Source organism: Hylobates moloch, unplaced genomic scaffold (genome assembly GCF_009828535.3).
Source record: "Hylobates moloch isolate HMO894 unplaced genomic scaffold, HMol_V3 SCAFFOLD_17, whole genome shotgun sequence".
Classification (NCBI taxonomy): Eukaryota; Metazoa; Chordata; class Mammalia; order Primates; family Hylobatidae; genus Hylobates; species Hylobates moloch.
In genome coordinates, this window is record NW_026652292.1 from 36640361 (window position 1) to 36784539 (window position 144179).

The window sequence follows — 144179 nt, forward strand, 5'->3', positions numbered from 1 at the left end:
CTTTGGATTCTCCAGATGAAACTGTGGACCAGGAACACCTGATCCTTACCAATGAAACGAGTTTCTGTATTAATTCCATCATCTTTGGGTGCCTTATTATTTCAATCTGTTATTTATGAGCTGAAAAAAAGTGGGTACTGACTCATGATTGTCCTCTAACAAATAAAGTTGAGAAGCATCTTATTGGCAATAATATTATTAACATGAAATCAAGTACGTTTTCCAAATGAGTCTCGATCTTCACTGAAGAGTTGCCATTTTTCAGTTTTCTATCCTTAGAGCTCAAGGAAAAGATCTTGGAATCTAATGTACCAAGAGTGCTATAAAAGACACACGCATACTGGAATTTTGGTGAGATATTGTACCCTTTTGCTAGTATGCTATGTGTTCTTCACAGTGCAGCTTCTTATAAAAGCTCTTTTGTGCCTTTTTCTTTCTAGTTTATGTTGGAGTTGATAACTTTTTCCTAGCACTACAAGTCCCAAGTTTGTGATCATTCAATGCCAAAACATTTTTACTTTTCTTATCAAAAGATTTTTGCAACTTTTTTGGTAGTGCCTCTTTTTTTGGTAGTGCATTGAAAATAGTGAGCTAACGTATATAGTGCTTGTTAATTATTCTCCTGTGATCATTAATTGCTGATTATTAATCAGAACCCATTTATTATTGCTGTTGTTTAAGTAAAATTCAACAGCACCTTTTTTATTAAGTCATTAGCTACTTCATCATAATCTTTAGTCACCATTACATCTATCAGAGTCAACATGGATGTCCTAGCCTGTGTTCCCACCCAAAAGCAGAGCTTATGACAAGGGCTTATACACAATTGGTTTATTTTGACAACTCCAGGGAAGAGGAGTGAAGGAGAGATGGCCATTTGAAGAATCTATTGAATTGGCAAATGAAGCTTGATCCCACTGGGACCCTTTGAGAAGCTGTGTAGAATGTTCTATGGAAGCTGTACAGAATTCTTTTTCCAAAAGATGGGAAAGGGGGTATATAGTCACCAATTCCAATTCTCACTGGGCACAGGTTTCCCATTGGCATTAATTTCTACTTCCAGTTTGCACAGAATTACTGCAGAGGTTTCCGAAAGTAAATCACCTGTGCCATCAGAGACACCTCATGGCAGAAAAAATATATATACATGTGCACATGGGTAAGCTTTTGCTGCAGCAAGAGCTTGCAGAGATTGAGGTGAATGAAGATATCGTGAGGCTGGACACAAGAGGTATCTAATAAAGTTAAAAGTTTAGTTTAAACATAAGTGAGCAAATAAGTTGTTCATATAAAATCATTGGTACTTCTTCTACCTCTAGCATTATAGATAGCCATTCCACCTAATGGGGAATGGCTTGCACCTAATTATATTATAATGATTTGTATAATGAAAATGCTTTATATTTATTTATTTCATATAAATCTGCTAATATTTCAATATGACTAATGTAGGATTCTTATGTTCTTTAAAGTTTAGACTTTATCCCATAACCATGGAATGGTTATAAACAGTAAAGAAATATTATTATATTTATATTTTAAAATAAGCAGTCTGGCAATAGCATAGAGAATGAATTAAACAGACTATTGCATTAGTACAATTTATAAACTAATTTAGAACTCAGGTAGTAGCCATAAAAATGAAGAAAGGGGAAAAGACACAGGACATGCTGACGTAAAATCAACAGGAGAATAATTGGATAAAATGAGTAGGAAAAAGGATGAAGTTGAGATAACTCCAAGATTTCTGATTTGAATGGAAAGGTATATTCGAATGTCTTTCATCTCTATCTCCAAGACTACAATCCTTCTTTAAACAGAAATAATGAGAGATAAGACCATAACCTCTCACTTAGAGCACTGAAATATCCTCCTCACTGGTTTCCCTGAATCTACTCTTCCCTCTACAAATCAGCCTCCCAACAGCAGCCAGAATGGCATCTTCAAAACATAAATCTTATTCCTTTACTACAATAATTAAATGCTCCTAAGGGCTTTTCACTGGCCTTAGAATAAGAGGAAAATACTTAACACATCTTAGAAGGGCCTACATGGTCTTGTCCTTGCTACCCTTGTAACTTTGACGACTGTCCCAGATATACCAATTTTTTTTCAGTCTCTCTAATATGCTAAGCTTCCTCTCATCTCAGGGCCTTTGCAGGTGTTGGAATCACTGCCTGGAAGTCATCCCTTGCCTAGTTAACTACTACTGAACTTTTTGATCCCAACTTAATTAGCAATTTATAGGGGAAGCCCTTCTTGCATTCCTCCCTCTGTATCTTCCCCTAACAGAAAGCAGGTCTTCTATTAGATGCTCCCACAGCATATTTTACTTTCCCATCTTAGCACTTATTCCAGCTTGGAATAATTGTCTATTTGCAAAATAATGTAATTAATCAGAGCCTCCCTCTCTGAAAAGTAAACTCTATACACGCAGGAACCACTATTATTTTGTTCCAAATTTTATCCTTAGTGCATAGGCTTTCATCTGACTCTCCATGATGCTTGATTAATTCTTATTGGTTGAATACATGAATTAATTGCCAAAAGGGAAGCAGGAATAATTGGAAATGTGTTTTATGTAGATTGGCTTTAAGAGGACTATAGGAGATTCAAGGGAAGATACTTAGCAGGTGGTTGAAAACAAAAGCACTCACTTTAGAGTCAAACTGTCAGGGTTTAAAATCCAGCTTAGTTGTTTATTATCTGTATGACTCTAGGAGAATTGTGTGATATCACTCAACTTTAGTTTTTTCTCCTGCAAAACGAAGATGATGATGGCGTCTACCTCACAGGTGGTTGTAAGAATTAAATGAGATTATGCATGTTCACTTGTTAACCCAGTGCCCAGCACATAGTAAGTATACAATCAATGTTGCCATTATTGTTGTTATCACTTGGTGGGTTTTTTTTTTTTTGAGTTGGAGTCTTACTCTGTTGCCCAGGCTGGAGCGCAGTGGCATGATCTCAGCTCACTGCAACCTCTGCCTTCCAGGTTCAAGCAATCCTCCTGCCTCAGCCTCCCAAGTAGGTGGGACTACAGGTGCAAGCCATCACGCCTGGCTAATTTTTGTATTTTTAGTAGAAATGAGGTTTCATCATGTTGGCCAGGCTGGTCTCAAACTCCTGACCTCAGGTGATCCGCCCACCTTGGCCTCCCAAAGTGTTGGGATTACAGGCTTGAGCCACCATGCCCAGCTTGTTGTTGTTAGCACTTTGTACCACAAGAAAATGTTGGGACCCAATACAGGTTTACAAATCATTCAAGATGGTTGAAGTGATGAGAGTGGTTGAAATGGCCTAGAGAGAGAACACAGAGCAACAAAAGGCCAAAAGAGAGACCTTGAGTAAATGCCAAAAAAATTAAAAGAAATAGGAAAAAATACAAAGTAATGATGATTAGAAAAAGGCTAGGAAAGTTTGACATTAACAAAGACAGAAGACTTTATTCTTTTCTATTCATTTATTAACTTAAAATAAACCCATTCTTTAGGTTTTAAGTCTTAAAATGTCTGGGAGGCAATATCACTAGACAGAGCCAAAGAGCACTTACTGCGTTCTGTAGAAATTATCCATTTTGGCTTGAGACCACTCTTACCAGGTTCAAGATTCTTTTCTCTTCATTATATCAGAGAATGGCTTCTTTGGTACTTAGTTGATCTCAAAATGACATTTATGGAAGAAAGAAATGGGTGAATTTTTCACTAAATGGGGTAATGCCCTACATAAACCCCAGGATCTTTTTTGTGTCAAGGAATTTTCTGCAGAAAATCAAATGATTTTGAGTGGATGACATTTTCTTATGAATGGAATAACAGCAACAAGAAGCAGCCTGCTGAGTTTGTTTCTTATCTGATTCAAAGGATTGGATTTTCATTCCTGATTGCTCTTTATTAGCTCTGACATTTCTAGGTTTCTGGAAAACCAAAAATAATGCATGTTTACTTACAGTATTGTCTACTTTTTTCCTAAGGAAAATAAATGATGGTTCAAAAGCATTCCCTGAGAAATTCATCTCCATGGGCAGCTATTCTACCAAGTGACCATGCCCTCTGTAACCACGGTATATTGGGGATCATCTGGCAATTAAGAACACACAAAAAAAGATTCCTTACATTGCTTGCTTCCAGCTGGTAAACAAACAATTAAGTCTCAGAATCAGAACACATATTCTTTAATTAGATAAGAAAATAACAGTTGGATTATGTTATGACATTTGCTATTAATAAATAACAGCTCTCATAATTTTACAAAGAGTGGATATGACAATTCTAATTATTTTACCACATTGAAAGTGCTGTATCAGAATCCCATGGGTAGCCAGTCATCTATTTATCATGAATAATTCAGAGAACTATGGCTATAATTCTGATTCAATTCTGATTGAAAATTTAGAGTTGTTAGACAAGATTTCTACAGACTGTTCTCTTGAGTGCTATTTCTGGAATTTGTATCTTTGCATATGCAAATTCTAGAAAGAATGTCAGCAATGAGATGGTTTTGCATTCATTAGTAAAGAACTTTCAGTTTTATTAGAGTCTACATCAATAAATACAACCTGTGTGGAACAGGACATGAAGATCATGTTCAGTTAATATTTGCTGAGCTAATTTTTAAAAATTATCATTATGAACATCTATACAATACCATCTGTCTAATAATATTATACACAGTGGGGGGAAAATTCTCTTTTGGACTTTGCTTGTATTTTATAGAGCAATGGCAAGAGTCACAGTTGTTCTAGAAATTATTTCCAAGTCATAGTGACCAGAATTACAGGCTTTGGTTTGGAAGCTGCAACTATTATTTCGCTAAGTTTTCATTTACTTCTCTTTTTTTTTTTGAGACATGGTCTTCCTCTGTCACCCAGGCTGGAGTATAGTAGGATGATTATAGCTCTCTTCAGCCTCAACATCTGGAGCTCAAGTGATCCTCCCACCTCAGCCTCCTGTGTAGCTGGGACTACAGGTGCACATCAACACACTTGGTTAATTTTTTATTTTTTGTAGAGACAGGGTCTAGCTATGTTGCCACGCTAGTCTCAAACTCCTGGACCCAAGCGATCCTACAGCCTCGGCCTTCCAAATTGCTGGGAGTACAAGGCGTTAGCCACAGCACTCAGCTCTCATTTACTTCAATTACAGATCACTGTATTATCTAAATCACTTTTATCTATTATAGTCTCATATATAACCTGGAATAATTTACAAGTGTCAAACACCACAGTTCAGCATTCAGCACACAAGTCTATTTCGTGAACAATTACTTAAATAAACAAAGAAACAAATAAAGAAATGGATATAAATAATAATGAAGTGCATGGAATGATAGACAGAGTTTACCTCCAAAGTTACAATAACCTGTTTGGACATATCCTGTGCAAATCCCTTTCCACTCAGACACATTCTGAGAAGCACTAAGTGAATTCAGAGAGGGTAGAGAAAGAAAAAAATTTCTCATTTCAGAATTTGCTTATTTTTGACACAATCAACATATCTGATAGCCTGTTACAGACGAGGTACTAAAGGCAAGGCTAAGAGCACGGTCTCTGCCTTCCAGAGGCCCAGAGTCTAGACCAGTTAAATTCATGGAACTATACTCTCCAAATAAATCTACAGTTTACATGGTCTTTTATTTCACCAGCAGGCAAATTTTTGTCCCTGGGCACCCTCCTAGAACTATTTATAGCCTGAGAACCAATTTATTTCTTCTTAGTAGATTTCTGTTCTCCTTCTTTGCAATCTCAGCAGTACAAACCTGATTAGCAGGGAAGCCAGGTCCAAGTATTAATGAGATAATTATGATTGTTTTCTTATACCAGGCAACCAGCAACTTCTGGCAAGGACCAGTAGGATGAAAAGCAGGAGGTCAAGGGTAAAATGCTGCTTTCCAGAATTGGGCTCCTTTATATCTTCCTTGAAGAAGCAAAATCTAATCATGACCATCACAAAGACAATAGCACACAGCAGTGGGATGAAGAGCAATGAGTACAAAGCACTGAGAAGGAAAAAGGACTTGTTAGAAGTTTGTCTGTGGCCTGGCATCCAAGGTTTATGAAACTTTTTGATGCATACACCCTGGCAAATATCTTCTATAACTACAGTGTGCTTAAAAAGAATTTGTTTCCTTACTGGGCGTATTGAGAGGTGACAAAATTTGTCATGCTACCACTCAGAAATACATAGAAAATTTAATTTCTTAATTTTCTTTAAATATCTTTCACTTAAGCCCAAGATATTGGTTAGCAGAAGAAAGGGACAAAATGTTCCATTTAGTTTAATGTTGATTCAAAGGATTGGATTTTCATTCCTGATTGCTCTTTATTAGCTCTGATATTTCTAGGTTTCTGGAAAACCAAAAAAAAATGCGTGTTTACTTACGATATTGTCTACTTTTTTCCTAAGGAAAATAAATGATGGTTCAAAGGCATTCCCTGAGAAATTCATCTCCATGGGCAGCTATTCTACCAAGTGACCATGCCCTCTGTAACCACAGTATATTGGGGATCATCTGGCAATTAAGAACACACAAAAAAAGATTCCTTACATTGCTTGCTTCCAGCTAGTAAACAAACAATTAAGTCTCAGAATCAGAACACATATTCTTTAATTAGATAAGAAAATAACAGTTGGATTATGTTATGACATTTGCTATTAATAAATAACAGCTCTCATAATTTTACAAAGAGTGGATATGACAATTCTAATTATTTTACCACATTGAAAGTGCTGTATCAGAGTCCCATGGGTAGCCAGTCATCTATTTATCATGAATAATTTATATACCTTTCCCTCAAATTGTGAGTAGATGGCACAAGAAGTGAATGGCTTACATTTCCCTGTGGTGTGAGTCCTCAGGAATGTTCTGGTGCCTGTAAGTACCCAGCACAATGTCCCTTGTTCCCCTAGGCACTAGGCAGTGCTAGAGTTAACATAAGAAAAAGGCAAAATTGAATGGCTATGGAGAAGTGTTCCAGATAAAGGCAGGCCAAATGAAAGGGCAAGAAGGCAAATGGCAACATGACGTATTCAAGGCAACTGCAGACGATTCAATAGAAATGGATGGTAGAAGCTTATATGAGAATGTTAAAATAAATCTGGAAGTGCAAGCAAGGCCTGGAGCCAATGTTTTATCCTGTACATACATGACAGGTATGTATTTTGAACATATCACTCAATGTCTACCCCCAGGTCCCTGTAAACTTGTCTTTACATAATTATCATTTAAAGTGTTTGACTGTCACCAAGGGCTAAGGTAAAAAAATCAAAATAAAAACATTGAACGTGTAATCTGTAAGAATTTTTAGTAAAAAGAAAAAGGCCATTGAGTAGATATTTTGTGCTTGACTACATTTATAGATATGGTTACCAACCTGCAGGCTGAGGTTCATAATATTATTCAATGCTGTCATAATACATAAAGACATCATAATACATTCACCTCTAATCAAAGGACCAGGAAAAGGTTTGAGTTTTGTTTAATGAGCTAAAATATGTACACCTTGTAGTTAGACAATAAGAACTACATCTTCATCTAGTTTCCCTCTTGCCTGGGCTACTGAGAATCTGAGTATTAAGTTTAGGTTTAATGAGGACACTATTCTTAGTCTGAGATTTGTTTCATTTTTGCTTCTCTTCTAGATGTCTGTCCTTCCCAACATTATTACTTTACTTTTATTCTATGTTACTTGTCTCTTCCATGTGCTCACTATGAGCCAATTTAGACTTCCTCAAAAACTAGTGATTCCTGTGCTACTAGAGATCATAGAATCCTGCCTGCTACTAAGGGTCTTCTAGAGTTCTCAAGCTATATAAATATTTTGGCGGGATAATTTTTTTCCTCAAAAGCAACATCAAATCTCCAGCTGCTGGGAAATGGTGCTTTTCCCTATTATTGGAATCAATGAGTCAAGGCATATGTCTTTAATGGAAGTTTTGGCAAGCATGGTATTAGAGTTAATATTAGATTCAACTGAAGTAAACTGAATGGTTTGTTTTCTGCTCTGCAAGCAGAAATCAATGGTTTTAATCAAACACTGCAGTTTATATCATGGTAGAAATATTTACACAAAGAGAAGCACTGATAGATGCACAGCACTTAGGACAAATGTAAGTTTTTAGAAGTCTCGGGAGCATAGATTACAGGAAAGGTAAGACACACACACGAAAAATCTCCCCGGCCAAAAATAGTATATAAACCTATGTTAGGAAATGTGCTTCCCCTTAAAGAGTCTAGTTCAGTTAGCATCTTCTTGTTGCATGCAAAAAAAAGATTTACTGTAGTTATCCCCAGAAATATGGGGAATGGCAAGATGGCATACACTGAATACAAATGCCATGGAATACAGGAAAAGTCAGACAACTCGAGTGGGATCCACAGCAGAGCCATGCTACAGAATTTCTACCTACAGGATGAATTTCAAATCTGTAGATGTAGCCAAACAAATAATACATACTTCACTGATATTGCATTACAATGTATAATAAAGTATTATCTATGTTTCTGGACTTTATGGCTGCCCTGTAGTGATTTGTCATTAATATTTCTGCTTGGCATTTTCTGTCCCATCACCAGTTTCTATTTTTTTCTTTTTACCTTCATATATTTTCTTCTTTCTTCTTTAATATTTTCTACTTTTGTCCAACTCCAGCTTGGCCTTGACTTATGACCCCAAGCATATATTGCGAATGCTCTCTCTATGTCCTTTGACGTACCTTCAATGTCTCTCTGCATTTCCTAATTTGGTTTATATGAAAAAAGTCTGATTGGCCTGTACATCTTTTTGTACCAGGACACATTGTAGATAATTGGCTCATCTCTGGATTTGGGTAGGGAAGACTATGGGGTCACACAGTATACCTGCCTTATAAGCTGTGAATAAAGAATTTTCACTTAGGAGGGACACAGAGCCTGGTACCAACACTGCTGGGACTAACATACAGTCCTCTACTTCACTCATGTAATAAGAAAGGGTCCAGTTCTCCTACCATGCTCCCTCTTAAAAAAAGAAAAAGTAAAATTTCATCTTCTGAGTTTTAGGTAGATTTTCCTAATACTCAACATTGGCTTCTGGAGTGACTACATATAGCCTAATCCAAATATAATTAATATTCAATAAAGTAAAGCACATGTCTTTAATGAGAACAAGTTATCACCTTTAAAAAAGTTTCACATGCATTTCAAAAATAAATACAAATGAATTTCTGATTATTGGGTGGTATTCTCTGTCCTCATCACTCTTCCTTTGAGTGGCATACTCTCCTGCTGTAATTGATACCTCCAAAGGCATTATTACCCAACTCCTAATGCTTCAGTTGCATATCTTGTGTCTTGCAGGTTTCAAGAATTTGTGGAACAACATATCTTTGCTTCAAAGTACTAAAGAGGTTAAAGTTGCATGAACTTAATAAATGTGAATTAATACAATACAATTTTATAAATACACTTAAAGCTTGTTGAAAGCAGGGACTATGTCTCTCTTGTTCACTGCTCGGCCCCAGACACTAGTGCAATATATGATACATAGTATGTGTTCAATATATTTTTCAAAACAAATAAGCAATCAATCAATTCATGACTACCATATCTACTTGCCCACAACTTCTAAACAATGGGAAGCATGGAAATGAGAGTCTAGTGAGAGCCATTTTTGTAAATATCAGAGTACCTCTAGGTTCTACACAGTAACTTAGTAGAATATTAAACGAGAAGTGGAATAGGTTTAAATGCAGGTCTTCTAATTAAAAATGAGTTCCTAGATAAAAGCAAGAGTAAAACAAAACCTTGCAGAGGTACTTAATTATTCTTAGCCTCTCTCTCTCTCTGAAGGTAACTTCTACTAGCCAAAGCTTAATGTTTACTGTTCAGTCTTCTTAGAAGAAAAGATTCTTAAAAACAGCCATGAAATCTCTCATCAGGCCAGGGCAAGATCCGTCCTCCAGCAGGAGTTAGAGTCCCATTGCCCATCTTGGAGACGAGTTTGAAGGAAAAGTTCCTGCTCTGGGGTACCTCTCTCATCTCACTTGGTCAACACAGAGTTATTAGATTTCTAAGTTCATATTTTCTCTCCAAATAGAAGTAACAAAAGGCAGAAAACCAACAGAATGTTATATGTTACTCATTTTCAACTTAGTGTGAATAATTTGGCAGAACTTGATAAAGGCAAAAGCATAATTTTGCTACTGATGAGAAATATTTACATATGCTTTCATCACACAGCTGAGCACCCAAATGAGAGGCATCGTTCTGAACAATGCCACTGCCTTTCTTCTGAAAGCCTGTTGTCATTAACTGAAATCAGAGAAAGGGGCTGATTCACCAACCTGAATCAATCACATGATGGCCAAAGTTCTGGAAGTTTGTGCTCTGGGGCCCTGGGACTGGATTCTTCTGCTTCTGATTTGGCAACTATGCCCGCTCATTTGGTAAGGTTTAGAGAAACTCTTGAGTCTCTTCTTTTAAAATAAAAGCCAACTTTGCCATTTTGTTCTTTCACAAAGAACAGTCTCTTTGCTAAATGGAAAAAAAAAAAAATGTAATTCTTCTTCTAGCTGTTGATCCATGATCTCTGCTAAGGGGTAAGAGGATCAGAATATTCCCTTTCATGAAGTGTGTTAATGGTGTCCTCCCTCTGTAAAGGCCTGAGTGTATTGTTTCTGCCTGGTTTAATGTACCACTTTTAAACAATATGTCCCTGAGCCACTAAGGGCCAATGAGTGGGGGCTGGCAGGTGGCCCTCAACCCTTCCTCTTGATAACTTTAATCCTCCTCCTTCAGCCAGAGAAGCTCTACTTTACTTCTGTTTCGTATGTTGAATTTCTGCAAAAGAAGTCATTTGACAAAATGATTTGGAGGTTTGGAAAAGATGGAAAACCCGCATGAGGGGGAATGAACACTGAACGTAGAAAATCTGGATTCTAATCCTGCTACTAGCCCCAGTTAGCTGGTAGACATTGAGAAATAACTTCAACTTTGTAGTGTCTGACTCCTCCTCTGTTAAAATGAGGCATCAAATGGTGGAACTCAAGGCCAGGCCATACAGTGCTTTAGAGGTTCCTGAGAGGCCCTTAGGGTTTACTCTGAAAAGGAAGGTTGGAGGCTCCATTTCCTCAACCACTGCAAACAGCACAACTCTATTATATAGATACATAGAGGGAAATTTTATATAAAATTTAGTTTGAGAAAAGCTTTAAAAAATTGAAAAGCACTCAATTCTATATGAAAAAACTCTTTCTTCTAATAGTCCATTACTCCATAATTCCTACTTTTCACTGGTTAAAAAAAAACAAAACAAAATACTTTTTAATGACTTTCTTATTCATAGTGTTATGCTATTTGTTGGTGCTGATGACCTATATGACACAATAACACACACATACATATATGTATGTATGTATATACAGATGTTCCTTGACTCACAATGGGTTACATTCTGATAAACCCATCATAAGTCAAAAATATTGTAAGTGGAAAATGCATTTAATACACCCAGTCTATCAAACATCATAGCTTAGCCTAGCCTACCTCAAATGTGCTCAGAATGCTTAATTAGCCTACGGTTGAGCAAAATCATGTAATGCAATGCCAATTTTGTAATAAAGTGTTGAAAATCTCATGTAATTTATTGAATACTGTACAGAAAGTGAAAAATAGAAGGGTTGTTTGGGTACCTGAAGTACTGTTTCTACTAAGTGTGTATCACTTTTGCACCACCGCAAAGTCAAAAAAATCACAAGTCAAACAATTCATAAGTCAAGGACAGTCTGTATAAAACAATATTTTTCTAAGTACTCAGAATATATATATATATACACAAATTTGTATATATATACACAAATTTGTAATTTCATACATATTTACATATATATTGGTTAGTATTAACATTCTCTATATTGTCTTCCTTGAAATACTTTTCTAGGAGATATTAGTAAGCATGGCATGAAAAAAATGCCATATTCAAATGAGTTTAAGAGATTATGCACATTTAATCTCCCTGTAGGTAATTCACAATATACATGTGCATGTTTAAGGCATCTCATTGAGAAGAACTTCAATGGAAAAAATCTGTTTGATCTGGTTTAACTTAGAGTTCCCAAACTTACCTAAGTGAAGCATTCTTTATCAACGTTCTATTGAAATTGCACAAACCATGGTTATGAAGCAAACTGGAAAACAATAATGTAGTATTTGTCCAGTGTGATGGACTGCATATTTGAGTCACCCCAAAATTCGTGTATTGACTGAAGCCCTAACTCTCAGTATGATGGTATTTGGGCTGGAGGCTTTGGGAAGTAATTAGGTTTGAATGACATCATGAGGGTGGTGCCCTGATGATGGGATTAATGTCCTTATAAGAAGAAGAAGAGGCATTAGAGAATTTTTTCTCCCTCTCACTCTCTTTCTTTCCTTTTCTGTCTCTGCACTGGCACAAAGAGGAGGTCATATGAACCACAGTGCCTTCTGCAAGTGGCCATCTGCAAGCCAGGAAGAGGGCCTTCACCGAGAGCCAAATCTGCCAGCACCTGAATCTTGGACTTCCCAGTGCCCAGAACCGTTAGAAATAAACATCTGTGCTTCAAGCCACCCAGTTTATGGTATACCGTTATGGCAGTCCAAGCAGGCTACGATATCCAGGTAAGAAAATTATGACTAGTGAATTGATTTGGCCATGGTTACAAAATCTACTGACACAAATAGCATTCTAACTTTCTACCTGAAAATCGATTTGAAAAATCCAGTCAAGATGGTGAATTAACTTCGTACTCTGATATCTTATTTTTCCTCCAAAATAATTATTGAGAACTCTAAAAAATAAAATTCAATGATATACATAGGGTTAAAAACAAAAACATCATTATGGACTATAATTGGAACAGAAACACAAAGCAGGGAAAACGGCTAAATCCCACAACCTGCAGAATCTGTGACTAGGAAACAGGCAGGAGTGACGGCAAGTAAGGAAGATTGAAAATTCTATGCTAGACAAGGGACAGGATCCAGTCTCTCTGCTTGAAGCCAGGTACTGGGATGGAGGTAGTTTCCCCTCCCCACTGATCTTAGGAAAAGGCTTTCATCCTAGACCCAAGACCTTATACACTGTGGAATCAGCAAAGCTGGTTTACAAAGCAACACCCCACACTCGGGAACTGGCTCTCAGACTGTTATTATTTCCAGCATCACAACAAAGGAGGGGCCACAACACATCAAAACACCTGTTTCCAGACTAGAGCTCCAGAGGGCTAGATGAAGGCAACAAAGAACACCACTGGACGAAAAGGAGATGAGCACAAAGGAGAAAAGACAGAAGATAAAATCTCCCACTCTGGAAGGAGACTGAATACCATGGGAGGAAAATGAGTGCTAAGCACGGTGGCCAAAAAAATCACCATGGGGATAATAGTCCCCTTTGAGTGAGTAATATTCAAATAATATTCTGCCTAAAAATTTATAAAAATAATTTGGAATATTCAGAGAGATTAAAAGAGAAGAAAATTTCTTTAAAGGGAATAATAATGATAGAAAAATAGTAAAATAAGAATGAGTACATAAAAAAAAATTGAAACTTCTTAAAAATAATGAAACACACACAAATAAAATGTAGATGAACCCAGGATTTGACAAAGAGGGAATTAATGAATAAGAAGATAGCACTGAGAAATTTCTCAAGACGCAGCCCAGAGTGACAAAGATGAAAATTTTGAAAGAGTATCTAGGACACAGGGTGTGAAATAAGAGACCCCAATGTCTGTCTGAAGGGATGCAGAAAGAAGAATGTCAAAAGAATGACAAAGGAAAAGTAGTGAAAATCATTTTACTTCTGCTCAAAATCCTTCACAACTTTCTATATCACTCAGAGTGACATCTATTGCCCTGAAAATGCTGTGCAAAGCCTGGGAGCTCCCACACCCACTCTCACCTGCCAGCTTTCTGACCTCACCTTCTCCTGATTTTTGCTTTGTTCTCTGTTTCCAGTCACACTGTCCTCATTTCTTTTCTCCGAACTTTCCAGGCGTGCCCCAGTACCAGAAATTTCACATTGGCTCTTCCCTCTGCCTGGAACTCTCCTCCTCCAGAATGCCATGTGCCTTACTCACTCACCTATTTCAATTCTTTGCTCACATGTCATCTTCCTCAGAGGACCCTCCCCAACCACCTTTTTAAACTTGCATCTCCAGCCCCTCCCCACCATCCTTCTTCCCTGCATTACTCTTCCCCTTAGAACTCAGTGCCATCTCACATACTATATGCTTCATACATTTACTTATGTCTGTCTCCCCACACTGGGCTTTAAATCCCTGAGAACAGAAGTGTTTTGTTTGTATTTACTATTGTACTTCCACTGTCTGACACATTGTAGGTATCCTGTACCTAATTATTGATAGAATCCATAAATGACCCCTAGCATATGAGAAGCAATCAATAAAGGTTAGTGCTGTGATAAAGCTCTATACATGAATAAAGGTTAGGTATTGCAATTTAGCCACACCCTTTCAATTACCAGTAATTCCCTACTTAGACTGTTCTGCTAATCACTCTATTCCAGAAGAGTCAATCACATTATTTTAATAATGGCAACCATACCTGATGTGCCAAGCTCCCTCTGACATTTCTTATTTTACTTTAGCATCAATTCCAAAGTGGGGAAATTATCTCCATCTTATTGTGATTATGAGACTGAGATATGGCAAAATTAATTTCCCCAGATTCATATACCCAGAGAATGGTAGAGAACATTTGGAACCTCAGACTGTTCACCTCCAGAGACTCTGCTGCCCTCTCCACTGGTGGATTGATCTGCTTGCTTCTCTGGCACTAGAACCCTCCATAACCACCATCTCTGCTCCATGCTGCCTCTTGTTTTTATAATCATCTTCCACAGCGACTCTAGTGAACACTGTTGCCATTCCTCCTCACTAAACCTTATTTATCTGGATATCTCTCTCTTCTAAAGATAAATCTGGGCATCCCCGCTCCAAGGGTAAATCTTGATTTATTTAAGCAAATCAGAAAGCTAAGCTGACATCATCAAAATTGGCAGAACAGGGAACTCTTAAGACTTTGTCATGTAGGGAAACCAACTAATACACTGGCAAAGACTGTCAGAATCTGAGCCAATCATGGCAATCCATTCTCCTTGCCAGTGACTGGCTTAGGAATAGACATTTGATACAATTCCAGCCAATCAGACATGAGTTACCTGGAGTACTTCTGATACTAGTTCTCCACTCCTGAGTGGAGGAAAAACAGAAGGAATGGACTCTCCTTCCTCCAAACATGTTCATATTTAAATAAGATGCCTGAACTACTACCACCATCTTTCAACCAACCCAAACATGAAACTAACATATGGAAGAGAACAGAACCAATAGAATCTCAAAGAAGTTAGAGACACTGTATACCGAACTTAATGCCTACATTACCCATGAAAGTTACGTGAAACTTATTAAAAGTGTATGGATGATATAAGAAAAATTGAGTTGATCTTCTGTAGCTCTAACTGAAAACATCCTAATAATACATCACCCCCTTTGCACCTGAGAAGTAGCCCAACCTCCAAAAATCACTTAAATGGATGTATCTTTATCTCTACTATTTGAACATTGACAAAAATTTGAAGCTCATAGTTTCTGAGATTGGATTGGTTACAGATCTGCCACTAAAATAACTTAAGGTGGAACTTCTGATTTTTCTCACAGAGGAGTTGAAAGTAGGGGTGGAAGAGTTCAGGTCAAAAATCAAGCTCTAGTTTTTGTCATGGAGGGCGACATATAAAGTGGTGCATTGAGGCATAAAGCAGTTAAGTGATTTGGCCAAGCTCACCATGTTAGTTGATAGGCAAACTGAGACCACAAGACATTGCCCATGCCCAGGTTAAAGCTAGCTGTATTCAGTGACATATAAAGTGATGCATTGAGGCACAAAGAAGTTAAGTGATTTGGTCAAGCTCACCATGTTAGTTGGTGGCAAACTGAGACTGTAAGACAAATTCCTCACCTTCTGTTGCAAGGCATTGCCCATGCCCAGGTCAAACCTAGCTATATTCATACTCCCAGATGCATTGTGTAACTGAAAGAAGGGCAGAAAAAAGTTCAAAGATTTAACAGAATTCAATTATACCTGGAAGATAAATATTTTGCCTGCCAATGATTATTCTAGTAATGCAGAAAGAAACTACCATTTAGAAATATGATTCTACAGATCTATTGACCTCTTGGTTGTATCTCTCTGTCAGGTGAACAATTAAACTACAACATCCGCCCTCTTTGTCAAGAACATTTTAGAAAACCTAAGCCTGTTTCACTTCTTGCATCTTATTTGGCAAATGATTCCTTTTGACTTCATTACAGGAAAACAATTGTCCTTTGACATGCAAGTATAGTTCTCATAAGCCTGGCTCCTTTCTGACCTCTGAAGTCATTCTTGGGAGGATGTTTATTTACGCTTATATCAGAATTGTTTCAGAGCCTTAGGTCTGCTTTAAATGAATGCACATATATATGGATGTTTTTTAAATCATTGGAGGTAGAAAATGCCTTAAGTTGAAACTGTCTAATATTACAGCTAAAAATGCACACTCAGGGACTAGATCTACTGGCTTAAAATCTCAGCTTTATCATTTTCTAGCTGTATGACCTTGGACAAGTTATTTAATTTTTCTGCACCTCAATCCGTTCATCTTTAAAACCAAAACCTTTTACAATAGTACCAAACTACTTATGATGTGGACTAAATTACACCAAACTGTCTATTAAAAATGTGTTAAATAATACTTATTTGTCATGTGGATTACATGAGTTAATATATGTGAAGTTTCTAGAACTCGGCCTGGCACATGGTAGTCACTATACAAGTATTATCTATTATTATTATTTAGCACATTAATGGCAGATACAACCAGCAATGCAAACTGAGTGCTTGCTATATTGCAGGCACAGAGCTAGATGTCTCAAGTGCAATTGTACATAGAGTGGAAACACATAGTTCTTGCCCTCTTGCTTCACTCTGGGGATAAGTACCATAAACAGACAATTGCAAGGCAAAGTAATCAGTGCTGGGATGGAGGTAGTACAGAATGCCATGCTAAATGTGGGAAACGAAAAGTGAGAAAAGGGAGGAAACATTACCTAAGCTGAAAGAAGCCTTTTTGAAGGGAGAGACTTCTCAGCTGGGACATGAAGTAACGGCAGAAGTTAACTAAGCAAACAATTGAGGATGAAAGTGCCACAGGGAGAGAGAAGAGTCTGGTTTTTTTTTAGCCCCATAATAAGATAAAACAGCTCTCCTGCTGGTTCCACCCTCATCAATGAACACACTAAAAATGTCTTAGTTGTGTGCTGTTGCCTAGGTGTAGGAGGAAGATGTGGTTTATTCCCTTCTTTTTGCCATGTTAACACATACCCAAATAAGCTTCAATCAACTATTGACAGTGGTTTATAGTGTACATTTCAACTATAGAGAGCTTGGGAAAGGGGTGAAATCAAGAAGGACTTTTCCTAACAGTCTAATTCCTCCCACTGGATGGAGACCCACTGCCCAGCCCTTCTATGGCACCCCATGTGAATGCTTTCTAGTTAGTTGAGAATATTCCACACACACACCCATATTTCATCCTACTAACTCCTTTCCCCAATGCCCCACTTCTTTTAGCATCCTCTTCTAGATCAAAATCCTTATACCTTCCCTTTTTTAAGCAGAGTTGGATTATTTACCTAGTGGGTGGCAAGCTCCAAGTTTTTCCTGTTCCTTAGACATTTTTCCAGCTTCCTGAACTGTGGGTCACAGCTATTCTTTCTAATTCTCATTCTGGTATAGGATAGAGAAATAGAAAGTTTGAGTGGAAAGGGAAGAAAGAGCATTGGGGTGGCCTTGTGCCAGTTTCCTGATAGTCTTGTCTTTGGCTGGCTGAAAAATATAATAACAGGCCTGGCGCAGTGGCTCATGCCTGTAATCCCAGCACTTTGGGGGACTGAGACGGGCGGATCACATGAGGTCAGGAGATTGAGACCAGCCTGGGCAACATGGCAAAATGCTGTCTCTACTAAAAATACAGATATTAGCTGGTTGTGGTGGCACATGCCTATAGTCCCAGCTGCTCAGGAGGCTGAGGTGGGAGGATGGCTTCAGCCTGGGAGGTGGAGGTTGCAGTGAGCCGAGATTACGCCACTGCACACCAGCCTGGGCAATAGAACCAGACCTTGTCTCAATAATAAAAACAGCAGCAAACATAATAATAGTCACAGACACTACACACTGAGAAAGTCAATTACCTTCTAACAGCTGTCTCCAGTGCTATGTGTCCTGTTCCCAGTTCTAAGAGCATAAGTTTCAGATATCAATTGGCTAAAGAGAATCTTGTTTCCTTTCAAATTACATTACAATGTCCTCCTCCATGAATTTAACCTTAAGTGTGTTTTTCTCAGCTCCTGGATATCTCCTGCTTCCATCCCATGAGTTGAACATACAAGAAATAAGAAAGTCTCATTCAATATAAAGATATTTATCAAAAACACTAATAGCAATATTTAATAGTGTGATTTAGTTTTTATGGGTTTCATTTATTTTTTTAGACCTAACAACGTTTCTACAAGATTTTTACAATATAATAAGAAATAATATTTTTTTAAGTGAGTGGTAACTGGCTTCAAAAGACACTTGGAGAAAAAGTAAGGACTTCTACCTAAAGAGGGTAAGCACACATGTATCATTTCCCTCAGGCCTGATCATCTTGGATTTCTAAAAATGACATCAAATTATCTTTTCAATCCATAACTACATTCAAAATCAAGAAAAGGAACCTCCATGGACCAGAAACCATTAGGAATCCCTGGATGAGTGATAAGCAAAAAGAGGTCATCAAATCTAAGCAATAAAATCAGGCTAGTGGGAAAAAAAATACCATGAGAAAATAGTATTGAAATCAAAATAAAAACATTTAAATAATATGAATAGCAGGGGAAAAAACACAGCTGAATGTGGATTGCTGAGCTAGGAGTCTGAATTGATGAATTTCCCAGCAAATATTGTAAAGGAATTTTCCATAATATATCATAAAGAGATAAAGAATTAGAAAGTATGAAAGAAAAGTCAAGAAATGTGAACAGAACATCCAGTAGTCACCTCCTCAGAAAATCAAGAAGGAGAAACTAAGATTTTTAGAGAGGAAAATTGACAGAAAAAAAAAGTAATTCTGGTCATTCCTAGACTCCTTTTTAATAATGAAGGAATCATTTTTAGAATTATTTAGTCATACTTCAGTCAACTCAGATTTAACAATGTGTCAAGCACTGTGCAAGGAGCTGACAATCTAATAAGAGTAAAAAAAATCCTCCCCCTGGAAAATGCATACATTCACCGATCACAATTTTCTGCATTATTTTAGGGGTTAAGAGTTCATGGATCCATAATCTTTTATATTTTTATTTGGAACAGTTCACCTGTTTTGACTGGAGTGACTTGGCAAAAACAAGGCTATTTTTTCCCTATTGAATTATTGGATTGTTTGACAAAGAGTATCTTAGCAACTGATTGTTTGAAGACATGAAATCATACAGAGACTCAGTTTAGAATAAAACTGGAGTTGGTAAACTCACACTCTCAGTGCTATCCTACAATAGTTATAGAATGGTCGTACATTCTGAGTGCTATCCCACAGGAGCTATGGAATGGTCATCTTTCATCAATTGAAGTAAATTGAAGTCTCTGAACAATTGATAATTACATTAAGTAACAAAAATCACTAGTTTTCTACTAATGGCTAGTAGACATCTCACAGAGAACCTCAGCTGCAAAGAAAGTCAGCAACCTGAAAAGAAGATGATCACTCTACAGGATTTTGAGTGAGGAAAAATTTGTTGGCTCCACCTAGGGAGACTAAGGGGGAAAAGCACTTGTCTGAGATAATATATGTAAATAAAGAGTTAACTATTGAATCAACTTCCAGAAAATTAAGTGTATTTAAGAACATCACCAATTTATATTGGAACATTCACTGAGTTTTAGATCAGATACTTATTGGCACAGAGAAAAGCTAGAGAAAATTAGGAAAGAATCATTAAAAACAACATCAAATAGAAAAGACTGATTTGATGCAAACTAAAGATGGAAGAATAGCTTTATAGATAGGTAGACAAGCAACTTAAAAAAGACAAAAAGACAGGTCAGTCAAAACACTGGATTTACAAATGATATAAGGAAATAACGTTACACAATGGGACATAAATTACATAATCTAAAACAGAATAAAAACTGACTCCACTTGTGCAAGATGTGAATGTGTAGGAGAAAAACTACAGTAGTCTTTCAAGGGACCAATACAATATCTATCTACACGCCTAGGCCGTGGCTTCTATACCCCAGTGGTCATAAACATAATATTTTAAGATCTGTATTTTTACAGAGCTTTCTGATTATGACATACTGAGTGAAACGCATGGCATTTTATTATCAGCTTCAGAGTACACCCTGGAGGCAACAATTATAATCTCTTAAATAATTGTGGGGTTTTTTTGAGACAGAATCTCACTCTATTGCCCAGGCTGGAGTACAGTGGTATGACCATAGTTCACTGCAGCCTCAAACTCCTGAGCTCAAGTGATCCTCCTGCCTCAGCCTCCCAAATAGTTGGGACCACTGATGTGCCCCACCACACCTGGCTAACTTTCTTTATTTTTTGTAGAGGTGAAGTCTTACTGTGTTGCCCAGTCCAATTTCAAGCTCCTGGCCTCCAGGCATCCTCCTACCATGGCCTTCAAATGCACTGGGATTACAGGCATAAGTTAAATAATTTTAGATATCAGGCTGGCTTCTCTGAAGTGATGTGAAGACAATTAAGTTGTCAAAAGAATACTAACTGATCTATATTTGTTGTTGTTAATTTCTACCTCTGTGCACTCTAGGCATTACTTTTACTTATTGTTTAGTTTTCTTCTTTCTCAGAGTTCTTAAACTTTTGTGGTTCTTTCTGGGCTCCTAACAAATTATTAAAACTTGTTACATACTGTATTAGTCCATTTTCACACTGCTATAAAGAAATACCCAAGACTGGGTAATTTACAAAGAAAAGAAGTTTAATTGACTCACAGTTCTGCATGTCCAGAGAGGCCTCAGGAGACTTACAATCATGGCCGAAGGAGAACGGGAAGCAAGGCATGTCTTACATGGCAGCAGGAGAAAGAGAGCAAAGGGGGAAGTGCCACACTTTTAAACCATTAGATCTTGTAAGAATTCACTATCATGAGAACAACATGGGAGAAATCCACCCCTGTGATCCAATCACCTCCCACCAAGTTCCTCTCCTGATGCATGGGAATTATAGTTCAACATGAGATTTGGGTAGGACACAGAGCCAAGCCATACCATATATGGTCTGACAAAGACATTGTTAAGGAGATACTAAATTACATTAAATCTGTAGTGGAAAGAGGTAAGTCACAAAGCTGGCCATCAAAGGTCAGGGTCCTTTAGGTACTCGAGACATGCTGAGGTCTTCAGAGTCAAATGCCTGTAGTAATTGCAACTGGGTTTTTTTTTGCAACCACTGACCAGTCACACTTTTCTGCCCATTCTTTGCCTGACTTCTTTGTTTTATGCAACATTTAATAGCCATTTATCCTCTTTTGCATTGCCACCAAAGTATTTAGCCAGAATAAGCAGTTGGATGATTTTACGAAAACTCAAGAAATATATCAACTATAAGCTGTCTTGTACAGATTAAACCAGATTTTAAAATCTGATAATGTTCATCATAGTTATATTTTGCTTTGAAATAAAAGTTAATTGCTAAGACTTGGATTTTTAGAAACAACAAAATAAATCAGTTTTATTAGCAACTTATGATGAAGGAGGTTCCTATTAGGAAAAAGCTAATAGATTATGAGACCCAGTAACAACTTTGCAGGGCTCAAATGCTATTAGAAGCCTCTCCTTCCTAGTATTTATTAATTTTGCAATGAAAGAAGGTTGGGGCCTTTTCTAAGTAACAAGAACACTAATTAAAACTAATCAATCAAATTCCTTACAAACCATGAAACAGCAGAATAAACAGGAAGAGCACAGCGTGGCTAAGAATGCAAAGATGAACAGGAAATAAAACCAAATGACCCCCTGCTGCTGTCTGGGCACATCTCTTGCACAAACGTTGTATTTCATTCTAAGGTCATTATCTTTGATATGCCTGCCATAGGTGAAGGCAGATACCACATGAAGGAGTGAGCAGTCTCTGTGTAGCTAGCTAAAGGAAGAGACAGGTCCTCAGAGAGAAAACCGGCATTAAGAAAGCCATATTGTAAGAAAGAGGTACAGTGTGGTCAATGAGCTCTGTGCTTGCAATCAGAAGATTTGTGTTCAAGTCTTGGCTTTACACGTTCCTATTTGGATGACTTTGGGTAAAGCACTGAATTGCAGTTTCTCATCTGTGTAGCATGAGATAACAATGCTCACTTTGACCTCTCCATATGAACGTTATAATGATCAATTAATCTATATATTTAAATTAAAAAGATTTTTCACGTATAAATTTTTCATTTTAATAATAAAATAGTAGCATATTGTTATCAATACTGGTAGCAGTAACTAGGAAAGAGCAGTATATCATAGGCCAAAAGTTAAGAGCAAGACCAAAGGAGCTGACATAATACAGAAGCACTGTAATATAGAAGAGGCAAATGGTACAGCAATTGAGAACCTAGACTTTGAAACCATCCTGTCTAGATTTGAATCCCGGCTCTGCAATGTAGTAGATATATGACTGTGGGCAAGTTACTTATGCTATCTGTGCTTCAGTTTCCAAATCTATAAAATTCAGATTACAGCGTTAACTTCATGAGTTTGAGTATATATACATATTAGTGTTCAACATGGTACCTGGCACATAGTATATATTATACAAGTGTTTTGCTAGTATTACAATGCTGGCAACACTAAGTTGTTTAACTCCCTCCTCATTGGAAACTGGACTGATGACAAACTCTAGGATTGGGTTTGTGACTCCAGATATGAAGAATTAGAGGCACCCCATGCAGGCATCTAAGCAAGTCACTGCATCAGAAAGCTACTCCACATTGACCACAGCTCGGATTTTAATTCATGTGAGAAACGGACAGAAAAAGTTAACTTTTCCATGCCATTACTACATTCTAATCATATATTTGCGCATAAGAAAGGAAATTAATTTGTTTTGGAAACTAGATAGACCCTGGTCATTGTGTCTATTGACCAAGTGAAAAAACTGTAGTATCAGTTTTATCATCTCCACTAATCTTGTTTCACTTATTTTCACATTTGGTATCAAAGTAAAGGTACACATTTTTCTTATACATTGTATACCAGTTGTACAAGGCCCTTGATTTTCTTGTTTTGTTTTAGGTTTAGTGGCTTCCATTTATATAACATATTTCTATTGATAAAAGAAAAACTTCAGCTGAATTAATTTAAAGAAGTTTAATTGAGCAATGAAAGATTCTTGAATTGGGCAGCCTCCAAAATCACAGCAGATTCACAGAGACTCCAGAGGTGCCTCATGGTCCTCATGGTCAGAACAAACTTATAGACAAAAAGGTGAAGTGGCTTACAGGAATTGTAAGTGAGGTACAGAAACAGTGAGATTGGTTAAGCTTGACGTTTGCCTTATTTGAATGCAGTTTGAACATTCAGCAGTCTTTGAGTGGTTGAAGTATGGCTGCTGGGATTGGCCAACACTCAGCCATTGTTACAGGTGCATAGTATAAAGTTAGGTTTTCAATTTTGTCTGACTATTAAGCTAGGTTACAGTTCATTGACAAGGACTCAAATAGAAAAGTATGGAGTCCTTCTCAGGCCATATTTAGTTTGCTTTAACAATTCCCCACTTTTGGTCATTTTCTCAATTTTGAGAAAATGACCAAAATCTTAGTCATTCATGTTACTATCACTATCGTAAATGTACTTACATGGTTTTGAAACTCACTGGGAAAGAGTAGAATAGTGTGTTTTGCAAGGAGAGAATAAGGACTGAGTAGAGGGTACCTCCTTATGCTGGAATAGCCTGTTCACAGGAGAAAAACAAAACCTGATCTGTTCTAGGATCTATGTGTTTCTTAAAGCCTCAGTTTGGCTATGTCACATTTAGCACACGTGACTCCATTTTAGTTTGGTTTGGTTTGTTGGGGCCTAGTGCATAAGCTCAGTCCAAAATAATGGCCTCCCATAATTTTGTTTAAAAAAAAAAAAACTCCCCCTTTTTAGCCAGGTTCTCACTTAGGTAAGAGTGTGACAAAAACTTACAGCCTCAGTGCTACTCTCAGTTACCATCATTTTGGGTTTCCGGTCTCCGTATGTCATTCATAGGTTACGGTGTCCTCATGGTCTTACATTTCTTTCAGCTTTTGTCATTCTAGTTGAAGAGAGACCATTTGACGTTCTAGAGATGGCTGCATGCAAATACTTAAAACCTTTAAGAGAATATAGCGCACCAGGGAGACTATTGCTATGACTATCAGGAGGATAATACCAAGAGTTTGGAGTATGTGCCTTACCCAGAGTCCCCATAAACCAAGCCACATAAAATTAAATAGGTTAAAGAATGAGCTAGATGAAGAGTCTACTCACTTGACTAAGTGTCCTTTTCATTGAAACCCTACAAATGAATTTTTATAATCTACATTTGATGTATTTCTCCATAGGCCACAAGTGTCAGCATCTGCACAGGTACTTTTCTGTTTAGCCAATTGTATTATTTAGCATAACTTTCACAAGAGGATTTAAAGTCTGTTGTGTAATGATAGCCTTTAAAGTAGAATTTGCTGTAGAGCCTATTGTGAGGGTGACATTTCTAATTATTGGCTCTTTTATTCTAAATCAGGGAAAAAGGACCTAACAAATGATGTCTTTCTAGAAGAGTGAAGGCCTCCTGGCAATGTTCTCTTTAACCCATGATGTGGGTTAAGAGGAGTTTTGATCCCCAAAGTTTCTTACCTACATTGGGCCCTCATCTTTTATCTATTAAAGTATAAGGTTATTCATGTATAAGACCAGCTGCAAATTCCTTCACAAATAAAAGTATGCCCTGTAAGTTCAAATAATAGACCCCCTTTTTATAGAGGCATAAACAAAGAAAAAAATATTCAAAGATAAGAGTCTGATGATAATAAAGTCTTGATCTGTGATCTTGGGAAAGGCTGTTGACATCAAGGATGCCATCTTTTTCTGGGGAGAAACATTCCTGGTTAGTTTTACCTTAAGGTTTCCAATGGGTGTACAGTTCCAGGAGTGTGGCGGGACCCTTCTCAGTTGTGAGATTATGAACCCAAAGTTCAAGGCTCCAAAGATTTGCTATAGTGTGGATGGCAAAGACAGTCTTTCTCTGATGCTTTCAGAAAATCCAATCTTCCAGTTCCAGATTGTGAAGGGATTGTCCTCAGTGAACTTTACCTGGCAAAAATACACTGTAGCATAATAATCTACCGTTATAACATCAGCTTTCTTGCATGGGAAAGCTTTTATACAACCAGAAAGCATGCATTGAAAATGACAATTGAATGAAATCCCTTTATAAATGTTTAAATGGCCCATCAGGTAGCAAAATGTGCCTGAAGCTTTGATTGTCTTCCCAGGAATATGGAAGTGAACATTGGTTTTAAACTATTTCTGCAATTTATAAGTCACCACATCAATATATTCAGTTTGGATTATTTTATCTTTTCCATGATGAGTCATGGAATTCAGAACCTTTAATAACAAAAGCTTTAGGGACTCAGAAAGGACAAGGGCAGCTGTCCTGTTTCTTCAAGAGTCCACGCTTAACATTGAACTTATGTCCTCTTGAATAGCAGTTGTTTCTCCAATTTAGGTGCATAGCACTGATAACTAATGGGTTATCATAGGTAATTTGACTTAGACCATGGAGTTCATTCAAATTGTATATTTAAACAATTTTAATATTGGCTGATTTAGCATGATAATCTCGAGCTTGATTTTGAAAGGTTTGTTAAATACCAAAGGCTTAAAAACATTGGATATTGCAAAATAGAATCTTAGGACCATAAGTCATTCTTAGGCAAAATGATAACTCAAAAATTTTTTTAAGTAAAAAGCATTATTCTGGTAGAGAGGAGACTCAGCTTTCCAAACAAGATCCAATGAAGATAGCATAAAGCCAACTGACTCTGTCTCTTTTCTTTCCCTGCTCCCCTTTTTCTTTTGTAGTTTACTTAAAAGGTAAACAAAAACCTTTTGTTATCTTTTAATATTACATAAAAATCCTTTTTAAAAGACGAAATTTTATGTTCCCATTAGTGTATTTTTAATGTTAAAGCTAGTTTTTTAATAACATTTTATAAATCTATTCAGTTTTAATTAGTTTAACCATAAAGTAAGATTTTTATAAATCTTTTATAGCCCTTTACAATTTTTTCTCAGAGCAGCAAAATGTTCTATGAAAACTCTGTTGTGCTATTCCAATGTCCAATTTATGAAAAAAAAAACCTGAATAGTGCCATTTTAACTTTAGCCAGTATGTTCCCACATAGAATCTCTTATAATTAGCTGTTATAAACCTTCCACAAATTTTTCAAACTTCATTTAATTTAAAACAGTCCTTTAACCCTCTAACCTAGGCAAAAATTTACATTCTCACACTTTCTTATAATCTCTTACAAAAAAACACATTTCATTCTTACACACCTTGCATGTAAACCTATTTTTTCAGTAATCTCAATTACATATTACAATGTTGACTCTTAGAAACTTTTACTTTTGGTGAAAACTTTGATAAGTAAGGGATTTTAATTATGTACTAGGTATGGAGTCTAGGACCCAGACAGAAATGCAGTTAAGGTCTGACTGTTTCCAGCATCTAACGCTATGTGTCCCATGCCTTGCCTAGCTGTAAAACAGGCAAGCTGTACAGTTAAGAGTCATAGAGGCATTTTACGAAGCATTTGGGAGGCCTAATCACCTTTAAATTGTACAACATTTCTGGCATGAACTTCTTTTCATAAATTCTTTCACAACTTACATAGACCATGTACAACATGTTTAGATATTCCGACTTGCCTTAAACATCCCCCTTTTTAAACAACTAGTCATTTTACTTTAGGACAAGAATTTACCGTATAACATCCTTTCTTATATAAAATCCCTTTTCTTTATAACATTCTTTGCATAGCTAGCGGGCATGGCTAATTCCATATATCTCCTGGTCTTATTTAGAACTTAGTGCCTCCAAAATAAATTGAACAATTTTCAAAAGTCAAAGCAGTTTATGACCTAAAAGCATTTAGCAAACGTAATATCTGACCTGCATAATTTAGACAAAAATGTATTCATTTTATCAATAATCTTTAAAGCTGTTTTTATTTCCCAAAGATTACTAAAGTTACGTAAACTTAAAGGAATTACAGTTTTTATTTTGCTTTCAAAATATTTGATTTAAGTGCTTATTTCTGTTTAAGCCAATTAATTAATTAGGGCTCTTTTATATAAACATTACACACAACACACATATAATTACACAGACAGACAGAAGATTACTTCAGTAGTTGTAAAATGTTTCATTTGCCAGTTTTTAAGTTTCTTAATTGGTTATTAGCTTTAGGGTGGAGCCCTTGGAAGGACAGGGCCAGGAAAGGGGTTTCAGGTGCCTCCTGTTTTTCCCAAGGAGTCCAGGCTGTTAGAGCTTGAATATCCACTTTTAATTAAGCTGACTTTTAACCATAGCACTCTTTAATAAAGTCCTTTTAAAATTTCTTGCCACCTAATTTTAGCCAGGCCAGTGAATTTTCAAAAGAAAATTTCAAAGGTAACCTCCCAGGTGATCAGAGAAAGGACAATTTAAGACAGTTTATAGTGGAGAAGAGACAAGACAAGGCTATGCAGATATTAAACCAAAAAAGGACTTACTTCCTAAGCAGGAAATCAACCCCAGACCACCAGTGTGAAAGGCCAAAATCGTAGATACTGAGCTACAGCACAGGGCAGTCTCGACTGTCCTTCCCAGGAGTCTATAGAGTAGTTCATTTTGAAATTGCAAAGACTTTTAACTACTCAAGGTAATTTTCAGAGCTAACTATGACATAAACCCTAAAATTCCTGTTCCCTGGAAGGCAGAATCCAAAACAAAATACCGTCATGTGGTCACAAGGTCAAGTTCCCAAGGACATAAAACAAGACAGAGACCCTATCCAGTTTTTTTGTTTGTTTCAGGGACTTGCAGGAAAGTTTGTTATTGACCAGCTTGCTGGGCCGTCTGGAGCAGCAAGCTTATGAGGGCCTAAGCCTATATTTTATCCTAAGGTACCCCTCAACCCAGAAAAAGAAAGTCATAGCACAAATACATCAGTTTAAGACTAGCCTCAGAATTCTTTTCCACATTAATCAAAACTTTACGGAAGAGATAAACAGTGATTTCTACCATTCATTTTACTGCACAGAGAGAGAGAAGCCAAAAATCTGACTGGTAAGAAATTCTTACCCTTTTGCCAGCATGCCAGGCTTCTGGTTTCCCTTTCCCTGAGCGGCCCTAGTGACTCAGCTTGCTGTATCACTGCACTGGGGCCAAGCTGCATGATAAAGGAAAATTATATTTTTTTGTTCTGGCCAGAGTAAAATATATGTGATAAAACATAGACATTAGCCACTCTGCTTAGCACCTAATATCAAGCTGGCAAGGCTTAAATTTGCCCCTGGTTGGGCCCCATCATCATTAATCCAACCTCTTACCATGAGTTTCAACATGTGGTCTCTGGGCAAGATGGTCGCCCTGAGTAATAGGCAAGATAAGAAAGGGAAAGGAGAGAGAGAAAAGCATTGTCTGTGGCAGGGTGGGGAAGGCAAAAAGGCCAGAAAAGAACACCCCCCATTCCAGCAGCACTGAAAAGTTCAGGTGGCTGCTTTTTTATAGCACAAGGGATCTTTTCCAGCAGTGTCATCATCTCCCATGTTTCCCCTTTTGGGGAGGAAAAAACTCCCTAGGTCCCACAATCTTGTACATTCCCAATCCTGTCACCTGCAGCCGTCAGGAAAGATCGCAAGGCAGATTATTCCAAAGAGAATAGCAGTTGACAGGCTGTAGTGCCAAACCCATTCTTAGCCAAAAGGAACTTTACTGAGAGCCCTCATTTTTAAATGTACTTCAATGCATTGTTGTTCATTCTGATGTTCCACGGTGAGTTATTTTTAGTAATATGCTGGCATTTCTGTAAGACTTCGCTGCCTCCAAGACCTCATGTATAAGCCAGAAGGAACTCAGTTTTCCAGAAATTAAGGATCCCATTTTTACCTAAAATATTTACTTTACTCTCAGGTTCTCTTGATTAACTTAGCCAATGATTGTTTTTTTCCTACCTAAGCACACAAGAAAAATGAAAGAAAGGGGTAGAACAGAAAAATCCCTGTGGATTTTCAAAAGACAAATTTAATAACCCCTGCAATACACTGCTTGCTACCAGTTCCTTTCTGACCTAGTCAGATGTAAGAGGCCTCTAACTGGATTCAAACCAGTTAATTCCCAGATCAAATCCATTCTTGGACCCAGTCCAGTTTCTGTCACAACTCTAAACCCAGTTTGGATCAGAAATTTTCTCAAAGAAACTTGGAGAGCTCAAAATGCAAATCTGTGGAGCTCCAAAATCTAAGAGGGAGCTTACCCGCGATCTCCAGCTGCTCTGAGAGATCAGTGGACACAAGTGAGTCCTGCAGGTATCTTGGGTGTTCACTCAGCACTTCTGGGGATCACTAGAAGCTCCACTTCGGATCCTACTCCTGACACCATCTGATAAAAGAAAAACTTCAGCCAAATTAATTTAAAGGAGTTTAATTAAGCAATGAAAGATTTGCAAATCGGGCAGCCCCCAGAATCACAGCAGATTCACAGAGACTCTAGGGGTGCCTCATGGTCCTTGTGGTCAGAAAAAATTTATAGACAAAAAAGTTGAAGTGACAAACTGGAATCAGAAATGAGGTACAGAAACAGTGAGATTGGTTACAGCTTGGTGTTTGCCTTATTTGAATGCAGTTTGAACATTCAGCAGTCTATAAGTGGTATAGCCACTGGGATTGGCCAACACTCAGCCATTGTTACAGGTGCCTTCTACTAAGTTAGGTTTTCAATTGTATCTGACTATTAAGATAGGTTACAGTTCATCCACAAGGACTCAAATATAGAAGTATGGAGTCTTTCTCAGGCCATATTTATCTTGCTTTAACTCTATCTTCTATTTTATAATCATTGGTTCCTCAATAACATCTAGAATGCCACAAATCACCACAAAAGTAAAAACTGGGTGATGGATTAAATGAGAGGGAGGGATGGATGGATGGATGGATGGGAAGAGAGAGAGAGAAACATTTGTCCTTGACTCTTTTTTTATTTTGGTGATTTACACCAAGAAAAGAAAGCTAACAAACTGTTTAATCAGAACTATATCAACTTTTAGGTTTAAAAAATTATTTTGTGAAAAATCCATTAGAATGTTTCAGAGATATGATTATTGGTATGCAGATAAATTTCATTTTTAAATATTTGCTTAGGAAAAGTTAGAATTTTTCAAAATATAAAATTAGGAATTACATAAACAATCATATTTTGTCCCTTTTGATAGATTATGTGAGTAAAAGAAATGCAAAAAGACAAAAGAATGTAGATAGATTCAATGACATATACAATCTTTATAATCTAAGCCAAATAAAATTATATAGCATTGGCAACTTTGTCATGATTAAATTTATGAGTGTAACACTAAATTATGAACTGTTTGTGTGACTTATAAAGTAGACTCATTGTTGAATGAGAGAAATATATTATCCAATGCATTTTGAGCAAGATGAAATGTAAGGTACCATTTTTATAGAAATATTTTAGAGGAAGCTGTTCAACATTGGAGGATAATAGCTGTTACTTATAAAATACAGCATTTCCCCTCTGATTCATAGGAAAGTAACAAGATCTTTATCAGAATGTTCTCATTTCCACATAATTCAAATACCATGTATATCGAAAAATAACAAAGACAAAATTGATTAAGTTTTAGAATATGGATGGCATTGATCATAGTGAATACATTTGACAAAATCAAGTAACCAACGGAGCATATTCATCTTGCTGAGTATTCTTAGTAAAGTCTTAAGATCTCAGTTTCTTTTGAAAAATAAACTGGTTGTGAATATTACATGAGACAAAATAAACGGAAAGGCACATTGTAAAAGAGCAATAAAGCAATACATAACTATAAATTCTAAATGTTATAACATTGTGCATAGCCATTGTGCATGTTAAATGTTCAATAAATAGCTGAGTTAATGATTGAGGCACTGCAGGAAGTCTGGGGTGAGGCATTTGGCAGGAACTGCCACACAGGACTATTTTCTTCACTATGACAATGCTCTAGCTGGTGAATGTTTTTAATCTACACGGTTTTACTCAGCTTAACAACCTACTGGATTCACTATTACAGTCATGAGTCATTTAACCACAGGGACATATTCTGAGAAATGTGTTGTTAGGCTATTTTGTCATGTGAACATCACAGAGTGTACCTACATAAACCTAGATTGTGTAGCCTACTATGCTTCTAGGGTATAGCTCATAGGCTGCAAATCTGTACAGCATGTGACTGAACTGAATTTTGTAGGTAGTTGTAACAAAATGGTATTTGTGTGTTATCTACACATAGCTCAATATAGAAAAAGTACAGTAAATATAGGTTATGAAATAGGCAAAATGATATACCTGAATAGAGCACTTACCATGAATGGAGACTACAGGACTAGTATTGGCTGGGGTGAGTTTGTGAGCGAGTAATGAATGAAGGCTTAGGACAATACTGTACACTACAGTAGTGTCAGTAATGTTTAAACTGTGCACACTTAGGCTACGCTAAATTTATTCTTTTTAGTTTTCTTCAGTAGTAAATTAACCTTAGCTTACTGTAATTTTTTCTTTATACATTTCATAATTTTTTAACTTTTTAACTCTCTCATAACTACACTTAGCTTAAAACACGAACACTTTTTTCCTTTACATACTTATTCTACAAGGTTTTTCTATTATTAGGAATTTTTTTTTTTACTTTTTAGACTTTTTTGCTAAAAACTAAGACACAAACACACACATTAGCTTACAGAGGATCAGGATCATTAATATCACTGTCTTCCACTTCCAAATCTTGTCCAACTGGAGGGTCTTCACAGGTAATAATGCATGCATGGAGCTGTCATCTCCTATGATAACAATGCCTTCTTCTGGAATACCTCCCGAAGGAGCTGCCTGAGGCTGTTTTACAGTTAGCTTTTTTGGTTTTAATAAGTAGAAGAAATACACTCTAAGATTACAATAAAAACTATAATATAATAAAACATAAGCCAGTAACATAGTTGTTTATTATCATTACCAAGTATTATGTACTATGCGTAACTGTATGTGCTACACTTATATATTCCTGGCAGCACAGTAGGTTTGTTTACACCAGCATCACTATAAACATGTGAGTAGTGCCTTGCCCTACTACATTTGGACGGCTACAGTGTCACTAGGTGATAGCAATTATTCAGCTCTGTTATAATCTTATTCAACCACTTTAGTGTATGCAGTTCATTGTTGACCAAAATGGTGTAATGCAATACATGACTGTATTTAATACTGTTTCCACTATTCAAGCACAACAGATCATTCATCATCACAATATTATTATAATCAATACTATTCAAAGGAGAAAACACAAGCTCTGGAAACAATTTCAAGATAGGAGTTTAAATCAGTAATGCAAAAAAGACACATCATCAAAAAAACAGTATATAAAATGTGAAGTTGATGACACTTACAATATCATTATTCATAGAATGAAGAATTCCGACACTTCCATTCATCTTTCTACCACCTATATGTCTAAGGCAGACATTGCAGAGCAACTACCTCAACAACCTTACAGCCTTTTCCCATATGCCTTTCTATAATGCAGAAACAGGAAACTAAAACAAAATGACGTTTCTCAGATGGCTTGCAGCTGAATTTTAAAATATGATTTAGATCCAGATGGGATTAAGACTTGGGCAACAGAATGAGAAAGAGGCCACCCTTCTGCTGCTTCAGATAATTCTGCTGGCAAGCCCAATGGTGGTGGTAGTTGGATTTCCAAAGCAGCAGTAGTAGAACTTGTAGACACAAACAGGGCAGGATTTGAATAGGTTTGGACATGTAATTTATTATACCTTATGTTTGCAAAAGTCTTAAATATTAAAAAAGAATGAAATGAAAATTTTAGAGCTAAAAAAAAATACAACAATCAAAATAGCATCTCACTGGATGGACTCAATAGAGGATGGCCATCACAGAGGAAAGAATCAGTAAACTTGAAATTATCTGAACAACAAAGTTTTATTCTAGAAAACTACAATAAACAGAATCTTAGAGACCTGTGGCAAAATATTAAAAGACCTACTATTCATATCATCAGAATCCCAAAAGAAAGAAAGTTTGATGCAGAAAAATATTTAAAGTGATAATGCATTTTAAAAACTTCCAAAATTGAGTTGGGTGTGGTAGTGAATGAATATAGTCCCAGCTGTTCAGGAGGTTGAGGCAGGAAGATTGTCTGAACCCAAGGGTAAAAATTCAGCTTGGGCAAAATAATAAGACCCCATCTCTAAAAAAAACAAAAGAACAACAGGGAGGCTTCCAAGATGGCCAAATAGGACCAGCTCTGGTCTGCAGCTCCCAGAGAGATCGACACAGATGGGTGATTTCTGCATTTCCAACTGACGTACCTGGTTTATTTCACTGCGGCTAGTTGGACAGTGGGTGCAGCCCATGGAGGGCAAACTGAAGCAGGGCAGGGTGTCTCCTCATACAGGAAGCACAAGGAGTTGGGGGATTTCCCTTTCCTAGCCAAAGGAAGACATGACAGACTGTACCTGGAGGAACGATACACACCTGCCCAAATACTGCACTTTTCCCACAGTCCTTTGCAACCGACAGACCAGGAGATCCCCTCCTGTGCCTGGATCGGCAGGTCCCACACTCAAGAAGCCTTTCTCACTGCTAGCACAGCAGTCTGAGATCAACCTGCAATGCAGCAGATTGGCAAGGGAAGGGGTGTCCGCCATTGCTGAGGCTTGAGTTGGTGGTTTTATGCTCACAAAGTGGACAGGAATCTCAAATGGGGCAGAGTCCACCACAGCTCAGCAAGGCCTACTGCCTATCTAGATTCAACCTCTGTGGGCAGAGCATAGCTAAACAAAAGAAAGACAGCCTCTGCAGGCTTAAACTTCCCTCTCTGACAGCTCTGAAGAGAGCAGTGATTCTCTCAGCATGGTGTTCGAGCTCTGAGAACAGATAGACTGCCTCCTCAAATGGGTCCCTGACCCCTGTGTAGCCTGACTGGGAGACAACTCCCAGTAGGGGCCAACAGACACCTCATACAGGTGGGTACCCCTCTGGGATGAAGCTTCCAGGGGAAGGATCAGTCAGCAATATTTGCTGTACTGCAGCCTCCACTGGTGATAGCCAGGAAAACAGGGTCTAGAGTGGACCTCCAGCAAACTCCAACAGACCTTCAACTGAAGGGCCTGACTATTAGAAGGAAAACTAACAAACAGAAAAGAATAGCATCAACATCAACAAAAAGGACATTCACACCAAAACCCCATCTATAGGTCACCAACATCAAAGACCAAAGGTAGATAAAATGACAAAGATGGGTAGAAAACAGAGCAGAAAAGCTGAAAATTCCAAAAACCAGAGCACCTCTTCTCCTCCAAAGGATCGCAGCTGCTCGCCAACAAGGGAACAAAACTGGACAGAGGAATGACTTTGACGAGTTAACAGAAGTAGGCTTCAGAAGGTCGGCAATAACAAACTTCTCTGAGCTAAAGGAGCATGTTCTAACCAATCGCAAGGAAGCTAAAATCCTTGATAAAAGGTTAGACGAATGGCTAACGAGAATGAACAGTGTAGAAAACACCTTAAATGTCCTGATGGCGCTGAAAACCAAAGCACAAGAACTTCATGATACATGCAAAGCTTCAGTAGCCAATTCAATCAAGTGGAAGAAAGGGTATCAGTGATTGAAGATCAAATTAATGAAATAAACCAAGAAGACAAGATTAGAGAAAAAAGAGTGAAAAAAATGAACAAAGCCTCCAAGAAATATGGGACTATGTGAAAAGACCAAATACATGTTTCATTGGTGTACCTGAAAGTGACAGGGAGTTAGAAAACACTCTTCAGAATATCATCCAGGAGAACGTCCCCAACCTAGTAAGGCAAACCAATATTCAAATTCAGGAAATACAGAGAACACCACAAAGATACTCCTTGAGAAGAGCAACCCCAAGACACATAATTTTCAGATTCACCCAGGTTGAAATAAAGGAAAAAATGCTAAGGGCAGCCAGAGAGAAAGGTCAGGGTACCCACAAAGGGAAGCCCATCAGACTAACGCAGATCTCTCGGTGGAAACCCTACAAGCTGGAAGAGAGTGGGGGCCAATATACAACATTTTTAAAGAAAAGAATATTCAATCCAGAATCTGATATCCAACCAAACTAAGCTTCATAAGTGAAGGGGAAATAACATCCTTTACAGACAAGCAAATGTCTAGAGATTTTGTCACCACCAGGCCTGCCTTACAAGAGCTCCTGAAAGAAGCACTAAACGTGGAAAGGAACAACTGGTACAAGCCACTGCAAAAACATGCCAAATGGTAAAGACCATCGATGCTATGAAGAAACTGCACCAATCAGTGGGCAAAATAACCAGCTAACATCATAATGATAGGATCAAATTCACACATAACAATATTAACCTTAAATGTAAATGGGCTAAATGCCCCAATTAAAACACACAGACTGGCAAATTAGATAAAGAGTCAAGACAGGCCAGGCGCAGTGGCTCACACTTGTAATCCCAGCACTTTGGGAGGCCGAGGAGGGCGGATCATGAGGTCAGGAGATCGAGACCACGGTGAAACCCCGTCTCTACTAAAAACACAAAAAATTAGCCAGGCGTGGTGGCGGGCGCCTGTAGTCCCAGCTACTTGAAGAGGCTGAGGCAGGAGAATGGCATGAACCCGGGAGGTGGAGCTTGCAGTGAGCCGAGATCATGCCACTGCACTCCAGCCTGGGGGACAGAGCGCGACTCCATCTCAAAAAAAAAAAAAAAAAGAGTCAAGATACATCACTGTGCTGTATTCAGCAGACCCAACTCAGGTGCAGAGACACACATAGGCTTAAAATAAAGGGATGGAGGAAGATCTACCAAGCAAATGGAAAACAACAAAAAAGCAGTGGTTGCAATCCTAGTCTCTGATAAAACAGACTTTAAAACAACAAAGATCAAAACAGACAAAGAAGATCAGTACATAATGGTAAAGGGATCAATTCAACAAGAAGAGCTAACTATCCTAAATATATATGCACCCAATACAGGAGCACCCAGATTCATAAAGCAAGTCCTTAGAGACCTACAAAGAGACTTAGACTCCCACACAATAATAGTGGGAGACTTTAACTCCCCACTGTCAATATTACACAGATCAATGAGACAGAAGGCTAACAAGGATATTCAGTACATGAACTCAGCTCTGCACCAAGCAGACCTAACAGACATCTACAGAACTCTCCACCCCAAATCAACAGAATATACATTCTTCTCAGCAACACATCACACTTATTCTAAAATTGACCACATAATTGGTAGTAAAACACTCCTCAGCAAATGTACCAGAAATCACAACAAACTATCTCTCAAACCACAGTGCAATCAAATTAGAACTCAGGATGAAGAAACTCACTTAAAACCACAAAACTACATGGAAACTGAACAAACTGCTCCTGCATGACTACTGGGTATGTAACAAAATGAAGGCAGAAATAAAGGTGTTCTTTGAAAACGATGAGAACAAAGACACAGCATACCAGAATCTCTGGGACACATTTAAAGCAGTGTGTAGAGGAAAATTTACAGCATTAAATGGCCACAAGAGAAAGTAGAAAAGATCTAAAATTGACACCCTAACATCACAATTAAAAGAACTAGAGAAGCAAGAGCAAACACATTCAAAAGCTAGCAGAAGGCAAGAAATAACTAAGATCAGAGCAGAACTGAAAGAGATACAGACACAAAAAAACTCTTCAAAAAATCAATGAATCCAAGAGCTGGTTTTTTGAAAAGATCAACAAAATAGACCACTAGCAAGACTAATAAAGAAAAAAATAGAGAAGAAACAAATAGATGCAATAAAAACTGATTAAGGGGATATCACCACCAATCCCACAGAAATACAAGCTACCATCAGAGAATAGTAAAAACACCTCTACACAAATAAATTAGAAAATCCAGAAGAAATGGGTAAATTCTTGGACACATTGGATTAGTCCCAAGACTAGTCCAGGAAGAAGTCAAATCTCTGAATAGACCAACAACAAGTTCTGAAATTGAGGCACTAATTAACAGCCTACCAATCAAAAAAAAGTCCAGGACCAGACAGATTGACAGTGAATTCTACCAGAGGTACAAAGAGGAGCTGGTACCATTCCTTCTGAAAATATTCCAATCAGTAGAAAAAGAGGGACTCCTCCCTAACTCATTTTATGAGTCCAGCATCATCCTGATACCAAAGCCTGGCAGAAACACAACAAAAGAAGAATTTTAGGCCAATATCCCTGATGAACATTCGTGCAAAAATCCTCAATAAAATACTGGCAAACCAAATCCACCAACACATCAAAAAGCTTATCCACCATGATCAAATTGGTTTCATCCCTGGGATGCAAGGCTGGTTCAACATATGCAAATCAATAAACATTTCATAAACAGAACCAATGACAAAAACCACATGATTATCTCAACAGATGCAGAAAAGGCCTTCAACAAAATTCTACAGTGCTTTATGCTAAAAACTCTCAATAAACTAGATATTGATGGAACGTATCTCAAAATAATAAGAGCTGTTTGTGACAAACCCACAGCCAATATCATACTGAATGGGAAAAAACTAGAATCATTCCCTTTGAAAACCGGAACAAGACAAGGATGCCCTCTCTCACCACTCTGATTCAACATAGTGTTGGAAGTTCTGGTCAGGCTATCAGGAAAGAGAAAGAAATAAAGGGTATTCAATTAGGAAAAGAGGAAATCAAGTTGTCTCTGTTTGCAAATGACATGATTGTATATTTAGAAAACCCCATCATCTCTGCCCAAAATCTCCTTAAGCTGATAAGCAACTTCTGCAAAGTCTCAGGATACAAAATCAACATGCAAAAATCACAAGCATTCCTGTACACCAGTAGCACACAGAGAGCCAAATCATGAGTGAACTCCCATTCACAATTACTACAAAGAGAATAAAATACCTAGGAATCCAACTTACAAGGGATGTGAAGGACCTCTTCAAGGAGAACTACAAACCACTGCTCAACAAAATAAAAGAGGACACAAGCAAATGGAAGAACATTCCATGCTTGTGGATAGGAAGAATCAATATCATGAAAATGGCCATTTTGCCCAAGATAATTATAGATTCAATGCTATCCCTATCAAGCTACCACTGACTTTCTTCACAGAATTGGAAAAAAACTACTTTAAAATTCATATGGAATCAAAAAAGAGCTCGCCTAGCCAAGACAATCCTAAATAAAAAGAACAAAGCTGGAGGCATTACACTACCTGTCTTCAAACTATACTACAAGGCTACAGTAACCAAAACAGCAAGGTACTGGTACCAAAACAAATATGTAGACCAATGGAACAGAATAGAGGCCTCAGAAATAACACCACACATCTACAACAATCTGATCTTTGACAAACCTGACAAAAACAAGAAATGGGGAAAGGATTCCCTATTTAATGAATGGTTCTGGGAAAACTGGCTAACCATATGTAGGAAAGCTGAAACTGGATTCCTTTCTTACACCATATACAAAAATTAATTCAAGATGGATTAAAAACTTAAATGTAAGACCTAATACCATAAAAACCCTAGAAGAAAACCTAGGCAATACCATTCAGCATATAGGCATGGGCAAAGACTTCATGACTAAAACACCAAAAGCAATGGCAACAAAAGCCAAAATACAAACATGGGATCTAATTAAACTAAAGAGCTTCTGCACAGCAAAAGAAACTGTCATCAGAGTGAACAGGCTACCTACAGAATGGGAGAAAATTTTTGCAATCTACCCATCTGACAAAGGGCTGATATCCCAAATCTACAAAGAACATAAACAAATTTACAAGAAAAAAACAAACAACCCCATCAAAAAGTGGGCAAAGGATATATATGAACAGTCACTTCTCAAAAGAAGACATTTATGCAGCCCACAGACATATGAAAAATGCTCATCATCACTGGTCATCAGAGAAATGCAAATCAAAACCACAATGAGATACCATCTCATGCTAGTTAGAATGACGATCATTAAAATGTCAGGAAACAACAGATGCTGGAGAGGATGTGGAGAAATAGGAAAGCTTTTACACTGTCTATCAATGATAGAGTGGATTAAGCTATTGTGGTACATATACACCATGGAATACTATGCAGCCATAAAAAAGATGAGTTCATGTCCTTTTCAGGGACATGGATGAAGCTGGAAACTATCATTCTAAGCAAACTATCACAAGGACGGAAAGCCAAACCTCACACATTCTCACTTATAGGTGGGAGTTGAACAATGAGAACACATCGACACAGGGTAGGGAACATCACACACTCGGGCCTGTCAGCGGGTGGGGGGTTGGGGGAGGGATCGCATTAGGAAAAATACCTAATGTAAATGATGAGTTGATGGGTGCATCAAACCAACATGGCACATGTATACATGTGTAAAAAACCTGCACGTTGTGCATGTGTACCATAGAACTTAAAGTATAATAAAAAAAAAAAACAGGGAAAACATCAACTACAACAAAACAAACCTTCATGAACTTAATTAAACTAAAAAGCTTCTGCACAGCAAGAGAAATAATCAGCAGAGTAAACAGACAACCCACAGAGTGGGCTAAAATCTTTGCAAACTATGCATACAACAAAGGACTAGTATCTAGAACCTACAAGAATCTCAAACAAATCACCAAGAATAAAACAAACAATCCCATCAAAAAGTGGCCTAAGGACATAAATAGGCAATTCTCAAAAGAAGATATATAAATGGCCAACAAGTATATGGAAAAATGCTCAACATCACTAATGATCAGGAAAAAGCAAATCAAAACCACAGTACAATACCAACTTACTCCTCAAAGAATGGCGATAATTTAAAAATAAAAAAAATAGATGTTGGTGTGGACTGGGTGAAAAGGGATCACTTTTATACTGTTGATGGGAATGTAAACTAATAAAACCACTATGAAAAACAGTGTGGAAACACATGTTTAGAGCAGCACGATTCACAATTGCAAAAATATGGAACCAGCCCAAATGCCCATCAATCAATGAGCAGGTAAAGAAAATGTGATCTATCTATCTATCTTATCTATCCGTCCCATTAATTACTACTGAGTCTTAAAAAGGAATGAAATAATGGCATTCACAGCAACCTGGATGGAATTGAAGACCATTATTCAAAGTGAAGTAACTCAGGAATGGAAAACCAAACATCGTATGTTCTCAGTTATAAGTGGGAGCTAAGCTATAAGGACACAAAGGCATAAGAATGATAAAATGCACTTTGGGGACTTGAGGAGAGGGAATGCAGAAGGGAGTGAGGGACAAAAGACTACACATCAGGTACATTGTACACTGCTCGGGTGATGGGTGCACCAAACTCTCAGAAATCACTGCTAAAGAACTTATCCATGTAACCAAACACCACCTGTTCCCCAAGAACCTATTGAAATATAAAAAAGAAAAAGAATAACAGAATTGGAAGACTCATATTACCTGATTTTAACAAGAGCTACAATAATTAAAAAGGTGTGGTAGTATTAATTAAAGGAAAGACACATACGTCAATGGGACAGAACAGAGAGTCCAGAAAAAGACCCACACAAATATGATCAATTGGGCTTTGACAAAAGTAAAAAGGTAACTCAATAGAAAAAGGATAATCTTTTCAACAAAATAGCTTGGAAAATTTAGACATACATATGTAAGGAAAAAAAAAAAAGATCCTCAACTAAGATGCCTTAGGTATGACATAAAAAGCGTGATTCATAAAGAAAATATAATAAATTTTATTTCACCAAAATTAAAAACTTTTTGTGTGTAAGGCCTTATAAGACAATAAAAATGCCAGTTACAGACTGGGGAAAAATTATTGCATATCACACATGCAGTAAAAGACTAGTGTCCATAACCTCTTACCTTAAGATCCTAGCAAAAGAAAAGCAAACTAAACCCAAAGCTAAAGAAAGAAAGGAAACAATAAAAATTAAAGTGGAGTTTTTAAAAATCGAGAGTAGAAAAATAAGAGAAAGCCAATAAACCCAAAAGTTCTTTCTTTGAAAATATCAACAAAATTGACAAACCTTTATTTACAATTACCAAGAAAAAAAATAGAAATAATTCAAATTATTAAAATCAAGAATGAAAGGTGGAACATCACCACCAATCTTACAGAAGTAAAAAGAATGTATAAGATAATGCCATAAATAAACGTATGCCAACAAATTAGATAACTAATATGCAATGGAAATATTACTAAAAAAACAAAAACACAAATTACCAAAACTGACTCAATAAGAAACAAAAAATCTGAGCAGACCTATAACAATTAAAGGGATTGAATCAGTAATCAAAAAACTTCCAACAAAGAAAAGCCCAGGGCCATATGGCTTCTTAGTGAATTCTACTAAACATTTAAAGAGGAATTAACACCAATCCTTCTCAAACTCTTTTTAAAAATAGCATAGATATAAACACTTCTTAATTTATTTTATAGGGCTAGTATTATCCTGATAGCAAAATCAGATTGACATTAAAAAAAACTACAGATCAATATTCTTTATCAATACAGATGCAAAAATCCTTAACAAAATACTAGCAAATCAAATCCAGTAGCATATTTAAGAAATTATAAACCATACACCATGACCAAGAAGAAATTTTATCCCAGAAGCATAAGGCTTAGTTTAACATTCTAAAATTAGTCAATGTAATACACTGTATTAATGAATGAAGAGAAAAATATCTCAATAGATGAAGAAAAGGCATTTAAAAAAATCCAGTTGTCATGACAAACATCTCAAATAAAGGAAAACTTCTTCAACTTGAAAAAGAAAATTTATGAAAAATCCACTGCTAATATCATACTTAACGTAGAAAAACTAAATAAGTTTCTGCCAAGAATAAGAAAAAGATAAAGATGTCCACTGTCACTACTTCTAATGAAAATTGTGCTAAAATTTCTATCCAGAGAAAACAGGCAAAAAATGGGCATATAAAAACCTGCACATAAATTTTCATAGCAGCATTATTCATAATAGCTCAAAATTGGAAGCAACCAAATATCTATCAACTTATAAATGGATAAACAAAAAAACAAAAAAATACACAATAAGTGTATACATCCATACAATGAAAATATATATATATCCATATAATAAATATATCCATACCGTGAAATATTGTTTGGCAATAAATATAAACGAAGTACTGATATGTGCTACAATATGGGTGAAACTTGAAAATATTCTGTTAAGTGATAAAAGCCAGGCACAAAAAAACACATATTGTATGATCCCATTTGTGTAAAATGTTTTTCATTTCTCTTGTTTTGCTTTTCTATTTTCCATAGAATAGCTTACTATTGGAGGCGGGGGTGGGGTGGGAATTAGTATTATGTCCTGAATTTTTACGTGTATTTTACTATAATGTACAAAGAGTTACATCCTCAAGTGAAAAACTATGCCCCTTTTCTCTCATCTTTTTTCATTACAGCTAACAGGTTTTGTTTTTCTAATTTCTCAATAATTTTAATATTAGAGATGCCATAATTCTTACAAGAGGGAAGGAATCTCAGGAGGTCAGGCTGTTAGAGAAGAACATACAATTTGTTACATAGAACGTAACTATTAATGGGAAAAAGGGTTCTATTAGTAAAATGCAAGGAAGATAACAGTTAATAGCTAGAAATTTTCTCCAAACGATCTATGTTTCTATTTTAAATTGTATCATGGATATTCAGTGTGTCTTCTAGCTGATTCTATTTGTTAACTGAATTTGCACTAGAAATTTGTTCTTATTACATTATGTCATATCATGATAAATAATTCTCTGTGGCCATGCCAAGTTCATGAACTCTACATTATTCCCTGATATAGCACATACCTACTAGCTCATATGAAATATGTGGGTATTATTTCTTTTCTAAGAAATATGCCAAAATCCTATCCCCTGATTCACCAGTGGTTATTTTAGTGGTGCCCTAAATATTTTTCTTTTCTTAGTGTCACACAGAATCTGATAATATAAAAATTAAATGCTAACCATGGTTAAGTGAATAAAACATATGTAATTTAGAGGCATTTATATAGAGATGATTCACCAAACTGAATATTGACCTTAAAAATATTAATGGATGCCATTAGAAAAAATAGTTAGATAGGTACAATTAAATCAAAGTATACTATTGGAAATTTTTTTAAACACTAGTGTAATTACTACTAACTCTCTTCAATTATTTCACAAATATTTATTGGGTGGGTACAATATGGAAGGTAGGACATCAAGAACTGTGTAAGATATGAAGATGAATAAGATAAGATCCTGCCCTCTAGAGTTTATAATATAGAACCAGAGACAGGACATGAACAAAAACTATCACTGTACTTCAAAGCACAATGTGCCAAACAGCAAAACGTTAAGTACAGATAAGCTGCTACAGATATTTCTCATCTCAGGGACTCATTCTACTGCCTTAAGGTAACTGGTAGAAAGGCTGTCTTTTTCTTACCTGCATTTATTACTAATGTTATACTCCTTTATTCAAATCATAATCTGAGAAATTAATTTAAGAAAGTAATCAACAGAAGCTGGGCATTATATCTATACCAGGAAAAAGTAGAAAAAAAACACCTGTACACTAAATTTAGTGTACAGGGAAATAAATTAGGGAAATAAATAATTACACAATGATTTGATGAAGTAAGATGAAATCATTACATAGTGTTCAATTAAGTATAGACATGTGCAGCATAATTTTAAAATGTAAACAGGAAATTAGTTGTATTAGGATAGTGAGACTATGGGTATTATTTGGGAGGCAATCTTTAATGTTGTGATATTTTTACAATGGAAAAAATAAAAGAATATACATTGGCATTTATTTACTGAGACATCACATCAAAGTATTCTGTTTTCCACATTATGCAGAAAAATTAAAAGATTGATTACCGAGGAAGCATTGCTTCTATACTCAACTGCACATCTGTATTGATAGTGTGGTTGACCCAGCAGCACCTAGATGATGATTAAGACAGACGCACATAGCAACCAGGCATTATAAGGTTATGACATGATATTCCATAGAGTTCTCCAAACAGCTCCAAGAGCATTTACACTTTGCTGGCAAAATATATCCTTAAGATGGATAGTCATGAAGCTAACCAACCCCAGATTACTGCTGTTTTTTTTTTTTACAAAAATTAAAACATCTGCTTTCTTTTTATCTATGTCCCTCCCTCTGCTTTCATTGAAAAAAAAGAAAAATAATATGTTTATATCTTGCCTAAACAGTTTAGTAGATGGATAAGTGTTGATCATTATACTAATAACTGGAAACATGTTAATACAGAAAATTATTAAAATTTCATATTATATCCCTTTTCACTAATTGTACTCCCAAACAGGCTTATGTAATAAAAGTTGCCTTCAAGCCAAGTCCTAATGTCTACAGTCACATGGAATGCTTATCCACATTTCTTCCTCTTAAAGTTTTATTTTCTGATTTGGAAAGTATTACTTATTGAGCCAACTTTTCATTAAATACTAAATTTTTTCTTAGCCAGCTCCCAGAGGGGAGGTAGTTTTATTGCAGTATACGAATACATGGAATTTGCAGATATTTGTGGGCAAGCCCCTGCAACTATCTCATACTTCACTGTACCAAATTTTTTATATCACAAGCCAAGTTTATTCTTCCTCCTCCAGAATAGAGTTCCCCTCTAGAGGCTGACACACACAAAAAAAGAGGAGATATTGTGTATCACACCTAAACCTAAAAACTCAAACCATGTTAAAATAGATTTTCTTTTTCACAACAAGAAGTAGACAGCAGTTTACTATGAGTAGATTTTTTAAAACTAGTGCAGTGCCTCCAATTTTCTAAATTCAATCATAGAAGTATCAGGGAAAATTGACGTTTCATCTATGTACCTCACATTCATATTTAATTATTTACTAATTCATTCATTCATTCAATCACTATTTGTTGAGTGCTGACTATCGGTTAAAACACTCTGTTAGGCACTAGGAACATATTGCTAAACCGAAAGAAGATCGTTTCTATCTTCATAGAGGTGAACACAGACATTGAAGAACCAATTACAGAATTGCTTAAATACATGCTATGAAGAAGAACTACAGATTTTTGATAGCATATAACTGAGGTGGTTTTGAAAGATTCCTCTGGGGGAAAAATAGCACATATTCTGAAATATGAAGGACAAACAAACCTAGGCAAGGTCAAGCTGCAAATAAGGAGACAGGAAAAAGGCAACAAAGGACATTTCAGATGAGAAAATAGCATGTGCATAGGCTGTGAGGCAGAAAGAAAAAAAGGAAAGAAACAAGCAAAGAAAGAAAGGGAAGGAAGGAAGGAAGGAAGGAAGGAAGGAAGGAAGGAAGGAAGGAAGGAAGGAAGGGAGGAAGGGTGGTGAGATTGTGCCACTGCACTCCAGCCTGGATGACAGAGCAAGACTCTCTCTCTCTCTCAAAAGAAAGAAAAACAAAGAAAGAAAGAGGAAGGAAGGAAGGAAGGAAGGAAGGAAGGAAGGAAGGAAGGAAGGAAGGAAGGGAGGGAGGGAGGGAGGGAAGGAGCAAACTAGAGACAAGGAGGGCGGGGGTTGAAGATGGCTGACTAGAAGCATTTTAAGCCTGCTGCTAAACTTAGAAGAACTAGAGTAGTGCATAGATAGTTACACTTTGAGTTTATTTTCCAAGAGAGAACACTGAATTCAACAGGGAAGTGACAGGAGACACCAAAAGTGGGAGTCCGGGGGGCGGATGGGAGAAGAGGCAACCTCCCTGGCTGGGACTGGATGCAAGCCTGGAGTGACTTCTCAACACAGGGAAGGGATGAGTAAAAGACTTCCAGCAGCCCACATCCCCACCATGCAATCACGCAATTCTGGCCTACGGAGATGCCCTCATTTCTCTCAACCCCTGAAACAACGTAGGAAGCTGCTGGGAGACTGTGGGATGGAACTCCTCCAGGGAGGGAGCTCATATTATGTCTCACACCCTTTCTAAGACCTATGCAGCTACAGCAAGTTGTCATTTTCAAAACTAGCTCTGGCACTGCACACTTTTCTGGGACCCAGGGGCACTGGGAATGAGGCATTACCAAAACCCAAGCTGTCATTGCTGGGACAGCAGAGCAAGCCTGGAGCACTCCCACCACCAGGGCTAGAAAGCAAGCAAGGAGGAGGCAGCAGTTTCCAGTCATGGGAAGCAAGTGCTTAGCTGCTGGGATCTAAGATGGGGATGCCAGCATGGTGTGAATTGCCACTGGGACTTGGTCATAAACTGGGCTTAGGCTCCTGTAGCCAGAGCAAGAGACAAGCCCTGAAGGGACTGGGGTGTGAATGAGATCCATGTCCCCTGCATATCAGCTGAGACCACTGAGGGAGGCCCCAATCTCTGCCATGGCAATGCCTCAGCTATTGCCCTTTATTCCAAGCACTGCTCCTGGGACCTGAAGATCACCCCACCCTGGCCCTCCACATCTGGTGCTCACTTTCACCATGGCAGGGGGTTGGGGGCACACCTAAGCACAAGCCCATGCAGCCCAGATTTGGCCCCCTCAGAACAGTGCACATAGCCTGGGGTTCTGGGGATCAGTAATCCACCACCTTGGGTACCTGAGCACTCCTCCTGGGGGCCTAAGGTCAGACCTAACCTCCCAGCTGCTACCACCTCAGCTGGCACCTACCTGCAAGTTCCACCTGTGGGCCTGGAGACTCGCTCACCCAACCCCTCACAGCCATAGCCAACAGCAACACACACCACTTGAGACCCAGAGAATTTTCCCACCATTGCCACTGTTATCACCCAATCCACACCAGCTGCCAGGGACGTGAGTACTTACCAGCCTGCCCAGTCCACTGTTGTCATTATCAGCATTCAAGCATGCCACCTAGAGACCCAAGAATAGACCCACCAGTAACTGCCAACACAGGTGCCACTGGGGCACAAAGGTAGGCACACTTAGCCTATGGCTGCCACTACTGGGGCCTGAGGACCAGCCCACCTGGTATCCTAGTCTCCAGAACAACTTTACCATAGCCTCCATAATAGCCACACTCTAATCCACCAAGTGAATCACAGACACCACTAATATCAATGAAATCATACAGAGAGACTACACTACTGAACATGTCCAGAATCAGAGCCAGAGTAACTTATCCAACAAACACCATAGATACACCTTTGGAAAAAGATCCTCCTTCAATGAAAGTATATTCAAAAATAATAAGAACTGACTGTTACAACAAATGTGTAAATGTCAATGTATGTAAGAACAAATGAAGCATGAGAAAGCAAGGAAATACAACACCTCCAAAGGAACACAATAATTCTCCAGGAATAGATCTTAATCAAAATGAAATTTTCAAAACCCCAGATAAATAATTAAAAATATTGATTTTAAAGAAACTCAGTGAGATCCAAGGGAATTCTGAAAAACAATACAAAAAATCAGAAATATAATTCAGGTTATGAGTGAGAATTATACTGAAGAGATGGATATTTTTTAAAGAATCAAATAGAAATTCTTGAACTGAAGAATTTATTGAATGAAATCCAAAATACATTTGAAAGCTTCAACAATAGACTAGGTTACACAGAAGACAGAACCTCATAACTTGAAGACATCTTTTAAAATAATCCAAACTGAAGAGAAAAGGAAAAACAAGAATGAGCAAAGCCATTGTGACATTTGAGACAACATAAAGTGACTGAATATACAAATTATTGCCTCCCCGGGAATGAAGAAACAAGGAAAGGATCAGAAAACATATTTAACAAAATGATGGATGAAAGCATCCCAAGTCTAGCAAGAGGTTTAGACATTTATATTCAGGAGGCTCAATCCCCAGACAGATAAATACAAAAAGATCTTCCCCAGGGCACATTAAAATCAGAATGTCTAAAGTCAAAGTTAAAGAGAAAATCCTAAAAACACCAAGATAAAGGTATCTAATAACACAGACATTTACAGAGCATTCTATCCAACAGCTGCAAAATATACATTCTTTTCATCAATACTTTCTCTAGGATGGAGCATATGTTAGGCCACAAAACAAGGCATAATTACTTTTTAAAAGTCAAAATCATACGAAGTATCCTCTCACACTACAATGTAATAAAACCAGAAATCAATACAAAGGGGAGCTTGAAACTATACAAATACAGGGAATTAAACAACATGTTCCTAAATGACCACTGGGTCAACAAAAAAATTTCAAGATGGAAATCAAAAAATTTCTTGAAACAAATAAAAATGGAAACACAGTATACCAAAACCTGTGGGACATAGCAAAAGCAGTGCTAAAAGGGAAGTTAATAGCAATAAACACCAATTTCAAAAAAAGTAGAAAGATGAGAAACTAACAATCTAAAAGTGCATTTCAAGGGACTAGAAAAGTAAGAACAAACCAAACGCAAAATTAGCAGAAGAAAAGAAATAATAAAGACCAGAGCTGAGCTAAATCAAATAGAAATTAAAAATAAAAATACAACAAATCAATGAAATTAACAGTTGGTTCTTTGAAAAGAAACAAAATTAATAAACCGGTAGTTAGACTAATCAAGAAAAGAAGAGAGAAGACCCAAACAAACAAAATCAGAAATGAAAAAAGAGACATTACAACTGATACCACAGAAATACGAAAGATCATCAAAGACTATTATGAACAACTACACAATGACAGACTGGAAAACCTAGAGGAAATAAATCCCTGGAAACATACAACCTACTAAGATGAATCAAGAAGAAAGAGAAAACCAGAGCATACCAATAATGAAAAGTGAAATTGAATCAGTAATAAAAAATGTCTCCCAGCAAAGAAAGGTCCAGGACCGATGGATTCATAACCAAATTTTATCAAAGGTACAAAGAAGAACTAATGTCAATCTTCCTGAAACTATTCCAAAACAGCCAAGAGATAATTCTTCCTAACTGAATTTACTTGCCCAGTATTACCCTGATGCTAAAACCAGACTAGGACATGCCAAAACAAAAACATGCAGGTCAATATCCTTGAAGAACATAAACACAAAAATCCTCAACAAAATACTAGCAAACTGAATCCAATAGCACATAAATAAGATAATACACTATAATAAGGTAGAGTTTTCAATAAACGTAATACATCACATCAACAGAATGAAGGACAAAACCATATGATCATCTCAATAGACTCATAAAAATTTTAATAAAAATCATTATAATAAAAGCCATATATGACAAGCCCACAGCTTACATCCTACTGAATGGGGAAAAGTTGAAAGCATTTTCTCTAAGACTGGAACAAGACAAGGATGCCCACTTTCACCACTCCTAATAAACAGATTACTGAAAGTTCAGGCCAGACTAATCAGGCAAAAGAAAAAAAAAAGAAAAAGCACCAAAATGGAAAAGAGGAAGTCAAACTCACTCTCTTTGTTAATGAAAGGATCTTATATCTAGAAAAACCTAAAGAATCCACTAAAATACTCTTAGATCTGATAAATAAATTCAGTAAAGTTGCAGACCACAAAATCAATATACAAAAATTAGCATTTCTATATATCAACATTGATTGAGCTGAGAAAAAAAAAAACAAGAAAACAATCCTCGGGCTGAGTGCAGTGGCTCACATCTGTAACCTCAACAATTTGGGAGAACGAAATGGGAGGATTACTTGAAGCCAGTTCAAGTCCAGCCTGGGCAGCATATCAAGACCCTATCTTTACAAAAAATATACACTAAAATTTAAAAAAATAAGCTGGGTAGAGTGATGTGTGTCTGTAGTCCCAGTTACTCAGGAGACTGAGGCAGGAGGATCACTTGAATCCAGGATTCAAGGCTGCAATGAGCTATAATCACCACTTTACTCCAGCCTGGGTGACAGACTGAGACTCTGTCAGTCTGTCAGAGAAAAATTAATAAATAAAAGCGATCTAATTTGCAATAGATACAAAACAAATACGTAGGAATAACTTTAACCAATGAGATAAAAGATCTCTACAAGGAAAACTACAAAATAGTGATGAAAATAATGGAAAATGACACAAACAAATGGAAAAACATCCCATGTTTATGGATTGGAAGAGCTTATATTGTTAATATGACTATGTTGCCCAAAGCAATCTACATATTCAATACAATTCCTATGAAAATACCAATGTCATTCACAGACTTAGTAAAAACAATTCTAAAATGTATTAATATATGAAACAAAAAAGCCCAAATAAATAATGTAATCCTGAGCAAAAAGAACAAAGCTAGAGGTATCACATTAAAAGTCTACAGTAACCGAAACAATATGTTATTAGTATAAAAATAGACACATAGATCAATGGAAGAGAATATAGCACCCAAAAATAAAGCCACATATTTACAGCCAACTGATATTTGATAAAACTGACAAGAACTTACATTGGACAAAAGACACTCTGTTCAATAAATGGCATTGGGAAAATTAAATAGCCACATGCAGAAGAATGAAACTGGATATTTATCTTTCACCATAAGTAAAAATCAACCAAGATAGATTAAAGACTTAAATGTAAGACCTGAAACTATAAAAGTACTAGAAGAAAATCTAAAGAAAACTCTCCTGGACATTGGTCTAGGTAAAGAATTTATGACTAATATTTCCAAAGCACAGGCAACAACAACAAAACAATAGAACAATGGAAATTAATTAAACTAAAAAGCTTTTGTACAAAGACATAATCAGTGATGAAGAGAGAACCTGTTGAATGGGAGAAAATATTTACAAAGTATCCAAGAACAGACTAATATCCAGAATATACAAGAAATTCAAACAAGTCAACAGGAAAAAATAAATCCCATTAAAAGGATGCAATGGACATGAAGAGACATTTCTCAAAATAAGACGTACAAATAACTAATAGGTATATATAAAAAAACTCAACTTTACTAATCATTGGAGAAATGCAAATCAAAACCACAATTAGATAATATTTTACCCCAGTTAGAAAGCCTATTATTAAAAATACAAAAATAACAAATGTTGGCCAGGATACAGGGTTCCCTTTAGGTATTTACCCAAAGGAAAATAAATCAACATATCAGAGTGATACCTGCACTCCTATGTCTATTGAAGCACTATTCACAATAGGAAAGATATGGAATTAACCTAAGTGTTAATTGATATAATATTGACAATGACATAATATTCAGTCATAAAAAATGTCATTTGCAATAACATGGATGGAACTGGAGGTCATTATCTTAAGTGAAATAAACCAGGCACAAAAAGACAAGTATCTCATGTTCTCACTTGTATGGCTAGGATACACAGAGGGTAAGGACAGAATGTTGTGAAGTGAGACTAATGGACGAGTAGAGGCAGGTGAAGTCACGCGTAATAGGTCATAGTAGGATTTGGCTTTTGTTCTAAAAGCAGTGTAGCTCCACTAAAGTGACAGGTCATGTCTCATTTTCAAATAACTATGGCATCATCAGTGACCTCTGCCTTCTCAGTGCTTCCACCGTTTTTATTGTCTGCATCAGGAATCAGTCATGTAATCAATTTCTACCTTGTATTATTCACAAGTTTATATCATTTTGATGGCAGCAGCAGCCCATGTGGAGTGGCCACTGCCATGATGCCAGCTGCAGTGGGGAAGTTGCAGCCAGGGCTGCTCACTCCATGGAGCCAGTGGGAGCTAGGAACAGGTGGAATCCCCGCCCCATTCCAAGTTGGAGAGGTGGGAGCCCCACCTTCCTGGGCGCAGCTGCAACTGCCCAGCCCTGGCTGCAAACCCAGCCATCTCTGCACTCCGGGGGACTCAGGAAGCCCCCCTCCCCAGGAAGGCTTGAAAGTGCCTGCTCCTGCTACCTGCCCTCTCCCCACTCCCAGTGCCGACTCCGATTTTGAAGCAAAGTTGTGGCTGAGCCCAGGCACTATCATGAGTCAGCCGGGTGTGTGTGCACTCAGTACAAACTGACATGTCAACCCCCTGCCACCTTGGCCCACTCTGGACTTTGGGTGCCAACAAGCACAAGAGAGAGGCCATAGGGGTGCTAAGGGGTGACAACATGGGCCTTCAGGCACCCCTCAGCATGAACAGCCTGGGTGCCCTGGGCACCATGGATGGCAGGTAAATGGCAGCAGGAGGCAGACAGGTTTCTGGGCAGAAAGGGTCAGATCCTCAGTAAAACCCCACTTTTAGGCCAGGGATGACCTGAGGCCTGGAGGCTGGTTTGCCAGTTCCACAGACCCGAGTGAGAACTTAGAGTGCTTTTTCCGAGCCTGCCCATGGCCACCCATGGACCAATCAGCATGCATTTTCTACCTTCTGAAGCCAATAAAAAACCCAGATTCAGGCAGACTTGGGCAGATGACAGGACAACCTGCCTGTGGAGAGGAGTTACCGACTATGGGTCTCCTCTCTGCTGAGAGGTGGACACTCATCAAGACAATCTGCCTGCGGACAGGAGCTATCTACTGCAGGTCTCCTCTGAGCTGTTCTGTCACTCAGTACAGCACCTTTTCACCTTGCTCACTCTCCACTTGTCCATATGCTTCATTCTTCCTGGATGCAATACAAGAACTCAGGACCCACCAAATGGTGGGGCTAAAAGAGCTGTAACACAAACAGGGCTGAAACACGTCCCTTACTTGCTATGTTGGGGGTGACAAGAAGGAAAGAAGGGAGAAGGAGAGGAGATCTGTGGCCCTTCAGAGAGCCCAGACCAAGGGGCCCCCTGAAGGCTGTGACACCCTCTTCAGGGTCTGTGGTTCCTGGCATCTCCAAGCTTTGGGGTGACAATGCATTCCCCGGTGCCACTCGTGGAAGCTGCTTGCAGTACGCATGGTCCAGCCTCAGCCTCTCAGGGAGTTGGCACCCATGCCAGTGCCTGGAGCTGCCCACCCAACCACAGCTGGTGTGCCTGGCTGTGCACCGTGGCTGGACCCCATGCTCACTCACTCACACACCCCTCACCACTTCACGTCTGGCTTGCCCTTGGCAGGGGGGGATCCTGGCTGGTAGCACAAGCCAAGTGCAGCCTGCCAGGCCAAGTGGGTGGAACAAGTCCAGCAGGTGTGAGCAAAACATGGGCAAAGGTGTCACCACCCACAGAGGTTTCTGGCTGGAAAAGCAATGCCCCAAGGCTCCTGTGAGGTTTTCATTTAAATTTCCAACATTGACATGGACTAAGAGTCAGGGGGAAAGGGAACCTCATTTATTGAGTACCTATTCAATTGAAAGCATCGTGTAGGAACTTTGAATATATCATCTTATTTAATCTTCACAAAGCCCATGAGATCAATGTCTCAATATTGTTGCCAGAAAGTGGTCCCGATTTAGACCCCAAGAGAGGGTTCTTGGATCTCGTGCAAGAAAGAATTCGGAGAGAGTCCATAGAGTAAAGTGAAAGCAAGTTTATTAAGAAAATAAAGGAATAAAAAATGGTTATTCCATAGGCAGAGCAGCCCCAAGGGCTGCTGGTTGCCCATTTTATGGTTATTTCTTGGTTATATGCTAAACAAGGGGTGGATTTTTCATGAGTTTTCAGGGAAAGGGATGGGCGATTCTGAGAACTGAGGGTTCCTTCCCGTTTTAGACTATATAGGATAACTTACTTCCTGACGTTCCCATGGCATTTGTGAACTGTCATGGCGCTGGTGGGAGTGTCTTCTACCATGCTAATGCATTATAATTAGCATATAACAAGCAGTGAGGACAACTAGAGGTTACTCTTGTCGCCATCTTGGTTTTGGTGGGTTTTGGCCAGCTTCTTTACTGTAACCTGTTTTATCAGCAACATCTTGTGCTGACCTCCTATCTTATCCTGTGACTTAGAATGATCTGTAGCTTGTGCCTAACCTCCTGGGAATACAACCCAGGAGGTCTCAGCCTAATTTTACCCAGCCCCTATTCAAGATGGAGTTGTTCTGGTTTAAATGCTTCTGACAATATGACAAAAGAGGTCGACTCAAGAACAATGCCCAATCAACAACAGTCCAAGCTTACTGACCTCTAGTAAACTGAGAGTCTGGGTGCTTTTGCAATAAGATCACAAATTGCAGAAGTGTTCAAACACTGCGTATATCACTGGTATGTCTTCTTCCAATTCTTAGAAGGCTAGGTCTACTTCTTATTTAGTATGGCCTGATCCAAAAGGCAGTTTGCCCTTGTTAATCAGTTTTTGTTTTTGTTTTTTTTTCAAATCTGCGGGGTTTAAGAAAAGTAGATAAATGTTAATACTTGTTTTTTTTAGGAAAATTCTATTATAAGGCACATTTTTGTGATCATGCCACAGCACTCCAGCCTGAGAAACAAACCCTTCTTCCCCCTCAACACCCAAAAAAAGAAGATTTTAGAAATCATTTTTCACAATAAAGTCATCAACAAATGTCCATTTGTAAGGAAAAATGGCTAGTGGCTGATTTTCAAGTATTCTTTAGAAATATTATTTTAAACACTTCATAAGCTTAACAATAGAACAGCACTGGCCTGTCTGTTGTTAACCTTTACATAATAAAATTAATTAGGAATAATAACTCAACCCATGCAGAATTTGTCCATGATTTAAATGAAGAGAATGTTGTTAGCCCAGTTTGTATCAGAAAATTAGCAATTTTACTTGGTAATGCAAATCTTCTGGTTATATTTGTGTGTTTGTTGGCTTGCTTGCTTTAAAGTTATGATTCACTTAATGATGCCAAGCTAAGTATGCGCTTTAGCTTAGGTTTACAACAAAATAATAGGCTAAATTCACAGAGCGCCATGGTGTCTCGAATTAGAAAATAATTTGCCTTTGCTTTTCTTGAAATAGAGGAAATAGTTTTGCTTTAAAGTACCAGTGCAGCGTTTTCTAAAAGAGGTCAAGCTGAAACTGATGTTTAACCTGGAGAGGCCTCCATGAATTTCTAATGGAGTTTTAGAAAGATTGTATTTCCTGATTTAATAATACATATGACTGCAGTGAAGGAGCATTTTAATATGACTCTGAATCTGAGTGCAACACACAGTCTTATGAGAGACAAACAAGAGAGAGGGAAGGAAGGAAAAAAAGGAGAGAGGGAGGGAAAGGAAAGGAAAATAGGATATATTATTCAAATTTGTTGTTACAGTACTGTGTGAATGTGAAGTTAAGGATTTAAAGTAGCTAGCAGAAATATATATTCTGTAGGACATTATTTTTAGTCTGATGCCAATGATGCAATAATAATTATAGTCACTACCATTTATTGAGTTCTGATGAGAAGGTGGGCGCTGTGGTAGGCATCATTCATTATGCCAGCTGGTCCTCACCTTACCCCAAGAAGTGGATATGAATTATACACACATTTTAAAGACAAAGAGCCCACAGCTTAAGAGAGCTATGGCGCTCGAGGAAGGTGCCAGAACTAGAAGTGCAAAGCAAAAGCCCTCTCAGGTCCGACTCCAGAGTTTAACACTCATTACATGTTCATCCATTTATCTTTTTTGTTTTATGCTTTTCAGTTTTCATTTGTTATTCTTTTTGGGGAGAAGGTACACATTTAAAAGTGCTTACTGAAGAAAATAATATTTTGTTTTAAACTCTAGGCCTCACCAGACAATTTTTTTTTTTTTTTTTTTTTTTTGACAAGGAGTCTTGCTCTGTCACCCAGGCTGTGGAATGCAGTGGCACAATCTCGGCTCATGGCAACCTCCACCTCCTGGGTTCAAGTGATTCTCCTGCCTCAGCCTCCTGAGTAGCTGGGATTACAGGCATGTGCCACTTCGCCTGGCTAATTTTTGTATTTTTAGTAGAGACGGGGTTTCACCATGTTGGTCAGGCTGGTCTCAAACTCCCGGCCTCCTGATCCACCTGACTCGGCCTCCCAAAGTGCTGGGATTACAGGCGTGAGCCACTGCGCCCAGCCCTGAGACAAACTTCTAAGGGACTATATAATTTATTCAAATATATCTGTGAATATAGCAAGCATTCACACACACACACACACACACACACACACACACACACACATGCAGCATGTCTCTTCCTGCACATCCTTAAAAATCACATCAAACCCTGTAAAAGAGTCATACATAATAATAAGAATCTGGATTTCATGTCTATGTTATTTTACTTATCTGTCTTGCCTGTGTCTCTAGATTACTATTACACTTTAGCAAGTAAAAGAATAGATAATAGGAGAGAATGTAAATCTGCTATAACCTAAGATATATTCTTGTTACTCTTATGAAGGTATACTATATTCTTTAGAGCAAACTGTACTTGGTAAATCATCTTTTTGAGTTCCTCAAAATGTTGCTAATAAAATGTAATGTAAAGTTTGGCAAGTCCATTTTCATAAAAATTCCTAGTCTGCAATTTTATAAAACTAGCACCTAATTTAAAATCAGCCTTCAACTATGTGAACCTGGAGAGAATACATGCATTACCTGAAGGCCAAATCACTGTATTCTACAATTCTTTGTAGGACTTTCTTAGCATGTAATTTTAGAGTATCCAAACTATTTCTTTCCTCCACCTACATCACCATTTTACACACAGCGAAATGTGGTCATTTTTTCTGCTTAAGTGGTACATACTACAGATCTTATGACAGAAAGTGCTAAAGTGGACACACTTTCCATGTCCATAAAAGTGGGGAAGATGCCACTCTAGTTGTAATTTTTTAATTTAAAAAAGAAAGACAATGCCAAGATTCTTGCAAAGAAAGACTGTAAAGAGAGAAGGGGAGAAGGGGACGTATTCCCCCCTGCCAGCTGTGGTAGTGAGGGAGCAGAGTTGGAGCGTAGCTTCAGACAGTGGTGATAGGAGGCCACAGGCAATGCCATTGCTCTACCCACATTTCTTTGGATTCTTTACCAACTCTTGCACTCACCTCCCTGTGTACTATCCCCTACAACAGTCAGCACCGTATCTCTTAATTTGCGAGGTGGCCTCAGACTGCTAGATCCCCTTTGAGAATTGATGTAAAGCTGGAATCTCCTGGATATTTCTATCACTCCTGGGGAAGCCTTTAACAACAGATTAATCTGTAGCTACCCCTACTCCCTTCCCTCTATGGAGGAGGGATCTAAGGTGTGACCTTTGAATCTGCACTTCAAAACTGAACCGAAGTTTTCTTAGCAGAACTTTGATACTATGCCCTTGCTTGGCCAAATTTTCTTTCCACTCCCATTTCTGCACACCCCAATTTTTCCAGCGAAGACTAACTATGTTCCTTTCATATAAATTTTCACGTCAGTGTCTGCTTTTGAAGAAATCAACATCGTGTTGGGTCTCTGCCAAGTAGGGGCTGCACTGGCTACTCTGCCTAAGTAGGAGCCTGAAATAATGATCTTTTCAGTGGAAGAAGCCCCACTAGCCTAGGGAAACAGAAAGAAGTTCTCTGAATGGAAATAAGAAAAAGAAAATGCTACCATGAGAAAGTGAGACCCATGCCTCCAAAACATGCACATATTAAATCGGAATTTACGTGCTTGTTGAGAACAAGAATCCTCAAGCTAAGAAATTACATTAAAAAACTTGTCTTGAGTGGGCAAGATGCAGATGGAAATTCAAAACTACCCTACAAAATTTCTGCCATGAGCAAGACAAGCAACTCCCATAGGAGTGAGGGTAGAGAGAGGATGTGGTGGATAATGAGAGAAGCTCACAGTCCAAAAAATTACAGACCACACAAAGAAATGGTTTCACATCGATAAAGTCTCATTTCAACAACTGGATGATTCTATGATCTGAAAGAAAGAATAAACCTATATAATCAGTATGTTTAAAATGATTGAAGTAATAGAGAATGCAAATCATAATGAAAGAAAATCCATCATAAAAGTAACAGACACTTAAAGAAGACTGTAGTATAACCTCTATAAAGATTATGATGGCAGATTAAATACATGCCCAGAATTTACTCACTCCAGAAACCCTGCCAAAATTACAAGCCCCCAAAAAAACCTTTTAATCCACAAAGATGAAGAGAGCAGCAGGGGAGACAACAGTGACAGGTCTTTGAAACCTGAAAAGCAGATGACCAATGTCAGTGACTTATGAGACCTGTGAAAGATAAATAAAAATTGGCTGAAAAACTAATAACAAAATCCATTCCACCACAGAATCTTCCAAAGATTCTAGAACTACCAACACCCAATTAACTCAAGACTTGTAATTTAGGGAAAAGTGACTCCATGAAAAAGAGTCAGTAAAGCTGTTTCTGAAGCAGCTAGATTTCTACTAGATTCCTTCTCCTTTCGCTTTCCCAGTTTGTTCTTCAGAACTATTACCTCTGCCCAAGAAATTTGAAGGACTTTTTCCTAGAAAGGGTAAAAACAAAAAGTTTTAGGGACTGCTGATTGCCAGTCAGAGTTGAAGGTCTGTATGGGAACTAATACCAAGAAAAGGAAAATGAAGTGATCACATGAATACTGAATGCTGAATGGTTTGGCTCCCAGTCAAAACACATCAGACCTTTACTATCCAGTAGACTCATAGAGTAGACTTTGGAGTATCTAATCCACCCATAAGGAAAACGCACAGATACTGATAATCCCATTGAGATATTCAAATTTGACCAGTCTCACTTATGCACTCAGATCTTCCAATCAGTTTTTAAGGCCCCAGCACTTAGTCATGAATAACCAGTCAATAGAGGACAAAAGATCCACACAAAAACATTACCAAAGAAGAAAATGGGGTGAAGAAAACTTTAAATTGGTAAGTATTAATAAGTAAAACCATTATTAATACCCCCAGAGAAAGAAGACTATATTTGGATTCATAAAAAGGATAGATTCTATAGAAACAACATGAACATTCAGATAACAGGGGGAAAAAAGTTTGTGGAAATCTGTTTTTTTTTAATTATTGTAAAAATGAAACTCTCAATAAAAGAGTTGGTAGATAAAGTTAAGGAAATCTTAGGAGAATTGCTTCAATCTGGGAAGTGGAGGTTGCAGTGAGCCGAGATCATGTCACTGCACTACAGCCTGTGCAATAGAGTGAGACTCCATCTCAAAGAAAAAAAGAAAAGAAAATTCCACGTTTTACCTTAGGTTCAGAGATACATGTGCGAGCTTGTTATATAGATAAATTATGTATAATAGGGGTTGGATGTGCAGATTATTTCATCACTCAGGTAATAAGCATAATAGTCAATAGGTACTTTTTCAATCCTTATCCTCTTCCCACCCTCCACCCTCCAGTAGGCTGTTGATGTCTGCTGTTTCCTTCTTTGTGTTCATGTGTACTCAAAATTTAGCTCCACTTATGAGTGAGAACCTGTGGCATTTGGTTTTCTGTTCCTGCCTTAGTTTGCTTAGGATAATGACTTCCAGCTCCATCCATGCTGCTGCAAAGATACAATCCTGTTCTTTTTTATGGCTGTGTAGTATTCCACAATGTATGCATACCACATTTTATTTATCCAGTCTACTATTTATGGGAATTTAGGTTGACTTCATGTTTTCGATATTGCAAATAGTGCTGACCTATGGAGTGGTACTCTGATGATGGGAAAGGCCAAGCAGAAGCCACGATAACTGCCTCTACCTAGAAAAAGTAAGCCAAAAGGGATACCACATTCCTGGAGGGATTGAAGAGATTAGTGCCATCATCAAGAACTTGAAATATGTTGGAGTGATGAAGCATATTCAACTCTCCTATTTATCCTGTACTGAAGACAGGTTGATCTTGGAGAATGACAGTGCATTATCATAAGCCTAACAAGGTGGTGGCTCCAATTGCAGCTGCTACATCAGATGTGGTTTTATTGCTTGACCAAATTAATACATCCCCTCATACTGGACACACAGTTAATGATCAGGCAAATGCTTTATTCTCCATCCCCTTTAATAAATAAAATAAAACCCATCAGAAGCAGTTCACTTTTAGCTAGCAAGGCCACCAATACACCTCCACTGTCTTATATTAGGGGTATATCAACTCTCTAGCCCTATGTTCATAATTTAGTTTGCAGGGATCTTGATCACCTTTCCCTTTCATAAGATATAACGCTGGTCTATTTCTTGATGATATTATGCTGATTGAACCTAGTGAGTAAGAATTAGCAACTACTCTAGACTTATTGGTAAGACATTTGCCTATCAGAAGGTGGAAAATAAATTTGATAAATATTGAGGGGTCTTCTATCAGTGAAATTTCCTGAGGACCACTGGTGTCGGCCATGTCAAGGTATGCCTTCTAAGACGAAGAACAAATTGTTGCCTTGACCCCTTTACAAGTGATATGGTTTGGATGTCTTACCCAAATCTCATGTTGAAGTGTAATCCCCAGTGTTAGAGGTGGGGCCTGATGGGAGGTGACTGGATCATGAATGCAGTTTCTCATGAATGGTTTCATACCATCCCTGTCCTCACAATAGTGAGTTCTTGTGACCATTTAAAAGTGTGTAGCAACTCTTGGCTCTCTCTCTTACTCCTGTGCTGGCCATGTGATATGCCTGCTCCCCCTTTACCTTCTGCCATGATTGTAAGTTTCCTGAGGGCTCCCCAGAAGCAGAGCAGATGTCAGTATCATGCTTCCTGTGTAGCCTGCAGAACGATGAGCCAATTAAACCTCTTTTCTTTATAAATTACCCAGTCTCAGATATTTCTTTATAGCAATGCAAGAATGGTCTAATACAACAACCAAAAAAAAAGCAGCACCAAGCCTAGTGGTCTTCTTGAGATTTTGGAGGCAACACATTCCTCAATTCAGTGCGCTACTGCATTCCCATTTACTAAATGACTCAAAAACTTCTAGTTTTGAGTGAGGCCCAGAACAAGAGAAGATTCTGCAGCAGATCCATGTAAGCTGCTCTGCCACTTGGGCCATATGATCCAGCATATCCAATAGTGCTTGAAGTGTAAGTGGCAAACAGGGATGCTGTTTGTGGCCTTCGGCATACCACTACAGGTGAATCAAAGAGCAGGCCCTTGGGATTTTGGAGCAGTCTTGCCATCCTCTGCAGATAACTACTCTCCTTTTGAGAAACAACTCTTAGCCTGCTATGTGTCTTAGCAGAAACTGAACATTTAACCACAGCTCACTAACTCAGCATGCAACCTGAGCTTTCCATTGTGAAATGGGTGTTATCTGACAAACCAAACCATAAAGTCGGGCATGCACAGCAGCAGTCCATTATCAAATGGAAGTAGTATAGATATGACCAGGCCTGAGCAGGCCCGGAAGGCATAAGTAAGTTACATGAAGAAGTGGCTTGAATGCCCATGATCCGCTACTACCAGACCTCGACTCTCCCAGCTTGCACCTATCACCTCATAGAAAGTTTCCTACCATCAGTTGACAGAAAGAGAAAACTCAGGCATGGTTTTATTCTTACTGGAATAGACACTTACCCTGCATATAAATTTTCAATTCCTGAACACAATGTTTCTTCCAAAACTATCATCCATGGAGTTACAAAATGCCTTACCTACTGTCCCAGTATTTTACACAGTATTGCTTCTGATCAAGGAACTCACTTAACAGTAAATAAAGTGCGTCAATTGGCCCATGCTTATGGAAATCCATGGACTTAGCCATGTTTCCCACTATGCTAAAACAGCTAGGCTGGTGGAACAATGGAATGGCCTTTTGAAGACTCAGCTGCATTGCTAGCTAGGTGGCAACACCTTGCAAAGCTGAGGCAAGGTTCTCTAGGAGGTTCTGAGTCAGCACCTAGTATATGGTGCTGTTTCTCCTATAGTCAGGATTCACAGATCCAGGAATCAAGAAATAGAAATAGGAGCAGCACCACTCACTATAATTCCTGGTGGCCCACTAGCATAATGATTGCTTCCTGTTCTCCTGACCTTGTGCTCTGCTTGCCTATAAGTCTTAGTTCTAGAGTGTTCTAGAAGGAAGAAACGCAACAATGATTTCATTGAACTGGAAGTTAATACTAAACTACTTTAGGCTCCTCATGTCTCTAAATCAACGGGCAAAGAAGAGAGTTACTGTGCTGGCTGGGGTAATTCATCCAGGCTACCAAGGTGAAAATGGACTGCTATTCTACAATGGATATAGAGAAGAGCATGTCTGAAAAAAAAGAGATCCCTTAGATGCCTCTTACCATACCCTGTGATTAAGGTCAATAAAAAACTACATCTCAGTTCAGACAGGACTACTAGTGACCCAGATTCTTCAAGAATGAAAGTTTGGGTTACCCCATCAGGTAAAAAACCATGCCAGCTTAGGTGCCTGCTGAAGGCAAAGGCAATACAAAAGGAGTAGTGAAAGAAGCTTGTTATAAATACCAACTATGCTCAGAGGATAAGTTATGAAAGAAGGACTGCAATTGTCATGAGTATTTCTTCCTTATTTTGTTATGAATATGTTTGTGTGTGTGTATACACAGCAAATGTCTTTGTTTTCTTCACTTTCTTAGCCCATTACAATGTAACATAAGAAGTATTGACTTTGTATTTAAGATAAGTTTATTTAAGTATTTAAGTATTGGTAACTTTATATCATAGTATTTACCTTATGGAATACCAAGGAAAAGGGTAAACACCACCCAAGGACTTTGTATCCTCTTCTGAGGAGAGGGTTAGTGTGTTTTTGTTTGTACCCAAGACAACTGTATCATATTAGGTTTAATTATGACTTTTTTATTGTCTTTATTTGGAGATTAAGGATAGTTTAAAGAGATGCATATGGGTGCCAGATTGATAAGGAGTAGAATTGTGAGAGCTAGTTTTATGTGTCAATTTGGCTGGGCCATAGTGCCCAGATGTCTAGTCAAACATTATTCTGGATGTTTTGGTGAGGGTCTTCCAGATGAAATTAACATTTAAATCAGTGGATTTTGAGTAAAGTATATTGCCCTCTGTAATGTGGGTGGGCCTCATCCAATAAGTTGAAGGCTTACATAGAACAAAGGACTGTCTATCTATCTATCCATCTACCTATCTGTCTGTCTGTCTGTCTGTCTATCTATCGATCTATCTATCTATCTATCTATCTATTTATCTATCTGTATCTCTATCTATCTACCCCTACACATATCCTATTGGTTATGTTTCTCTGGAGAATGCTGGCTAATGCAAATGGTTAACAAAAAGTCAGGACAATGGTTACCAGTGGAGGAAAGTATGATTGAGAGAGACACACAGGAGGAGTCTAAGGTATTGGTAATATTCTATTTTGTTACCTAAGTAGAGGTGCGTGCATTTTATATTACCACTATATATGTTTAACACATTTTTCTGTGTGAATACTGAATATCACACATGTACACACACACAAATTTAACTCAGAAAGTATAAAATAGCAGACTATCAGCTGAAGATGAAAATAGCAAACTAAAACATACATGTAAAAAATTATCCAAAATATATCAGAAGATAAAGAAATGTAAAATATGAGAGATTAAGAAACAGAAACAAGAGAATGAGAAAGTCAAGCTCAAATAAGAATTATGAAAGGATAACATATAATTAGTGGCCAAGGGGAAATATTTAAGAAGATCATGGTTGATAGATGGTCATATAAAATAAGCAGAAGCAGCAGGATTAATAAAATAAATACAAATAAACATAGGTGTAGAATAACATCTTATTCCATTTGGTGCTGCAGTGACAGAATCCTTAAGACTGAGTAATTTATAAAAACAGAAATGTATGTCTCACAGTTCTGGAGTCTGAGAAGGTGATGATTATGGCACTAGCATCTGGTGGGCCTTCTTGCTTGTTCCCACATGGCAGAAGGCAGAAAGGCAAAAGAGAATTGTATCAGTCCGTTCTTATGCTGCTAATAAAGACATACCTAACACTGGGTAATTTATAGAGGAAAGAGGTTTAATTGACTCACAGTTTAACTTGGCTGAAGAGGCCTCAAGAAACTTACAATCATGGCGGAAGGGGAAGCAAACATGTCCTTCTTCACATGGTGGCCGCAAAGAGAAGTGCTGAGCACAAGGGTGGAAACCCCTTATAAAACCATCAGATCTCATGAGAATTCACTCACAATCATGAGAACAGCATAAAGGTAACTGCCCCCATGATTCAATTCCCTCCCACTGGGAATTTTATGTGGATTACCGGAACTATAGTTCAAGATGAGATTTGGGTCAGGACACAGCCAAACCATATAAACAATGAACTCACTTCCATAAGCCCTTTTTAGAGCAGTATTAATCCTTTCATGAGGGCAGATCCCTCATGACTTAAACACTTCCCTCAAGGCCCTACCTCTCAATACCATTGCACGGGGATCAAGTTGCCAACACATAAATTTGGGGGACATATTCAGACCATACCATTCCACCCTGGGCCCTCAAATTTCATTTCCTTCTTACATGCAAAATACCTTTATTCCAACCGGGTAGCCCTAAGTCTTAACTCACTCACTCCAGCACCAACTTTAAAGTCTAAGTCCAGAGTCTCATCTACATCAAACATGTGTGAGACTCAAGTCGTAATTCATACTGAGGCAAAATGCTCTCTAGCCGTGAGCCTATAAAATCAAACAAGTTATGTACTTTTAAAATATAATGGTGTCTCAGACATACGATAGACATTCTCATTTCAAAAAAGAGAATTACAAAAGAAAAGAATAACAAGTTTCAAGTAAGTAAAAAATCCCAATAGGGCAAATGACATTGAATCTCAAGGCTTGAGAATAGTCTTCTTGGACTCCATGTTCTGCCTTCTAGCGCACTAGAAGGCTGGGGTTGGGTTTCAAGGCCTCAGGCAGCCCATGTGTCAGTCCTCACACATTTAAGTCAAAAGCTTATGGTTTTCTCAGGCTTGTGCTGCATACTGGTAGCTCGGCAGTTCTGGGGTCTTGGGAGGCACCTTGCTCCCATGGCTGCACTAGGCATTATCCTAGTGAGGACTCTCTGTGGCAGCCCCCACCCCACGTTTCTGCTGGATAGTGCTCTAATGGAGGCTCCCTGTGTTCACTCCAATTCTGCAACAGGTCGCTGCCTAGGCTCCGAGACTGCCCAAGACATCCATTGAAATCTAGGTGGAGGTAGCTATGCCTTCATAGCTCTTGCTGTCTGGGTCAGTGATGAGAGGAGCAGGCTCGAAGGTCTCCAAAATGACTTTGGGGCTACTCTCCCATTGTCTTGATGAATAGCACCTGACTTCCTTCTATTCACACAAATTTCCTTATCAAACAATTACTTGGCCACACCCTTGGCTGTTTTTCCTAAAGATGCTTTTTTGTTCTTGACATGGCCAGGCTAAGAATTTTCCAAATATTTACATGCTGCTTCCCTTTCGATTATAAATTCTATCTTTAAATACTTTCTTTCTTTTCACATTTTACTATAAGCAACTAAGAGATGCCACACAGCACCCTATATTTTTTGCTACCTGGAGATTTCTTCTGCCAGATATCCTCGTTCATTGTTAAATTCTGTCTTTCACAAAGTCTTAGGACAAAAACACAATTCAGTCAAGTTCTTTGCCTCTTCATAGCTGTGGGGAAAAGAAAGAGAGATCAGATTGTTACTGTGTCTGTGTAGAAAGAAGTAGACATAGGAGACTCCATTTTGTTCTGTACTAAGAGAAATTATTCTGCCTTGAGATGCTGTTAATCTGTAATCTTACCCCCAAACCTGTGCTCCCTGAAACATGTAACGAATGTGTCAACTCAGGGTTAAATGGATTAAGGGCTGTGCAAGATGTGCTTTGTTAAACAAATGCTTGAAGGCAGCATGCTCCTTAAGAGTCATCACCACTCCCTAATCTCAAGTACCCAGGGACACAAACACTGCTGAAGGACGCAGGGACCTCTGCCTAGGAAAGCCAGGTATTGTCCAAGGTTTCTCCCCATGTGATAGTCTGAAATATGGCCTCGTGGGAAGGGAAAGACCTGACCGTCCCCCAGCCCGACACCCGTAAAGGGTCTGTGCTGAGGAGGATTAGTAAAAGAGGAAGGAACGCCTCTTTGCAGTTGAGACAAGAGGAAGGCATCTGTCTCCTGCCCTTCCCTGGGCAATGGAATGTCTCGGTATAAAACCTGATTGTATGTTCCATCTACTGAGATAGGGGAAAACCGGCTTTAGGGCTGGAGGTGGGACAGGTGGGCAGCAATACAGCTCTTTAAGGCATTGAGATGTTTATGTATATGCATATCTAAAGCACAGCACTTAATTCTTTACCTTGTTCATGATGCAGAGACCTTTGTTCATGTGTTTATCGGCCGACCTTCTCTCCACTATTATCCTATGACCCTGCCACATCCCCCTCTCTGAGAAACACCCAAGAATGATCAATAAATACTAAGGGAACTCAGAGGCCGGTGGGATCCTCCATATGCTGAACACTGGTCCCCTGGGCCCCCTTATTTCTTTCTCTATACTTTTTCTCCGTGTCTCTTTCTTTTCCAAGTCTCTCGTTCCACCTAACGAGAAACACCCACAGGTGTGGAGGGGCAACTCACCCCTTCAATAGCAAGGATCACTTTTTCTCTAGTTTGTACTACCTTGTTCCTCCTTTCAATCTGAGACCTCATTGAAATGGCCTTTACTGTCCATATTTCTACATTCTCTTCATAATCACTTAAGTAATCTCTAAGAAGATAGAGGTTTTGGCTTACAGCTCTTCTCTTAAGACTTCACCAGAATTGCCCTTAATGCTCCATTTATGGAAATACAGGCTTTTTCAGCACTCAGTTCAAAACTGTCTCAGCCTCTACTCACTACATAGTTTAAATGCTCCTTCCACATTTTTAGATATTGGTTGTAACAAAGCCTCACTATTCTGATTCCAATTTTTGTCTTTGTTTGGTGTTGCTACAACAGAATACTTGAGACTGGGTAATCTATAAAGAACAAAAATTCATTTCTCACAGTTCTTGAGGCTGGGAAGGTGAGTATCATGGCACCAGCAACTGGTGAGCACCTTCTTATGGTGCCCTCACATGAAAGAAGGTGGAAGGCCAAAAGAGAATGAAGCCATTCCCACAAGCCCTTTCTATAGCAGCATTAATCCATTCATCAGGGTGAAGCCCTCATCACCTAAACACCTTCCAAAAGGCCCTGCCTCTCGACACTGCTGTGTTGGGGATCAAGTTTCCAATGCATGATCTGGAAGACACAATCAGACCCAATATCAAATACTGAAAGAAACTATAGTAGATGAATTCTTAAAAGAAACTAAAAGAAAATAATTAGATGTACAAGAGATTTTACATCAGAAAGAAATTCTATACCTAGAAAATCCTAAAGACTGCCAAAAAGCTCCTAGAATTTACTAACAAGTTTAGTAAAGTTTCAAGGTACAAAATCTATGTAAACAAATTAGTAGCATTTCTATACACAAACAACATCCAGGCTGAGAGTGAAATCAAGAATACAATTCCACTTACAATAACCACAAAGGAAATGAAATACCTAGAAATACAGCCCGGTATTTACCAAGGAGGTAAAATATCTCTACAAGGAGAACTGCAGAACATTGCTGAAAGAAATCAGAGACCACACAAATAAATGGAAAAACATTCTACACTCATGGATTAGAAGAATCCGTATTGTACCCAAAGCAATTTACAGACTCAGTGCTATTCCTATCAAACTATCAATGGCATTCATCACAGAATTAGAAAAAAAAAAATCTAAAATTCGTATGCAACCAAAAAAGACCCTGAACAGCCAAAGCAATCCTAAGCAAAGAGAACAAAGACATCATACTACCTGACTTCAAACTATGGTTTAAAGCCACAGTAACCAAAACAGGTTAGTACTGGTACAAAAACAGACAAATAGACTGATGGAACAGAATACAAAACTCAGAAATAGTCACACATCTACAACCATCTAATCTTCAACAAGGCCAACAAAAACAAGCTATGCAGAAAGGACTCCTTTTTCAATAAATGTTGCTGGGAAAACTGGCTAACCATATGCAGAAGACTGAAGCTGGACAATTTCCTTTCACCATATACAAAAATTAACTCAAAATGGATTAAAGCTTTAAATGTGTGACCTCAAACTATAAAAATAATAGAAGAAAACCTAGGAAATACTCTTCTCAACATTGGCCTTGGCAAGGAATTTTTGGCTGAGTCCCCAAAAGCAATTGCAACAAAAACAAAAATAGACAAGTGGGACTTAATTTAACTAAAGAATTCTGTACAGCAAAAGAAACTATCAACAGAGTAAACAGACAACCTACAGAATAGAAGAAGATTTTCACAAACTATGCGTCCAACAGAGTCCTCATATCCAGAATCTACAGAGAACTTAAACAAATCAATGAGCAAAAACCAAATAATACCATTTAAAAATGGACAAAGTACATGAACAGACACTTCTCAAAAGAAGGCATACAAGTGACCAACAAACAAAGAAATGCACAGCATCACTAATTATCAGAGAAACGCAAATAAAAACCTCAATGAGATAACATCTCACACCAGTCAGAATGGCCATTATTAAAAAGTCAAAAAACAACAGATGTTGGTAAGGCTGTGAGAAAAGGGGAATGCTTATACACTGCTGGTGGGAATGTAAATTAGTTCAGCCACTGTGGAAAGGAGTCTAGAGATTTCTCAAAGAATTTAAAACAGAGCTACCATTTGACCCAGCAATTCTATTACTGGGTATATACCCAATAGAAAATAAATAATTCTACCAAAAAGGCACATGCACTTGTATGTTTATCACTGTGCTATTCACAATAGCACAGACATGGAATTAGCCCTGGTACCTAACAATAGTAGACTGGATAAAGAAAATGTGGTACATAGAATACTACACAGCCATGAAAAGAATGAAATCATGTCATCTTTAGCAATAGGGATGGAATTGGAAGCCATAATCCTAAGCAAATTAACACAGGAAAAGAAAACCATATACCGCATGTTCTCACTTATAAGTTGGAGCTAAGCATTGAGCACACATGGACATAAATATTAGAACAGTAGACACTGCAGACTACCAGAGGATGAAGGTAGGGTGGGTTAAAAAACTACCCATCTGGAACTATGCTCACTACCAGCGTGACAAGATCCATACGGCAAACCTAAGCATGACACAATATTCCCATGTATTAATAACAAATCTGTGCATGTACTCCTGTATCTAAAGTAAAAGTTGAAATTTTCAAAAAAAGAGACAAAGGAGATATCTACTAAAGTGCGCTAAGAGAAAATAACTGTCAGTCTAGAACTCTATTCCCAGATGAACAATCATTTAAAAGTTGAGAAACAAAACATGTTGATACAAGGAAAGCTTGAGCTTATTCTTTGAGACTCTTACTAAACGAATCAGAGGAAGATACACTTCTGTTTAAAAATAAATTAAACCTCTAATAAGGGAGTAAGCCACCAAAAAACAGCAGTGGGAAAAGAAAGTAATACAGATTAGGTAAGTCTAAATTAAAACTAATGGTACAAACGATTAATGTGAAAGAAGATTTAAAAAAAACAAGTTGGAAGTACTAGAAAAATATTATATGGATTGTAGGAGAATAAATGGAAATAATTACTCTAACATTTTTGTATCACTTGGGAGGAGGGTAAAGATACTTATTAACTTGAAACTTTGATTAAGTGCATATGCCAAAAATTTCAGAGAATCATTGACATAGTAGACTGCAATTTCCCAAAATGTAGAGGATGAGAAAAGAAAACTTTATTTAACATGAAACAAGAAAGGAGGAAGGTATAAAGCAACAAAAAGGTGATCATAAGAAGAAAACATGATGGTAGGAATATATCCAAGCATATCAGTAAACACATTTCATAATAAACACAAACAATTTTAACTGACAAACCCACAAACTTATTAGTACATTTTAACATTAGAAACTCTTTTTTTTATTTATTTATTTATATTTTTTTTATTTTTTTATTTTTATTTTTTATTATACTTTAGGTTTTAGGGTACATGTGCACAATGTGCAGGTTTGTTACATATGTATCTGCACCCATTATGTCATTACATTAGGTATACTCAAGTCCCCCCCCCCACCCCCACCCCAAAAATACCGAATGTGATGTTCCCTTCTGTGTCCATGATTCCATTGTTCACCACCTATGATGAGAAATCGGTGTTTGGTTTTTTGTCCTGTAAACTAGTTCAACCATTGTGGAAGTCAGTGTGGCGATTCCTCAGGGATCTAGAACTAGAAATACCATTTGACCCAGCCATCCCATTACTGGGTATATACCCAAAGGAGTATAAATCATGCTGCTATAAAGACACATGCACACGTTTGTTTATTGCGGCACTATTCACAACAGCAAAGACTTGGAACCAACCCAAATGTCCAACAACAATAGATTGGATTAAAAAAATGTGGCACATATACACCATGGAATACTATGCAGCCATAAAAAATGATGAGTTCATGTCCTTTGTAGGGACATGGATGAAACTAGAAAACATCATTCTCGGTAAACTACCGCAAGGACAAATTAACATTAGAAACTCTAACTCTTAGAAATTAGAGAGAATGGCACTCAAAAAATTAATATAGACACTACAATTTAGAAATTTGATCTAATGGTTAATATGGTTCATTCTTTTGAAAACTTGCATCCAACAATTAGACATTAAGCTTTTTTTTCCGAGTACACAAAGAATACTTATAAAACCTGACCATTCACATAGATTATTTTGGAAAAGTATAGCAAGCACTGCCTCTTGCCTCCCCAATGCAGTGTCTGTCTCAATTCCTCATTAGATGAGCCTGGTTTTTTTGTTCAGGAGATAAAAAGTTTTCTTGGTCCGTAGCAAGGGATGCCTCTCCCCAACTCCAGAGAGTGACTAATGATCAGCTCCAACTAGTTATTTTATACCTACACATTGTTGGCGTATAGGTATGCAGATGATTTTTTTTCTTTTCTTTTTCTTTATTTCAGACACAGTCTTGCTCTGTCACTCAGCCTGGAGTGCAGTGGCACAATCGTAGCTCGCTGTAGCCTCAAAGTCCTGGGCTGAAGTGATCCTCCTGCCTCAGCCTCCCCAGTCACTGGAACTACAGGTACACACCGCCATGCCTAGCTAATTATTATTATTATTATTATTTGTAAAGATGAGCTCTCACTATGCTGCCCAGGGTGGTCTCAAATTCCTAAGCTCAAGCGATCCTCTGCCTCAGCCTCCCAAAGTGCTGGGATTACAATTGTGAGCAACCACACTCAGCCCCGATATTCTTATATTAATCCAACAATGATATTAAAAAAAAAAAACACCTCTATAGTTTTCTATGTGGAGAATCATGTGGTATGCAAATTGTTGTTTTGTTTCTTTTCGGTTCTTGTGTATCTTCTTTGTTTCTGATGCACAACTATCCCTATAGTACCTACTACCATATGAATCTATATAGATGTACCTACAGATGAACCCATACACTGATAGCAAACATTATTACTTTATTCCTAATTTTCAAGGGAAGATATTTAATACGTCACCAAGAAGAACAATGTTTATAATAGGTTTTTAGTGGATTGCCTTTAATAGAATAAGGAAGTTTCTTGCTATTCTTGGTCTGCTATGAGTTTTGGCTATTGTCATGAGTGATGATTGAATGCTAATACTTCTTCTCCTGAATTTATTGAAGCAATCATAAGATTTTTTTCCTTTAATCTACTATTATGCTAATTAACATAAATCATTTTAGTATTTCAACTTAGAAATCTACACAAATAATTTGGAAAAATGGGATAAATCCAACTTGGTCAAGATGCACTTGTTTATGCATACATCTATTAATTTTGTATTTCGATATAATATGTATGTATATGAACATATATGCATGTGTACATAGAATAAACACTCCTGCATTTAATTTATTATTTTTTCAGGATTTAAAAATCCATGTTCATGAGTGAGATTGATTTATAATTTTTCCTGGCCCATATTTTGTCTGTTTTTTATACCAAAATCTTATTGAACTCATAAAAATTTAATGTTCCAATCTTCATATGCTCTCTAATTTTTGTACATCATTTCTCGGATCTGAGAGACATTTATGAAAATCTTGTCAACTTTTCCTTTCAATTTTGCCGACTTTTACTTTATATATTTTAATGCTATGCTATTAGATGTCTAGAATTTAGAATTGTTAGATCTTTCTGTTGAAATACATATTTCAGTATTATGAAGTAACCCCTTTAATCTCTAAACACACTTTGCCTTGATTATAACTGACACCAGCTTTTTTATTTAATATTTCTCCATCATATATTTTGCATCCTAAAATCCAGCCTGCCAATCATTGTTAACTGTTGAAATTAGAACATTTGTATTTATTAAATCACTGATGTGATTGAAATTATTTCTACAATTTTATCCTATGTTTTAATTCTTTTAGCTTTTTCCCATTTACCCCCTGCCTTTCTCTTCAAATATTACAATTCCTCCAATTCCTTCTCAGAGTTTCCTGGTATATGTATGTTAGATCTTTTAGTTTTCTTCATGTTCCTGAACTTCCCTTTCAGAATAGATTGGAGAAGGCACAATGTTGTTAAATTCTTTGTCTTCTAGTGGTGTGTTTTTCATAATTCCTCCAGGTCTTATCTTCTTGCAAGCTCAACCACGCATTTACAAGTCTGTTTGTTGTATTTGATCCAATATTTCTAGGCGTCTGAAGTGGGGAGGTTTCCAGGAATAGTTTGCCGTGTTCCCAGGCTGCAAGTTGCATTATCAAGAGATCTACACTCCAGTCTCAGCTTCTTCCCTACAGAGCTATGGAATTATAGTCAAGTCACTTTGCCTCTCTTAGCTTGCTCATCTTCAAGGTTATCAAGCTGAGGAAGGCAACTTGGTGCAGCTCTGAGCTTTTTAAACATGTGATCAGATGACTTATCTTCAGTTTTTCTTTTTTTTTTTTTTTTTTTTTGTGATGGAGTCTCGCTCTGTCTCCAGGCTGGAGAGCAGTGGCGCGATCTCTGCTCACCACAACGTTCGACTCCCTGGTTCAAGTGATTCTCCTACCTCAGCCTCCCGAATAGCTGGGATTACAGGCATGCGCCATCACACCAAGCTAATCTTTGTATTTTTAGTAGAAATGGGATTTCACCATGTTGGCCAGGATGGTCTCGATCTGACCTCGTGATCCGCCTGCCTCGGCCTCCCAAAGTGCTGGGATTACAGGCGTGAGTCAATAGATCACTCTGCAGTATCACATTGAATGTCTTCTTTGTTTCGTTTTCCAAGGTTTTATTAAATGCTAAAAATAATCACTCACTCTCTTTTAGGGTGACTGCACATTTGGGGAGTCAGGAAATAGTCTGTTCCTAAAGCTGTGCCAAGTTATGTGAATTTGACCAAGTCACTTAAAGCCTGTTTACCTTTACTTCCTTTCCGCTGTTGTAGAAGTATTGCTTTAAAAATGCCCATAAATAGCACAGGACTAAATCTTGGCAATCTAATCCACTTGTGAAAAGGAAGTGAGGACTTTAAAAGGAAAGAAATTAGGAAGAAAACAGGAGTTCCTATCTTCCTATTGTTGCTGGCAGCCCCTTCTTTCAATTTCTCTTGTTGAATTTTAGATACAAGTAAAAAGAAAAAGAGAAAGCTTAGCATTTTAGCTCTATCCTTGACCCTGAGTTATTTATGAACGGGAAATATTAAGATTCTAATGGTGACAGGAGCACCTTTAGCAATTCTATGGGCAGTGCCAGAACATTGTTGACAAGGCGGGCCCCAGTAGAATCAACCTGGAAGTTGGTTCATCACATTTTAATTTAAAAGGTTGAGGTAGAAGCAGAATGGCCAGGGAGCATCCCTTTCACTCTTGCTCAGAAGAGCTTTATCTTAATTATTGTGGCCCCATTCCTATTGTAAATGATGTCCTTAACATCTGCCCTTTTACTCTCCCATTTTTTCCCCCTCACATATAAACAATGACGTGGTCTCGGCTTCAGATTGATCCCATAGGGAGCACTGGAGCCTGAGTTGTTCACAGAGTTATTCCACCTTGAGGTGTGGGGATTGGCTTTAGGAAACCCCGTGTCAGTCAGTTGTTGGCTGAAAACTGCTCCTAGGGGCAGGGGCTATAACCTCTGACGATGTGGCCGCTGGTTGAGGCACTTACCGAGAGAAGAGGGTAGCTGCAAGCTTTTATGAAGTACTCCCAAAACCTAGAGTGAAAGTGGGGAAGTGTAATAGCTAGTAATGAGGACCTAGATGGGGGCATACAGAATTCACTACGGTTTCCAGATTTCATATTCCTGTTGCAAACTCTGCACATTAGCCCTGCCTACATGGTGAATGTGGCCCTGTGAATGATATTAAAAGGAACAATCAGGCTTTCCAACATCTGTCCTAGAGTTTACTGTCAACTTTTCCATAGTCAATACCCTCTTCATAGTATGGAAACATACATTTAGTCTAGAGGGAGTGGATAGAGAAAAGAGGAAGATGTTTCTAAAGACTCCTCCCAAAACTGCAGTTCCACCACAGTATTTTGCTGTCTTATTTTAAAGATCATATTTTGAAACTCATTGAAAAAGCCAGAGCTAATTTCAGACTTTTTATGCTTTGCAAAGGGAAGAATAGACTTTATAAGGAAAATATATTTGTATCAGGATACACACACACCCAATAAATTCCATTAAGTACAGCAAGTTCTTTATCATCTGGATTTAACCATATTGAACTGCCATATGAATTTAATATGCAACAAGGTAATGTTTGGCACAAATACTAGAGCCATAAAATATGTCTCACAGTACTAAGACTAGATGGAGGACAGATTTTAGCTACGGTCTTAGGAAACTAACAACAGACATATATGTATCAAAGTGGCAGAACCTCAGGTCCCGGTGAAAAATAATAATTCTTCTTAGCTGTATAGATGGGAGAGATTCAGATTTAAAAACACTTTTAAGTGAAGTTTGGGGGAAATGTCTTTTTGCTTGTTGCTGGTGGGTGCATTAATTTTCTCTAAGATATTTGAGGAACTGGTAACTTTAGTTACCTGTGAGAGGCAAACTTTGTAGCTGAGAAAAGTGAGCGATACAAAGACTTTCAGCTTTTACTTCCTTTTTTTGCTTTTTGAATTTTATTATTTATTTATTTATTTATTTTTAGTAGAGATGGGGTTTCACCATGTTTCCCATGCTGATCTTGAACTCATAAGCTCAAAGTGATCCACCTGCTTCGGCCTCTCAAAGTGCTGGGATTACAGGTCTGAGCCACTGCACACTACCTGCTTTTTGAATTTTAAAGCATGAGAATATATTATATATTCAATAGTTATTAAGAGTGTTTTGTCCTTTTGAAATTCCCCCAAATATCTGAATTTTGGTTTGGAGGAGCAAACCATTGTATTAAACCATTGTATTAAAATGGTTTATATTGATACAGATAGAGGTTAGAATAAACTTTTATTAAGGAATAAGTATAATGATGTCGTAATTCATCAGTTGCTTATTACATGATAGCTATTTTGCTAAGAGATTTAGGTACTTTCTTATTTAATCCTCACCACAAAATATGGGGTATGCAATTATATTTTCCCCATTGTACAAATAAGGGAATTAATGTTTATTATGGATAAGCAGCTTATCTGAGATTTCATAGCTAGTAAGTAACTGGTATAAAATGTTGCTGTCACCCAGACAGTCTAACTATAGGTCCTTGAAGCTATAACCAAGTTGGTAGACATCTCCCAGTCTGAGCCCTCCTTTTCTGTAACATTCATTGATAGGTGTAAGTTAATGCTTTGGTAATCATTCATTGCCCTTCAAGTTAGCATTAGGAAAATTTACCTCAGTGACTGTCATCCTGCTTGGATGGGTCTAGATCAGACCTGAAGAAAGTAGGCCTCCATGGGATGCTCGCCAGGTTAACACTTAGGCCAAAGGATTGACTAATGTTGAGGGACAGTCTTTTTCCCCGTGTTTTGTGTTTCATGTTTGCCGTAAAATTATTTGATCTACAGACCTCAAAGCCACCTAACCAATGAACATTTATGTTTCTAGATGGTATAAAACAATCATTACTTGACCTAGTTCATCTCATTATTGTATTTTTTCATAAACTTATTTATTTTATGACTTATTTTCATAAATATATGAATACATAGCCAGTGTTAAGCCATGGTAATTACAAGGGAACAAGAGACTTCCCAGACGGAATTGACCTGTGTGATTCTGTCCTAATTCTGAAGTCAGGAATTACTCCAGCAGACCCATCCGTTGCTAAAAACATTCTGGTCTTGTGTCTCGCCCATTCCAGGTGAGAAGAACCTGCTTAGTCCTACCTGTAGATTCAACCACAGACCCTGGCCACAAACATAGTGTCCTGGAAGAAAATGTATTGAATTTGTTTATCTCATTTCCTCCTGAAATATGTTAGACATAGCAATAAGAAGACCTTTGGAGTATTCTAGGCAAAGTATGGTAGAATCGAATATAGGACAATGGCAATAGGGAGGAAGAAGGAAGAGGATGAATTGTGGATGTTTCGGGGGTGAAATCTATTGGACCTGAATAATGATAGGATGAGAAACCTGAGGGAGGAAAAAAAAAGTCAAAAAACAAAGACTACCAGATTTCTCAGTAAGGTAATGAAGGAGATAATTGGTGCCATCTACGGAGGCACTGAGAAAGAAGCTGAGGTTTTTGGCTGTTGATTTTGGCTTTCATTTGGTTTCACTTATGTTGGGTTGATTTTTATTTTGGTGAGTTATTATGTTGGTGCAAAAGTAAGTGCATTAAAGGTAATGGCAAAAACCACAATTACATTTGCACCAACCTAACAGAAGGTGGTTAGAGTGAGATGACTGACTTCATTTCAACTACAACAAGCACTAACTAACCAACTTCTCATTTCCTTTTCTTTGGTTTCTAGTCAACACTTTGTGGTTCTCTAAGGAACACAAAGAGAGACCCCAAAGCACTCACAAGACAGAAGTCCGGAAGTTCCTACGTCCAACAAGTTTCCTAAGGCCAGATGTCACCAACTGGCAACCATCAGACTGACTCTAGCCTTCACAGCATCAATACCTTTCATATACCTTTGAAATTATTTGCCAAGGTTTAAAAGCAGAGATGTTTTATTTTAAAATATAGATTTTTATTTTCTATGTTTGAGAAATAAGCACAGATTCTCACCAGGCATTATCAGTAGGAGCTGACCCTTCACACAGGGAATCTGCCCTTCGTTTTACCACTGCCTCCTCCATTCAGTTTCGTTTTTGAATAGTGCCTGCCTGCCTTCCCTAGGCATGCTATTTTAAATATCCGGCCTTAGGCCAAAAGCCTCAATCAGCTTCATAACCCCTTCCCCACTCTTTAAATGTTATCCCCCAGCCCCACCCCTAGCCCAGGTTTGTGATTACCCCTAAAGACCATCCAAAGTAAAGGAGGAGAAATATTTTCTTCTTAATTACAGGGTAGACATTATTTTTTCTCTAACCACTGGATTCTGGGTAGGTGCCAATACTGTTTCATGCTTCCATGGTGGTCCCAAATTCTCTCTCCATCCATTGTTAGGCCTTTAGTTAACACTGTTTGCCCCAAAGGAGACTTAATAGAGAGAGAGAAAATATAAAATGGGTACAGCTCAGGTGTTACATGCCTGGGGTCCCTGGATTTGGGCTAAACCTCATCTGATGAGTCCTCTTATAACCTGCTGTTTCCTGATGCTGAATTCCTAGACCCCTAGGCCTAATCTTCCAGGTTAGACGCCTGAATCCATCCATCCATAACAAACACTTGATTCCAAACACAATATTTGCTCTTGGTAACTGTTACCTCTCAGTGCCTTCCTGTCCCATTCAAAACACCGGACATTAAGCCTATAGCATATCTCAGTGAGTCTAGCAGAAAAGATGGGTGTGAGTTGTAGCAAGATGATATATGGTTGAGGGAGAACTTCCAGTGAAAAACTCTGTTATAGTTAGTTCTTCTTACTGCTGGAAATCTGCCTAATCTCTTGGGTGGCTTGAGACAGAAAACATATTCAGAATCACTGGCGTATATGATTCTTGTTTTAGTCCATTCTTGCTGCTATAACAAAATACCACAGACTGAGTAATTTATGAACAGTAGAAATTTATTTCTCACAGTTCTGGAGGGTGGGAAGTCCAAGATCACAGCACTAGCAGATTTTGTGTCTGGTGAGGGCCTTTTCCGTAGATGGCATTTTCTCATGGTGTTTTCAAATGGTAGAGAAAACCAAAGGGACAATTGCTGTGTTCTCACCTGGCAGATGGGATGGAAGGGCCAGACTGCTCTTTGAAGACTCTTTTATAAAGATATTAATATCATTCATGAGGGTGGAGTGCTCATGGCCTAATCACATCCCAAAGATTCTACCTCTTAATACCATTACCGTGAGATTTAAGGTCTAACATGAATCTTGGAGGGACACAAACCCTCCATAGCAGTCCCCTTAAGTAACTCTACCTTCTCCCAATATCCACTTACCTATAGACTAAAGCCATCCCTCATGAGTTTCCTATCATGCCATTACTTTCTGGTTCCTAGGTCCAATACCTACTTCTTTCTCACTGGTAGCCCTGGAAAGCTGGCTGCTACCCTGTCTTCTAATCACATTTTGACTTCAAGTGTGTGAGGATGCATACCCAGTTATAAATCTGAGAAAACTACAATTGGATCTGAAAAGCTAATTTTATCATGTGAAAGTTTTCTTATTCATTCATTCAACATGAATTGAGCATCTAATATATGCCATGTGATAGAAATGCAGAAATGAGTAAAACATAATAATTGACCTAGTAGAACTGGCAAGATGTATGAATTCTGTAACTCCACATGGTAAATGCTCTAATAGAGGCAGATCACAGCTTTATGGTATATTAGAAGGCATAAACAAGGGGCACCTGACTTACAGAACAGTGTTCCTCAAACTTTATCATGCTTCTGAATCACAAAAAATCTTATTAAAATGAAGACACTGGTCTTGAGCAGGGCTGAGAACCTGCATTTCTAACAAGCTCCCAGGTTATGTCAATGGTGCTGATCCGTGGAACAGTCTTGTAACAAATTCTAGTGACTTGAAAATTAGCATGAAGAATGTTAGAATTGGGCTCCCTCTCTGGTGAAATTAACAGTGTTTGAGACATTTGGAATAAGTAAATATTTTAGAAACAGTCTCCACCTTTGTCTTCATAAGAAACCACTGAGACCTATACCTTATTTCCTTAAGGAAAGCACTGACTTTAGTCATTAATCAGTCGGTGTCCAGCCGATAGTTTAGGACGGCACAAGAGCCAACTTCTGAATGTCGCCATGTATGCTTTGGGTGAATATTTCTTCTGTGTTGTTAAAGAACCTCCAATGATAGTTCACTTGAACTTCATCAGACTTACAGACTCATTTGGTGCCTGCTCCTGTAATAAATGTCCATATGTATAATAGACCATTATCTGAAATATGCTGTCATTACAACCTGGCCTTGCAGTTATGGGGAGTGGCTAATCCTCAATGACTCACTCTTTGATTGCTCCTGTTTTCAACTAAAACCTGAAGAGTTATTGGCGTAAGTTTCGTCAGTTAACAATATCATATCTGTAAAATCAAGGTAAAAATGCTTGCCCTGCCTACTTTACACAACAAATTGAGATGAGATGTACTTTGAAAACTTGAAATATGATGAAAGTGCTAGCTATAATTAAAAGAACGTAGATGCTTTTCCCACAGTATCTAGTTAAGATAAAATTTCTGAATTTGTGATTATAAGAATAGTCTAAGGTTCCCATTAAAAAATACATATTCTTGGGTCCTATCATTGGAAATTTTGGTTTAGTAGTCTGGGGGAACTATATATGTATGTACAATATATGTAATAAACACCCCTAAATGATCCTTGTAATTGTGTCACCTGCATTTTACAGATATGATGTTGTTAATCGATCTGACTCCACCAACAACTCCTCAGATTTTGACCAAAAACAGGCGCAATCAAAGAGTGAATGAAATAGTGAGAAGTTGAGAAATTCTGCATTGAACAATGAAATTTAGTGCACACAGAGAACTCTACCTCCCATCACCAGTTTAATTATGCCAGATAGTATGTCTATACCATTACCAGTACTACAAATGACTCATGGCAAATCCTTCCCACTCACTTAGCTCCTTTCCTCCTGAGAGTTTGTGTAAAATATTGGAGACTAAGTTGACAGTATGCGTAACACAACCGACAAAAATATGTGAGAAGATAAAATTTGAGACTTCCAATAAAATAACTTTTTTTCTTAATCATTTTATAATCAAGAAATTGCCCTTACCTGGAGTTATATCATTTGAACTTTTATCCCCAAGATCTTCAAAAAACAATGAGTCACTTAAAGATGTCATCTGGTAACTATTTCATTCTAAAGCTGTGCTATATTATGTTCTTTGAAGGTGTGGCCACCAGAAGAACATTACTTTATGATGTATAAATATCCTCTGTTACACTTATGTTTATGTAAAGTATCTATGACTAAAACAAACCTACAAGGTCATCTATGTACCAAATTATAACTGCCACCTAAAGACTCACAGGTGGAGAGTACAGGTGGATTACTTAAGTAAATTTCTTACCTGAGAGTCACAACTGGCTGGATGAATCCTCTTTTACCTCCTTCAGAGAAACAGACTCATGACTCTAACTAGATAAAATTTCAGACTGAATCGCTTAGAGAATGCAATCAAGTCTATTGATTCAATTATAAAGTACTACTTTGGTTAGAGGGTGACAAACTTCCAGATCTTATTATCCCTAAAGGTTATATAGGCTGAAAATCTCAGTTGATTTAAGATAAATCTGGGCTGAAAGATCATAAATGGGGAAATGTAGGACATTCCAGATACAGCCTTTACTTGAAGGTTGACAGAAGGAGGATAGACAGATGCCTGCAGGATGATCCATGGTGACACTGTCACAGGTAAACTGAAGAGACTGTGTCCAAGCCAATCAGTATGTGTGGAGGATTTGTTGCTATTTGTTCTTCTCATTTGTCCAATGTTATTGAAGTTCCTTAGGTTTAGCCCAATAAACATCTCCCCCACTATTAGTGACCAGAGCAAAAAAAAAAAATGTGTGTAACAAAATATGCAATATAGAGATCAAACTGTTTTACAAAATCTTCAAAAACCTAAATGTTTTCTTAGCAAATGATGGTATGTCCTTCAAACACTTGAACACTATATTGTTTATTTTGCTTTCAGGCTGATTTTAAGGTAAATTCTACTCAGAGAGACTTGATCTTCTTCCCAATTTACCTGCTTCAACAAGAAACCATGAGTATTCATTATCAACCATATTTTGAAAATTGAATAATAAATAATGGTAACTACCTTATTAATAAAATACATATGTTTTTAATTAAGTGACTGTGGCTGCCAGACTCCAAAAAGTTAAAATGCCATCAATAGATAGACAGTGAAATTCTCAAAGCAGTTAAATTGCAGAGTACTTGAGAACTGGTAATTTTAGATGAAAGACAGCTAAGACACAAATTTAAAAGCCTATCCATTGTTCCTTTTTTAAATGATACGAAGAGATGTTGTACATCACAACTGCTATGGACTGAATATTTGTGTCCTCCCAAAATTCATATTAAAGCCTATATCCCCAAAGTAATGGTATTGGGAGGTCAGACTTTTGGGAAGTTACTAGGTTATGATGGTGGAGTCATCCCCTAATCTCATTCATCCTCCATCATGAGTGAGATTAGTGCCTCTATAATAAGAGGCAAACAAGAGATCATCTCTCTCTGCCATGTTAAGATAGAAGAAAAAAACAGCTGTCTGCAAACTAGGAAGAGTGCACTCACCAGATACGAGATCTACCAGTGCTCTGATCTTAGACTTCCCAGCCTTCAAATTGCATAGTATTTTGTTATAGTCTATGGTATTTTGCTGTAGCAGCCTGAGCTGATTAAGACAATTTTCTTCATAGATCATTTTCTTGGGAATGGTGGTAAGATGCTCATAAATGCTTAAAACTACACATAACAATCACACAGCTAGAAGAGATCCCAGAAAAGCTTTCAAAGAAAATTCAGAATCAAAGTTCTGGCTCTCACTTTATCTCCAGCCTTAAATGAGCTGGAGAGTCAGTTATGTAACTAAATGTCTCATGCCTCAGATTCCTCATGCATTCATTGGGAAGAACGCCTGTGCAATGTGTCTTTAGGGTTACCGTAGAGATGAATGAGGTAATGTATAGAAGAAGCACAATCCCAAATATTTCCTTTACCGTAACTTTTCTGCCGAATAACATCTAAAACTTTAGCCCTTGTTTAATTTAGCCTCATATTTCTCAACTCTTGCCCTTTGTAACTACTGTGCCGAACTTTCCACTTTATGATATACAGTAAGTCCACTTAATGCTGTCAATAGGTTCTTGGAAACTGTGACTTAAAGTGAAATGACATACAGCAGGTCTTTGAATAATATCATGTCTTTCAACATCCTTGATAAGAATAAAACATTGGTTTCATTCTATGTTGTTTTGCTTCAAGTCACAGTTTCCAAGAACCTATCAACAACATTAAGTAAGGACTTACTGTATAGGGTTTCCTTTATTTTCATTTTCTATTTTGCCAACATAACCACCAGCCTTCGCTTTAGTACAATACCTACTCTTGAAGCTACCCCATCAGTGTTCACTGATTAAATACGAGGAGAAGGGAGAGGTAGGCTGCTGGTCAGGGACTTTTCACGCTAAGACAAGAAACTAGAGTAAAGGTGATTCCCCCATGAGTGGCCAAACTATGGTTGCTGAAGCAAAAGGCATTGGAGCAGAAATATTTCCCTTCTAATCACTAGCAATGCATCAGGCAATAACGGATGCTTCATAAGCAAAGGAATTCCCACGAAACCATCAGGGAGTCTAGTGTAATAACCTATTTCCAACGTGCCAGATTCATTGAGTGAATTGGAGCAAATCTCATCTATACTTCTCATTTTCTGATATAATTTTATATAGACTAAATAGTAATGTTCACCATAATGTTGGATGAGCCTCACCTGTGAAGCATTCACTCAGTATATACCTGGCATAATCTTCCCAGATTGGTACTTTTTCAGATTTAAGAGGGAAATAGCTTGAAATTGAGAACTAATAACAAATTACATGCCCTTAAGATGATACACCCTTCAATGACAAAACCCTGTAGCACACCTCCAGGTCTGAAGTTAACAAAGAGGGCTGTCACTTCATTCAGCTGAGTCCCTCCTGCCCTCCCCCTGCATACACCCCAGGCAACCTTTGCCCTACTACCGTCTAGCTCATTAATTTGGTCAATGCCATTGTTTCTCATTTAAATCTTCCTGTAAAACACAGAATAGTCACTTCACTCTTACATTGTCTCCATTTTTTTCAAAAGCTTGCCATGAAGGGAAGGAAGCCAAGTAAGAGAAAGGTCAATGAAGTCAATTGCAAAGAAGATTATGAAATGTTGCTCATTTCTGCTTTTTTTTTTCTTTTGAACCTCTGAGTTACTTCATCTTTCGATTTGTCTACAAAGAAGTTGTGGGTGCACATTAAGATATACAGACAGAATTCACAAACCCTTTGGTAAATTCACTCTTAGCACTAAATATCAATAGAGGAGAAAAAAAACATACTATGTTTCCCAAAAGAAGTATGGAGAGACTATTTTCTATGATTAAAAGCATAAGGAAAAAAATGAAACTGATCCGAGAGCCCAGAGACTATTTTTATATGTGAAAAATATATACTTTAGCCAGGATTTGTAACTTCAGTAACTCCCTTTGGAAAGCAAATTTCCACCCTGTCACAGTGTTTGGTTATTTAGGACTGAGTCACTTTGAGCATGATGAGTTTGGAATGCCAGCTGGCTGCAGAAGTGTCAAGAAACCTGTGTGGTCACCAACACTTTAAACATCACTCACAGTTCTGAAGTAGGGCCATCCCAGGAGCACTTCCTGGATGCTGGTGATCCACAAACACCAGACTATTTCCACTCCTCAAAAGGAAAGAGAATGGGGCCCTACCTTGCCAGGAAGAGGAATCTGACAAGCAGGCTGAGAACAAGCACCACACAAGGCAATTCTTGCCAGGTGAGTCACCCATACCCCCTGGGTACAGGTGAAGCTCAAGGAAAGGACCATTCAAACTTCCAGCCTGCAGGAGCCGCACAATCAGCTCCTGAACTCCCATATTCAACTCATCTCGAAACACATTTTTATTTAAATCTTTAAAGCCAAAGAAGGTACCTAACCATTGTCCCAGCCTTCTCTTCTTTTATAGTATCACTAATTCCATAGTTATGTAAGTGCCTTCTATGTGAATGCACTGTACTAGGCCCTTGATAGAGAATGGTTAGCAGAAAAATTAAAAAGCAACCAACATTCTACATTCTTGATTCTCATGGGAAAAACAGAGAAGAATTGAGAAAAGTCCTAAGAAGAAAACACTGTGATAGACACTAACAGGGAAAGTTCTACTCAAGGTGGTCTTATGTTCTAATTTTAATGTGATCACTTGGGGATCCTGTTTAAAAAAAATAGATTCCAGTACTAAATGCAGATTTAATATGTCTTGGGGAGAGTCTGGGATTATGCATTTTTTACAGGCTCCCAGCTGCTGCTGCTCCACAAACCACATTTTTTAATAACAAGCCTCTAGGGTTTCTCTACATCTGCGGCTCTAATTCTCTAAGTGTGGTCACAGCTACAGTGTTACTGGGAAACTTCTTAGAAATGCAAATTCTCAAGCCTCACCCCAGACCTACCGAATCAAAAGCTGGAGAGGGGGACAGGGTGGCAAGGATGCCAACAATCTGTATTTTAACAAACTCTCAAGGTGATTATGATGCCTGCTAAACCTCATTCATCCAATAGTAGTCATGAGCCACATGTGGCAATTGAGCACTCAAAATGTGGCTAGTTCAAATTGAAATATGCTGTTAGGATAAATTATATGCTAGATTTCAAGGACTTGAAAAAAGAATACAAATCCCTTATTAATATTTTTTATATTAAATACATTTTGAAATACTATCTTGGATATAGGAATTAAATTATATTATTTAGATTAGTTTCACCTGTTTCATTTTGCTTATTTTAATGTGGCTACTAAAAATTTTTTAATTACATACGCTTATAATGGTTAGCATTATATTTCTACCAGGCAATGCTGCACTAACCTTTGAGAATTATTGCTGTAGAGCAATGGTTTCCAAGTGAGGCAATTTTGCCCCCTAGCAGACATTTGGCAATATTTGAAGACATTTTTGATTTTTACAGATGGGGTCAGGGGTTCTGTAAGTAAAGGCCAGCATGCTGCTAAACATCCTATAATGCACAGGACTGCTTGCTGCAACAAAAGATTCTCCAGTCCAAAGTGTCAATAGTGTGGAAGTTAAGAAATCTGTTCTATTACACTGATTCTGCTCATTAGAAACACTTTAGGGGAGTTAAAAATACTGATGTCCTTGGTTTATCTCCAGGTTAATTAAATTGGAATCTCTGGTACAGAAGCCGTGGCATCAGTTGTTCATTTTGTTTTGTTTTAAGTTCCCTGTGGATTATAAGGTGCTGCCAGGGTCAAGAACCTCTTTTTCTAGCGGAAAGGACAGAGGCCCCTCATTCATTCGTCTCTGTACTGCCAACACTCATCACCTCCAGACCTGGGAATTAGCATTTCCAACAAGTGTTCAGGTGATGCTGAAGCTGCTGCTCTGGTTTCCTCTGGAGAATTTTACGTCCCATTCAACATAACGCTACACACATCAACTCTCCAGATGGCCCAGGGAGCCTCATCAGACCTGGGCAGTTGTTTCCCACTCAGGAGAAGACAGTCCCACCACCAGTGATTCCCCTTCCAGACTCAATCAAAATGACTTCCCATTTAGCTGAGGTAGAAGCAGCTCTTTTATCAAGGGCATGGGGGCATGGTTAAACGAGTCACAGACTAAGCCCTTTCTGTTTGCACTCCAAGCAGGAAACAAATTTTTCTGTTACTGCGTCAACTTAGGGAAACCTGTTTCATTCAACTATTTATTTTTTACTAATATATAACTTAAATTACTTTAAAATAAATTTGTACATATTATAAAATGACATAGATTGAAACAACTTCTCAGCCAGGCGCAGAGGCTCACGCCTGTAATCCCAGCACTTTGGGAGGCCAAGGCAGGCAGATCACGAGATCAGGAGTTCAAGACCAGCCTGGCCAACATGGTGAAACACCATCTCTACTAAAAATACAAAAATTAGCTGGGCGTGGTGGTGGGTGCCTGTAATCCCAGCTACTCGGGAGGCTGAGGCAGGAGAATCATTTGAACCCAGGAGGCAGAGGTTGCAGTGAGATGGCACCATTGCACTCCAGCCTGGGCAACAGGGCTAGACTCCATCTCAAAAAAAAAAAAAAGTTCTCCTTAAAACTAACCCCCTAAGAAAGTAGGAACTAGAGAAATTTGGGCTTTAAATATTTTATCGTCCCTCCTCCTTCATAATTAACTTTTGAAAATATATATATGTACATAAATCTAAAATAGCTGGCCCTACATGATCTCTCTCACACACACACGTACACACACACACACACACATACACACACACTGTATTATCATCATGAACACATCACCTACTTTGCTCCAGTCCAGCTGACAGTCTTAGGCCTTTCACACTAAGTGTCTTTCCCCAACATCATCTGAATGCATAACTTCCCCACTCTTGTCTCCCCTGGTCTTTGCCCAGATGCTACCTGCTCCCTCCCATCTAGGTTCCTCTTTCTCAACCTTCTTCTCTCTGCCTGACTGGATTTTTCATAGTACTTATTATATTTTTAAAGTACCACCTAATTTACTTATTCTGTTTATTGTTTACTGTCTTTCTCCCATGCTGGAATCCTAGCAATCTCTTTGTTCATTTACATTTCTCAAATGTCTAACAGGACACCTGGCACTCAGTAGGTCTGTAATAAAAAAATTCTGATTGAATAGGTGTTTTTAAAAATCTAAAAATCTTTCCTTTTTCTCACAACTTTATTGCATTTGTTAAATAAATTCTTTGCAAAATTATTTTTGGAGTTCTTTTAAAATATCTTTGCTATACACTGAGCAAGTGATTAGAATGCCTATTTGACAGCCATAGCCAAATACACAGAATTCAAGCAGCTTCTAGAACTCAAATGATGTCCCAGTAGCTGCATTGTGGTGAGTAAGGGGAAATGATTATAGTGAAGGTCAGAGAAATACACAGAGGCCAGGCTACTGAGGGTATTGTGAGCCAGGGCAAGGAGTCTGAATTATGTTTTCAGGTAATCAGGAAGCTACTTGGAGGTTTTGGGCAGGAGGTAGACGAAGACACTGAGCATCATAGAATATGGTTGATAAGGCCCACTGGATTGCTCTGAGGGTGGCATTTCCATTTTTTTTTTATTCAATGTCCCTCATCTTCTGATGATGCATAATTTAGCAAGCTTAGTTGTGCTGGATAGTAGGGCACTAGCTAGAAGTGTAGGGTCAAACCATCTTTGGGGTGCTCAATTTCACCCCTAGATCCTCACTAACTAATGTGTGGTCTGTGGGTTCATAAAACATGCAGAATCCCAGGCCCCATGCCAGACCTACCAAACTGGAATCTGCATTTTAACAAGATCTCCAGGAGATTTGGAGGCACATTAAAGATGAAGCAGCACTTTCTTAAGGCATAGAATATCGATTGAGCCCCTCACTTCTAGCTATGCAAGGACAATACTGGGGAGGGTTGGATGAGAGAATTCTTTCTTTCCAGAGTCTGGGCTACATGTTGACCCCCTGCCTATGGCAGTGACTTCTATCCTTGGCTAAGAGCGTAAGTGTCCACAGATCAGAAAGCTTGAGAACTACTACCTTAGATCAAAGCAAAATAAAGCCTCTTGCGGGAAACAAGAAACTTTTTGAGCAGGCTTTTGGGTAAGCAGGATGGAATGTACTGACAAGAAAAAGAAATGACAAGAAGAAAGAAGAGTCAACCTGCTTCTAAAACAAAAAAACACACCATGAGAAGGAATGTCAGGGTCTAAATTTGGATCTCAATGTCCTCTTCATTGTGACTTTTTCTTTGTCATACATAACTGACTTGCTAAAACCAGGCACACTCCCCCACTTAGGGCCCTGCTGTTCTCTCTGCCCCAAATGCTCTTCCACCAGCTAGCCATATAATTAATTCCCTCTCCTCCTTCAAGACTTTTATCAAGATTTACCATCCCAATGATGCCCACCTTAACACTCAACTGAAAATTATAATCCACCTCACTGTATTCACCACATTCCCAGCTCCCTTCAACTAGCTTTGCTTTTCTTTTTCCATATTACTCACAACCTGCTAAACTTCCATATAACTTATTTATTTAATATGTCTATTGATACTATGCTCTATCCGGGCTAAAATAGAAGCTCCATGAGGAAAGGCTTTTTATTTGTTCTCTGATCTATCCCAAGCATCTACTCCAGAGCAATGCCTGATACATTGTACATCCACAATAAATATTTTTTAATTGAAGAAGAGAGTTTTGCAGATAGAGGCAGTGGAGCTTAAGAGATCAAAGTCGGCTGTTAGACTCAGGCCGAACCTGAATTTGAATTCTGGTTCAGACAATTATCAGGTTCATGATCTTTGGCAAGTTATTAAGCTCTCTAGACCTCACTTTTCTCACATGTAAAAATCTGCTTCACAGGGTTGTGGTGAGAATAAATAAGATAATATCTGAACACCGCATATTACCTGGCACTTAGTAATTGGTCATTCACTATGGTTGTCACATCACTATTAGCTACTTTATCTTTTATGCTCCCAGCAGTTGGTGTCCAACTGCTTCCTGATTGGATTAAAGGCAACAGGCAGCCCCAGGTTCTCTTTGGCTACATAAAGACTAGCTCAAATTTCCATTGCTCAAGATAATATTGTTCCAAACTCAAGGATATGAATAAAACACATTTACCTCACAGCACGTCTGTGCCAAAAACATTGTGAGAGGTCATTTAGTTGAAACTTTATATTACTTTAACAGATAAGGAAGGCCTGAGGCAGAGAGATTTTCTAAAAGTCACATCCCTTGTTAGTGTAGAGTAGAACCTGAAATCCAGGCTTTTAGATTCCCAAGCCAGCTCAATTTTCCATTACTCAAGAAGAAAATATTGTCCCAAACTCAGGGATATGAATAAAACACACATCACAGCATGTCTGTGCTAAAAGCATTGTGAGAGGTCATTTAGTTGAACATTTATATTACTTTAACAGGTAAGGAAGGCCTGAGGCAAAGAGATTAAAAGTCACATCACTTGTTAGTGTAGAGTAGAACCTGAAATCCAGGCTTTTAGATTCCCAGGCCAATGTTCTTTCCACTTCATTCAGCATGGAAACTGTTGTAAAAAGTTCCAAAGTTTCCACCCTATACAAGGTTAGCATAGAGAAGTAGAAGATACTTGAGATCATGTCTGGGAGTGACCCAGGATGCCTCTCTAGCACTCAGTAGCCCCTGCCAAAACATGCCCATCATCGTTGTAATTCATAATTAATGATCTGTGCATGAATAAACATTAGACAAACCCTGCCTATAACCTGCAAGAACACTAAAGTCCTTTATACAGTCATATAGAAGATCCTAATCAAGCAAAGATAAGTCCATCAAGGAATTGCTGCAGAGATTTTTCAACCCTAGGATAGTAATTTGAGATACTTTAGGCTATACCTATAATTGCATATTTGGATTGAGATTTATTAACCCATGTAGTCAACTATTTTGGCTAATTTTTTTTCCCAGAATATTGTTTAAAAGTGTCAGAAAAGTAAAATCTATGGGATTTAGATGTATGTAAGTAATTATAAAGTTAGTTCGTCCACTTGTACAGCCAAATGACCAAATAACATACACTAAAAGAGAAGCTGTATAAAAATTCAAATAGGCAAGATATAACAGACCGGTCTGTGATTAAGCAAACCTAAGTTCCTAAAAATAAAACAAGGAAGCAAACAAAACAGTTGTTATGGAAATATGTTTGAATCACTGAAAGCAAATTAAAGATTCCTCCTATTTGCCAAACATTACCATTCAGACTCCACTGCACAGTACAAGCCTGTGCAAATCAACATCATAAAACAATACATGGAATGCAGCACCAAAGTAGACCTCCAAGACATAGCAAAACAATGAATAATATGAAAGTCCCCATGGGTAGTCGATTATGAAGTTCTTTACCTGAAGAATCTAATCTTCTAATCCACTTTAAGCTCATTTTTTTTCATAAATATTTATTAAGCATCTCCCACGTAGGGTTTGAAACATCAGAAATTCAAAGATAAATAATGTTTTTATATATTCCAAACCCAGTTTAGAACTTAGGGAAGAAAGTCTAGACAGAGTTTGTTCTCAAAGCGATGGGGAGATTAGGAAATGAAAATAAAAACATCCATGTTTAGCTGGGGCAGATGTCCCACAGCCGTCACTGTCAGGCAACGGCTAAATATATAATTATACAGGGCTGATTTGGGAGGAAAATAAACAAACAGGAAATGTAAACATTGTTTTAAAAGACTAAATCTAAGTTTCAGGGATTGAATAGGAAACACAAGCAGTAATTTCCTTGTGGCTAAGCAGGAAATATATAATCAAGGAAAGTCAAGCTTCTGCCTAGAACAAATGACAAGCAGGTAGAATGTGAGGAAATAGATAAATGCCAGCCTGAGTCTGAAGTGTATTGGAGCATTCAATGAGGAAGCCAGACATGGCATTATCACAGATGAGCACTCTCCTGCATAGGGATCGGGACATCCCTGATATAAGATAGGTTTAATCCCATCACATTTCTTACCCCAGTAGACAGCACCCAGACAGGCCCAACACAGAAATATGCAACAGATCAGGCAGGACATGGCAAAATGCCAAATAACAGAAAGTTATTGGGGTCATTCTAGCCATCTGAGAATCAAATGAGTAAACATTACCTGTGTATTTAGCTCTGGAATAGTGAAGGAATAGAGAGTGTTTGACAATGCAACTTTTCTTCTCTAGCTGCAAATAAAAGATTCTAGAAGTTTTGGGGAGGATTTTAGGGTCCTGAACTCCCAGTTGCCAGTTCCTAAGTAATGATAGTCAATTATTTCTTAATCCCACAAACACAATTAGACCAGCTCACTCCCATTTATCTGCTTACAAGTTTCTGCAGATCGTCTCCCTAAGACAACATCAAACATTGTAGTAGGAGCACAAAGTGAAGTTGAACAGCCTGGGTCAGAATCGGGCCCAACCCTACTGGTTGTGTGATCTTGGAAGAGTTAACATAGCTAAGCCTCAATTTCTTTTTTTTTATTATTATTATTATACTTTAAGTTTTAGGGTACATGTGCACAACGTGCAGGTTAGTTACGTATGTATACATGTGCCATATGCCATGTTGGTGTGCTGCACCCATTAACTCATCACTTAACATTAAGTATATCTCCTAATGCCATCCCTCTCCCCTCCCCCAACCCGACAACAGGCCCCAGTGTGTGATGTTCCCCTTCCTGTGTCCATGTGTTGTCATTGTTCAATTCCCACCTATGAGTGAGAACATGCGGTGTTTGGTTTTTTGTCCTTGCGATAGTTTGCTGAGAATGATAGTTTCCAGCTTCATCCATGTCCCTACAAAGGACATGAACTCATCATTTCTTATGGCTGCATAGTATTCCATGGTGTATATGTGCAACGTTTCCTTAATCCAGTCTATCATTGTTGGACATTTGGGTTGGTTCCAAGTCTTTGCTATTGTGAATAGTGCTGCAATAAACATACATGTGCATGTGTCTTTATAGCAGAATGATTTATAATCCTTTGGGTATATACCCAGTAATGGGATGGCTGGGTCAAATGGTATTTCCAGTTCAAGATCCCTGAGGAATCGCCACACTGTCTTCCACAATGGTTGAACTAGTTTACAGTCCCACCAACAGTGTAAAATTGTTCCTATTTCTCCACATCCTCTCCAGCACCTGTTGTTTCCTGACTTTTTAATGATCGCCATTCTAATTGGTGTGAGATGGTATCTCATTGTGGTTTTGATTTGCATTTCTCTGATGGCCAGTGATGATGAGCATTTTTTCATGTGTTTTTTGGCTGCATAAGTGTCTTCTTTTGGGAAGTGTCTATTCATATCCTTTGCCCACTTTTTGATGGGGCTGTTTTTTTCTTATAGATTTGTTTGAGTCCATTGTAGATTCTGGATATTAACCCTTTGTCAGATGAGTAGAGTGCAAAAATTTTCTCCCATTCTGTAGGTTGCCTGTTCAGTCTGATGGTAGTTTCTTATTTTTTTTTATGATTATTATTATACTTTAAGTTTTAGGGTACATGTGCACAATGTGCAGGTTTGTTACATATGTATACATGTGCCATGTTGGTGTGCTGCACCCATTAACTCGTCATTTAGCATTAGGTGTATCTCCTAATGCTGTCCCTCCCCCCTCCCTCCACCAGACAACAGTCCACAGAGTGTGATGTTCCCCTTCCTGTGTCCATGTGTTCTCATTGTTCAGTTCCCACCTATGAGTGAGAACATGCGGTGTTTGGTTTTTTGTCCTTGCCATAGTTTACTGAGAATGATGGTTTCCAGTTTCATCCATGTCCCTACAAAGGACATGAAATCATCACTTTTTATGGCTGCATAGTATTCCATGGTGTATATGTGCCACATTGTCTTAATCCAGTCTATCGTTGTTGGATATTTGGGTTGGTTCCAAGTCTTTGCTATTGTGAATAGTGCCACAATAAACATACATGTGCATGTGTCTTTATAGCAGCATGATTTATAATCCTTTGGGTATATACCCAGTAATGGGATGGCTGGGTCAAATGGTATTTCTAGTTCAAGATCCCTGAGGAATCGCCACACTGTCTTCCACAATGGTTGAACTAGCTTACAGTCCCACCAACAGTGTAAAATTGTTCCTATTTCTCCACATCCTCTCCAGCACCTGTTGTTTCCTGACTTTTTAATGATTGCCATTCTAATTGGTGTGAGATGGTATCTCATTGTGGTTTTGATTTGCATTTCTCTGATGGCCAGTGATGATGAGCATTTTTTCATGTGTTTTTTGGCTGCATAAATGTCTTCTTTTGAGAAGTGTCTGTTCATGTCCTTCACCCACTTTTTGATAGGGTTGTTTGTTTTTTTCTTGTAGATTTGTTTGAGTTCATTGTAGATTCTGCATATTAGCCCTTTTTCAGATGAGTATGTCACGAAAATTTTCTCCCATTTTGTAGGTTGCCTGTTCACTCTGATGGTAGTTTCTTTTGCTGTGCAGAAGCTCTTTAGTTTAATTAGATCCCATCTGTCAATGTTGGCTTTTGTTGCCATTGCTTTTGGTGTTTTAGACACAAAGTCCTTGCCCATGCCTGTGTCCTGAATGGTATTGCCTAGGTTTTCTTCTAGGGTTTTTACAGTTTAGGTCTAACATTTCAGTCTTTAATCCACCTTGAATTAATTTTTGTATAAGGTGTAAGGAAGGGATCCAATTTCAGCTTTCTACATATGGCTAGCCAGTTTTCTCAGCATCATTTATTAAATAGAGAATCCTTTCCCCATTGCTTGTTTTTGTCAGGTTTGTCAAAGATCAGATAGTTGTAGATATGCAGCATTATTTCTGAGGGCTCTGTTCTGTTCCATTGATCTATGTCTCTGTTTTGGTACCAGTACGATGCTGTTTTGGTTACTGTAGCCTTGTAGTATAGTTTGAAGTCAGGTAGCATGATGCCTCCAGCTTTGTTCTTTTGGCTTAGGATTGACTTGGTGATGTGAGCTCTTTTTTGGTTCCATATGAACTTTAAAGTAGATTTTCCAATTCTGTGAAGAAAGTCATTGGTAGCTTGATGGGGATGGCATTGAATCTATAAATTACCTTGGGCAGTATGGCCATTTTCACGATATTGATTCTTCCATCCCATGAGCATGGAATGTTCTTCCATTTGTTTGTGTCCTCTTTTATTTCATTGAGCAGTGGTTGTAGTTCTCCTTGAAGAGGTCCTTCACGTCCCTTGTAAGTTGGATTCCTAGGTATTTTATTCTCTTTGAAGCAGTTGTGAATGGGAGTTCACTCATGATTTGGCTCTCTGTTTGTTATTGGTGTATAAGAATGCTTACGATTTTTGCACATTGATTTTGTATCCTGAGACTTTGCTGAAGTTGCTTATCAGCTTAAGGAGATTTTGGGCTGAGATGATGGGGTTTTCTAGATATACAGTCATGTCATCTGCAAACAGGGACAATTTGACTTCCTCTTTTCCTAATTGAATACCCTTTATTTCCTTCTCCTGTCTGATTGTCCTAGCCAGAACTTCCAGCACTATGTTGAATAGGAGTGGTGAGAGAGGGCATCCCTGACTTGTGCCAGTTTTCAAAGGGAATGCTTCCAGTTTTTCCCATTCAGTATGATATTGGCTGTGGGTTTGTCATAGATAGCTCTTATTATTTTGAGATATGTCCCATCAATACCTAATTTAATGAGAGTTTTTAGCATGAAGCGTTGTTGAATTTTGTCAAAGGCCTTTTCTGCATCTATTGAGATAATCATGTGGTTTTTGTCTTTGGTTCTGTTTATATGCTGGATTACATTTATTGATTTGCTTATGTTGAACCAGCCTTGCATCCCAGGGATGAAGCCCACTTGATCATGGTGGGTAAGCTTTTTGATGTGCTGCTGGATTCGCTTTGCCAGTATTTTATTGAGGATTTTTGCATCAATGTTCATCAGAGATATTGGTCTGAAATTCTTTTTTGGTTGTGTCTCTCCCAGGATTTGGTATCAGGATAATGCTGGCCTCATAAAATGTGTTGGGGAGGATTCACTCTTTTTCTATTGATTGGAATAGTTTCAGAAGGAATGGTACCAGTTCCTCCTTGTACCTCTGGTAGAATTCGGCTGTGAATCCATCAGGTCCTGGACTCTTTTTGGTTGGTGAGCTATTGATTATTGCCACAATTTCAGAGCCTGTTATTGGTCTATTCAGAGATTCAACTTCTTCCTGGTTTAGTCTTGGGAGGGTGTATTTGTTGAGAAATTTATCCATTTCTTCTAGATTTTCTAGTTTATTTGTGTAGAGGTGTTTGTAGTATTCTCTGATGGTAGATTGTATTTCTGTGGGATTGGTGGTGATATCCCCTTTATCATTTTTTATTGCATCTATTTGATTCTTCTCTCTTTTCTTCTTTATTATTCTTGCTAGTGGTCTATCAATTTTGTCGATCTTTTCAAAAAACCAGCTCCTGGATTCATTAATTTTTTGAAGGGTTTTTTGTGTCTCTATTTCCTTCAGTTCTGCTCTGATCTTAGTTATTTCTTGCCTTCTGTTAGCTTTTGAATGTGTTTGCTCTTGCTTCTCTAGTTCTTTTCATTGTGATGTTAGGGTATTAATTTTAGGTCTTTCCTGCTCTCTCTTGTGGGCATTTAGTGCTATAGACTTCCCTCTACACACTGCTTTAAATGTGTCCCAGAGATTCTGGTATATTCTGTCTTTGTTCTCACTGGTTTCAAAGAATATCTTTATTTCTGCCTTCATTTCGTTATGTACCCAGTAGTCATTCAGGAGCAGGTTCTTCAGTTTCCATGTAGTTGAGCGGTTTGAGTGAGTTTATTAATCCTGAGTTCTAGTTTGATTGCACTGTGGTCTGAGAGACAGTTTGTTATAATTTCTGTTCTTTTACATGTGCTGAGGAGAGCTTTACTTCCAACTATGTGATCAATTTTGGAATAGGTGTGGTGTGGTGCTGAAAAAAAGTGTATATTCTGTTGATTTGGGGTGGAGAGTTCTGTAGATGTCTATTAGGTCTACTTGGTGCAGAGCTGAGTTCAATTCCTGGGTATCTTTGTTAACTTTCTGTCTCATTGATCTGTCTAATGTTGACAGTGGGGTGTTAAAATCTCTCATTATTATCATGTGGGAGTCTAAGTCTCTTTGTAGGTCACTCAGGACTTGCTTTATGAATCCGGGTGCTCCTGTATTGGGTGCATATATATTTAGGATAGTTAGCTCTTGTTGAATTGATCCCTTTATCATTATGTAATGGCCTTCTTTGTCTCTTTTGATCTTTGTTGGTTTAAAGTCTGTTTTATCAGAGACTAGGATTGCAACCCCTGCTTTTTTTTGTTTTCCATTTGCTTGGTAGATCTTCCTCCATCCCTTTATTTTGAGTCTATATGTGTCTCTGCATGTGAGATGGGTTTCCTCAATACCTCACACTGATGGGTCTTGACTCCTTATCCAATTTGCCCGTCTGTGTCTTTTAATTGGAGCAGTTAGCCCATTTACATTTAAAGTTAATATTGTTATGTATGAATTTGATCCTGTCATTATGATGTTAGCTGGTTATTTTGCTCGTTAGTTGATGCAGTTTCTTCCTAGCCTCGATGTTCTTTACAATTTGGCATGTTTTTGCAGTGGCTGGTACCGGTTGTTCCTTTCCATGTTTAGTGCTTCCCTCAGGAGCTCTTTTAGGTCAGGCCTGGTGGTGACAAAATCACTCAGCATTTGCTTGTCTGTAAAGTATTTTATTTCTCCTTCACTTATGAAGCTTAGTTTGGCGGGATAGGAAATTCTGGGTTGAAAATTCTTTTCTTTAAGAATGTTGAATATCGGCCCCCACTCTCTTCTGGCTTGTAGAGTTTCTGCCGAGAGATCAGCTGTTAGTCTGATGGGCTTCCCTTTGTGGGTAACCCGACCTTTCTCTCTGGCTGCCCTTAACATTTTATCCTTTATTTCAACTTTGGTGAATCTGACAATTATGTGTCTTGGGGTTGCCCTTCTCGAGGAGTATCTTTGTGGCATTCTCTGTATTTCCTGAATCTGAATGTTGGCCTGCCTTGCTAGATTGGGGAAGTTCTCCTGGATAATATCTTGCAGAATGTTTTCCAACTTGGTTCCATTCTCCCCATCACTTTCAGGTACACCAATCAGACATAGGTTTGGTCTTTTCACATAGTCCCATATTTCTTGGAGGCTTTATTTGTTTCTTTTTATTCTTTTTTCTCTAAACTTCCCTTCTCGCTTCATTTCATTCATTTCATCTTCCATCACTGATACCCTTTCTTCCAGTTGATCGCATCGGCTACTGAGGCTTCTGTATTCTTCACGTAGTCCTTGAAACTTGCCTTTCAGCTCCATGAGCTCCTTTAAGTATTTCTCTGCATTGGTCATTTTAGTTATACATTCGTCTAATTTTTTTCAAAGTTTTTAACTTCTTTGCCACTGGTTTGAATTTCCTCCTGTAGCTCAGAGTAGTTTGATCATCTGAAGCCTTCTTCTCTCAACTCATCAAAGTCATTCTCTGTCCAGCTTTGTTCCATCGCTGGTGAGGAACTGCGTTCCTTTGGAGGAGGAGAGGCACTCTGCTTTTTAGAGTTTCCAGTTTTTCTGCTCTGTTTTCTCCCCATCTTTGTAGTTTTTTCTACTTTTGGTCTTTGATGATGGTGATGTACAGATGGGTTTTTGGTGTGGGTGTCCTTTCTGTTTGTTAGTTTTCCTTCTAACAGACAGGACCCTCAGCTACAGGTCTGTTGGAGTTTGCTAGAGGTCCACTCCAGACCCTGTTTGGCTGGGTGTCAGCAGTGGTGGCTGCAGAACAGCGGATTTTCATGAACCACAAATTCAGCTGTCTGATCTTTCCTCTGGAAGTTTTGTCTCAGAGGAGTACCTGGCTGAGTGAGGTGTCAGTCTGTCCCTACTGGGGGGTGCCTCCCAGTTAGGCTGCTCGGGGGTCACAGACCCACTTTAAGAGGCAGTCTGCCCATTCTCAGATCTCCAGCTGTGTGCTGGGAGAACCACTACTCTCTTCAAAGCTGTCAGACAGGGACATTTAAGTCTGCAGAGGTTACTGCTGACTTTTTTTTTGTCTGTGCCCTGCCCCCAGAGGTGGAGCCTACAGAGGCAGGCAGGCCTCCTTGAGCTGTGGTGGGCTCCACCCAGTTCGAGCTTCCTGGCTGCTTTGTTTACCTAAGCAAGCCTGGGCAATGGTGGGCGTCCATCCCCCAGCTTCGCTGCCGCTTTGCAGTTTGATCTCAGACTGCTGTGCTAGCAATCAGTGAGACTCCGTGGGCATAGGACCCTCTGAGCCAGGTGCGGGACACCATCTCCTGGTCTGCCGTTTTCCAAGCCCATTGGAAAAGTGCAGTATTAGGGTGGGAGTGACCCAATTCTCCAGGTGCCATCTGTCACCCCTTTCTTTGACTAGGAAAGGGAACTCCCTGACCCCTTGCGCTTCCAGAGTGAGACAATGCCTCGCCCTGCTTCAGCTCGGCTGGCGCACCATGCGCTAAACCTACTGTCCTGCACCCACTGTTTGGCACTCCCTAGTGAGATGAACCCAGTACCTCAGACGGAAATGCAGAAATCACCCCTCTTCTGCATTGCTCACTCTGGGAGCTGTAGACTGAAGCTGTTCCTATTCAGCCATCTTGGCTCCCAACCAGTAGTTTCTTTGGCTGTGCAGAAGCTCTTTATTTTAATTATATCCTATTTGTCAATTTTGGCTTTTGTTGCCATTGCTTTTGGTGTTTTGGACATGAAGTCTTTGCCCATGCCTATGTCCTGAATGGTATTGCCTAGGTTTTCTTCTAGGGTTTTTATGGTTTTAGGTCTAACATTTAAGTCTTTAATCCATCTTGAATTTTTTGTATAAAATGTAAGGAAGGGATCCAGTTTCAGCTTTCTACATATGGCTAGCCAGTTTTCCCAGCACCATTTCTTAAATAGTGCCACTGTTTGGCACTCCCTAGTGAGATGAACCCAGTACCTCAGATGGAAATGCAGAAATCACCCATCTTCTGCGTTGCTCACGCTGGGAGCTGTAGACTGGAGCTGTTCCTATTCGGCCATCTTCAGCTAAGCCTCAATTTCTTCATGTTTTAAAGGGGGAAGTTAGTAGAAAACTAACAGAGATTATCATGAGGCTTGAAAAAAGTTATCACATGTTAAAAGTTCAGTTACCTTCATTATAATTAGTGTACAGTGTCCTCGGCAGTGGTGAGTGTGGTGCCAGCAGCCATCAGGATGCAGTCAGTGTGGCATTTTTAATATTTTATTGTCATTCTTACTGGTCTCCTTGCTAAATGCATTCAAATATTAACTAATATGTACTATTTAGCTCATCTACACCAGACGGCCCCGAGTGGTCCTTCAGGGTCTCTCCGTATATCCTTATCCCTCCTGAACTAATACCTAGAAGGATTGTGCCTCTGTATTCTCCATGAGTTAGGCTCTCAGAAAGTTAGTTCCCATTTCAGACTTCATTTGATATCCAAGGAAGGCAGATTCCATGACTGAATCCTCAATGTCAACATCATTCAGTAGGGATTTGGACAGTGTGTGTCCTCAGGGCATTATCCTGTTCAGCCAGGCTAGGGGCAAAGTTCCAGGAGCAGTGATGGTTTCTAGATGCCACAGATCCTGGGGGCCATCGTTGTAGTTTCCCTCTACACATATCAGTACCTAGACAGCATACTATTCTTCTTAACATTCCTTTATGTGTGCTCACAATGCACACATTATGTTCAATGTAAAATAATTCATTAGATCTTCAAATTATCAAGACAAAGATAGCTTGATAATTTGAAAATTTACTTTGAAAAAGTAAAACAACCAAAAAGTACTTCAAGTAAGAGCAAAACATTAATGAGAAGCAGAAACATCTTTCCTGTCCTTGGGTCCTTTTTTTATCAGAACGTTTCATCTGTTCAGCCCTGAATCTCAATACACCATGATCTTGAAATCTTATACCAAGTTTAGATACAAATTCCAGAGCGATTATTGAAGCATGAATTACTGATGCTTAGAATGTAGAATTAGAAAATGTCAAAGTCTGGGTCCCTCTAAATCAAGACTGTGTAGCATTATAAAAACATGGTGAAATTGTCCCAATTGTCTCTCTATCCTGAGGCACTCTCTTCAGTTCCTCTTACGCAGAGAGCTGAAGGACAATTTGATGGTTTATGAATCTATCCTGTTTCTTCCACACACACCAAGCAACTGTACTTTATATTTCTAGGCCTAATGATGCTGGAAATTGCTGTAAGGACATCATGCCTAAAAGAGGATTGACTTGAAGCAAACACTTTACAAATGTGTATCTTTTAAGAGTTGCCACAGTAAGAATTAAAATAAAGCATGTATGTGTCTCCTAAAACATAATAAAGCATACATTTGTATTACTAGTGTATACTTGCTATTATAATAAGACAAATACTCTTATGAGGCAAAGACTGATTGAAGTATATCAGTTAAATGGAGACAGATGTGTTTTCCTTCAGCCATTTCTTTTTTTTAAAAAAAATGCATATTTCAAACATTTATGTGCTCTTTCATTAACAGCACTATGAATTCAATTTTCCAGACATTCTCATTATGTGTTGGTAAGATTACCATTTGCATTTTGTCTGTGAATAACCGAAAACCAAGGAGAACAGATAGCTGTTTGGGTAAGACAACCAGATAATGTGGAAAGCAAAGCTACTCTCCAAAGCAGCTGGAAAAGCTCATTAAAATAATCTGAGAGAAGCCCAACTCACTATGCTGGTGGTTATCAAAACCTGCAGCGCATACAAATCACCTAGGAATCTTGTAAAAACTACAGATTCCCAGGACCCCACTTTCTTGAGATTCTGATTTAGGAGCTTGAGGAATAAGGTGCAGAAATGTGCATTTATGACAAGCATTGCAGGAATATGATTGATATACGATTAAAGGGTTGGAAATAAAGCTTTCAGGCAAAAGCCAAAGAATGTGAATTATTTCGACAAAAGAGAGATTGGATTTCATTTTCTTAAAGTACTGTATATGTAGATTACAGATGAAGATATATAGATAATAAACAGTTCTATATTTCCACCAGATGTGACAACTTTGAATTGCAACATTTACATAAGGCACTATTTACATAATAACACTATGTTATTTTGCTAATTATAATAGGGAATGGGAGTTACAGATTTTCATCAAGAAAGATGACAAGAATGAAGTATCAGGAGTTCTTTCCATGTTTTTTAAGAGCAGGGCTCTCTAGAAAATGGGAAACAAGGAGTTTACCTGGACAGTGGTATCGTCTGACTCTGCTATTATTATTTTAATGAAGAAAAAGGCATCTTTCCAAGGACTTCTGATGTTATTGTAAAACTGCTCTCACATGTTGGACATATGACCGCAACACTGCTTACAGATGTTTGTCCTGTTCTTGCCAATCATTATTTATGCCTGTGAAGAGTTGAATAAGGTGCAAAAGAGTCAGTGTCAAATTAGTCCTGAAGAAACTGTGTTTCTTTTGCCTTGATGCTATGTAGTGGGGAAAAGCTGGCTTTGAAGTATATTCTTGATGTTCTTAAACCCAGGATAAGGAAGATACACAATCTTATACCTCTGCTTCCAGGAAACACATGCAGCCCAAGCAAGTTACCAAAAAAAAAAAAGAAAAACCCATAACAATAACTTCAATGTGAGTAAACCCCATTTCACATACAATAGCATGACTGTTGTGAAAGAATAACAGCAACTTTGGAAGGAGGAATAAAAATATGCTGATTTTCCTCTAATTGCCATATAGAAATTTTTGTAAAAATGACATTAATTTCCAATGTGTCTTATTAGGAGAGGGTTTCTCAACCTTGACACCACTGACATTCTAGGCCAGATAATTGCTTTGGGGGCTGTTCTGTGCATTATCAGATGTTTAGCAGCATCTTTAGCCTCTACAAACTGTATGACAAAAGCATCCCCATCCTCATCGTGATGATCGAAAATGCCTCCAGACATTGTCCATGAGGGCAAAATGACCACTAGTTAGAATAATAGTCCATGGTGGTAATCACATAACCTGCTTTTAACTGATTAAAGTAGCCCAGTATAGACTGGAATTTACCCATTCCTGGAATGCCCTAATTAGTACCATATTGCTTTCCCTATACTGTTGTTTAAACATAGCAATACTCAGACAAAGAAAGGCAAGCTATTAGTAGCTGTCATAAAGAGGGTACACACGAGCAGGAGAAGACCACTGCAATCACAATCTACCACAGAAACCTCAGAGTGAAAACACACTGGTATTGATTCAAAGTGTTTCCTAGTATCCATAACTTATTCATAACCAAGGTTGACAAAAGAAGGGGACTGGAGCCATGGCTCTACCACTACCTATCCCTTATTTGGCATGACCCTCTTGTGTACCCAGGTCTGAATGTACATAAAGGTATGGTGTAAACAGTGTTTGTTTTGATTGTGCCCTTGGTGACTTGATGTTCTCAAGTCATGGGCTTTGGAGTCACACTGACAGAAGTTCATATTCCAGTTATGTCACTAACTGGTTCTGCAATCTTTAATAAATTATTTAACCTCTTCAAGTCTCAGTTCCTTTATCTAGAAGGTGAGAACAATAAATCAAGCCCATAATGTATGGTGACAAAAAAGAAAGTATGTAAAACACAGGCAGAACATTAGCACCCAATGAAAACAAATTTTTCATTGTTTTTGCTGTTGCTTTTGCTGCTATGGTAATCATGGGCATTATTATCATTATACCAATTGATGTTAAGTTTCTTAAACCCCAGTGAGTTCAGGAATTTCAAGGCAAGGACCACTGCCCCAGCCCATTCCTCTTTTTCTGTTTCATATCTAGAAAATCCCTACATCCTTCTAACTTTGATGAGTGATTTCATAGAAAAGTGTTATCCTCTTGGTCACTAACCAAGCCACCACTACCAATTTTATGAATATCTTTAAAAGAATGCCCTCCGTGAATTAACTTGAAGCCCTAATCCTCATGATGGAAATTTTGGACATTTCAGCAGATTTGAGGTCCCAGAATTTGGAGGTTAGGAGGATCTTTCAGTGGTCCTCCATTCACATTAGCTTGTAAGATGTCACCTAAGAGTAAGAAGAATCAGCTCTTCTAGCTTCTTAGTGCAAGGTGAAGAGAGGATAAAGACAATTGAGACAGAGAATTTGGCTAGTGACAACATGTGATTACAAATTTCCACTTTCAACCTCCCTTTCATCCTTCCACCCCTTGACTACTTGCCAGAGAAATTGCATACTTCCCACAGCCTGAAAAGCCATGTTCCTCTTCCCTCCCTAGGGAAATCTTACCCATTCTTCAAAGATCAACTCAAAAGTCGTTTTATGTGAAGCCTTCCCTGCTAAACCCAAGTTGAGGGTAATCACTCACAGAACTTTAGATCTGGACAAAATCTCTATATTTTTATAGTTAAAGTCCACGTTTTGGAGGTGTGATTAAAGAGATTTCAGTAGGAAAAAGGACTGACTAATTCCCCCTGTTGGTATTCTACTTGGAATTATGATTGCTATTTTTAATGTCTTTAAATTGCACTAGATTCTAAGTTGTTTGGGTGGAATCCCTGTTGTACTCAATATTGTCTGTCCATAGCATCTAAAACAGTGCATGAACCATAGTTCATACTTAATAAATACCAGTTGCATGAAAGAACCCTATATTATTAACCAAGCAGGTTTAATAGACACTATTTGCTGCTACTTATCAATGTCAGCTTAATTGTTCCTCTTGAGTATCCATGGATATCCACCAGCCACACCGATCACATTAAAGGTCATGAGGAGTAGTTTTACAAAAATCATATATTACTAAAGTTTTTTAAAATTTTTTTGGTTATCTTACTATCATTCACCCCAACACAAGAATTTTAAAAAATTGAAATAGAATAATGATAAAAATCAACACATGAGTAATGCTATCTAAACCAACTGATTTGGTGCACATTTTCTCATTTAATCTTCAGAGCAACTTGTAGTTAACATAATTATTCTCAGTCTACAGAAGGTTAAGCTGGGGATGCTTTGCTCATAGTCACATGGCCAAGCAGAGACCATGTTTCTCAACACCAACCGCATATCTCTCTTACTTCATTGTTAGATTCACAGTAACTAGGGAGTACGTAATCTCTCAAACCCATCCACACTCATTGAAGTCTATGGAAAACAAACTGGAGACAAAAACACCCAAAGACAACAATGAGTTGACTCTTTCTGTGGTTAGTTTTTCTCTGTATTTTTTTTTCAAATCTATTCATTCTTCCTGACTACAGCATCATTTGCCATAGTCTTCTCCTAAGTCAATGTCATACTTCCTCTCAACCACTTGAGAGATTGCAGATCTTTGTCATTCAACATCATTTAATTTCCTGAATAAAGAAACAAAAAAAATGGAAGAGGTTTAGGTATACATCAAGAGTTGATTTTAATTTCCTGTTTGCCCTTGTAATTATGGTTTTTCTTCTTTGCTTTTGAAAACTATAATGAGTGTCTGAAGTATTACAATTACTTTCGATTGCAAAAACTGCAATTACTTTTGCACCAGCCTAATATATGTTCTGTCTATGTGGTCTTTCTCATCTTTAAAAGAGCAAGCAATTGATTATAAAACAATGGTTTCAACAGCCATTGGATATCTACCAATTATCCAATAGGACAATTTATCTAATGAATTACCTTTTAGGTTACCTATATGCTTAAATTTGGTTGCCACACACTTTTACACTCATATATGTAAGACAGGAGAACATGCAGCTCAACTCTCAAGTTCCCTTGCTGCCAATATTGATGGAGTTTATGAAAAATTAAAGTGGTGAAGAATGCTTCAGGTGTTCATTTCCAAACACAATGCATTTCTTTTTATTTTTTCCATTTTAAAAATAATATGCACCCATTGTAAAAAAAAAAAAAAAAAAAAAAAAACTTCATCATTATCATCATTGAATAAATAGAGGCAATTTCCTTCATAACCTCTTCTGTTCCACCTTCACCCCCAAGCCAACTCTCTCTCTGGTGGTATCATGTTAATAATTTGTGTGTTTGTGTGTTTGTGTGTGTGTGTGTGTGTACGTGTTTCCAGGAAGAGAGAGAAAAATGCAGATATATAGAAAGCATGATACACATTTTTAATTTGATTTTCTTTGATTACTAGTATATCATAAACGTCTTTCTCACCAGTATAATACAAATTGACCTCATGCTTTTTAATAGCTTCATAGTGTTTTATGAAATGCTTATACTACAAATTTGCTAAATAATTCCCCTATTAGTGATATTTTGACAGACATTGACAGATATTTTTAATTTTTTTTTATTGTGTGACCATCCACAGAGAACATCTTCATGTTTACATCTTTGTGCTCATTTGGGCATTACTGCTAAGGAAAGTCTTAGACAAAGAATTCCTGATTCAAAGTGTATGCATTTTTAAAATGCAAGTCATGGGCTTTGGAGTCACACTGACAGAAGTTCACATCACTTTCTTACTTCATAAGCCTGCTCAATTACACTCCAAAGGGCTATGAAAATTTCTGCTTTCCACACAATGTGTGAGTCGCCTTATTTCTCTACACCCTCACAAGTGTGGATATCATCAACTGGCTTCACTTGAATGCCCCTGAAAGCAGGTCCTGAGACAAAAATGTGAATGCAATACCGATGGTCACTGACTTCCAATGATTCCACTTATACTTTTTCAACTTTACGGTGGTGCACAAACTGTAGACATTCAGTAGAAAACAGTGTGATTCTCTCACATCTTGCTGGGCCACGGCAGTGAGCTGCAGCTCTCACTCAGCCACACAAGGGTAAAAACACCAGTACTGTACAGTACATTGTGTTGCCAGATGATTTTGCCCAACTGTAGGCCAATGTAAGTGTTCCAAGCACGTTTAAGGTGGGCTAAGCTAAGCTATGATGTTTGGTAGGTTAGGTATATTAAATGCATTTTTGACTTAATCATATTTTCAACTTATAATGGTTTATCAGGACATAACCCCATTGTAAATGGGAGAGCATCTGTAGTTTATTTTGAAGATAATTCCAGGAATCACTATGAGGTTGTAAGGAAGTAAGACAAGAAGTGGGGAACCAATAGACAGAACATTGACTAGCCAGTTACCTCTATTCGTAGTGTGGTCAACTATCACAGTTTGTATGGAATCAATGGGGTGTCCCAGGACACAGAATTTCCAGTGCTAAAACTGGGACAGTTCTAGAAAAGCAGAGATAACTTGGTTACCCTACTATATGGGCAATTGGGCTTAATTATTCTGGAGACCCTTGGAGTGGCCATATGGAACACAATTTAGGATTGTTCCAACAAAAGGCAAAGATGTGCAGTATTTATTCACCAGCCCTTAGTGGTTTGGAGGTACTCCAAGGCATTCTGACTCAGTTACTTCCCATCTGACCTGTTCAGGGACAAAGCATGGTCCTGTGTCCGAAAATAGCCCACAGGAGGAAAGGTGCAGGAATTTGTTGTCATGTCTGAGAAATGTCTGCAGACAAACTCTGGGATCCACCAAAAGGATGTGGGGATGGGGGTGCAAATACCATCTATACATGATTATTTGTCCCCAGTCTGATCAGCAAAATGATGCTATCTCAATATTGTTTTCATTTACATTCTCTAATGAGTGGGAATTTTGGACCTAACTTCATATTTGCATCCCTTTTTGAGACTCAAGTTTTCAAGCATTTAAATACAGTTTTAGGGTAGGTTATTTTCTTGGCCTGGGACAACCAACTTCCATAATAGAAAAAAAATTTCAATCAGTTTACCTAAAATATGTGTGTATTGGGATGCAATGGGATGGGATGGGGGAGCAGGGTAAACTCTTCCAGGTGAATTAAAGGTGAGAATTAATGATTTAATTATAGTATTTTCATGGCCACAATCCTTGTTAGACTTTCCTTTACCTTATTTTCAAAAAACTGTACATATGTATGGAGTAAGTATATACATATGTGTCATTATACATATTTATCATATACATATTATCATATATTGTATACATATACATATCATTATATATTGTACAGTTTTATGTACAGTTTTTTAAAAATGTACATATGTATGGGGTACAATGTATAGTGATCAAGTCAGGGTAGTTAGTATATCCATCACCTCAAATGCTTATCATTTCTTTGTGTTGGGAATATTTCAAGTCTTCTCCTCCAGGTATTTTGAAATATACAATAAATTACTGTTAACTGTAGTCACCCTACAGTGCTGAAGCAGAATTGAGCTCCTTGAGTTTTGTACATTATGTTTTTTTAGGTTCCCACTGAGCTGATTTTTGGCCATGATTCACACATATCTCTCCTCCAAGGCTCCGCTCACAATGCATTTCCTCCCAGTCAGATTTTCAAATGACTTCTCATTCCCTGTATGCCTATGTGTGCACGGCCTCATCTCACTTTCTCTGTGACCATTGCTGCTCATTTCTATTTCCTTCAAGCCTCACTTACTGCTGCCTAATTTGCCTTCTAGCTCAGAGGAAAGCAGAGATGTTTAATGGAGCTCTCAGAATCATCATTACTGAAACCTGACACAGTCAAATCCCTTGTGTCCCTTAATACGCATAATATTGCTTAGCCTAAAAGCCACAGTCTGGGAGACTCACTGTATCATAATGAGAACATTCAGAAGATAACTAAATCATAAATTTAAACTTCAGATTCTATCACTTCATTGATTAAGCTCTCAGACATTTCCCCAACTACCTAAGACCTGTCATTATTAATCTAACCTGTTTTATTAATTCCATTTCACTGTGTTTCTTAGCACATATGTTACAGCCTCTCACCAAGTCTATCCTCCAATCATGATTACAAACTGGCAGTACCTCAGAATGATGATCTTTTGATAGTTTTATTACTGAGCAGGAAGCAATCTGTATAGTTTTGTCTCACAAATTAATTGCTTAGACTTTTCCTGCTAAGCTTCCATCTCAGAACTTGTCCCCATTTCAAAGAGTAAACCAACCCTCATTTTACAAAGATAGCAACTAAGATTCCAAGACATTAAATGACTTGCCTGAAGCTACACAACTCATGGCCACAGACAGAACTCTTCCTCCTAGGCTACTTGTGTTATGTCGGGGTGATTCATCTTCTCTATGCTTCTCCGAAAAAAACAGAATCTGTCAAGCAGTCATCTCCCCATCCCCCCACCTGCCTCAGACCCCTGTGTTTCAGTTCTGTTCTCTACCACGACTCTACCCTACCCTTCAATCACTTCACTTCAGAGAAGCTGAGACCCCTTCAGAGCATCAGCATGTCCACAGGCATGGCATGAACTCCAGTCTTCTCCAGATACTTGGGCATTCACAGTGCTCTATCTGGATAGTCATTCACCTCTTTGTGAATAATGCCTCTGCCTGAACAACCTAAATTCAAGGCCCCTGAGTGCATATATATTTATATAATTCCTTGCACTCACCATCGTGCCTAAATGCCTATCACAATTCATATGGTAGATATTTGACAAGTATTTAATGAGGATGATAATGATAACAATGTCAGGAGAAGAATCAATTTTTAAAATTGTGTTGTGGAAAAAATATACACACATATATATAATATACATATATAATACACATAGTATACATGCACACATATACATATAGCTGTAGTTTTCTATTCTTAAGAATAAAATTAATCATATTGGGATTGAAAGAATGGTAAGAGATAATGGCTTACCAGCATAGTGCTGCCTGTACAGAAACCAGACCAGATTTCACAAGGGTGTCTATTTGTAAGAAGGTAGGGAACTTGTTTCTTTTTTTGTCTTGCTTTTGTTTCTGTGTTGCTGTCTGTTAGAGCAACTGAATTACAAACCTGAAGAGATGAATTTAGGTTTAGAAAGCTGACAATTTTAGTAGACCCCTGATGTAAAATGCCTTTTTCAGTATACTTCCCCAGAGATGGCAAAGATCCTGGACCTAAAGTCAAATTCTGCAACATTAGGCAACTGATGAATCCCAAAGGTGATTGCCTGGTTGATGGGTGATGGTCAAAGGAGTATCAGACACAGGAGACCACTTCTGTGGGTCAATGAACAACAAGACCAGGAAAAGGCAACTCACATGTGTAATCTTGCCACTGTTTTGGTAAGTAAGATGTTAGGAGTTTGAAATTCAGCCTACATCTCTGCCTTAAGGTATATGCAGAGATCTTTAAAGTGAGTGGTGAAGAAAGGGTTAAGAAATAGGATTTAATGGGTAATAGATTAAAAAAGTGAGGAGTCTTAGCTAAACAAAAGAAGAAAACGGGGTTTTTTTGCTTTTGTTTTTTAATTTTCTGGGTGTTTAAAGGTAAGCAAAGCTTTTTCATTCCTACCAGACTAAGACAGGTTGCAATTGCCTTAGAGCAGTTGGGAATTTTGTAGGCAAAGGAGAAACCATATTAGGAAAAAAGAATATATTGCTAAGCTGACAAGATACTGTAAATACCCAAAACTAGGTCTTATACAAACCGAGGGGGTTAAGCTGCCCGTTGATAGACTGGTACAATGAGAAAAAACAAAGTTCGCATGTCTGATTATGCACAAATTTCCTGAGTGAAAATCTTAGCTTGGATTTGTAACCCAAGTCTTTTAATGCATTGAGGAAAGATTAACAGTAAGAGCCTCATATGGTTTGGATCTGTGTCCTCACCCAAATCTCATGTCGAATTCTTCAGTGCTGGAAGAAGCGCCTGGTGGGATGTGATTGGATCATGGGAACAGAATTCCCCCTTGCTGTTCCCATGACAGTGAGTTCGTTCTTACAAGATCGGCCTGTTTTGTCGTTGTTGTTGTTGTTGTTGTTGTTGTTGTTGTTGTTGTTGTTTTTGAGATGGAGTCTAGCACTTTCCCCTGGGCTGGAGTGCAATGGTGTGATCTTGGCTCACTGCAACCTCTGCCTCTTGGGTTCAAATGATTCTCCTGCCTCAGTCTCCTGAGTAGCTGAGATTACAGTTGCCTGCCACCATGCCTAGCTAATTTTTTGTATTTTTAGTAAAGACTGGGTTTCACTATGTTGGCCAGGCTGGTCTTGAACTTCTGACCTCGTGATCTGCCCATCTCCGCCTCCCAAAGTGCTGGGATTACAGGCATGAGCCACCGCGCCCAGCCACAACATCTGCTTGTTTAATAGTGTGTCGCACCTCCCACTTCACTCTCTTCCTCCTACTCTGGCCATATAAAACATGCCTCCTTCCTCTTCACCTTCCACCATGACTGTAATTATACTGAGGCCTCCCCAGCCATGCTTCAATTAAACTTCTTTTCTTTATAAATTACCCAGTCTCAGGTAGTTACTTATATTGCAATCTTTGCCATTACTTTCAATTACTTTTGCACCAACCCAAATAGCAGTGTGAGAATAGACTAATACACAGCCCAATGTTTCAAGGGACCCTGAATAGGTGGCCTCTGAAGATAACTGCTTTTAACAATACATTGAGGGTAACTATTCAGCATTTCTGAAGCCATCAGAGTGTCTTTCAATCAGTGGCAAGGTGTTTAGGCCTTTCAGGCTTAAAATTACCGGTTTGAAATTAGCCAACAAAAATTAATAAATGCAATGAACTATGCCCAACTACAGCATATAAACAGAAAGATACTGGCACAAGACATTAAACCACTAATATTCATTCTATCTTTTCAGATGCAAAGAGCTAGGAAGAGTCAGAGGACTAGGAAATGCCACAGAAACCTCCACTGATCACATGGTTCTGTCATGTGAAAGAGAAAGCAAAATAGAAAACTTCACATTTATGAAGACTAGGAAACACATGTATGCATACGTATAGTTCATGAGGCAGTGTAAAATGAGGAAATCTATTTTTTCTACTTGGATAGAACTGGTAGAGTGTGGCACAATTTCACTTTAAAAAATAAAGTATTCAGTATTCCTTGTGTAAGGTGTTGCTAGAAGAAGAAATTTGCTGAGAAAAAAATTCATCCTTTCTTTGCAAGGAAGATCTTAGGACAGTGGCATCAACATGAGACACTGCATTGACAATACTTTTGTATTCTGCTTTGAATTCTTTTTGGAAGTTGGTAGAGGTAAATCACAATTTATTTTTAATAATATGGAAGTGTGAAAGTTAAGCATGGATAATGACAAGGAAAAGTATTTAATTCTGTCTTTATACCTGGACTTGAAAAAGAACAGTAACCATTCTAGCCATTTAATGGAATTTCTAAACCATATTGTCCTTCCCCAGCCAGAAATGAACATCAAGTTCTATGGACCAAAAAGCTGTAGCTGACCTTAGACTCCCAAAAGGACCCAGTAGGCTGGACTTAAGCATGCTGGAGGATGTTCACATTCTTAAGTCAGGGTTATCATAAGTTATTTCCTGCATTTCATCATAACTGGTCACATGTGGCCACTTGTCAGATCTGGGACAAGCATTTCCACAGGCAAATAAAAAAGCGTATTTTTTTCATCTTTCTAAACAGCTCTGAGTTCAGATCCTGTCAAGGTTACCTTCCTGTGATTCATGGAGATGCCATACTAAAATAAGAGAGGAAAGTACATTGGTAAAAAGGCAACCTTTAAATTTTGTGCTTGGAGTCTTTAGGAGTCGCTGATTAGACTACAAACACCCTTGTCAGCTCTATTCTTTTAGGTCTCATCAGGACTTTCTTGGCCACCAGCAGACAGCAAAGCTCGGAGGGACTGGGGCCCATGTTTAATACCAAGGTGGTAGGTTGGGATGATGGCAAGTAGACACCACAAGAAACTGAAAGGGAATTCAGGGTAATATAACCTCTCTGAAATTTCAAGAGAATGAAGAACAAAATTTGTCTTTTCAGAGGGCTGAGATTTAAAAACCACCCTGTCAATGACTCCTGAAAAACCAAAAGAAGTTTGGATAAAACTCCTAGTGATTAGTTCCCCAACTGCTTATACCAGGTAAGAAATGATAGCTCTTCAGAGCTCCCTTTCCATATTAAAAGAACTTGAATTGTTCTTTGAGGCAATTTGAGGCCACTGTCCCAGTGGAAAGCTTCCTTTCAAATTGTGTAGCGTGCTACTATATCAGACTCTGAAATGCTGCATGTGCTAAAATAAGTCAGAGATGGTTAGTCAGATTAGGAAAAAAATATTGTAGGCAGGCAACCAGAGACAAATTTGGCAAGAAAGGATGTCAGGGGGATTTCCAAAGTCTCCAACTGAGGGACAATGGTAGTGACTATGAATAATTCAGAGTGAGTTAACCAAGAAGATCCACCAATTTCAGAAACTATATAATATTTTTGAAGAAAAAGAGAGTTTAAGGACTATGAAAAAACATGTCAAGAAATATTCTTCTTCTTTTAATTGTTTTCAACAAGAAGGTCCCCCTTAAATATCAATTCTGCCATGAAGGAAAATAAAGGAAAAGCTGTTTCATAGAAAAACTCTCCTCCTGGCAAGATCTTACCACAGATGTTTTTCAGATCTTTAAAGACAGATTATTAATGGTTTAGCTCTCCACTACATTATAAAGCATTTTTCAAAGGTTTGTTCTATCTCTGTTTACACTATCTGATAATAAAAAAGCAGAGTTCGTTTTTAGCCAATGAAAATGACTCTTCACAAGGCTGTACATTTGTTTCAACCCAGACAAGCCACAAAAAGTACAAACTCTTCTGCATGTTCAAAGTTCTCGAAACACACATGCCTAATACCACCAACAACAAAGACAGGAACCGCGGACCAGTTCTCCAGTCCCAGCCTCAATTTTTTGAGTAACTGCTTCACCATGTAGAGACCTTGCTCTGATCCATCTCTGCATCAGAGAGAAAAGGAAGAAAAGAAAAACGTACAATCCTATTTTCATCACTAAGACAGGCCCTTTCCTTTCTCTATGTGAAAACAACAAGAGTTTCTGGTTGCCTGGAGAAAATTTACAATCCGGCCCCATGACCTCATGTGACTTTTTATAGAACAAGGAAGTACTGGAGCCTATATGCAACAGTGACAACGTGCTCTGGCCACTCAGTGTTGGCCACAACAGCTTCAGTTACTAAAAACTCTGACCAACAGGGGAAATGTACAGGGAGGCTATCAGGCATTAGCTATGGGACAAGAAAACAAGTTCCCCACGGGGCACAAAGACAAAGCAACTGTGATGGCAGGTCAAGGCCTAGAGCTGCAAGAAAAGGAAATACAATTACAAAACCAGATGCAAGGCAGCAGAAGGGTCTGGATTTCTCTTTCAGCTGGTGAATCTACATATGGCTATAACCTTTCTGACCTCTCTGGTCATCAAACCACAGCAGAAGGAGTGCCCCAGTTGAGGAAGAAATATTATAGTGTTTGGAACACCTTACCTGTCCATAAAATGTTGATGTATTTAAATATCTATATCCTGTGTGCTTATCATTTGTGTTCTTCTTGTGTGTTACAAGTGACTAGATTTTTTCCAAAAAATTCTATAAACCAGGCCCTACACTGACATTATCTTAGCTTGTGTTTTCTTTAGTTATTTCTACCCAGTGAAAGACAGGGCTGATTCTTCTTTCCAATGAATGAAAAAAATAAATTAGGCCACGTGTGGTGGCTCACACCTGTAATCCCAGAACTTTGGGAGACTAAGGAGGACAGATTGCTTGAGCCTGGGAGTTCAAAACCAGCCTAGGCAACAGGGTGAAACCCCGCTCTACAAAAAATAGAAAAATTAGTTGAGCATCATGCCAGGTACCTGTAGTCCCAGCTACTCGGGAAGCTGAGTGGGAGGATCACTTGGGCCCAGGAGGCCAAGGCTGCAGTGTGCCATGATTGCACCACTGTACTCTGGCCTAGGTGACAAAGTGAGACCCTGCCTCAAAGAAAAAAAAAAAAAAGTATATCTTCCAAATGATATTATGTAAGATGTCCTTAAGTATAGTATATAGGAATGTAGTTTAGAACTTCCTTCCCAGAGAGCTGGGGTTCAGAGTGGGCCTGCAGGCCTCCTAGCTTCTCCTTTAAGTATTTTAGGAGGTGAAGTAGACTGTTTTGGGGAAGAATCACTTTCTGAAAAAGATACCCAGTGTCCTTTGGCTATTCCCTCATAACCCTGCCCAGTCTGAGCTGGTCCTGTCTTTGTCTAGACACCTGATAATTCCAGGGCTCAGAAATGAGAACATGAAAGACAGTTTAAGAAAGATAATATGTTAGGAGGACAAGGGAGGCTGTCCTACATAACCGAAATAAGTGAAGTTAAAAATCAAACTAGAAGCAGCCTATGGCAGATTAAAGGTGGCCACCACAAATTATTTAACACTCTTCCTTTTGAGAGATGGGGTCTATTTCCCCTCCTTTTGAATCTGAGCTTGCTAGTAACTGCTTTGATGCATACAGTGTGGCCGAAATGACACTCTGCCCTCTGGGCCTTAACTCTAAGAGAACTGGCAGTCTCTACCTTGGTCTCTGGGAGCTCTGAGCCGCCACAGCTCTGACTGCCTTGCTGCAGAGATCATACGGAGAGGCCCTGAGACTATATGGAGAAGGGGCCAGCTGAGCCCCCTTTCCCACCATCCCCATCAAGGCAGCAGGCACAGAACCCTCCAGAGCAGTCTGGGCAAAGGCTGAATACCTCTCCAGTAATGCCAGTGAAACCGTGTGGAGCAGAAGAATCCCCAGCTAAGCCCTGCCTGAATTCCTAATCCACAAAAGTATGTCATATAAATAAATAATTAAATGATTAAAATGGTTATTATTTTAAATCACTGGGTTTGGACTAATTTGCATGCAGTAATAGATAACCAGTACACAGCCTCTGAGAAGAGTATATAATTTTCAGAATAAAATCTCCAATTGTGGAAAGCGTGATAAATTCCAAATTTTTGTGGTCAGTTAAAAAGAAGATTACATTCTAGGTGAGTATGTTCCGCAACATGTATACAGAGAAGAGAACAGCTAAGGAGAAAAGACATGAATCTCTTGCCCGCTGGAGAGCTTCCCCAAACAGATATTCTTCTAAAGGCTGCATAGAAGCTGGATCATTGTAAACCTTTCCAACAAATATCTACTGAGTAACTGCTACAAGTCCACCACTGTGTTAACCACTAAGGTTTTAATAATGATAAAAATATAATTTTTGCTCTGGGAAATTTTGCTCTCTTGTGGACCATTAGCAAATTAATATGTTAATTTTAAAATTGGTTTAAATCAGAGGTTGACAAACTTTTTCTGTAAAGAGCCAGAGAGTGAATGTTTCAGCTTTGCAGGCCAACTCTGCCAGTGTAGTGCAAAAACAGAATTTTAGACAATATATAAACAAATGAGAGCAATGGAATCCCAATAAAACTTTATTTGTGGATGCCAAAATTGGAATTTCACATGATTTTCATGTGTCTTGAAATATTATTATTCTTTTGTTTTCAACAATTCGAAAATATAAAATTGGTCTTTAATACACAGGCTGTACAAGAGGCAGTGGGCTGGATTTGATCCTCAGGTATAGCTTGCCAACCTCTTTTTAAAATTCTTATCAGATGGGCCTAAAGCAGGTAGAACTTGCAAAAAGTTAAAGAGCATTATCAGACGAATTTAATGTTCTGGATTGTCATGGATACAAATAACCTGCCTTCTATTTCTGGTATTCTCCGTGCATAAGGAAGGGCATGAACTTACAGCCTGCAAGAGCAGCTTAGAGTTTTACCAGGGAGGAGCTCTGGGAAGCATCAAGACCCCAGAGGAGGGGAGGACTCAGCCCAAGGAAGGACAGAAGGAACCACAGAGGCGAGTGGGAGGGCACATCTGCAAAGGCAGCCGGATGTGCAAACATTCAGCAAGAAGCACTCAAAGAGCGAAAGTGGGACTTCATGGGGAAAGAACAGTGTGACAATATTTTTTAAAAATTTCCCCCCTTTGTAAACTCCTAGTGCCTTTGAGTAAAGCTGTTCATGGAGCATATTTAAGATATCTAGAGCCAAATAAATTGGAAGCACAGAAATAAATAAAGAAGAAAATTAAGGACATCCTTGTTATTGAAAGGAGTTCATCAGGTTGCCACCTACCCTTCCTTTAAATTTTGCTATCCCACTTTAGGCTGAAATAAGCTCATTTTGGCAAAAAACTTGCTAAAGACTTGATGCTTTGTATATTAATGTTTTGTATTTGCTTTGTTTTTATATAAAGAGCCTTCAAAAACTATTGTAAAAATTAAAAATATATGCAATAAATCTCCACAGTAAGAGTGCACAAACATGCACCCTGCCCTACACCATCCGCCAAGTACGATTATACTATTGCTTAAATGAGCTAACTCAGAAGAAAAAGGAAGTCTGAGACACACACATTTCTACCCTTTGTATTCAGAGATGATGTGTCTCCTGGTGTATACTCCCCCTGCATCCTTCTCATGCTTTCAACGTCATGAAGGTATAAAAGTGTACTCCCTATCACCAGGGTAGCAGCTGTGACCTACATTTTCTTCACGTTCTGATGCTGTTTGTGGCTTCCTCTTCCCTTCAGGCGGCCCATGATGTCTTTGTTCAAAGCACTCTTTCCAATAGCTGATGACTTAGTGTCAGGCAAGTCCACAGCTGTTTCAATCATTCTGTTCACACAGACACCAAACAACAGGAATTAGGTAGGCATGTAAACCAACCTAATATAAGAGTAGTCTGCTTTGGGGGAAAAATAGAAAGTCATTTCACGATATACAGGCAACATTTCATGTGATTTATTTGACATCAACTAGATGACTAATCACTGCGGATTTCTTTTCACTCAGATCACGTGATTCTTCTCTAGGGTCTCAATCAACTATTTCCATTTTGCTTAACGTAAAAAAATCAGAAGCCTCCAACAGTCAACAGTATAATTTTTAAAGTAAATTTTGTACACTTCCCCCACTCCCCAATATGCCCTATTTAATTACTGCTTTCCCTCTCATTAAAAGGATATAAGTTTAAAATTTTGAATGTGGATGTCAAGTTTAGCTGTTATCTTTAGTGTTGTTTTCTATATGAATGAGCCTAGCTTTCACACTATGGACACAGCCTGTTTAGACAAGAGCAGTGCTTATGTAATCATAGCTTCCCAAACCACAGCAACAGCACAAATTTGGCAGCTAGAAGGAAGGAAGTGAGAGTGGGGAAGGGAAAAGGAAAGAAAGGGAGTTTCTGTTTCAATCAAAGACATATGTGGCTCATATTTCCACCTCTTTTAACTGAGATTCCAACTCTGCAGGAGGTCCTCTCCACTCATCCCTCCATGATTGACCTGGGGAGAAGCTTGGCTTTTCCCTTGCTAAGGGAAAAACCTTTAGTACCTTCCTTCTCTACAAACATTAGAAACAACTTAATCAAGTTGTCCTCAGGCAACAAGGATACTTCAGGCTTTCCAGGTATGACACAGCCTCTTCTCCTCCTATCTGCTAGCCAGCTAACAGCTCTTCCACCACTAGTGCTCTGCCAGCGTGCGTGACTGCCAAAGGCACCCCACTGGCCAAGTGGAAGGAAGCTTTCCTTCCAAGTCAAACATCCAGTCTTTAATGAATAAGCCCTATGTGCTGAAACATGCCCCTTTTCCCCAGTCACCTTACTCTTTAGGAAGCTGTGGTAGACCAGTAAAGACTCCCCAAAATACTTATATTCATATCCTACTACCTGGAACCTATGAATATGTTGGGTTACATGGAAAAAGGGAACCAAGATGGAATTGAGGTTTCTAATAAGCTGACTTTAGAATAGAGAGATCATCCTCCATTATCTGAGTGGGTACAACATAATCACAGGGGTTCTTAAAAGTGGAAGAGGAAGATAGAAGAGAAGATCAAAGTGATACCATGTGAACAGAACTCAACCAGCCATTGCTGGCTTTGAAGATGGAGAAAGGGGGCCATGAGGAAAGGAATGTGGGCAGCCTCTAAAAGTTGGAAAAAGCAAAGAAGAAGATTCTCCCCTAGACCTTCCAGAAAGCTCTGCTGACACTTTGAGTTTAGCCCAGTGAGACCTGCATCAGACTTCCTACCTGCAGAACTGTAAGACTATAAATTTGTGTTGCTTTAGCTACTAAGTTTGTGGTAATTGTTACAGTAGCAATTAAAAACTAATACAAAAACCATTGGTTCAAGGCAAGTCCATACTGCTTGGGAAGCCACCTTCCATTTATCCGAGACTCTCCATTGAGGCCCAGGTGCACAGCTCATTCCATCTGGGCATGTGGTTCCAAGTCTCTCCATTTTACCCTGGAGATTGATACCAGACCACATCTGCACTGCCATTGCTTACATTTTTCTCTCATGTTGGTCTTCCCTAGAAATTTAAAGAATTACAGATCAAGAAAAGCTGGATGCAGTGTTGCGCACCTGCAGTCCCAGCTACTTGGGACTTGGAAAGCTGAGGTGGGAGGATTGTTTGAGCCCAAGAATTTGAGTCCAGCCTAGGCAACATAGGAAGACCTGATCTCTAAAACATAATTAAAACAAAAACAAACGAACAACAACAACAACAAAAAAGCTCTAAGTGGCATTAAGTTCGTGGCTTTGCCTCCATAAGAACTTGTCTTAAGATGAAAATCTCTTTGTTTAGCGAAAGCATAAATGAGTTTTCCAGAAAACCAGCCCTTTACTAGTGATATAGTGCAGGGTGAGGGTCTCGACCCCAGAGCCTTCTGCTCTGAGCAGGTCAGACTGCTCAGGTCCAGACAATCCTGGCTATTTCTCATAAGCTATAGGAGGAGGCAAGTTACTTAACATCTTACTTCTCTATTTTCCCATGTGTAAAATGGGCAAGGTAATAACATCTACTACATAGGGTAGTTGTAAGATGAAATAAGTTAATACATACAAGAAGCTCAGAGCAGTATGTGGCACAGAGCAAGTCCCATTGATCACCATCATACTTTGTCATGTCTTTGGTTCTCCCGTCATCATGATTTTGCATATCCTGATAGCATCTGTTCTTGCCAAAGGCCTAACTTTCCAACACACAATTTCCAAAAGGAAATAAAATGATGTACTTGTTTCCAGTGGCCATCCAAATGTAAAATCCATGTTTGGAAAACTTTGCGATGCTTCTTTTATACTTCTAAGTGCCCCCTTGATTAAGGTTAAAATAAGTTCCTCCAATGGTTTTAAAGCATAGGTCACTCAAAATTAACTCCCGTAAGCTATTTTACAAACTTCCTTTTGAGAAGTAATTCCTCAAAATGTAAAAGGCAGAATATTAGCTTCACAAGTACCTGGAGTATTCATTAAAATGTAAATTATTGGGCTTTACTTAAGATTTAACGGAGTCTGAATATTAACAAACGTATTACATATAGCATGTGATTGTTATGCATACAAAGGTTAGGAATCATTGCCTTAACATATCTTTAGTTTAAAGCCTACCCTAATTTTATTATGCTAGATAGTTTGGCAGGTAAAAACAACTACAAAAAAAGGCCAGGTTTAGTGGATTTGTACATCATTCTCTCATAAGATGTTTAAAGCAAATCAGCCATTTACTTTCTCAAGAAAGAGAAATAGGAAGGCCTGGCATAGTAAAAAAAAAAAGTGATTCACTAAAAGAGAAGTGCATTTATTATCTTTTCATAGCACAGACACAACTGTGTGTGTGTCTGTGTGTATACATATAAAATATATACACATATGGATATAGAACAAGTGAGTTTTATAATGCAGTCTTTGCAACACAATTATATGTGGTTTTCACAATGGACCCTCCATTATCAAAATCTAGATTCTAATATTGGAGTGTTTGAAAAGAACCCACATATGATAATAATATTGAAAATGTTACTTGTAGCTGAATGCAATCATTATTAACTTTCCTTTAACTTGTGATATAATTGACATACAATTATCAGCTCATAAAACAAAAAGAACATTGCCTCAGCATGTATATTGTGAAATAAAGGGATTACGTGTCAAAAATGTGCCAGGAATAGAAGGGTTGACATCATCTACAGCTTGGTGATGAGTTTTCCTTACAGATCTCCAAAAAAGGAAAAGCAAAATTATGTTTTGGGAGGCAACATCAAATTTTTTTTAGTACTTTCTTCATTTTATTGGTTGTTTTATTTTCATAGTGATAAATTAGTGTTCAACTCCAAATATTTAATGAAAATGTTTTATGGCACATATGTGTTCATGTGGCTATCTTTTTTCCCCCAAAGTGTGAATAGTAGAGTATCTACATCAGAATCTTCTTTTCTGTTTCTTTCAAACAAGTATTTCCAATCTTACCCTAAGCCTCTCATGTTAGGGCCTAGAAACCCACATTTTTAGCAAGCTTGTCAGGTGATCCTTGTGCACATTTAATTTTGAGAACCACTTCTTTGAGAATATATAATGGAATTTAAATTTAATGATGTATTTTTTCTTATTTTTGAAGTATTTTTAAGTTAATGGTTTATCTAAACTGAATAAAAATTTCTCTTTACCTAAACTCAATAAACAGAAATCTAGCAAATTCATTCATGGGATATCCCACTTCACAAAAAATCATGACTAAAACTTTATAAGAATCAATCGATATTTGCCAAATAAATGAGTAAACTAATTAATCAAAACATGAGGAAATAAAATTCAGATGATGAGCTAGGAATTCTTTGACTTGATAGAAAAATAAATCATTAAGGCTACATCATCTCTATTAAACTTGTACTCATAGGCCTAAGCAACATAGAATTATATTAAAACCTATGTATCCCACTGATACCCTTCATTTTCTCTTACTTGTCAAGGTGGGTGGGGGGAGGGGGCAGGAAGCATGTTATTTATTCACCAAAAACAGAAATAAATAGAGTGTAAAATAAATCAACAAAGTTTGCAATTTCTTCTTGTTGTGGTGGTGGTGGTGGTGGTGATGGTGATGGTGGTATTATCTTTGTTTTGACTTTACAGATTTTTCCTGAAACAGGTAGTATCACTCAAAAATTAGTTTTCATCTGCATGAGTTCTTCTTCATGGAGGGCACGGTCTGTGTATGTTCAGGGGTTTGTTTTTGGCCCCATAACTCAAGAGTCTACTTCACTGGCAATGCAGCTAGGAATCATCTGACTTGCTACTCCTCCCACGGTACATGTTTGTCCAAGTCTGTTTGAGAAATGATGTTTGCTTCCACTCAATGCCAACAGCAGTGCTGCAAGCATCTCAGCCTCTATCCACCGCCAAACAGGTGAGCAGAACTATCTATAGCACTTCTCATTCCTATTAAGACACCTGAGTCTGTGAATTATCTCTTTTACATTATGAGTTTCCTATTTAAAACTATAAAGATATTTTTAAATGGTAGAAAATTCATAACATGGAAATTTTTTTAAACATTTTGACATTACTTCATGTGCTTTTTATAATTACAAATACATTTTTAGTTATTATTCTCCTTTTTTACTTAACAATATATATAGCTTTTTTTATAGCTACATTTTTTAAATAGCAGTATAATGTTCCTTCAAATAAGAAAACTATAGTTTACCTAAACTACCCCTATTGTTAGGCATTAATTTTGCTTCTAATGTTTTATTGTTATAAATTATGTTTTGATAATTACTGATTATATTTTGATGAGTATTTGTGGTATTTTCTATATTTGGGGTTATTATCTTAGCACAGATTCCCAGTTCTGGGATTAATGCAGAATACTTTTGTTGATTTTTTTGGAAAAGCTTACACCAGTTTACAGAACCCTAACAAAGGTAATAACATCCACTTTTTTTCATCTTCCGTGTCAAAATTGGAAATACTTTGTTGTTTTTGCTAATTAAGTGAAGTCCCTTTGCTGTTACAGTAATCTTCAGTACTTTGTTATTTTGTTCCCAAAGCACATTTATTGTAAAGCTTCTTGAAAGCTGGAACCAGGGAAGTGGAACCAAGCAGAAACTGCTTGGTCGTTTGGAAGAACTGATGCACAAAACAATTGCAAACAGCTAGGGAAGAATGCCTGAGACTGGGACATAATGCAGAAAAAGGAAAAGCCCAACTGAGTGAAAACAGAATGGGTTCAGGATAGGGAAGAGCTCTACAGGGGAGGTCACAGGGCTGGGACTGGAGAATAAGAATGAGAACTCACTTTTGTTGAGCACCTACTATGTGCCAGCAACTATGCTAGATAATTCACATTATATTATTTAATCATTGCAATAGTCCTGTATGCTAGTACACTGGGTTAAATAGTATCCTTTAAAGATTATATGTCTATCCAGAACCTCAGAATGTGAACTTATTTGGAAATAGAGTCTTTGTGGATGTAATTAGTTAAGATGTGACCACGTTAGATTAGAGTGGACCATAAATCCAGTGACTAATGTCCTTATAAAAGGCCATGTGAAGACACACACAAAGAAGATCATGTGATAATAGAGTTAGAGTGGACTGGTGCAGCTATAAACCTAGCAACCTCAAGAACTGCTGGCAACTACCAGAAACTAGAAAGAGGCAGGAAAGGATCTTTCCCTAGAGCCTTCAAAAGGAGCATGGTCCTGCTGACTGTTTGATTTTAGACTTCTAGCCCCCAGAACTGTGAAAGAATACATTTCTGTCATTTTAAGCCACCTAGTTGGTGATAATGTGTGATGGCATCCTTAGGAAACTAATACAACTAAGTAGTTAGTCATGGTCCTCAAATGAAAATACACTTCAGAGAAACTCGATAACCTCTAAGGATATGTAAGTGGCAGAACCAGGATTCAAACTAAAGCAGCCTGACTCCAACTGTGTTCTTTCTTTCACATTTTGCTGTTTCATAGGAACCTTTGTAACCGTAAAGCATTTACTGCCAAGGTGCACAGCAAGTCAACACACTGAGACATCAGGTAGAGCAGAGAAAGAGGTTTAATCATAGGGCCACCAAACAATGAGAGAGGAGGAAACTTCGAACATGTCTCCCCAGGGAGTTTAGGGCCAAGGATTTTAAAGGTTTTGGAGTGAACCAAAGGGTGGCAATAATTGATTAATCAGAGTGCAGGATGAAGTCAAGGGACAGAGAGATGAAGAAATTGCATTCTCCTGATGATGGAGACCACCAGGATCAGTTCCTCTGTGGGGGTCTTCACTGGTTAGATTTGCTGTTCTGTTGGAATTTGTGACCAGAAAAACATCTGAATTCTTAAACAAATGCCTTATAATTTTAACCTCAGAAATCCATCCTGTAGGAACAACGGGGATGCAAATGGTCAATATGTGACTTTTAGTTACAAGGAAGTGGACCAAAGTGCAGCCTGATTCATCCTTAATTTTTTTTAATTATACTTTAAGTTCTAGGGTACATGTGCACAGCATGCAGGTTTGTTACATAGGTACATATGTGCCAAGTTGGTTTGCTGCATCATTAACTTGTCATTTACATTGTGCATTTCTCCTAATGCTATCCCTCCCCCAGCCCCTCACCCCCTCACTGGCCCCGGTGTGTGATGTTCCCCGCTCTGTGTCCAGTTGTTCTCATTGTACAATTCCCACCTATGAGTGAGAACATGCGGTGTATGGTTTTCTGTCCTTGTGATAGTTTGCTGAGAATGATAGTTTCCAGCTTCATCTATGTCCCTGCAAAGGACATGAACTCATCCTTTTTTATGGCTGCATAGTATTCCATGGTGTATATGTGCCACATTTTCTTAATCCAGTCTACCATTGATGGACATTTGGGTTGGTTCCAACCCTTTGCTATAGTGAACACTGCCACAACAAACATACGTGTGCATGTGTCTTTCTTTATAGTAGCATGATTTATGATCCTTTGGGTGTATACCCAGTAATAGGATCGCTGGGTCAATTGGTATTTCTAGTTCTAGATCCTTGAGGAATTGCCACACTGTCTTACACAATGGTTGAACTAGTTTATATGCCCACCAACAGTGTAAGAGCATTCCTATTTCTCCACATCCTTTCCAGCATCTGTTGTTTCCTGACTTTTTAATGATTGCCATTCTAACTGGTGTGAGATGGTATCTCATTGTGGTTTTGATTTACATTTCTCTGATGGCCAGTGATGATGAGTGTTTTTTCATGTGTCTTTTGGCTGCATAAATGTCTTCTTTTGAGAAGTGTCTGTTCATATCCTTTGCCCACTTTTTGATTGCGTTGTTTTTTTCTTGTAAATTGGTTTAAGTTATTTGTAGATTCTGAATATTAGCCCTTTGACAGATGGGTAGATTACAAAAATTTACTCCCATTCTGTAGGTTGCTTGTTCACTCTGATGGTAGTTTCTTTTTCTGGCAGAGGCTCTTTAGTTTAATTAGGTTCCTATTTTGACTTTTGTTGCCATTGCTTTTGGTGTTTTAGTCATGAAGACCTTGCCCATGCCTATGTCCTGCCCGGTATTACCTAGGTTTTCTTCTGGGGTTTTTATGGTTTTAGGTCTAACATTTAAGTCTTTAATCCATCTTGAATTAATTTTTGTATAAGGTATAAAGAAGGGATCTAGTTTCAGCTTTCTACACATGGCTAGCAAGTTTTCCCAGCACCATTTATTAAATAGAAAATCCTTTCCCCATTTCTTGTTTTTGTCAGGTTTGTTGAAGATCAGATGGTTGTAGATGCATGGTGTTATTTCTGAGGCCTCTGTTGTCTTCCATTGTCTATATATCTGCTTTGGTACAAGTACCATGCTGTTTTGGTTACTGTAGCCTTGTAGTATAGTTTGAAGTCAGGTAGTGTGAAGCCTCCAGCTTTGTTCTTTTTGCTTAGGATTGTATTAGCAATGCAGGCTCTTTTTTGGTTCCACATGAACTTTAAAGTAGCTTTTTCCAATTCTATGAAGAAAGTCATCAGTATCTTGATGGGGACGGCATTGAATCTATAAATTACCTTGGGAGGTAGGGCTATTTTCATGATACTGATTCTTCCTATCCATGGGCATGGAATGATCTTCCATTTGTTTGTGTCCTCCTTTATTTCTGTGAGCAGTGGTTTGTAGTCCTCCTCGAAGAGGTCCTTCACATTCCTTGTAAGTTGGATTCCTAGGTATTTTATTATCTTTGTAGCAATTGTGAATGGGATTTCACTCATGATTTGGCTCTCTGTTTGTCTGTTATTTGTATATAGGAATGCTTGTGTTTTTTGCACATGATTTTGTATCCTGAGACTTTGCTGAATTTGCTTATTAGCTTAAGGAGATTTTGGGCTGAGATGATGGGGTTTTCTAAATATACAATTATGTCATCTGCAAACAGGGACAATTTGACTTCCTCTTTTCCTAATTGAATACTCTTTATTTCTTTCTCCTGCCTGATTGCCCTAGACAGAACTTCCAACACTATGTTGAATAGGAGTGGTGAGAGAAGGCATCCCTGTCTTGTGCCAGTTTTCAAAGGGAATGCTTCCAGTTTTTGCCCATTCAGTATGATATTGGCAGTGGGTTTTTCATAAATAGCTCTCATTATTTTGAGATACATTCCACCAATACCTAGTTTATTGAGAGATTTTAGCATAAAGGGCTGTTGAATTTTGTTGAAGGACTTTTCTGCATCTATTGAGATAATCATGTGGTTTTTGTCATTGGTTCTGTTTATATGATGGATTACATTTATTGATTTGCTTATGTTAAACCAGCCTTGCATCCCAGGGATGAAGTAAACTTGATCATGGTGGATAAGCTTTTTGATGTGCTGCTGGGTTCGGTTTGTCAGTCTTTTGTTGAGGATTTCTCGTCAATGTTCATGAGGGATATTGGTCTAAAATTCTCTTTTTTTGTTGTGTCTCTGCCAGGCTTTGGTATCAGGATGATGCTGGCCTCATAAAATGAGTTAGGGAGGATTCCTTCTTTTCCTATTCATTGGAATAGTATCAGAAGGAATGATACCAGCTCCACTTTGTACCTCTGGTAGAATTCAGCTGTGAATCCATCTTGTCCTGGACTTTTTTTGGTTGGTAGGCTATTGATTATTGCCTGAACTTCAGAGCCTGTTATTAGTCTATTCAGAGATTCAACTTCTTCCTGGTTTAGTCTTGGGAGGGTGTACATGTCCAGGAATTTATCCATTTCTTCTAGATTTTCTAGTTTATTTGCAAAGGTGTTTATAGCATTCTCTGATGGTAGTTTGTATTTCTGTGGGATCGGTGGTGATATCCCCTTTATCATTTTTTATAGCATCTGTTTGATTTCTCTCTCTTTTCTTCTTTATTAGTCTTGCTAGTAGTCTATCAATTGGGTTGATCTTTTCAAAAAACAGGTCCTGGATTCATTGATCATTTGAAGGGTTTTTGTGTCTCTATCTCCTTCAGTTTTGCTCTGATCTTAGTTATTTCTTGCCTTCTGCTAGCTTTTGAATGTGTTTGCTCTTGCTTCTCTAGTTCTTTTAATTGTGATGTTAGGGTGTCAACTTTAGATCTTTCCTACTTTCTCCTGTGGGCATTTAGTGCTATAAATTTCCCTCTACACACTGCTTTAAATGTCTCCCAGAGATTCTGGTACGTTGTGTCTTTGTTCTCATTGATTTCAAAGAACATCTTTATTTCTGCTTTCATTTCATTATTTACCCAGTAGTCATTCAGGAGCAGGTTGTTCAGTTTTCATGTAGTTGTGTGGTTTTGAGTGGGTTTCTTAATCCTGAGTTCTAATTTGATTGCACTGTGGTCTGAGAGAATGTTTGTTGTGATTTCTGTTGTCGTTTTACATTTGCTGAGGAGTGCTTTACTTCCAACGATGAGGTCAATTTTGGAATAAGTGCGATGTGGTGCTGAGAAGAATATATATTCTGTTGATTTGGGGCAGAGAATTCTTTAGACTTCCATTAGGTCCACTTGGTCCTGGATATCCTCATTAACCTTCTGCTTCATTGATCTGGCCAATATTGACAGTGGGGTATTAAAGTCTCCCATTATTATTGTGTGGGAATCTAAGTCTCTTTCTAGGTCTCTAGGGACTTGCTTTATCAATCTGGGTTCTCCTGTATTGGTTGCATAGATATTTAGGATAGTTAGCTCTTCTTGTTGAATTGCTCCCTTTACCATTATGTAATGGCCTTCTTTGTCTCTGTTGATCTTTGTTGGTTTAAAGTCTGTTTTATCAGAGACTAGAATTGCAACCCCTGCTTGTTTTTGCTTTCCATTTGCTTGGTAGATCTTCCTCATCCCTTTATTTTGAGCCTATGTGTGTTTCTGCATGTGAGATGGGTCTCCTGCATACAGCACACTGATGATTCTTGACTCTTTATCCAATTCACTAGTCTGTGTCTTTTAATTGGGGCAATTAGCCCATTAACATTTAAGGTTAATATTGTTATGTGTGAATTTGATACTGACATTATGATGTTACCTGATTATTTTGCCCATTAGTTGATGCAGCTTCTTCCTAGCATCTAGGGTCTTTACAATTTGGAATGTTTTTGCAGTGGCTGGTACCAGTTGTTCCTTTCTATGTTTAGTACTTCCTTCAGGAACTCTTGTAAGGCAGTCCTGATGGTGACAAAATCTCTCAGCATTTGCTTGTCTATAAAGGATTTTATTTCTCCTTCACTTATGAAGCTTAGATTGGTTGGATATGAAATTCTGGGTTGAAAATTCTTTTCTTTAAGAATGTTGAATGTTGGCCCCCACTCTCTAATGGCTTGTAGAGTTTCTGCTGAGAGATCCGCTGTTAGTCTGATGGGCTTCCCTTTGTGGGTAACCCGACCTTTCTCCCTGACTGCCCTTAACATTTTTTCCTTCTTTTCAACCGTGGTGAATCTGACAATTATGCGTCTTTGGGTTGCTCTTCTCAAGGAGTTCTCTGTATTTCCTGAATTTGAATGTTGGCCTGTCTTTCTAGGTTGGGGAAGTTCTCCTGGATAATATCCTGAAGAGTGTTTTCCAACTTAATTCCGTCCTTTCACTCAGGTACACCAATCAAACATAGATTTGGTCCTTTCACATGGTGCTGTATTGCTTGGAGGCTTTGTATGTTTCTTTTTACTCTTTTTTCTCTAATCTTCTCTTCTCACTTTATTTCATTAATTTGATCTTCAATCACTGATACCCTTTCTTCCACTTGATCAAATCAGCTACTGAAGCTTCTGCATGTGTCATGTAGTTCTCGTGCCATGGTTTTCAGCTCTATCAGGTCATTTAAGGTCTTCTCTACACTGTTTATTCTAGTTAGCCTTTTATCTAACCTTTTTTCAAGGTTTTTAGCTTCCTTGCGATGGGTTTGAACATCCTCCTTTAGCTCGGAGAAGTTTGTTATTACCAACCTTCTGAAGCCTACTTCTGTCAACTTGTCAAAGTCATTCTCCATCCAGTTTTGTTCCCTTGCTGGCAAGGAGCAGCACTCCTTTGGAGGAGAAGAGCCACTCTGTTTTTTTGGAATTCTCAGCTTTTCTGCTCTGGTTTCTCCCCATCTTTGTGGTTTTATCTACCTTTGGTCTTTGATGTTGGTGACCTACAGATGGGGTTTTGGTGTGGATGTCCTTTTTGTTGATGTTGATGCTATTCCTTTCAGTTTGTTAGTTTTCCTTTTAGCAGTCAGGTCCCTCAGCTGCAGGTCTGTTGGAGTTTGCTGGAGGTCCATTCCAGACCCTGTTTGCCTGGGTATCACCAGTGGAGGCTTCAGAACAACAAATATTGCAGAACAGCAAATATTTTTGCCTGATCCTTCCTCTGGAAGCTTCATCCCAGAGGGGCACCCAGCTGTATGAGGTGTCAGTCGGCCCCTAATGGGAGGTGTCTCCCAGTTAGGCTACACAGGGGTCAGGGACCCACTTAAGGAGGAAGTCTGTCCGTTCTCAAAACTCAAATGCCATCCTGGGAGAACCACTGCTGTCTTCAGAGCTGTCAGACAGGGACGTTTAAGTCTGCAGAAGTTTCTACCACCTTTTGTTCAGCTATGCCCTGCATCCAGAGGTGGAGTCCACAGAGGTAGCAGGCCTTGCTGAGCTGCGGTGGGCTCCACCCAGTTTGAGCTTCCCAGCCTGCTTTGTTTACCTACTCAAGCCTCAGCAATGGCAGATACCCCTCCCCCTGCCAGGCTGCTGCCTTGCAGGTCAATCTCAGACTGTGGCACTAGTAGTGAGCAAGGCTCTGTGGCTGTGGGACCCGCTGAGCCAGGTGCAGGATATAATCTCCTGGTGTGCCATTTGCTAAAACCGTTGGAAAAGTGCAGTATTTAGGCAGGAATGTCCCATTTTTCCAGGTACAGTCTGTCATGGCTTCCCTTGGCTAGGAAAGGGAAATCCCCCAACCCCTTGAGCTTCCCAGCTGAGGCAATGCCCCACTCTGCTTTGGCCCATCCTCCATGGGCTGCACCCACTGTCAAACCAGTCCCAATGAGATGAACCAGGTACCTCAGTTGGAAATGCAGAAATCACCCATCTTCTGCATTGATCACACTGGGAGCTGCAGACCAGAGCTGTTCCTATTTGGCCATCTTGGAACAGACCCCCTCATCCTTAATTGTAACTATATTTCTGTCTGGAAATTCTTAACTCTGTGAAGATGGATTCAGCTTTAGTTCTAAGCCTGATTTTGCCACCAATTCTCTGTGTGACCTTGAGAAATTCATGTAATCTCTTTTTGACCTTAGTTCCCTGTGTGTAAAACAAAATTACTTGATAAGGTGATTTCTGAGGTGCTTCTTCCTCTACAACATTCTGCAGGCAATCCTGGGAGCACTCCTAAAGAGGGATGTTCAAGAACCCTGGAGAATCTTTGCTGGTAGCTCCATTCAAGGCATTTTCAATGCCTTACCTGCACCTACATAATTCAGGTCCACAATAGGTCTGTGGAAAAAGACATAGAAGAAAGAAATAAGGCTTGAGATCCTTAATATCATGGTGTCTAAATCTGCTGCAATCAAGGCTAAGTCATATCATATTAAAGAAGTAACTTAAGATAAAAGTCACCATGCTCAGTGGAATACCCTGCAACCAACTTTTTCCCCTATACCTGACTTCAGTAACTGGTTTTGCCAATATAATGCCATTTCTACACCAAGATTCACAGTATGTCTTCATGCTCTGATGGTTATAAACACCTCATACTGGACTTACTATGCCTTTCTAAATTGTAAGTAAAGGCCAGCATGAATAATTTTACTTCCTCTAATAAACCATTAATAACCTCTCTGTATTTTCAATGAGAAATAAAATAATGGCAATAATAGCTTCCAATTACACAGTGCTTGTCATGCACCAGGTGATAAATAAGCACTATACATACTAATCTCATTCAAGCCTCAGAACTCTGGGCACTATAGTTGTTGCTATTATTCTCATTTTTTTTCTAGAAACTATTTGAGAACCAAGAAGTTCAAAGTTACTTATTCATTTAACATACATTTATTACATATCTCTATGTACCAGGCACTAGGGATAAAAAGAACAAACAAGACATAGTCACTAAATAATAACAATTTTGATTAAATATATACCCATAGAGAAAAGAATCTGGAACAGTGTATCACAAAATGTTACGAGCTATGGATGACTTTTATTTTCTCTCTTGTTCTTCCATTTTTCTACATGAATATCGATTACCTCTGTATTCATAAAAGAAAATAATTTTTTACAAGGCAACAACGTCACCTTCAAGGGATTTGCAATATAATGAGGGAGCCAACTTATCACCAACCATAACTTACTTGGTCTCATAGAGCTCATTAGCGATGAGGCCAGATTCAAACCTAGGGCTGTCAGAATTCCAAATTCCATTTTATCTTCCCCACCCTATACTGTCTCTGGCAATATATTCATTTGCCTGGAGGTATGCTTACATTTGTTTTCCTTTATTGAAGTTAAGTTATAGACATCAGAGGGAAGTGCCAACAATGCAATCTGAAAGACTTGCCATTTATGGGCTCACTCAAGGCTGATGGTGGCCCTCTCTCCTTCCCTTCTCCACCCACAGATCTTCATCTCAAAGAAAATGTGGAGGTGGTGAGCGATTTATCTGATATCCTGGCCCTGTAAATTAAGAGCTTCTAAAATATTCATCACACAAATTATATTTTACCTGCCCTATCACTTAAATCTGAAATATAATACATGTTCCTTAATGATAACTATATCATCCTAACCAGCCTAAGACTACAGCTGGCAAAAGAAAGTTCAAAAGGAAATGCCAAACTCTTTCTCCTTCTCTAATTTCTTCACTAGCAAAACATATATTTATTGAGAACCTAATATGTCCAAATATATCTTTCTTAACTACTCACTAAGTCACAGGATGTGAGTTTTGATATATGTCCACCTATGTTTGATTTGCTTTCTGGTCCTACTGCAATAGACTCACGGGGATTTTCAGAATTATTTTGATTTTTCTAACTTTATTAATGTTTTTAGTCTCCTGTCTGTTGGGAGCAGGCCCCCCAAAATCTGGCCATAAACTTGCCCCAAAACTGGCTATAAACAAAATCTCTGCAGCACTGTAACATGTTCATAATGGCCATAAAGCCCATGCTGGAAGGTTGTGAGTTTACCAGAATGAGGACAAGGAACACCTGGCCCGCCCAGGGCAGAAAACTGCTTAAAGGCATTCTTAAGCCACAAACAATAGCATCAGCAATCTGTGCCTTAAGGACATGCTCCTGCTGCAGTTAACTAGCCCAACCTATTCCTTTAATTCAGCCCATCCCTTTGTTTCCCATAAGGGATACTTTTAGTTAATTTAATATCTATAGAAACAATGCTAATTGCTGTTAATAAATATGTGGGTAAATCTCTGTTCAGGGCTCTCGGCTCTGAAGGCTGTGAGACCCCTGATTTCCCACTTCACACCTCTATATTTCTGTGTGTGTGTAATTCTTCCAGCACCGCTGGGTTAGGGTGTCCCCAACCGAACTGGTCTCAGCACCCGTCTTAGAATCAGGTCAGAGATTATGATGAATATGTCTACATTCCTGACAGTCCTTGTTATAGTACTAAGCACAGAGTGAGTAATGGATAAACGCTGACCAGCAGAGTGATTTATTGTTGTAATTAGGCTTAAGGGATCTTTTGCTAAATCTGAAAAATGATGCAGAATCATCATTTGCTCTTTATAAACTATGCAATGATTAACTCTTAATCTTACAGTTATTCAATGAAAAATTCTCCCAAATTCCCTGCTTTACCTTTCTGATATTTTTCCTACCCACCATCTCCTTCCTCCACTTGATGCAGAGTGGAATTCTTAACTGCTTAGTTTTTGCAAAAAAACAACTAAAGCACAGACAGGAAGCTGAGTCCATTTTGGACTATACTATTTCCCTGTCCTCCTGTAACATTTTTCTTTTTGTATTCAGTTCAGTTTCTGTGTAAAATATTGTTTGACATTGAAACTCTGTCAGTTAGGGTCATTTGTTCCTCAAAAATAAGAAGCAATGCAGGAGTCTAAGAAGGGCCTGTGTGATTTAGAAGGTCACAAAGTGACTTGAGCTGACATCATTATACCACAACATGACTCCCTTGGTACAATGAGTTCCTCCTTCTGCAGTCACAAAAAAAAGGAAGGAAGGAAAGAAGGAAGGAAGGAAGGAAGGAAGGAAGGAAGGAAGGAAGGAAGGGCAAAAAGGAAAGATTATTAAAAAGGAGAGTAAAAGGAAAGAGAAATATAAGAAAATAAAATGGGATTTTTTTGAATTCTGTCTCCAAATGGAGCTTTTCCCTGACCAAGGGATTAAGATATTGGCAAATGGTAAACAGATTTGATTTTCTGGTATCTTCTGTTATCACCATGACTTCAGAGAGATAGCATATGCTGGGGAAATCAAGCAGGAACCCACAAAAACGGTTTTATTACTTTCCATGAGGGATGCATTCAGGGTTATTGTTTCTATTTATAAATTGGATTATTTCAAATGTTAAATAACTTGGATAAAGAATAGAAATGATAGCCACTGGACAAAATGATAGTATTGTGCTACTAGCTGAGACCAATGGTGAATGTAAACTAAAACGTATTTCAAAGCAGCTATTTAAATCACAGTTATTTTCAAAGGCAAGCACTACATTGAAATACCCATACACTTGTCCTTTGGTTTCCACAAGGGATTGGTTTTAGAACACCCTCCCTCCCGCCCCATCCAACAAATACCAAAATCTGAGAATGCTCAAGTCCCTGATATAAAATGGTGCAGTATTTGCATATAACCTATGTACATCCTCCCACTTTAAATCATCTCTAGATTACTTATAATACCTAAAACAATGTAAATGCTATGTCAATAGTTATTATACTGTATTGTTTAGGACATCATGACAAAAAATAGTCTGCACATGTTTAATACAAATACAATTTTTATTTCTAATATTTTCAGTCCTCGGTTGAATCTATAGTTGATTGAACCCATAGATTCTGATACATATATATAGATATAGACATAGATAGATATAGATATAGATATAGATAGATTAGATATAGATATAGATATAGATATAGATATAGATATAGATATAGATATAGATATAGATATAGATATAGATGGCAAGGTCTCACTCTGTCACCCAGGCTGGAGTGCAGCGGTGCCATCATGGCTCACTGTAGCCTCAAACAATCCTCCCACCTCAGCCTCCCAAGTAGCTAGGACTACAGGTGTGTGCCACCACACCTGGCTATTTTTTTCAGTTTTTAAAAATGTTTTGTAAAGACAGGATCCCACTATGTTGCTCAGTCTGGTCTCAAACTCCTAGGCTTAAGTGATCCTCTTGTCTTGGCCTCCCAAAATACTGGGATTACAGGCCTGAGCTACCTTACCTGGCCATATATTTAAAGCTCACATGTAGAATTTCATCTTTAAAAATGTCCTTCAGAGAATTCAGCTGAAAATAATGCTAAAGAGAGTTTGAGGTGATAGCATCTAAAAATCAAAGTCCAAAACAGAAACATACCTACTGGCAGCCATAGCTTTCCCCCAATCCATCTCGACCTATTCATTTCATGAGCAACTTTTCTCAGTTCAGCTCATTTTTGTATGCCTCACACCTCTAACCCTCATCTGTTGCTGTAAATCCTTATTGGCAGCCTCCCATCAAGCCTATTGTCTAGCGCTAGCATAATATCACCCTAATATTGAGTGTTACTCCCAAAATACTATATTCCAGACTCATAATTCTGCCCATTCAGGCTTCCAAATTATGTAAAATTAACTTATCGTCTGATTTATCATGTGTGAAATTTAAAAATCTTCTATGGTTGGAATTTCCTTAGCAAAAATGGTAATGGTAGCTAGCTAACTTTCACTGAGTACTTAAGTGGTGTCAGAAGCAGTTCCTATGTATAATAATACCTCATTTTATCTTCACAAAACTCCATAAGGGTGACACTCATATTATGCCATACTTTGCAATTATTCACGGGCCTAGAGTAGTTAAGTGGCTGTTAGGACTGGCAAAGATGAATTTCAAATGCATTCAGCTGTCCTCTGGGGACCCACCTCTGACTCTCCATGTTAGACTGCCTTGGATAACCGATAGACAGCTGAATAAGCAACAAATTTCTGACACTAATGCAAGGCCTGATCACAGAAAGCAGTACACAGTAAGCAAATCAACTAAAATTGATTATTTTCCTGGCATTTTCTTTAAATTATACATTTTCCCCTTTGAGTTATAAACTAATGAATTAATATACAACTTCAAAGAATGCCCCAATTATTTCTTTTCCAGATCCCAATCAAAAAGTATTACAAACTTCTAAAGCTTTATGAAAGGTATCATTAGGCCACTTAATAATTGTTTTGAGAATACAGTGATTTTCTACTAGCACTGATACATAGCCAGCAAAGTACAAAAGAGTTGATGCACTAGAGTGAGCTTTTAAAGCCATAAATCAGAGAGCCTCAGTTCCATGTTGGAAATTCACAGGGCTTCCCAGCCAGCAGAGATTGAAGCCCCCCACCACTATCCAACCCCAGACACTGTCTCATTTCATTTCCTCCACACTCTCCTCCCCCGCCAGGTCTTCCTTAGGTTACCTCTCCAACTTAATGCAAGTTTCTACTTAATTGCTTTTTCTCGTATCTCTCACTTTACCTGAAATTGTATTTTACGTTCACCTGTTTCCCTGTTTTTCTCTCCCTCCAGCATACTTCATGAGGTCTAACCCTTGATCCTTTTACTACAGTAACCCTAGGCCCTAATAAATATCTGTTGACACAAAGTAAATATATGTGGAATGTTTGACTCATTCAGGACGCAGAAATATATAGAATACACCTTAGCTGATCATCTGGAGAAAAAGTTCACTTTACCCTTTTATCCCCTTGCCCATCTCAATACGTCAGTGGTCAATTATTTTCTAATTCCACGCCAAGGGGCTAGAAGGTAAAAATCAAACCGTTCCCTTCCACTCTTGGTTATTTGGCTCCTTTCTTTTTCTGCAGTTGTCAGCACTTGGAAAATGACTTTCTTCCTTTAGACCCAGCCAGGTTATAATAACCTCAAATCTTGACATTTTTTTCACAGCAAAAGCACTATGGAGTTGAAGAGCATTTCACACACACATGCACATACACATGCACGTGGTTACACATGCGGTGAGAACCTGTTAGAAAACACCTCCCCAGGGCACCAGGGTGAAGTAGGAGACATCAGAAAATATATCACAATCCCATATGCTATCTTACAACTGAAAAATAAAAACTGTGATTCCGCAACAGATAAAACGAAAATGTCACTGCCATTAGAGAAATGATTTTTACCAAGCTGCACCTATCTGTCTTCAAATCTAGTGCAACTCCAGAAAAAGCCACAGATGCAATCAATAGAACCACTCATGACCAAACTGGCAAGTAAAGGGAATGTGGTAGTTTCAAGAACTTACATACCCACGCCATGTTCTAACAGTCAGTGATGACTGTATATTCCAAACCCTGATTTTATCTTCAAAGAAACTTGTATTACCCACATAAATTGAGCTGGAAACTGTAAAATATAGATAATTGTAAAGATAAAGTTCTTAAAGTGTCTTAATTTCCACTTTCCCAGGCAACATGGGCTTTGTCTAGAAAACTTAGTGCCTCTCTCTCTCGCAGGTCCTGTGGTGCAGACGATTAAATGACTAGCACTTCCCGTTCCCAGGGTGATGTATCCGCTTCCTGATGGTGTTGGCTCTGACTGCCTTCCTACTTCCACCCAGTGGCTCCAGCTGTGGCTGCCAAGAAAACCCCAGCTGATGGAGGATGAGAGGTGAAATCAGGACACACAAAGACCTGTTACCATCATCCTTCACCTGGATTCTCCTAAAGCAACAGCTGCTCATCTCATCACTCTGAGTTACTAATCCTTCTTTCTGAGACAAAAGCCCAAAAGGCAAATGGGAAATGACTTGCCACATGACATCACCAATAATTGAACATAAAGCAGACTCAAATTAGGACAAAATCTTTTGTATTTATTCAGTTTATATCAGTAATACGATTATCTCAAAGTTCTCCTAACAAAGCAGTCTGCCACAAGGGGTAACAAAAAGCATAGTCACTGATTTGTCCCAGAACATCTCCAGCTGGGACAACTTATTCTACCGTCTCTGCTCTGCCCAGACGACCACACACATTGCCTTGCCTAGGGAAAGGGGCAGAGAAATGATGCAGGCTTTACTGTTGCCGTTGACCCTTGCAGCTAATCCAAAGGGACATAAAAATCCCTCATTTCAGACTTTTATGACATAGTGTAGCCCTCCCTGGAGATAAGTAGGATCACGGGTCTCCCGTCCCCACTTGCCCTTCGGGAAAGTTCATCACATCAGCCAGGCAGAGAACAGCCCCAGCTGACCCAATGTACTTTCTCTTTAGCCTCTCAACCCTTCTTCCTTTGGTTGTTCATGACAACCTGAGTTTTCGGGGAATTTCAAATTGATGATGACAAGTTGTTTGTGCTGTCTCAATCTGCTGAAGATGTTTAAAATAAGGAGCTATAGTGATTAGAGAGTTGAAAAAAAATTCTTTGGGGTGGATGACACATTGACTCAAACCATTCTGATCACACACAACTCTAAGCTTCTATTTAGTGGATGACATTAAATGCTGAAAAGGTTTGGAGTGCACATATATTAGCTACTCTTTCATAGCCTGTGTACAAAAAGTCCCATGCCCTACTCTGCCATACATGTTGACTGACTAGCTTCATTAGCAAGGAGGAACGAAATAGTCAATGCGATCTTTTTCTGTGAGTTCAGTGAAGTCCTAGCTCTCCTTTTGGTGTCAAACCATCACCTTCCATGAAAGGTTTTTGTGAGGTGGACACAATTTTCAGAAGCTAGGGTCCGGGTAGTCTGACATTAGTGTTAACCTGCTTGAAATCTTCCTACTTAATGGCTAGATACAGTATTACTTAGGAATTAAGCTTCAAGCAACATTCTTGAAGAACAGATTATAGAATTTATTATTTGTTAGAATTTCTTTATGCAAAAGTGGGAAGTGTCTTTAAAAATATTTTAGCCAATCTACATGTCTTGAATAACTTTAATGTTATCAATGTGAGCCTGTTTCTAGTATCCATCATGTTAACTAGCCACAAATGTCACAAATTAAAGAAATATATCTGACATTCATTATGCTAACCAACCAACTGTCTGGTGTTGATCCTTGTATGGATAGCTGAAATGCTTTTGGTAGCCAACTTGGGAAGATGGCTTCTCTGATACAATGTTTGCGATCCACCTATGGGGTGTAAATTCTCCATTACGGCACTTGACAATTTTAAGAGTCAAAGTGCTAGATAACTAGAAATTATATAATATCACATTGTTCCAGGATGCAATGTTTAAAATTAAATAACCTGCATCATAGCTAGATCTGGAAGAATAGAGTTTTAATCATCAATTGTTAGCAAGAATTATTTTTAAAGTAACTCAACTTTTCTCCTCATTCAGTTGGCAGACATGAAAGAAAGTAAGGTGAAAGCTCAGAGATTTCTGCCTTTGGCCCAAGGAGCAGAGCCTACAAAAATACATATATAAGGTCTTCTTGCTACTAGGGAGTGAGGTCAGAGCAATGAAATAGCATGGCTGTGTGCACGCATGCATGCTGTGTGTGTGTGTGTGTCCTTTGCTCAGAGGTAAATATTTTCTTTTGATTTTTATTGTAGTTTGTTGGTTTGTTCCCTGTATTGGTTGAGTTTAACTTCCAACCTCCACTCCACCCCACAGTAGAAGAATTCTTCTTGAAAAAGGATGCCTGAAATAAGGCAAAATTATTGAAGTTAAATATAGGTCCAAGAGACTCTAGCACTTAGAATTGCAGAAGCTTGCATTTAAAGCTGCTTCATCCTTTTGAGTTTCAAAGCCAGAAAAAAGACATTCAGCAGGACTAACAACTGTTCATGAATGCACCGTTAAGCTAATTACTTAATGCTAAAATTATTTAAAAGGCATTACTTGGAAATGTTTACAGTATGTGATTTGATTAACAAAACTATTAAGGGTATGCTTACTTACTATCATCAATAATTTTTACTATACATTTATTTGTATTGGGAACACATTATTTGTTCCCTTAGAATTCTGAGAAATATAATCTTAGCTTCCACTCGGAGAAGTTGTTCTGCTGGAGATAAATTTGATTGATTTTTATTGCTCCTGGAGGCAAAACTTAATGAGTGGAAACAACCTGAGAATCTTTCTCACCATCAGAGCTGCCCAACAATGGAGTGTAATTTTTTGAAACACGTAATTCTCTCTTTTTTGTGTATTTCCAGTTGCTTTATGCTCCTGCATTACTTTTCTTCCTGGTCCACTGACATTTCTCCACCTCCATTTCCAAACATAAACTCATAAACACAAGCCCATGCAACCCTCTCTATGTATCATCCCAAATATATATACATCTTGATTTCTTCTGAGTTAAGATTCTAAAGGAAACTTTAATAATAAATGAAGTGTGTAGCAGAAGAAGAGGGAGAGAATAAAGCACAGGCATACAATAAGAGACCCAGTTGTGAAACATAATTGGTCTGCAAACTGAAGAAAGTCATTTTTCAGGGTCCAGTTGGGGCCTCAAAGCCTCCTTAATTCTGTTTCCTAATTTAACCACCAAGACCATCATTTCTGAGTCCGATCCACTTTGCCCTCTGCAAACCCTATTCTTACTTTTACCCCCAAAGATTCTCTCTCTGAATTGTGAATACCATAGAATTACCCCTTTTCTCTCCCTTGAAGATCACTATTACTGGACCCCTGGAGTACCTTGTCATGCTTATTTCCTGAGACAAGTACTAGGACAGGTGTTGACCGATATCTTTTAGGAAAATTAAATTATTTTGTCTACTGATATTTACCCTTGATAGCAGATGCCACACTTCTCAAAGTCTGTCTACTCACCAAGTCTCTTCCTATTTTGAAGGCTACCTTCCCTTTTGGGCTGTCTCTTTTTTCCACTAGTGGTTACTTCCAACACAGCTCACTCAAGAATTGGAGGTAATTGGCATCACTTAAACCAAGTCAATTAAGCCCAGCTTGACCCAGGGTGGTAACTGTCAACTTCCCCAGGTTCTCTTTAGGTAACTCAACTTTTGGCAATTTTCAAGGTGGTAGTTTACCAAACTCTTATTTCTATAGTGTTGGGATAGTAAAATACTTACTAATGTGTTAAGTGAGAGACACATTCTCTTCCCCTAAAGGAAGAAGGAAATTTCATTATTTCACTTAAAGGTGCCTTTCAATGTGACATAATTAAGTGATTAAAAAGCACAGCCTTTGTCCAGATGAGAAGCTTTAAGTACAGGTAGCATGAAATCAAGGCTAAAAATCTAAAATATGTATTCAAAAACTGTGTTCTAAGAAATATTTAGAATGTGTGACCCCTGAGCCTGTGCAAAATGGGTTGTAGGGAAATTGGAAAGTCAAAGAAAGAGGTCTTCTTGGAGGTTGTAAACTATGAACCTTAATTCCCATGATATATGTCAGAAAGTACCCCTAGGAAAATAGACACAAAAAGTGAAGACTAGGACAAACTCAGCCTGATGAGACCTTTTCAAACGAAACTCACTTTCTGAAAGGAAAGCTAGAACAGCTCTTGCTGTGTGGGGAATTTCTAGTCATTCCCCTTACTGCTGAAAGTTATAGAGAAAAGAAAGGAAACTGGGACACTCTATAGCAATGGTCCACTAATGGAATTAAGAAATTTGGAGAGTAAATAGCATATAAAGCCTGGAAGAAGTTGGTTCAACATACACATCTACCACAATGGCACTCAACCAGCAGTCTCAAGCAGCAAAGATGTCACAGAGGAATTCACATCACTCCTCTCCATTCTGCCCTCCATTCATCAGGGTTTTTATGAAGCACTTTGTGGTATAAGTGAAAGTTCGGTTCCCTCATTGATATACTCCTACACATCAAAGTGTGTTTTCTGATTGATTACTGTTTTTGGCGTTACAATACTTTTTCTACTTTTCAAATTGATTCCTTTTATCTATAAGTTTTCTTCCTCCTCACTTTTCATTGATGATATTCATGACATAATGAATTCAAATATTATTTAAAGAGGTCTCTTCAGTGGATTTTTTTGGTATTTACTGAGGGAGGAACAAAAATAAATTTGGCAGTTCTTCACACTCTAACATATAAAATAAAACATTATACAGTAAATTTAAGTAAAAAGTATAATATACAATAAATGCAAAATACAATTCATATAAATGCAACCAACTTAAAGTAGTAAATACAATTATAATAAATAATACAATACATATATAATAAAGAAATACAAAACAATAAGCATAATAAGTGAATACACAAATACAGTATACAATAAATTCAAGTAAGAAATAAAAGATACAAAATTTTAAAATGCAAAATATAACACATTCAAGAAATAAATGCAATATACATTTAAGTAATTCAAGTAATTTACACTCTAGCATACACAATAAAGCACTAAATTTAATACCCATTATGAGTGATGTAAGAATTGAGCTTTCCATTCCTCTCTTCTTCAAGTGGAAAATTCAACTAATATTTCTGGTCTTCAGTACCCTCATCTGTAAAATGAGAAGGCAATGTTGGTTTGTGTTATCTCTAAGGTTTTTATAACTATAAATATCCTACAGGTCTACAAATATTTCATGTTTGAGGAGGAAGCGTGGAAGAGTAGCAAATGCTCCTGGTGACCAAGGCAAAGTCTCCTTATTCCTTGGTAAGAGAAGCCCAGTTTTATCTGGGACAGCAATATGCATGTGATAGAGGCTGGCATGTAAGAGCTAATAATGAGATATAAACAGACATTGTTGAGTGGAGATTTAGGGAAAGTCTTTTAGGATAGAGACTTAACTGGCATTCCTCTTTGGCCCTTTACTCTTTATCCATTTTCAAATGCCCCAATAATGTACAGGAGTCTGGGGGTTCCGCAGCTAGCTGTGACCATGAGGTGGCAAACGAGAGGTCCAATTTTACATTTTGAAGACAGGAATAGAAAAGAATCAGCCTGAGTCCCTAATGGCATCCCTGAATTACCTACCCCCAGATTGTGTGTGTGTGTGTGTGTGTGTGTGTGTGTGTGTGTGTGTGTTTATAACACAAATAAATTCCTATTTATGTAAGCCACTGCTAGTTGAGTTTTATGTAATTCCTAATGTAAACCTAATTCCAGATAAAACAGAGAGTGAAGATAGAAACACACCCATATAATTGTCATCATTATATAATATTTAAAATAAAACATAATTATCTTTGTCTGAAATGACTTAGTTTTCTTTGGAAAGAGATTAGATAAGAAAACACGAATTTTAAAAAATCCTACTATGATTTATAAAGAAACACGCAGCTGCAAGAGTGAGGCATTTTTTTATTATTATTATACTTTAAGTCCTAGGGTACATGTGCACAACATGCAGGTTTCTTACATCTGTATACAGGTGCCATGTTGGTGTGCTGCACCCATTAACTCGTCATTTACGTTAGGTATATCTCCTAATGCTATCCCTCCCCCGCCCCCACCCCACAACAGGCCCCGCTGTGTGATGTTCCCCTTCCTGTGTCCAAGTATTCTCATTGTTCAATTCCCACCTATAAATGAAAACATGTGGTGTTTGTTTTTTTTTTCCTTGCGATAGTTTGCTGAGAGTGAGACATTTTTGAAGCACCCTAACTTTTGAAACCTGTGAATAATTTTGTATTGTCTGGCACCACTTCTTATTTCAATGACAACTAGTTTGCTTTTGTTCATTCCAATTAGATCCACATCCATAATATCCAGTAGGTCATTCTCTGGAGATGAGTTTCTGATACCAGCAGAACCTTTGTCCTCCGTGACTGGTCAGTGGGGTATTGGCCCTGAGTGGAGAGCAAGCGTACGTGGAGCACAATGTGAATTTGGGTTCAACATTGAGATAGACAGGACAGGACTCCCCTATAAATATGTAGGCATCAAATTGCAAATTGTACTGTTGTTCCCCCAAAAATCAGCAGACCAGTTAAAATGAAAAACTGACTTTTTTTGAAAAATTACTTAAGAAATTATTCCTTAGGAAATCCCCAGAGCTTTATCCAGTTCTTAGATATAACCCAAAGGAAAACTTTCATTCTTTATCCCTTTTCCCTAATAAGAAAGAGTAATTTGGGGGATAAAAACCGTGTTTTGTTTTCCACCCTTACCTGCTACCCCACAACAGGCATGGGCATGGGCACGCGCGCACACACACACACACGCAGGCTCCTTTCCCACCTGGAAATTTAAGCACTTTGAAGGCAATGGATTTTTTCTGAGATTATAATAGAAGCAATACAAAAACTTAAAACGAAACCTCAGACTCACTGTTTGAAAAAGTACTAGCCATTTCCTGCCATGAATAACTTCTCGCTGGTTTGTTCCCCACTCAGCCCCATAACACCTCTTCCGCCTCTCTGGTTCCTTTCCTCTGGTTCCTAGCTGCAGCCTGTCACACGTCAATCCCGCTAATGTCTTACGCATAACATTTTAGTTCTCAACCATCTACCTCAAGCTTAATTCCACACTGAGGTTTCTATATCCAAAAGTTTAAAGGCCTCCTCCTTTCCACTTTTTTGAGCTCAAAGAACAGGCAGGTATTTGGAAATGACAGATTATGGAGTTAGATTCCCTACCCACTAGTCCCTTTAAGAAGAAGCTCCTGTACATCACGAGTTCTCTTTTCCTCTTTCTGCCTCATACACCTAATGAAGGAGACCTACTCAATTCATCAAACCTTTATTAACCACTGTCGATGTAGCAGATGCTGCCCAGTATCAGAGAAACTGAAGGAAAAACATGCAGTCCCTTACCTTGAGAAGTTCAGAGTCAACATCTGTGGAGACACAAATGTTGACACACAACAGTAAAACCTTGTGGTCATCACCACAAGAAAATCGTGCAAAGGATTATGAGAACAAAGCTAAATATTTTTCAAATATAATCTTCAAAATCTTAAATATACCTACAGCACAGGTGTGGACACCTTGGTCAGGTGACAACACACCTGCACAAATACCTTTTGACATGCCAGTGAATCTATGTAAATTCTTCTAACTTTCACCCAATTGTGCTAGGCTTCAGCCTTGTAGAAGTTATCATAAGCTTATTCTTAGTATTTCTCTAAATTAAATGTTTACATTTGAAATTACTGGTAAAAGTAGGAAGTAACATTTTCACTTCTGCAGTGGGAGTTCCTTCATGTTTCACTAAACAGGTAATATCAGTGCGTTCGCCTTATACTCTTTCTTGAGTCAAACCAGTGATGTAACCCTACGGTAGCTCATACACAGATAGCACAATGCTGCAGGCTAGAACCCACCCATTTCACTGCACCCACCTAGCTTTTATTAGTCAAATTATCAGCTTGACAAACACCGATTCAGCAATTTTCAGTATTTCCTGGTGTGAAAGGGCCATCACACTCAGTATTTCTCAAGATGAAAATCATCTAGTGGTTAGAGTGCAACTGTGAGTCACAGAGATGCTGATGCTAGCCCTGGCCCTGACTCACTCTTTAACCGCTGTCCTGTACTCTCCACCCATAGGTTCCCCAGAATATCAGTTACATTTTTCTATTTACTTGTCATAAGGAAGGAGCTATACTTAGAGATTATTTGAAAATAGGCTATTGTTGTGGAAACCTAAATAGCTGTTCATAATAAATAGTTTTCCGAGGCTTAAACATCTATTGGAGCAAGGACTCAGGTTTAGAAATTAAGAAAACAAAATCCAAGTCTACAAAAAGCAGGTGCAGGTCATCACCTTTATCTCCTGCCTTTGAGAGACATGCATACTGAAGCCCAGATAGCTAACAAATCTTCCCCAAAACACCCAGCTCTGCAGTGCCTAAATCAGCACCATCCAATAAAAATATAATGTGGGCCACAAGTGCAAACCATGTGTGTGTGTGTGTGTATAGATACATATATATATATAGTGTTTTTTGATACAGAGTCTTG